This window comes from Oryzias latipes, chromosome 8 (assembly GCF_002234675.1).
Source record: "Oryzias latipes chromosome 8, ASM223467v1".
Lineage (NCBI taxonomy): Eukaryota > Metazoa > Chordata > Actinopteri > Beloniformes > Adrianichthyidae > Oryzias > Oryzias latipes.
Genome location: NC_019866.2, coordinates 21,897,892 through 22,038,775, shown reverse-complemented (window position 1 = coordinate 22,038,775; position 140,884 = coordinate 21,897,892). Strand labels below are relative to the sequence as shown.

The 140,884-nt window shown below is 42.7% G+C and overlaps 7 protein-coding genes and 1 long non-coding RNA gene across 13 annotated transcripts in view; 5 read left to right on the top strand and 3 right to left on the bottom strand.

The window, feature by feature from the left end:
* pglyrp2 (peptidoglycan recognition protein 2) overlaps positions 1 to 3,449 on the bottom strand; it is a 4,005-nt gene extending 556 nt beyond the window's left edge. Inside the window, exons 1-4 of the mRNA XM_004071841.3 lie at positions 3,318 to 3,449; positions 1,754 to 2,581; positions 1,473 to 1,683; positions 1,110 to 1,404 (exon numbers count right to left, since the gene is read on the bottom strand). Of these exons, the coding sequence (XP_004071889.1) occupies positions 1,110 to 1,404; positions 1,473 to 1,683; positions 1,754 to 2,581; positions 3,318 to 3,384 (1,401 nt within the window). The 5' untranslated portion in view covers positions 3,385 to 3,449. The remainder of the gene's footprint in view (positions 1 to 1,109; positions 1,405 to 1,472; positions 1,684 to 1,753; positions 2,582 to 3,317) is intronic.
* A 917-nt stretch (positions 3,450 to 4,366) lies between these two features.
* Positions 4,367 to 6,331, top strand: trappc5 (trafficking protein particle complex 5). Its single transcript, XM_004071840.3, has 3 exons — positions 4,367 to 4,472; positions 5,185 to 5,457; positions 5,524 to 6,331. Exons 2-3 carry the CDS (start codon positions 5,188 to 5,190, stop codon positions 5,818 to 5,820), a joined length of 567 nt encoding a protein of 188 aa, XP_004071888.1. The 5' UTR covers positions 4,367 to 4,472; positions 5,185 to 5,187; the 3' UTR covers positions 5,821 to 6,331.
* Positions 6,332 to 9,595: 3,264 nt separating this feature from the next.
* Positions 9,596 to 19,623, top strand: LOC101160414 (mucolipin-1). The gene is made up of 13 exons (XM_004071978.4): positions 9,596 to 9,831; positions 11,501 to 11,745; positions 11,839 to 12,000; positions 12,077 to 12,233; positions 13,051 to 13,132; positions 13,214 to 13,310; positions 14,835 to 14,934; positions 15,010 to 15,116; positions 15,201 to 15,350; positions 15,458 to 15,559; positions 15,636 to 15,758; positions 17,804 to 18,010; positions 18,101 to 19,623. The coding sequence occupies exons 1-13, from the start codon at positions 9,768 to 9,770 to the stop codon at positions 18,230 to 18,232; spliced, it is 1,728 nt and encodes a 575-aa protein (XP_004072026.2). The 5' UTR covers positions 9,596 to 9,767; the 3' UTR covers positions 18,233 to 19,623.
* A 4,611-nt stretch (positions 19,624 to 24,234) lies between these two features.
* On the top strand, positions 24,235 to 56,942 carry LOC101160168 (mucin-5AC). 2 transcript variants are annotated; one of them, XM_011478592.3, is made up of 5 exons: positions 24,235 to 24,516; positions 39,842 to 40,573; positions 40,822 to 40,903; positions 51,389 to 51,600; positions 52,187 to 56,942. In XM_011478592.3, the coding sequence occupies exons 2-5, from the start codon at positions 39,949 to 39,951 to the stop codon at positions 55,744 to 55,746; spliced, it is 4,479 nt and encodes a 1,492-aa protein (XP_011476894.1). In that variant the 5' UTR covers positions 24,235 to 24,516; positions 39,842 to 39,948; the 3' UTR covers positions 55,747 to 56,942. The 2 variants fall into 2 exon arrangements, with proteins under 2 accessions (XP_011476894.1, XP_004072025.2); XM_004071977.4 differs by having other exon boundaries at positions 40,819 to 40,903.
* On the bottom strand, positions 50,634 to 51,478 carry LOC110015522. The gene is made up of 3 exons (XR_002290740.1): positions 51,367 to 51,478; positions 51,230 to 51,295; positions 50,634 to 51,028 (listed from the first exon to the last, which is right to left on the bottom strand). It is a non-coding gene; the product is annotated as an uncharacterized LOC110015522 (long non-coding RNA).
* Positions 56,943 to 63,962: 7,020 nt separating the features above from the next.
* LOC101159676 (serine/threonine-protein kinase N1) lies at positions 63,963 to 107,524 on the top strand. 3 transcript variants are annotated; one of them, XM_023957994.1, is made up of 22 exons: positions 63,963 to 64,410; positions 86,108 to 86,405; positions 89,738 to 89,883; positions 89,972 to 90,092; positions 92,254 to 92,399; positions 95,990 to 96,203; positions 96,290 to 96,484; positions 96,557 to 96,666; positions 97,875 to 98,018; positions 98,235 to 98,310; positions 99,288 to 99,420; positions 100,644 to 100,737; positions 102,050 to 102,141; positions 102,381 to 102,453; positions 104,243 to 104,334; positions 104,413 to 104,589; positions 104,677 to 104,739; positions 104,807 to 104,883; positions 104,957 to 105,099; positions 106,388 to 106,495; positions 106,579 to 106,659; positions 106,731 to 107,524. In XM_023957994.1, exons 1-22 carry the CDS (start codon positions 64,387 to 64,389, stop codon positions 106,932 to 106,934), a joined length of 2,811 nt encoding a protein of 936 aa, XP_023813762.1. In that variant the 5' UTR covers positions 63,963 to 64,386; the 3' UTR covers positions 106,935 to 107,524. The 3 variants fall into 3 exon arrangements, with proteins under 3 accessions (XP_023813762.1, XP_023813760.1, XP_023813761.1); XM_023957992.1 differs by lacking the exon at positions 63,963 to 64,410 and adding an exon at positions 78,730 to 78,945; XM_023957993.1 differs by lacking the exon at positions 63,963 to 64,410 and adding an exon at positions 79,635 to 79,984.
* Positions 107,525 to 118,724: 11,200 nt separating this feature from the next.
* Positions 118,725 to 133,023, top strand: LOC105354644 (transforming growth factor beta receptor type 3). 2 transcript variants are annotated; one of them, XM_011478590.3, is made up of 17 exons: positions 118,725 to 118,856; positions 119,269 to 119,343; positions 119,562 to 119,722; positions 121,673 to 121,810; positions 121,887 to 122,061; positions 123,221 to 123,392; positions 123,462 to 123,606; positions 123,684 to 123,876; positions 124,011 to 124,180; positions 124,794 to 124,943; positions 126,702 to 126,782; positions 126,868 to 127,098; positions 127,196 to 127,615; positions 127,701 to 127,842; positions 128,337 to 128,438; positions 129,379 to 129,490; positions 132,558 to 133,023. In XM_011478590.3, exons 2-16 carry the CDS (start codon positions 119,277 to 119,279, stop codon positions 129,486 to 129,488), a joined length of 2,457 nt encoding a protein of 818 aa, XP_011476892.1. In that variant the 5' UTR covers positions 118,725 to 118,856; positions 119,269 to 119,276; the 3' UTR covers positions 129,489 to 129,490; positions 132,558 to 133,023. The 2 variants fall into 2 exon arrangements, with proteins under 2 accessions (XP_011476892.1, XP_011476890.1); XM_011478588.3 differs by having other exon boundaries at positions 128,337 to 128,447.
* Positions 133,024 to 133,734: 711 nt separating this feature from the next.
* LOC101159442 (zinc finger protein Gfi-1-like) lies at positions 133,735 to 138,611 on the bottom strand. 2 transcript variants are annotated; one of them, XM_011478587.3, is made up of 7 exons: positions 138,067 to 138,611; positions 137,672 to 137,796; positions 137,306 to 137,562; positions 137,087 to 137,238; positions 135,621 to 135,755; positions 135,378 to 135,543; positions 133,735 to 135,308 (listed from the first exon to the last, which is right to left on the bottom strand). In XM_011478587.3, exons 3-7 carry the CDS (start codon positions 137,538 to 137,540, stop codon positions 135,109 to 135,111), a joined length of 888 nt encoding a protein of 295 aa, XP_011476889.1. In that variant the 5' UTR covers positions 137,541 to 137,562; positions 137,672 to 137,796; positions 138,067 to 138,611; the 3' UTR covers positions 133,735 to 135,108. The 2 variants fall into 2 exon arrangements, with proteins under 2 accessions (XP_011476889.1, XP_023813809.1); XM_023958041.1 differs by lacking the exons at positions 137,672 to 137,796; positions 138,067 to 138,611 and having other exon boundaries at positions 137,306 to 137,651.
* Between the last annotated feature and the right edge of the window lie 2,273 nt (positions 138,612 to 140,884).

Genomic DNA, 140,884 nt, shown 5'->3' with positions numbered 1-140,884 from the left:
TTTCTATGTATTGGTTTTTGCTTTCCATCTTGTTTCTGTCATGGTTGAGTTCTGTTTCCTGTTTTATTTTGAAAGGTTTACTGTTTTGTCATGGTTTTGAGTTTACTTCCTTTGTACCAATCTCTCCTCATCGTTGTCACCTGTGTACTGTCCCCCCTACCTGACTAAAAAAACCTCAATACTGGATCTAGATAAAATTTATTAGGGCAAAGGAGATGCATAGAACAATAACAGGATAGATATATATGGATAAAAACAGCCACTATTTGTTCTTCCTATAGACAAAGTTAAGATGATTAAATTGTTTTTTGTGTGTTTGTTTAAAATGCTCTTGTAGCATTTTTCTGATGATTGGGGACATTTCTAAACAAGATTAAGCTTAAAATTGCATTTCTGAGTATTTTTTATTCAGTTCCTTGTGAATCAGAAGTGGTTAAAAAGGTGGCGTTTGGAGAAGCTTGTAGGTTTGATGTAGAAACTGCAGGAACCCACAAGCTCCCTGTCTTGATATATTCTAGTGCTCCCGCTTGCAGACACATCGATTCACGTCCATCACACCACTGGTGTCAGGTTGGGGTCGTGAGAGGCTGTAAGCCAGCAGGAGAGAATGTCAACAAATGGATGATGGGAAGCATCAATGGTCCCGCCCACAACTCAGAGGTGAACTTCTACTGAACTCCTGCCGCTCTGCAGAGACTATGTCCCAGAAAGTGACACAGGTTTTTGGATTTTGGCTAAAAACGGCATAATCATAATTGACCCTTGTGCTATCCAAGGCACTTTAACATTGGGAGTGGGGTCATCTAGACCCACTAGACAGTGCGCTGAACCTTTTTCTTCAATCATTTGTGATCTTCACTGGTGTCCATGAATTACATGAAATCCTCTCCACCTTTATCCACCTTTGTCATGGTAGGAATAACACGTCAATGGTCATCTTGACCCCATTGGATAGCACAAGGGTTATAACATCACCAGTGACTCTTTGAAAAGTGATCAAAACATGATTGGAGTGGGACTTTATAGTTATCTGAAATTTCATTTTAGATTGTAGTTTGAAACCTATGAAGAGTTCAGAGGAGGTCCTGCTTGTGGTTCACCGTCCTTACCTGATAGTGTTCCCATGTCGTGATCTCCTTGTAGAAGATGTTCCCGGGGCATTCTGTGCTCACCATCTGTCTGTGCCCCTTCAGGATGTAGGAGGACACAAGTTGCCCACCTGCCACGGCACAGGACGCCAGCTGATCCCTCACCAGTGCCATGGCGTGCTGGCTGGGCAGGGTGGAGGTGTAGTCTCCGATGAAGGAGACGCCGTAGCCCTTGGAGTTGTAGCCCCCGGTGTGGGCCCCCTGCCACTTCCACCCACGGCCCTCGTAGATGTTTCCATCCGAGCCGGCCACGAAGCTTCAGGAACACAGCAGGTGTGTGAGACAGCTGTGGATGAGCTGGTCGTCCTCTCCTGCGCCGCTTACCTGTATCCGATGTCATCCCAGCCGTTGGTTTGCTGGTGGAAGCGCTGCATGGAGCGCATGTCCGCTGAGCACTGCTCAAAGGTCAGGCAGGGTTGGCTCGGGCTGGCGGTGTGGTGGATGAACAGGTAGGTCAGTGGCAGAGACAGCATGGTGGGGGTTCCTATGTAGGGAGCCGCCCCCCACGTACAGCGAGCAATGATGGGGGGGCACTCTGGAGCGCATGGAGAACATCGGTTAGTTTGTTGCAGATTGCCCACATTCCCCCTCCTCTGTTTTCTCACCCATGAAGACGTGGACAAACTCCTTCATGGTCTCCTTCACCGCAGCCATCAGCCGCCTCTTCTGCCGGACCTCCATCTTCACGCGGCCCTCCAGTTTCTCCCGCAGCTCCATGGATTTTGCAACCTGCCGGATCAGCACTGGAGGAGCCACCAGGATTTTGAAGAGCTCCCTGCGGCGACGGCTGATGAGGCGAGGTGCGCCGTCCATTCCTTTGGCGTCCAGCTGGTGGAGGTAGTAGTCTGTGAGGAGGCTGCTGAGCTTCACAGACTCTCCTGCTTTGGCAGAAACTTCTTTTCCCAGAATCACCCCATCCATGCCCCCGTGGACCTGAGCTGCAGTGAGTGTGGATGCTGTGTCCGAGAGCGTGAAAACCTGAGGCGCGGTCAGGTTGTCCCAGCAGCCATCTATTCCAAGAGGCTCGCCGTTCTCAGAACGCCGTCTAATAGAAACGCCAAGATCTCCAGCCAGAGTGAGCTGGTAGAGTCCCGGAACGCGGCCGGGAATCGTGGACAGGAAACCAGCCTCGATGCCCAGGAGTAGCGGACCCACGGCCACCGTCATCCCATCGGGAGCCAGAACCACGCCCTCTTCCCTGGCTCCCTCCAGCACTCGGTGCTGCACAGCCCTCTGAAGGTAACCAGAGAGGTCGGCGTCCAGCTCAGGACCGCTGGAGCCAGCGTCTGGAAGAAAGTGCTGAACGAAGGCGTCATTGAGGTGGGCGGTCCGGCGCAGCATCCTCAGCACCTCCACCGCCTCCAGCTCAGGGTTCTCATCCTCCACCTGCTGCACCGCCTTAATGAAGTCTTTCATGTGGCACGAAAACAAGGCTGGAGACCAAAAAAAATTAAAAACATACAGTAGGAGCATGTTACATGAATCTCTGTTTCCCAGAAACCCTTTCAGCTCAGTTTCAGCATCTCTTGGTAGTAAAGAGCTAGTAAGGGGTGTGGTATCCCTAGGATGCAGAAAACTCAGACAAAGGACAACACATCTGCTTTTTCCATGCTTTTATTTTCTATTAATATATAAAGACTGAGTTCAGTTTACCTGTAAACTTTTAATTTGACAGTTTTCAACTATTTTTAGTTATTCATCATTGTTTTTTTCAATACTGATCACTAAGATTTTTCTATTTGTTCATTTCTGTTCAAATATTTTCATCATCTCTTGAATTTCTGTCAGTGACTAAAAGGTTTTGTAGGATCAGTAATTAGAAATTCTAAAAGTATTTTTATTTCAATAACAAAAAAATAACAGACCAAACCAAAGGAAACATTTACCTTGTTGATTAGTTATTGGTTGCAACTTTAACTCTCCTTCAAAACAAACCTTGAATTATTGGAAAACCTTTTTATTTCCCTTTTAAAACCTGTAATATATACATTTTTAAAAAGGAAAATATCTGCTTTAAGCAATAAAAGTATTAAAAGTCCATTGCATAAACAAAAAATATTTAGAAATGTCTATAATAATCTTTGTCTATACTTTTTATAGGCTGCTTGGTTAATAATTCCACAGAAATGCAATTTACACATTTATGTTGCAACATAAATTTTGGATTACCGTCTGCGTGTGTGCTGACCAACAGCACCAGAACAGCCAGGGTCAGTTTCCAGCCGCCTTCCTTCATCCTGATCCGTGGAGAAACTCTGCTTCAAGCGTGAGGTCCGGTCTTTATCCGCTCATTTATGGGCGTTTATGTGGTTATGTAAAGGCCGCACACGGCCACGCCTGCTGTTCATCCGTGTGCGCCCGCCTGAGCCATGTGGGAAGCCGGCACCTGCAGTATGAGAAGTCAAGGTCCTCCTCTGTGACGGACATTTTCAAAAAATTCCAGACTTCTGTAAACATCCAGACATGCTTGTGTCAGCAATAATCAAATTTGATACCCTGGGAGAAAAGTGGCATCCTCTGTGCAACCTGAGGACACTCTTCTGAAAAGCAAGTCTGCACAATAATCAGAAAATCATCAGACAGGCTGCAAAAATGAGGAAATCCCAAAACTATATGAATTATGCAAACTGAAGATTTCCACACGTCCAGGTACAGTTTGCAACTCTGCACATTTATGCAGATGCTGTTGTTGTGTGCAAAGACTAGATGTTCTACAAAAGCATGTTGCAGTCGGTACCCCTGAGGATATACTCTATATGTGATACGGAAAATCCACTGCAGAAGGTAAAGCATGCAAAAAGGAAAGGCTGTAATATTTCACAACAGGAAGTTCATATGGGGAAGAAAACTAAAAAAAAATATGTTTAGGAGATTGAAAATATTAGCTTAAAGTACAGTATAAAAAACAAGCTGGAAGAGTGCTGGAGTAACAAAACAAATCATTCATTTGTGCTTTTTCCATGTCCAGTTTTTACAGCAGACATTCTAAAAAAAAAAACACTGATTAATGGTTAAATGTGCACTTGCAGCTTCCTTTTACAAAGTTCAATTTTCCTTCTGCAAACATTTTGGTTTTCTTTATAAGGAAATAAGGCATTTTATATTAACATACATTAAAAATAATAATTTGATAACAAATAAAAAAACTACCAAATAAGCACTTAATAACTGCAACTATTGCAATTAAAGAATAGAAAGGGGAAATCAACACAAGCACTGGGGCCTCCGCTCCGCTAGGGGGCGATATCATAATTTACAAATATTAACATCCGTCAGGACACAATTGAAAAAGCCGACGACAAGCTACACTGAAGCCTTAACAAGGTGTGTTTTTTGAAAGTTATTGTATAAAAATATAGTATTATTTATCTTTTGCTGTGAATAGCGCGCGTCTTTGCTTTGCCTTTAGCCTTTTGGCCGATCGAACTTGAGGAACCGGGCTAAGATTTGTTGCTACTTGGCTAGCTTACCGAGACTGTCGCCTACGATCATTTAATTGTTTTGATATGGAAAACTGGTAGAATTTACTATTTTTCAAAGTTAAAACGTTTCAGAGAAGTTTAACACGTCTTGACGGGGCCGAAAGTTGCTGCTAAATCTGGCGGATTGTGATATTTTTCGTGCCAAGCTTGAACAGAACAGACACATAGCAGCCTTTAGTTCATTCATCCTAGTGAACTGAGACCCCGACAGCCCACCTGGACGATTTAAAGCTTGTCCTCGCTTTATTTTGAAACATTTAAGTGACTCACTAACTAACACACGCAATCCAAATTGTATTTGTGTGTTAGTCAGCTCCGACAATCATCAGCTGTTCCTAGTATATCTCTTCCTGTTTTTAACAACGTTGCTGAGGCTCTTTTAATTAATATTTGCTTTTAAGTATCACATTTTACAAAAGTTGCGAGATTTTTCTAAGCAAAATGAGCATTTATGTTGCATCTTTAACTTTAAAGGAATCAATTGAAATGTAATCACTATTATTCCTAGTCTTCTACTTAATAGAGACGATAACCTCACGTAAACTGATTTACAGAAAATGGACACGCGGTTTACTCGAGGGAAATCCACCATCCTGGAGCGAGCCCTGACCCGACCCAAGACGGAGGTGAGCCTGAGCACCTTCGCCCTGCTCTTCTCAGAGATGGTCCAGTACTGTCAGAGCCGGGTGTACTCGGTGTCCGAGCTGCAGACCCGGCTCTCTGAGATGGGTCAGAGCGTTGGAGCCAGCATGCTGGACGTCCTGGTGCTGAGAGAGAAGAACGGGAAGAGGGAGACCAAAGTCCTCAACATGCTGCTCTTCATTAAGGTGAGCAGAACTCAAGCGCTGGCTCGATTTGAGTCGATCTGCGAGCTGAACGTCTTTTTGCCTCAGGTGAACGTCTGGAGGTCCCTGTTCGGTAAGGAGGCAGATAAGCTGGAGCAAGCCAACGACGATGACAAGACCTACTACATTATTGAGAAAGATCCGCTCATCAACACGTACATCTCGGTTCCCAAGGAGAACAGCAGCTTGAACTGTGCTGCCTTCACAGCGGGCATCGTGGAGGCCATCCTCACACACAGCGGCTTCCCCGCTAAAGTCACTGCTCACTGGCACAAAGGCACCACCCTGATGATCAAGTTCAACGAGGCTGTAATAGTCAGGGACAAGGCTTTGGATGGCAGATAAGAGCGACTGTGTGTGTGTGATGAGCTGATGTGGGATGAAGAGGAACCTAGATTATTTATGGTGTGTGACTCTGCGAATGAATGAATGGATGTCGATGTTTCACTGAAACTCATGTAGAACAAACAAAAAAAGCACTCGTGGGTCATGTCTAGCCTGATATCTTCCGTGATGGCATGAACCCTTTTTGACTCACCCATGTTCCATAAAATATAAATATTAAATAAATAAAAATTCATTTCTAAGATTCTGAACATTCAAGATTTAAACTTGACAATCTATTTGGCTAAAAATGAGAGCCAAGGGGGGAAAAACCCTTCTTGACAAAGTAAAGAGCTAAAGTTGAACAGAAAATGTCATTTATTTCATTTCAGTCAAATGTTTTTTGGACATCCAGAGTTTTTATTTTTTGTTTTCATTCCATTTTTTTTTGTTATAAATGTGAAGCATGTCTTATTGGGTTTGAGTTTAAATTCCTGGAATAAAACACTTTTACTAGTTGTCATTGTCAAAAGTTTCCACATTTTCTCACTGACAGGCACAGCAGTGGAGAAGTCAAGGGCCCAGGATGCTTTTCTGTATATTAGAAATGCAGACGTCTGACAGATACGATTGAGTCGTAAAACAGAGTATAGAAAATTTAAAAAAAAATATTAAAGTGGTGCAAACTTCTATCTGCATCTTAAAAAAAGATTCAGTTGATTCAATTCAGCTCCTTTTTAATTTGACAAAGTTTGTAAAATGCTGGAGAACAGGTCAACCATCACAAACAGGAAATAGTAGAACATTGTTATAATGAAAGAATGTGCAAAAATTCATACAGTTTTCTTTTTTAATTAAATGCTCAAACCAATTCATGTAAAAAAATAAATACACCTTTAATAACTCTGGCCAAGTGATAACCGTTTTGTCTTTAGGGGTTTATTTCTTACTGAGCATCTGCACCAAAGCAAATGATTAAAAAGTTTTATTAAGTGAAACGGCCAGTGAGGCGACTCAGGAATGGCCTGAATAATGTCTGGGTTATCAACATCTATGCCCTGCTGCTCATTAGAAACTGTCCAGAAGAGATGAAAAAGAAAACCTGCAAACTCCACACAGAAAGGTCCCACATTGATGTTCTGCTTCAGGTTCCCCAGCCAGGAGATCCTGAACCAGGGACCTTCTTGCTGTGAGGCAAGAGTGCTAACCACTGCACCACCGTGCAGCCCACAAATGTGATTATCTAAGAAAAGAAAAAACAACAACAAAGATCCAGGAAAATCAGCAAGATGGCTCCAAGTGATGGCGTGCTCATGAAAAACCTCAAGCAGCAGAAACCTGAAGGGGGGGGGGGGGGGGGGGGGGGGGGGGGGGGGGGTATGTCCCACAGCTGATCCCAACTGCAGCTGATCAAAGAAAGACGCCACAGCGATACAAATCACGGCAGCACAGGATCAGTAGAGATCAGAATCCACCTCACCGGGCAGGACTCCAGCTGCAGGCTGTGCAAACACGCTCCTGGGACAATTCCAGCACGATGCAGGCTGAGCGTACACGGAACGCCACAACCAAATGGACGAAAAAGTGTACAGAAACATCTGTGTCGAGTGTGGAATGGAGAAGTCCAGATGGAAAACACCACAGAAAGAAGCTGGGATGTTGAACCATCTGGATGAATAAAAATGTGGAATTTTATTTACCCAATAGAGCCAAATGAGTAATACATTTGCTGATTGGGCCATTGATGGGTCAACTAAACAAAATAGACAATACTTAACATCAAACATTACACAAAAAATACTATAAGCTGACTTAAATAACACAAAACAATCAAATTAAAGTGACCGGATCAAACTATTGACATTTGATTTGATTTGAAATGGTTTATTTCAAGCAATTAAGTAGAAATAATACACCAAAGCAATATAATCATCAGTTGTACATTCATAAAGTAACTAATCAAATGTATGATAATTAGACATATTAATAAATATTGCTTGAAAGGGAGTGGAAGGAAGCAAATTTATATACCGTATTTTCCGGACTATAAGTCGCCCTTTTTTCATAGTTTGGCAAGGGGTGCGACTTATACTCCGCAGCGACTTATTAGAAATAAATTGAAATAAATACATTGTTAACCCTCCTGTTATGTTCATTTGTGAGGAACAGAGATGATGTTCCTGGGTCAATTTGATGTATGAGGTATGTTAAGTGTTAAGAGTATGTTAAGTGACTCAGAGAATCAGCAAACTTTTTTTTACAGTAAGATTTTGAAGGCTAACAACAAAATATTCTATTTTCCAATGATTTCATAGATTCAGAAATGCAATAAAAATGACAACTGTTTCTACAAATACAGGATGAAAACAGAGTATTAGTTGGCCAATGATGCTTCATGAAAAGAATAAATAAATAAGTTTGAGAAAAGATTACTGTGAAATTATTAGATAAACAGTCTGCTATGATTGTGTCATTTAAGGTTGTGAAAGTTAAAATGCGACTTATAGTCCAGTGCGACTTATATGTGTTTTTTTCTACTTTATAATGCATTTTTGGGCTGGTGCGACTTATACTCCGGTGCGACTTATAGTCCGGAAAATCCCACCCCGTTATACTATAACCATTTTATTACATGATTTATCAATATCCGGTTCCCAGTTTTTATCAGACAGAATTAAAAATCAGAAGGTATCGATAAAGCACATGACAAAGATGAATTACTTAATTATTATGTAAATAATAACTATTTTAGAAATCAACATGGCAAATGCAGATCAGTCATCTAAAATATATGCAGATTAAGTTACTTATAAAAGTCATTCATATGAATAAAACATAATACTATATCTGTAAAATAGACACAACACTGTTTCAGGAATTTTCATAACAAAATTTCATCAAGCATCAAAAGTTAAAAACGTGCAAAATTATGCTACATTAGGAAAGATTTTTGAATCAATTTATAAATTTTTGGAGCAAGTGAAGTACTATCATTAAACATTGATCAATTTAACCATTTTCAATAAGTGATTAATCATTTATTTTACTTTTTTATATACATTTTTTTCTTTTTTTATATATATTAAAGTAATGCTGTAAGGGAAAAAATAAAAGGGTCCATTATCTGTCGATTGTCCAATAACTGGAGTTAACTACACAATACAACAAAATGTTGTCTCAAACAAATATACACATAAATCGTTAATTTAACTAACTGTCCCCTTCGTCACTCCTTTTATCCTTCTGAAAGCTCCCATACCGCCTTAAAAGTCTGGGACACAGGCTCCCCAAACAGAGATATTATGGCCTTTATGACATTTTTGTTCATTTTCCTGGCACAAGTGAAAATTTATCCATTGCACATAGTGGGTAGCCAATGTTTGATATTCTGTATGTGCAATATTTGTTCATAAAGTTTATTTTTTAAAAGAAAAAGAAAAGAACAGGCATCACAGAAACATGGATGGGGCCCACAAACAGAAGCAGCAACATCCTTGATGCAGACAGCTGCACTGGGGACTCAATTGAGCACTTAAAAAATAGGTTAGTAAATATATGGATTAAAAATTGAGGTAAAATAAGCTAGATTTAATGCAAAAACAAACATAAATAAATAAATGCCAAACATCTGTAATATTTTAAGGTGGAGGAATTATTGTGAAGATTATGTGAACACTGTGCCAGCAACATAAAAAGATTTAAAACAAAGTTTAATGAGTTTTTGTTGTGTTTTATTACCCATTACTAGCAGGGTGAATCTTCCGCAGCGTGTCAGGATCAGTGCGGTCACGTGACTCACGTGTCACGTGGCTTTAAGGAAGTGGCTGTGTTTACCTCCAACCTGCAGTATCGTCGTCTCCACTGCGACACCTAGACCGCAGCTTTTTTACATTTGATCTCGATTAATTTTATTCCACCGAGGGCGTTTGGAAGATGAAGTCGTCTTTTTCGCCGTTTTGGTCCCGGTAATGGCCCCGTTCAGTCCCGCTATGGCGTCTTCGAGCTACACCTGCGGCCAGGACGAAGCCTCAGGTCAGTGAAGGCAGCAGCAGACAGCGTCATTGTGTCATCCTGGTTCTTCAAGCAAAAACATTTAATTCTAATCAAAAAGAGAGAAAGAGAATACTCGAGTGACAACGGGGCTCCTAATTACTCAAGTAAAAAAAGTAACGAGTGTAATGATTACTCAAATGAGGCGCTATTTCTTTATAATACAATAAGATCAACCTAAATAAAAATATAAATCTCCTCATTGGCATCTCTAAGGATGTAAGTGATGCCTGATAGACAATAGTAAAAAACAAAAAAATGAGACATTAATTCAGGTTAAAGTAATCATTAAATGAGCCTCAGGATTACAGTCTTTTAAATTTTACTGTAATAAATTTAGATTTGGTTTATTTTAAGCAATCTAAACCAAATATGAAACAATTGTACGGTGGCCCTGAATTACCAATTACAATTGAAGAGGCGAAACAAAAAAATGGAAAACATCAGAAATCAAAACAAAAACCCAGAAAAACCACAACACGATTGCTAAAACATGAAATGAAATAAAAATTTGGGAAACAGAAGTAATTTCCAGAAATCAAAATGAAACCGAGGCGGAGCTAATATTGGCCCCTCTTCCCCTAATTCTTAAGTCAATATTAGTATATTTTTTTTCTTTTTCTGGAAGCTACTTCCAGCAATTTTCTGTTTTCTGTTTCATTTTTATTTTCTTTCTATCATGTTTTGGTTTCTGGAATTTTCTTTGCTCATTTCTAAAATGTTAATGAATCAAAACATTGTATTTTTTAATTGATTTGCTTTTTAATTATCGTGATCTTTAAAATGTTTTTGCATTGAGTGATTTGTTGGTGGGATTTGAACTTCAGGGCCACCATACAAACAAGAGCAATGCACATCTGTACATAGACATATAAAATTAAGATGATTCGTCATTTGATGGGGGAGAAACATTGAAGTTAAAGAGATTTTATTTTATTTTTTACAAACATTTCATATTCTGGTTAATAACTTCAAATTAATAACATCACATTGTTCCAGAAATCCGTATTCATTAGAAAACGCAGTGCTTTGTAATTGTTATTAGAAAAGATTATTACAATATTTCTGAAATTTAGGTCAGTAACCCAAATCATTTTTTATCATTCACCTCAAGGAAAAAAAGACATTTTTAAATAATTGAACGATTTGCTCTTCCTCTAAAGAAATTTTATTTTTATATATATATATATATTTTGGAGGTGATTGCCAATATGTATAAATGTACAGTTCTTTATATATTTGTTTGAAGCAAATTATTTATGAGACAGAGACTGAAATCTGCCTGTAAAGTTCAAACTGGTCAATATCCATGAGCAAAGTAAGTAAGTATAGTAAATTAAATATTATTTCCTTTTTCCTACCTTTGTTATTGTTCTATAAATACTTTAGTACTATATATTTTCATTCTAAACAACAAACAGAACAAGGACAGGGAAAACACAGGCATCCATTTCCATGGTGACTGCCACATTTCACTTTTTTATTCCGTTGCCATGGTAACGGACCGGTATAGATGCTGATCTAGCCTCTCAACTAATCGATGCTTTTACTTTGAAAAATAAGTGATTGGCATTTTAATGAATTATTTCTCCCCCACTCTTTATATTCGCTGATCCCAAAGTGATTTAAATCTTTTTGGGGTTTTGTTTAGAGAAAGATCGACTCCTCTCCTCTCCAACCACCTATGGGTCCCGGGATCCGTCTAAAAGGGGGAGCCTGCGTCCCAGCAGCCTCCACCAGCAGCAGCGACAAGACGAGGGAGAGGAAGAGGAGGAAGCCCTGAGGAGGAAACTGAAGTACTTCTTCATGAGCCCGTGTGACAAGTATCACGCTAAGGGCCGCAAGCCGTTCAAGCTGGGCCTGCAGCTGCTGAAAATCCTCATTGTGACTGTACAGGTGGGCGGAGCTCCGTCATATATCCACTCATAGGGGGGTGTTCCTGCATGCTGCAGTATGTGGTTCCTGCTTTTTTCCTGCTTTGGTTCCCAGTTGGTGATGTTTGGCCTGAGCAACCAGATGGTCGTGACCTTCAAAGAGGAAAACACGGCAACCTTTAAGCACCTTTTCCTGAAGGACTACCAGGACAACGTCCCACAGGCTGTCCACACGCAGGCCGAGCTCCACGACCACATCAACTACACCTTAGAGCGGGTACGCCTGCGTGTCATCTGCCATAGAAACATTCTCTTTGCTTCAGTTGATCTCTTTATTTGGTTTGTTTCCTCAGTACTTGGCTCTGCCGGAGATCGCTCTGGGTCGTTACGCTTATGTGACGGGGGTCGGCGTCAGAGGCAGCGCCCTCTCCCTCTGCCAGCGGTACTTCAGGAGAGGCAGCATCGAGCCGGTCAACGACACCTTTGACATCGACCCACATGTTCTCACAGGTCGGAGCATTTCTTTTATCCATTGTCAGTGTGCATTTTGGACGCTAAAGCTTAGAGCTTTCCCACTGGTCCAGGTCAAAAAGAAGTTTCTGCTGTTAATTAGAAACTTTAGAGAGTAACCTCGCCCCCACTTCCCATCATCATTTCCCACACTGACAATAAAGTCGACCCTCACACCCCCAACCTCACATTAGCGGGGCAACAAACACGGCGAGCAGTATTAGAGCTATCCAGCCGTACGGTTTAGATCCAGGTTCCAGCTCAGACGAGGAAAACAAAGACGATCATGGATCTATTTGTCTGCAAGTGGATGCATCAGAGTGGAGCAGGGACCTTGTTGCTTGCCGTAGTAGTTTCTCCACCAGAACTACAAGCCTTTTCTAGGAGGCAATTTTGTTTCGTCTGCTCCTGATTCACAATGATTTAAATAAAGACAAACTCAGAAATACAATTTTAAACTTAATTTTCTTAGTATTTGTCCCCCATCATAAGAAAAATGCCACAAGAACACGTTAAAAACACCATTTTCCTTGTCTTTAAGGACCTAACATTCATCTCTGATTGAGCTGGAAACATTTAAGCCCTCATGTTTATTTTTAGCTTCTTTTTTTTTAGCAGCAGCGTGTCATTTTGGGAAAGGAAATATTTGCGTGCACCTGCTGGTTTGGCGGAGATGCTCTGCTCCAAAACAGAGTTTTGCAGATGTTTCCAAGAAGGTGATTCTGCAGTGGGACGTGATCAAGGACAAGCAGGAATAACGTGAAAAAGTCTTCGGAGTCTTACTTCCTCACATATTTTCTGTTTTTTTGTTCCCCAGATTGCCTTGGAGTGAATCCGACCACAGAAGATTCCACTCCGGAAAACGGTGACCTTCATAACTTCACCCTTCATTTTTCCAAGTTAGATTTCCTTTGAATTCCAAGATTCTTCTGAGATTCCTCTGTGAATCTCCGCTGATCTGTTGTTGATGTTTCCTCCAGGTTGATCAACGTGACCATGGACTTCCAGCTGAAGGCCATCAACGTTCAGACCATCCTGAACAATGAAATCCCAGACTGCTACACCTTCGCCATCACTGTGAGCTGCTTTTCCCTCTTATTTAAAGCCTTTTCTGCTACAAAAAATGTTACAGAAACAGATCATCAAAGGAAATCTGTCAAACATCCATCCATCCATCCAGCCATCCTTCTATCCATCCATCCATCCATCCATCCATCCGTCCAGCCGTCATTCTGTCCGTCCTTCTGTCCGTCCATCCATCCATCCATCCATCCATCTATCCATCCATCTTCTACTCATCCAGGACTGGGTGTCAGGTTCAGTAGTCTAAGCAAAGATGCCCAGACTTCCCTCTCCCAGCCACTTTCTCCAGCTCTTCTCGGAGGTTCTTCCCATGCAAGGCCATAGTCGTAGTCTCTCCAGCGTGTCCTGGCTCTTCCCCGGGGCCTCCGCCCAATGGGACATGCCCGAAACACCTCCCCAAGGAGGCGTCCAGGTGACCCAGCCACCCTACGGAGGACGCTCAGTTCAGCCTCTTGTATTCAGGACCTTGTTCTTTCGGCCATGAAAGAAATGTTCTGACGGCATTGTGTCAGGCCTGGGTTTTTCAGGCAGAGTTGGGTCTTTTTCTAGTCCTCGCTCCGTTTCTGAGACGTCTGTGGTGAGGATGCAGGTGAAAAGAGATGGCGCTTCCAAGGAGACCATTTATTACATCTTGGCGCGTTGCATTGTGCTGATAAAGTTTTCTGTGTTGTTGGTCCAGTTTCTTTCTTACCAACAAGGTAGATGTTTGGTTAAATTAGAAGCCATACTGAATACTGTTATTTTTTTTTAATTTATAGTAGGCCTGCACAATATACCGCAAATTTATCGTTATCGCAATATCCAGCTCTGCAATATGCATATCGCAAAAGACGGCGAATATCGCAATAAATCGCAAACCCAAAATGTGTTAAAACAATCTTCTAGCAGCTTGAAGCATTTAACGAATCAAATAAATCCCTTTATGCTTTGACCAATCAGATGGACGCCTTCCCATTGTTGACCAATCAGATGGAGGCCTATTATGTTAACCCTGGTCCTGAAGAGCCTCAACCCTGCCCGTTTTCCAGCTCTCCTTAACCAGCTTGCTGTTGATTGGCTGACTCAAGTGATTTCACATCCTGATTGACTGAACACACCTGATTTTGGTTATCATTATCGAGCAGTCTAGGGAGAATTGGAAAACAGACAGGGTTGAGGCTCTTGAGGACCAGGGTTAGCCACCCTGACGTTTGTCCCCCATGTCGATGAGGGTCATTTGGAGTATAATTTTTAAACTGTTGCAATGAAATGGGAATGATGTTTTTGTTTATTTTTCTATTTGTTTATTTACCGCAAATTTATCGTTATCGCAATATTGATCACTAATATCGCATATCGCAAGTTTTCCTCATATCGTGCAGCCCTAATTTATAGAGTTTCTAATGCACATTTTATATTTAAGGAAAAAGTATTTTCGAGCAAAACTCTTACTTTGAAAACTCAAGTCTAACTTTTTTGGATTTGTGACAGATGTATAGCACTAATCATGCATTTTTTGTCGTTGGTTTTTTTGGTCAGATTCTCATGGACAACAAAGCACACAGCGGGAGAGTTGGGATCTCTCTCCACAACCGGGCGACCATCCAGGAGTGTAAGGACCCCAACGTGTCCGGACACGGTGAGTCCTGCGGGAACCGGTTGGGCCCAAATTCCGTCACGTGACGTCATTCCTCGTCTTTTCTCCTCCCGTCAGCGGAAAGCTACGCGCGGGAGTTATTTGACTGCCTGGTGGTGGTCGTGTGCGTGTTGTCGCTGCTGCTGTGCGGCCGCTCCGTCCTCAGAGGAATCCTCCTTCAACACGTGAGCGAAGCGGGCCGAGCTCTCCTCCGTTTGCTCCGCCGCGCCTGTCAGGCACCTGAACATCCGCTTCCTCTTCCTGTCCAGGAGTATGTGCAGTTTTTCAAGCACAAACTTGCTCGGGGAGTGAGCTGGGGAGACAGGATGGAGTTCATCAACGGCTGGTACATCCTGCTGATCATCAGCGACATGTTCACCATCATCGGGAGCTTCATCAAGATTGGAATAGAGTCTAAGGTAACAATCTCTGCCAGTAGGAGAGGTTGTTGGTTCCTAGAGATACACAAAAATAGCATCTGTTCTTCTAGAAAATGGAAATAACAAGTCTCATATTTGAATTTCAGACTCTGTCCTCCTATGATGTGTGTGGGATTCTGTTGGGAACCTCCACCCTCCTGGTGTGGGTGGGAGTCATCCGCTACCTCAGCTTCTTTCAGAAGTACAACGTATGTGGAACCCTCATTGTGTTCTGTGGTAGAGAGAGCCCCTCATCCCAGCCCATGTCTCTGCGTTTCATCTCAGATCTTGATTGTGACTCTGCGGGCTGCGTTCCCCAACGTCATCCGCTTCTGCTGCTGCGTGGCTGCCATTTATTTAGGATACTGCTTCTGTGGGTGGATTGTGCTCGGCCCGTATCACACAAAGGTACCACTGGCATCACTAAAGACCAACTCCAATGAAAACTGTGTTTTGGGTGTTTTTAACATGTTCTTGTGGCATATTTGGAGAACAATTAAGCTTAAAATGTTACATTTTTAGTATTTTTTTTAATTCAAATTGTTGTGCATCAGGAGCAGACAAATGTTTGATAAAGATCATATTTGTGACGAAGGACATACACTGAAACGGCCACAAGCTGATCCACTCCATTCCGATTAGAGGTGTAATGATTCGTTTTAACATGGATTCGTAGTCTGTGGTTGCTGATCGGATTAGTCAATATTGGTTCATTTTGAACAATTCGATTCGCTGACTTAAAATGGATCCAGGACATCTTCAGGCAAAACTTCAACCAGTGGGACTCAGAGAGAAACACCTGGATACTGAACAGGTAAAGTCTTCCAGAGTCCTTGTGTTTCTTGCAAGATAATCAGGTGTAAATTAAATATACAAACAAGTAAACAAGAATGAATGTCAAATCCATTCACATTTTAGATTCCTAAAGTTCAGCCCACTGTTATTTTTCCACATAAACTGAAGATTATTAGAACCTTCTAGCACACTGTATGGTCACATGTCTGCAAAATTCAAAGTGTGTCCACACATTAAAGAGTAGCTGCGTCTCCATTGACAATGAAATTCCGCAAATTGGATTTGTGATAATAAATTCGACTAATGGAAACCTAAAAATTTCGGGGGGAAAACTCGCATTTATCGGAAAAAAATTGCTTGGGCTTGGAGGATTTGGTTTTTGAAGAAATTGACACATTTCGCAAAACTGCAATGGAAACACTTTTTTCAAATTAAATGAGTGACGTGACCAACAACTGGATGGCGATGCGCCTCTTGGTAGGAACTGGCGGCCTTGGGCGCTGCACAGCGGGCGCCACCAGAAGATCCCACAGCGTCACACAGCTCATCAAAAGCTGAGCGTGTCATGTGGAAGTGTTGAATCCACAGCTCCTCTGGAAAATCAGCAACCACCATTTTCCAAAATGGCTTCATCCGTAGCCCCTCCTACTTGTAAGGAGCTCGCCGCTCCATGGCCGAAAAAAGACGCAGACGTCTCCTGTGAAAGATGATGGTGATGATGAGCGCTAGGGCCGTGGCAGACATTTGAATGTAACGGCTGTCAATCAAAGTTTTGTTCACATCCGCCACCATGTTTTTTAAAAGACTTATTGCGTGAGTTGGTTTGTGTTTATTTGCGTCAATATGGGGGCGGCCGTGGTGCAGCGGTAGGGCGGCCCACCCATGATCGTAAGATTGCAGGTTCAATTCCCACCCATGCGTCAAAGTGTCCATGGGCAAGACACCGAACCCCACCCTGCCTCTGGTGGAATGTTGGCACCAGTGTGTGAATGTGTGTGTAGAAAAGCATTATATTAGTATATACCATTTACCATTATTAGGATTAACTACAAAATTGTGTTTTTTCAACATTTCTAGAATTTTTAAAAAAGTTTTGCACATATGTGTGATGGAAATGCTGCTTCTAATGAAGACTTGATCATTTTTTGCTGCCATGACGTGTGTGTTGTCCAATAGTATCGATTCATTTTATTTTGAAACGATTTTATTATGGAATTCGATTAACAATTTGCCTCAGACATCGATCATACATCCTTATTTTTTTTCCTCTGCTGTTTTTTTTTTAGCCTTTTGCAAACCAGCTGTTCACTTTATATACACATGATTCATTTTGTGCACTTGAAATAAATAATTTGGACTTTTAAGGTTCAGAAATAATTCATATATATAATGATTCTATTGAAATCACTTCCCTGGAGATGCGCTAATTTTGCTTCCCAGAAGAACTTTTTTCACTACTCAATTATAAACGATCAGAATTATATATTTTTGTGGCTGTTTTAGCAAATGCAACAGTTTAAGGATGGATTCAGAGGTATTTTCTTTCATTTTCTTATTTTTATAGTAATGCTTTGTCATGTAATGCTATTGAGACTTTCTGTTAGCGTATGAAACAGCGTAGCTCCATCACGATGAGTGAGGGGATTTTCTGCCCACAGTTCCGCTCCCTGTCCACGGTGTCAGAGTGCCTGTTCTCGCTCATCAACGGGGATGACATGTTTGTGACGTTCGCCGAGATGGAGCAAAGCAGCTCGCTGGTGTGGGTCTTCAGCCAGCTCTACCTTTACACCTTCATCTCCCTCTTCATCTACATGGTGCTATCGCTCTTCATCGCGCTCATCACCGGCGCGTACGACACCATCATGGTACGTCCTTTGGTTCCAAGTGGTCGTGATTGTTGAGCCTCCTGGGCAGCTCGACAGAGAAGGCTCTGACCTTTGTCACCTTTGTCACAGGCTCAATCCCAGGAGCAGGTTCGCATCACCGATCTGCACGCATTCATCGCACAATGCACAGACACACCCTGTTCTGGCAAATTCCGGGGGCCTGAGGAGCCGTCTTGCTCCTTCCTCTGCTGCTGTGAGTGAGGATTAGGAGGAGGAGGAGGAGGAGGTTGAAGCAGCGTTTTCCAGACACTGAGCAGGGACCGTAAGGAGCGCCTGAAGAGGGGACTGACCTTGGACCACCATGTCCTCTGGTCTGTGAATTTTGTCTTTACATTTGTGCTGGGAGGGCGGAGTCAAAGGCCCAATTACCTGCCTCAGCTTTTGTACTGTATGAATAATTCATGTGGTGTCTCTTCACTGTTAGACGGTTGGAGCAGGGATGACCAGTAAGCAGACACTCCACTGAGACTCCGGGTCTCTACACTTTAGTTTTACTCATTTGTGCAGCTTTTCATGTGTGCCTGTCAGTGATGTAAATAATGCAGAGAACCCTGATCTAACAGCAGTCTTCAGAGTCAGGCAGGCAGGAAAGAAGAGAGCGATATCTGGAGCTCTGGAGTGCATTCGCTCGAGCAGCCTTTCCATTCAAGGCCGCTCCTCCTCTTGTGTTCAGTTTGCCGGCTCTTCATCCTCTTTGTTCCCTTCATCCCGCGGCTGGAAGGAGACGACGGCTGCACACGGAAGGACGAGTCCCGGAGCCAACTGTTCATTTGGTCATGAATATTTATGGTGGAGAGGATTCTAACCGACACCCATGAGGAGTATAGTTGTACTGGAAGGCAAACTTATGTGTTTGTGAGTCACACAATATTCTGGAGTGTAATCACACAGAAAACGGCCTGTTTCTGCAGAAAAAACATTCTGAAAATCAACCTGAAAGGCTGAAAATCATTTTAGATTCATTTTTATGAGAAATACAAATATTGCATGTTTTCAGATGATCTCATGATGTTAGGATTTAACTTACTGTATGTCCTGAATTATTATGCTGAAAATATTGTCCAGTATTTGCATTTTGGCTGTGCTTTGTATTTATAGTTCAGTGCACTGACATTTAGGAGGAATTACAAAGGGTAATTTATTTATTTTAGCTGACAAATGTAGGATTTTGTCTGATGTTGTTCCAGTTGTCTTTAAAATAGGATTTTAATTTTCTTTTATGCTAAAAGACTTTGTGTTCTTTAAGGCCGTCTGTGTTTACATTGTATAAAAGGAGACACGTTCTTTTTATTTATAACCACTTATTTATTTTTCTTTCATGTAAAAGTCTTGTGCAGATTCCTTTGCATTTGATTTTCGAAATCTTACATATAGGGACGCAATAAAAATGTTGGAAAGAACCACCTCTTTGGTTGCTAATATTAAAGTTTTTTTCACTTGAATATTATCTTTTTTTTTGCACTTCCTTGTTTTTCTCTGTCATTTTGAAAATCAACCTAAAAGGGAAGTAAGTGGGGAGTTTTTACAGCTCTGTATGCTATTTTCTGGTCTAAAGAATGCACCTAAATAAACTTTTAAAGCACTAAAAGTGATAATGTTGCTCTGCTTGTGTTTGATAACATTTTAGTTCAACTTTGGTATATTATGAATATTTTCTGCTTTCGTTTTCTGCTTTCTTGGCAAAAATTTCAATCAAAATAGAGAAAATTTAAAACAAAAATATTTGCCATTTTTATCATTTAGTATAAACTAAATTCAAAAAGCAGATCTGTGGTTAGAAAAGTTCCCCAAATTTAGGAAATGTATGAAAAGATGTGCAAATTAAAGTGAATACCTCTGAAGTTCTGCTAACTTTTCTTTAAAATGTGTAAAAACCTATCTACCCTGCAGAGGTTGTTTGTAAAAATGTTTGTTTTACAACATTGACTGTATGTGAGGACTGGACTAAGTGACTCCCCGCCCCCTGGCGTTCCAAACAGGAAGTACCTGCTGGTTCCAAAAAGCCAAAATCCCATAGACTTCTGTAGAGAAATAAACAGCTGTTACTCAGTCATTCTATTTCTCAAAATTGCAATTCTTACTGATACATTTTCTTTTAACTTCATAATCCTAATATTTTTCATGCTACTTTTCCGTATTTCGTATTGTTAACCAACCATTCGGATGTCTCAATAAAAGCAGGGGGTCTTGCATTGATAGGTCACAACGTTTGACAGATTATCCAGAGCCCGCTTAGAAATGGTTGGGGTGTGAACTTCTAAAAAGCTCGCTCCTGACTGGAGAGAGTGGTTGTCATAGAAACGTACAGACTCTGACCTATTCGGACCAATCGCTGCTAACTGACGTCCTCTGGCTCCACCATGGCGGCATTGGTGTTGCAAAACAAAATGGCGACTGAAATGACTTCATTTCATTGGCACCGGAAGTAAACCATTTTCTATGGGTGAGGTCACTCACTCAGTCCAGGTCTTGTATACAGTCAATGAGGTGCAATATGACCATCATTAGAAGTTAAGGATGTTTGTTTTAGAAGATTTTTGAAAAGATATAGAACTGTTACTTCAGCTGTTTTGATGAGAATATCTTTTTGGTTGAACTGTGCTTTGGTTAGAGTAAAGTCATGCTTTAAATTTCTATTTTCCCTTTCTTTAATCATGAAGGTTAGACTTCCAGGCCCCAACCATTGAAGTCCCACTCCGATAATCTTTTGCTCCATTGTAAAATTTAAAAACCTGTGGGGTTTTATAGGACATAGTTTCTGCAGAGCGGCAGTAGTTCTTTAGAAACTTGCCTCTGTGTTCTGGGTGGGACAGTTAGTGCGGAGTAAGCCTGCCCTGATGTCGCATCATCCTTTTGTTTTCACTCTCTTTCCCTAGCTCACCGGTGCAACGAAAAGGCTGAGCAATGTTGGAGCTATTCAGCCGTACAGTTTAGATCCAGATTCCAGCTCAGACAAGGAAAGCTGAGACGATGTTGATGCATCAGAATGGAGCAGAGCAGGGAGCTTGCAACCTGCCGACTGTTTCCTCTGCTCCTGACTCCACGATTAGAATAAAGAAATACTCAGAAGTGCAACTTAACTTGTGTTTTTTATGTCCTCCATTGTGAGAAAAAAAAGTCTCCATGAACATTTTAAAAACATAATGTTCATAGAAAGGGGTCTTCAAAAAATTTCCCGGACACATCTTGATCACAAATCTTATCCTGGTTTCACCATCAGTCACCACTAGAGGGAGTAGCTTGTTCCTTTTTTTTCTGCCCCCAGCCCACCAATCACAGGGGATCAATACAATGAAAAGCAGTGCAAAATGGACAGGAAGGAGAAGACACGTGCACTTTGAGGGAGGCAGCCTAAAACATTAACCACATTAAAGTTTAACTATGCTGAGCCAAGCACTTGACCTTGAAGTCCCCCATTATCGAAGACATCTAAACAGGCTAAATGGAGGAGGAAATGGAAAAGACAGAATACTGATTATGCAAATAAGAGCACACAAAGGGAGGTGCACGCTCACTCACAGGCATGTAGGAGTGGTGTCAGTGTTTGATATGACAAGCTCCTGCATGCATTATCCTGCAGGGAGCTTATAAGCAGCTGGTCAGTTTGCTGCAGACAGCATCTTTGGGGTCAAAGACTCATTATGTTTGACCTTATTAACAAATCCTTTTTTTTTTAACCTTAAAAACATATTTGACCCACATGCTCTAAAAGAGTGTGCGTCTTTGTGTGATGATGATCCAATAATGAGGTTCTCCCTGCTTTTCTTGTGAGCAGTTTGCGTGTCGGTGAATGTGGAGGCATCCTGCATGCTAATGACATGCAGCGCTGGGGCCTGATGATCTTCAGGGAGCCTGTTGTGTGCACGGCAGCTGCATGTGTTCACCTGAATAGACAGCTCCCACCCTTGTGTGAAGTGATGATGTTTTTTAAGGAAGCCACTTGTGATGATACGAGGAGATGGGTGTGCCTCAGATATTCAAACCTGAGTGCAATCCGACTCCTCACAGCAGAATAAATGAAACCCAAGGAGGAGTGAGCGCATTTCTGGTTAACTGACCCATGTGTTGTGTAAGAGTTTGTGAAAGGTAGCCGACTCTTGACCGGAGGCCAGCTTGTTTTTGTGGGGGGGTGACTGAGTGCCAGTCCCTTTCGTGCTGTGACCGCCCCAGCTGGAAAGCGAGTTGTGTGGAAAAAAACACAATGAGATAAACAACAGGGGAACTGCGCGCCGGGGTACACAGCCCAGCCTCTTCCTGCCTCCGCTCCGGCTCGCCGTCACTGGTGTGAAAAAACACCTTCCTTTCTTTGTTGCTCCCCGCTGACCTTGCCAATACGTCCATCGGCTTCCAGTTGGCAGGCACTGAACGCCCCTGTGCACAGCTTTCCCCTTCTCCTCCTGAATATGGTTGCAGTCAAACCTGCAGGCCGTGCACATTTTGGCCCCGATGGCCAGCTCTTCGAAACACCAGATTGAATCTCTTATGTCCCTGTGGGATTTTACGAGATGTGGTAGCACCTAACTGCCAGAAGCTGATCATTTTTCTGAGCTGTAAGGCTGTATGCAATCCCAGAGTGCCATGAGGTCACTCCCAGCAAACAAAGCTTCCTGTGGAAATCTGACAAAAGAGATAAAAAGACACCAGGAGATAAGGGTTGTTTTCCCACAAATGCCCTCATGCAAATCAAGTTTGGTGGATGTATTTTTGGGATGAAGAAAGAAAATCCCACCACAGCGAAGCAGCACACAAAAGGGACTGGCTCATCCAGACAGGCGCAGAGGGCTGCTGGGAGCTGAGCATGCAGCGCCGGAGACAGCCAGACAGATGAAGAGGCAGACGGCGTGCCCACCCAGACGGTCTCTGGTGGAGAGCTGTGCTCTGGAGAGGAGCGCAGAAACCTCCAAAAATAAGCTCCTTCGCCGTCCAATCACGGCCCACCAAGAGTCTTGGTTTAAATCTTTTTTCCTCTCAACCTCCATGTCTTTCAGTTTCAGATATGTTTCTTGGGGGAGAATCTGCAACACCAAACGAATCATCTTATAACCGACAGGTTTAAAGAGCATGGAGGGATTCTGCAGCCCTGATGCAACAGTAGCATGAAGGCAGACAATGCAGGCAACTTGTGGCATGCGGTGTCACACGGGTGCACAAGTGTGTGCAAAGAGTGCGCGTGAATGTGTGTGTGTAGATGTGTGCAGTCAGGCATGGAGAATGAAAGAAAAGGGTTTGAACGGTGAAGAAAAAGGGCTCCAGGGGCCCAGGGGGGAGGGCAACAGACAAACTGGGAGAAACTCGGACAAGAGAGTAGGGTGACTTGCAAGAGGTGACATCATCCTTGATTTGAATAATCCCCAAAGCCTGAGAGGTGATTGGCTGTTCCTGAAAAAAGAGAAGAGTTCCTCTGCTATTCGCTATTCAGCCCTTTCAATTCAGGCATGGCGCGCTGTCTGGTGAATGCGCCATTCAGGGAATCACAGGAAAACTCTGATTTTTGGAGAAAATAAAAAGATCTTTGATTTGCATTTGAGGCAACGTTTTCCCACTTGACACATTTATCCTGTTAAAACCTTATACCCCCCAAATTATAAAGTGGGGATGTGTTGAACATCCACGCTGTAACCACATGGTGAGACGTAGATGGAGAGGAGGTCATGACCTTCATTGCCCTCATGCAAATGAAAGCCCCGCTTGTCCATTGCACTGAACATGTTTGTCTTCATCGTTTCGGTGTTCCTCTACTTTACATTCTCTGGCCTTTCTTAAATGGTAAACGAACACTGTTATTTCATCATTTTCAAGTGAAAAGCAGTTAATAGGTGATAATTTAAATGCTTACACATCGAGTCCAGGGATTTGTGTTCAAAAGCAGAAAGCTGGTTCATAAATTCCATATTCAAAAACCCATTTTAAATAGTTTATGAGGTGAATAAATGATCCAAATGATTTGTTTGTTTTTGAAACAACACAAAATTACGTCTTTGGGTTCCGCGGGTTGTTTGAAATTTTAACATCCCTTTCCAAAAAAAAAGTCACTTCGGGGCAAACAAACTACATTGTGCTTGTTATATTTTATTTTGAAACATATTAAACATTTGAATTTGCTTTATTTATGTCAAAGTGTGAACGGATTTTGTCGTGAGTGCTTCAAATTCCGACGTTTCTCCAGGTACTTGAAGGCAGCGCTCTCCTCCTGTCCATCCATCCGCTCACCGGCTTACTATCGAGTGTAGTGAAGGGAAGCGTCACTCTCCTCCTTTCTTCCCGTTCGTGTGCGCGCATCTCTCGTGAACGCCAGAGAAAACCGGCATCGGTTTTTTCTGTCTCGTTCGTGCTCGAATCCGTCCGCCGCGCTTTCGGTCCAGGTTGTGTCCAGACCCAATTATCTGCGTGTTCCGGCTCCGAGATCCCGCCACGGCGGACCGGCTAACGTTGGGCGTAGCTGGGGAGGCTTTTCCCCGTGTGCCGCTGCACTGACTGACTGACTGGTAAGGTCCAAATCTTGTTTTAAGCTAATATAGCATGCTAACATATAGGAGTTTCCCGCTAATTCGTTTGCTAATATGTCGATTAAAAAACAAAGAAACAAAAACAAACAGACTTTTTATGTGTTATGGCGACTGTGACAAACTGCTCTGGGTTTTTTTTTTTTTTTTTTTAGATAGCAGGAGCTTTTAAAAAAAAGCTGCCGTCGTTTTTCTGTGCAGGAGAATTTCCAGACGGTGCGTCAGTGCGGTTTCTTTTTTATGTCAATTTATCTTTTGGTCGCGCGGCTCCGTTCCATCATGAGTGGATGCCCCCCGCCCGCCCGCCCGCCCCGGTGAAAAACGGCTGAAGGGGCGGCGGCGGCGGCGGACAGCATGGTCGCGCAACAGACCAGGGAGAACTGGGCTGCTTTTTTTATATATATAAATGACGGGGGGGGGGGGGGGGGGTGTGAATGTCGGGAATCGCGCCTCTTTGTGACATTGTGCCTGATGCATGGACGCGATTTTTCACCCGGAACTTTCTCCTCTTTTTTGCCTCCCCTCCTCCATCCGCCCTTCCCATTGTTCTGTGATGGGCAAAGTGGAGCCGAGAAATGTCTCAGCCGCCCGGGGGAGGCACAACATCAACCTTCTATTGAATTCAGCAGCATTTCCTCACATGCTGAAGTAAATCTGCCATTTCATTTAAATAATCTGTAAAAGTGATCAGACATCATTTCCAGGCTGGAGGGGCTCTTGACTCTCGTCCATTTAGTGGTCCCCAAAGTCTGACCCAAAACGTGCAATAAAAGTCTTTATCCTTGGCCCAAAACTTAATTCTGCTCCCCCGAGGTGGTGCAGACAGCCTCATAAATTGTCTAAAGCTTAGCAGCCCCCAGTGGGGGACTGGGTCAGCCAATGGTCCAGCTAGATGCTGATGTCATCCCGAGCACATGGCATCCCGGGGCAACTAATGTGTGCACTTTGAAAGCCGCCTGGGCCACGCTGGGGGCTCTGAGACTCTCCGGCTCTCCTTTAGTCAGATGTGGGCTTAGCCATCAGCAGGTTGCCCCCCGCCCACCCCTCCCCTCTGGCGGCTGGATGGATGAGCGAATGGCTGACTCACAGACTTGGTGGAGGAGGTGGGGGGAAATGACAGCCAGGCGTCCTAATGCAATCATGTCAAAATTAAATTTAGCGGCCATTAAAAAGCACACCCTCTTTTAATGAAGTTATTTAGCTGGACTTTGAAGGATTATGAGTTGGAGGATGTGGATTATGACCAGCGGCGTTCTCTGAGGGGAGGGGGGGATTTGTCACTAACTCAACCTGGATAAATCTCCTCAGAGGAAAGCTTTGTCTGTGGTTGCAGTCTCTCTACATCTGTGGATGAATTGTATGCAGATTTGAATCAAAAGTTTCCCTTAGGTTCAGTCATGTAGAGCTATTGACTGTAAATGAGAACTGGACTGAGTGACCCCTCCCCCCTGGCGTTCCAAACAGGAAGTACTCACTGGCTCCAAGAAGGTTCTATTGAGAAACAAACGGCTGTTACTACGTCATTATATTTGTCAGTATATCCATTGTTTGATACCTTTTGTAAAATGTTCTTGTAAATATTATTTTTTTTAATTGTATTTTTTTATTTATTGGAAGATATTGAAGTTATAAATTGACCAATCAGATGCCTCAATAAAATGATGTGATGCCCACTGGCCCCTACTTTGAACATTTGAAATGTTTGAGTGACAGATTTTTCTGAGCCCGCTTTCCAGTGTTAGGCGTGTGGACTTCCAATAAGCTCACTCCTGATTAGTGAGAGTGGTTGCCATAGAAACGTCGCAGACCGAGTCAGACTAACTCGGACCAATCACTACTTACTCAGGTCGTCTGGCTCCAACATGGCGGCGTGAAAAAAATGGCAACTGAATTGACTTCATTTCATTGGAGCCAGAAGTTAGTCGCACTTACTCGGTCCAGTTTTATATACAGTCTATGCTTGGAACAGACCTATTTGCCTATTTGGTTACATTTCTATGAGTCAGTCTAGTTTGTCCAGTGGAATAATTCATCCACAGATTTATGAATCGTCATGTAGGCCCGCCCCGCCCAATAAATAAAAAACTATCATTATTCCGAAATCATCCTGTGCCGCAAAAGACGGCATAAGCGGCAATAAAGGGCTACCTTAAAAGTTTACACACATCCTAAAAAATGGCAGCTTGATGTATTTAATGAATCAAATAAATACCTTTACGCATTTTTGACCTATTAGATTGGCCCCCAACGTCATTGACCAGATTGAATGGAGTCTCTTTATGTTGGATGCCCGCCTCCTGTGTAGACATTTGGAGGACAATTTAAGTTATGTTGACTTTTATTCAAATACAAATGGGTTGCAGTGAAATGGAAATAATGAATTAGTTGTTTTTTATTTTCCTTTTTTGCTCCTGTGCTGTCATATCGCAATATTGATCACTAATATTGTACATTGCAAGTTTTCCTCATATTGTGCTGCTCTATTGTCACCATTTGCTTATACTAGACTGTTTTTTTTCTCCAATAAAAACAACATAATTAATAGAATTGTGAAAATAATTCTATTTCTTCTAATCCACTGAGTGGCTTTTGGTCTTTCTGTTGGGATTCTGTGTTTATTGAATGTTTTTTTGTAGGTTGTGAATCTTAATGACCCATGTTGCCCTGTGCTGGCCTCTTGACCCTGAGGGGGGTGATGATTTCTCCACTGATAGACCTGTGTGTCAGCTTGCTGTTTGCCTGAGGCCTGGTATTAGTCGGCGTGTGACTCAGGACCCCCCCAGCTCTGATCTACTCCAGGCCTCTGACCATCAAGCTTTTTCCAGCTTGGACCCGTGGCTCTTACGTTCATTGGCGTCATTATAAAATTGCCACCGTTCTTTGTCCCTCTTTAATCTGGGAGAACACGCGCACAATAGTTTGTTGTTTAGAGATTACCACAACACAAACACAAACAGAAAGGCTGACTGTATTTCCTGCTGTTTGCTGGTTGATTGGGGCTTAAGGAAACTGCCACGGGCGCCACAGCGAATTTGCACAGCGAAGATAAAACAGAGACAAACCCTGCTGTTGTTGTCTCTGCTCCTAGCCTTGATGGCAGCCACGCTCTGGGGTATCGCAGTTGTCGAGATGTGCTTTTGGCAGCTGGTGGCGCAGTTTGGGGGCTGCATTTGCCAGCAGCTGCAGTAATTTGCCGTGTTTGGACGCTGAATTCCTCTGGTGGGAGGATGGATCATAGATGTGGCCTGTTGCTAGGCTTCCAAAGTCTCTTTTAATGGTGTATATTGTTCCCGTGGAGAGTGGTAATAGTTGTAATTGGGTATCAAGACAATTGGGTCATTTCTGGATCACAGATTGCCTTTGTCTAAAGGGAGGTTCTGTGTTAATTTAGAGGAAATGGGATTTAAAAAAAAAATATATATTTCTTAGAAAGCTGTTTTTCCTCTGATCCGGTCAAGCACCTAACCTGCCTGCCATCCTGCAAGGGTTCAGATCCCATCTGGGTTCCACTTCAAACAAGAGCTAATCCTCTTATGAACTCAGCTGTTCCACTTTTGTGTGTTGCTTGTTGGTGCTGGGGGGCACAGACACCCGCAAACGGTTTTGAAAGAATGCTGGAGCCAACCGAGGGTGTCTCTGCTTATCTGTCCAGATGCTTCGGTGCTCCGCCCTCCCCATCTCCGCTCTATCTGGCGTTATTGATCCAAGCTACCAGCTGGTCTAGGGCCGGTCTGATCTTATTTACCCCCAGAGAGGCGCTTGTTTGCGGGCAGACAGCCGGTATGGACATGATCCAGCAGCATGTTCAAGTTACAAATTAGCCTTCTTGACAGAGACCTCTTCTTTTTTTCCCTCTTTGCCTCCCTTTTACCCACATCTTCTTCTTAAACGTCATCACCGCTGTCCTCTGTATCACCCAGGGGACATCTAAGACCATTACAGGAGCCTGTCCCACTAATGCACTTCCCTGTCTGTGTCCTCCAGTCATCTGGTCATCTCTGGAGCTGGCTCCCCACTCCCCCCAGAGTGATCAGAATCCACAGAGTTGGTGTCCTATTGGTGATGGAGCGTTGCCAGGTTACAGTAGAGTTCATGTGCTTGGGTTAGGATTTGGTTGTAGTTGCTTTTTGGCTCTTTCTATTGTTTCAAGACCCAGTAGACCCTCCACCCTGCCTCCCCACAGTATTGTGTAGTACCTGGGACACACTGAGGTCTCTGTCAACGCCACCTCCCTTGTTTGTATTTGTTTCCTGTCACTCTCTCTGTCTGAACTGGTTGAGGACGGATGAGGTAGACTGTACAAGATAAGCGTCTTTCTTTGTCCAGGGTTAACAAGCTCTGTCATGTGTTAATCTGCGTGCCCCCCATGGGGCCGAGTTTCACTTGGCCTGAAAGAGGCGGACAGGGCAGCAGTGTTTGTGTGCATCAAATCTGATGTTTGACACGGCAAAAGAGAGCGAATGACACGAAGGATCTACCTACAAGAAAAACAAGCAGTTTAAGGTTAAAGTAGCTCATTTGATGTCTTTTTTGCATTTTAGTCAAATTCAAGCTTGTATTGTGTTGTGGTGTAGTTTGTTTGTCTGTAACATCTTAAGGTAAAGCTCCAGAGAGTTTGAAGGATTAGTCCTTTAGATCACATGTTTTGGTGATCCAGGTGACCGTCACTCAATCTGCTGTTGTCCGTCCGTCTCACGTGCCGGCATCTAAAGAGAAGAAGACAAATGAGGCTTTGCTCCTTTTTCTCAGCAGGGTCTTTGTTTTGCTTTTCTTTGTGTCGCCGAGCGCCTGCAGCCCACTGAACCGCTAGAAACCACTTGATAAGAACCACTGTGCATTAGTTAGGCAGCAGTGGAGCCCGGTTCCCTCCACTTTTTATGAGAGGTACGTCGGTATCACCAGTTTTAAAGTTTGATCTATTACAAGTTATGATTGAAAGCTGGAACTTTGTGGGTTTGATGCTTAAAACCAAAGCTGAGCTTGTTGCAGTTCAGTCTGGATGAGCTTGGCTGTTTCTGTGTGGTTTTTTGGTAACATGCTGTGGCGGCAGTAGCGGCCTGAGGGCTGAATGGTGATATTGACACCATCATGCAGCCAGAGTTTGATGCTGGAGACATCACGCCCGGTCTGTTGCACATAGTAGTCGTTAATTCACTTCTCAGGTTGATTTTAGCATATGGTCAAAGAATTAAAGCAATGCCATTTAGCCTGATAGTAATTAAAAAGTTACAATAATAAATGTGACAATTTATTCAAAAAAAACCCAAATGGTTATAACCCTTTTAAAATTGAAACAAAAATGCGGTAAACAACCTTGCTCTGATTGACAGATGACTGTTGAATCCCCACCTTTAGAGTTTCTGGGGGGATTTCTGAGGATTGCTGCTTCTGTTGTCTAGCTTTGTTCGGTCTAAGTCAGTGATCTGCAACCTTTGATGCTAAAAGAGCCATTTGGGTCAAATTCTTCCTCGCCAAAACCCAACGAGAGCCGCAAAGTCAACTTTTTATTTTTGTGGCCATTAGGTAATTTCTTTAATTTAAAATGTACCTTTTTAATATTAACTTTTAATGAATTATGCAGAATTATATTTTTCGATATGTATTACAACTTTAATTTATTTTACCGGTACTTTAGACAGAAGCACATACAAGTTTATTTCAAAATAAAAATGCTTCCCGTGTCAATTAACTTACTAACATATCATTTTTTTAAAAAGCATGTAAAGCATTTGCATTTTTTTGCAGCCACAATGATGGGATGAAAGAGCCACACGTGGCTGCGGCGCCTCAGGTTGCAGACCCCTGGTCTAAGTGTTTTAGTCATGTTTTGTGTTTGAGTTAGGTGCTGTTAGGTTTTGTTTTCACAGTCTCACCAGATGCCATCTGATGGTCACCCACTGCTGTTTTCCTGTTGGTCAATTAAATCTTAAGATATTAACATTCAGGTCATCCATTACATCACCTTTTTGTCGTCTCATATTTCAGGATTTTTATTTTATTTTTTTGTATGTTAAAGTTTTCATCCTAACAAGTCACATCTCCTGCATTTGTGTTCTCTAATCCTGAAATACTTTTGAATTTCTTTGTCCATCTGGTTGTTTAATTGTCCTGTTTTGGGAACGGCCTTGTTTGATGATGTCATAAGAATGTGACCACAGAGCTAAAAAAAAAAAAGAGGTGGTTTTGAATGGGTTCAACACAAACCAGTGGATGGATGGCATCACATCCCGCTCCACCCATCTGACTGAATCACATCTCATATACTTCCAAGTGTTTTTGCTCCTCGTTTGCTCAGCAATCCCATGATGCCATGGGAATGCCCCAAAGAGCAGCTGTTTGTTTTCAGGCTTGAACCATTTTCCTCAGCTCAGGGGTGTTTGTGAGGTGATTAGCATTAAGCGGATGGAGACGGACGGCGCTTGTTGTAAAGTTTCTTCCTGAATCCTTCGCCGCATCATTCGTCTGTTTTGACGGGTCAGCAGCATTTGGATGCATCCAAGCTGAGGTTTGTTGTGGTCCAGAGATGTTAATGACTCTTCTCTCTGACAGATTCTTGAAGGCAGAGCTCACGTTACAAATGGAATTGTTTATTTTACAGTGTAAACAGTTGTTGTGCACATGTCTCGTCTATAAACAGTTGTGTTTTTTTCTGGTCAGGCCAATAGGCTTGAAGTAAATGGGAAAAAAATGCTTCATACTTGTGAACAGAAATGTGAATAACAGCATCCATCTACTGTTGGCCTGATTTAGATCCTTTTCAGAATAAAAGCGTATTTAAAATCTTCTTAAAATATTCAAAAGAAGCGTATTTTGCATCAGACCTTTGAGAAAATTGATTTCACAGTTATTATTATTTATTTTTAATATCTCATACTTAAGATCGAGAGACATGTGATCACATAGATATCCATTTCAGAGACTCCTTTAACAGTCCATGCATGAAGTGGAGAAGTCACTGAAACAACTGTTGTATTACCGAGTGGGCTGAATGAACAATCTATGGCCCTGTGCCAGCAAGTGGCATCTCCAATGGGACTTTGTCTGCAGAAAAGAGGAGCCATGGATGGACCCATTGTGCCGTGTTTTAATAAAGCAAACGGCCACAATTAGAGGGGGAAAAAATAAAAAGCTGCATCTCATGTGGTTTAATCTGCTGATGCTAGGTGATGCTGCAGGAAACGCGGCCGTAAATTATTGAAGCCGCTCTGCAGCCTCAGGTTTCTTGAAGGTGTCACTTTGAGAAACACAACACGCTGTGCGGTTTGTTGTGCACTAAAATCTTGTTTTTGAAACCCAATAATGCATGACATGACTTTTAATGCGTATGTAGTTTTTCTCCAAAACAATTGGTGAAAAAATTGGTCTCAGTTGTCAGCAGCAGTAAGGAGTAGTTCACTAGTGCTAGTTAACAGTAAGCAGCATTGCTCCTTGTAAAGATAAGAAGCATGAACGCTCCAGGTCAGAGGTCTGCTTTGAACACAGCTGACCCAGTACGGTCCGGTCTGGTCCGGTCCGCTCAAACCAGGAGTAACGGTGGAGTCTGGTCTGCGGTTCTTCATAAATGGGTGGTTGCATCCTCCACACAGACTCACTTTCTTTAGTCTATACATCTCTTTCTGGTGTCTCCACCCCCCACCTCCATCAGCACCGCTTCCTCTACCCACAATCCCTCCCTTATTTAGAGCAGGCCCCGGGGATGGAAGGAGGCTCGCAGAAAGCATGTGCACTTGTCTGTGTGCACACAGTTGTGTATTGTCGTCATTTTGTGCGTTCTGCTGCACTGTGGACCATCTAATGATGAGAATGAAGACGGAAGAAGCTTCTATTTACGTTTTGTAGTTGTATTTTTTTACATTTGTTTGGTGAAGTTTTAAAAATTAGATTAGTTTAATTAAGATTGTAACGAGAACCAAAAAATATGAAGATTCTTAAAAATGAAAGCACACCGACAGCTTCTGAAGTACTTTACTTGTTTGTGGCTCAACATTTGTGGTCCAAAAAAAATAGAAATGAGTGGAACAAAATATCTGTGTTCAAATGGATTTAATGTCCTGACAAACATGTGTGAATGTCTGATGAACATTAAATCAATATATTTACAGAACTCACTCACGTGGTCTTCATGATGGGTCCCCACATCAGGTGCTGCTAAAGGAAAACTGGACTTTGGTGCGTCTGTTCTCTAAGAGCGGCTCTATAAAGGAAAGCCAGTCTCTACACGACCCCCCCTCCACACACACACACACACCCCCAGCACATATAATGGTAGATTGTTCTCCGAACAGAAATGAGGTCAGAGTGTTGGATTGTTGTTTAAATATGTTGATGAGCTGATTATTCAGGAGCTCCGACACCGAGTAGAGCTCATATCCAACACAAGAACTGTGGCGGCTTAAACGCTGCGGCGGCGGCCGCTCCTTCCCATAAACAGGCTGTGTTTACGTCCTCATGTGGGTATTAGGTCAGGGTGACTCCTTTAAGGTTGATCCACCTGCAGTGCTCCACATACTGAACACGAGAAACAAAGCAGCCTGGAAAGGACAGGTTAACATGTATTTCTCAGTTGTTTCATGTCAGGCTGTTGTGTGTACAGTATCTCATCTTCGTGTTTCCGGATGATATTTTTGATGTTTGTGTGGGTGTCCTCGACTCTCTGGCACTGATTAGATCATCATTGGGGCTTTCAGAGAATTTGGAGTGGGAAGCCGATAGTGCATGACTGGGACACATTGTTAACACCACTAGTCCAATATTTGACGTAGATCTTTGTATCCCCTCCTGCTTTTTTTGTGGTGAAGAGTTTTGCTTCAACATCATCTGAAAGATCCAACAGGGTCATCTGTCTGAAATCAGGTGGTGATGTTGGGTCGATCAGTCCCCTTTCTTCTCCTCTGGGTCACCTGTGCACCACCTTCGAGGATCTCCCAAACCAGCGATGGGATCATCTCTGTACTTTCAGAATGTTCTACCACAACACTTTCATATAATGTGGGTTTCCTAACGAATATCTAGTTAATTCATATTAAATCGATAGATTAGGGGCTAAAGTCAACACAAAAGTATTATGTAATGGAACAAAGTAATCTTATCCTATTACAGGCCTCTTATTGTAAACCACCTTCGGCAGCTATAGTTAAAGTGCCAGTGAACCAGAACACATTTAATCCCAGTTGATTCAGTCAAGCTGCTTAGAAACGACAAGGGTTGTGCCTCATAGCTCAACTTTCAGACTTGTGTCACCATATGGATGTGAGACCCCCCCCCCCCCCCCATGTAAACTCATCAACACGTCAAGAGGAAATGAGGTGGAATCCATTAACGGTTCTAACTGCTTTTATTATGAAGGGTTTAGTTCTGACGAGTGTAATAGTGATTAGACTTGAGGTTTGTCATTTATTTTATCAGCATCTTTGTTTAACTTTATTTGTTGCTCTAAAAGAGGCTTTTAATTTTCTCCAAAAAATACCAGTCTTATAGTAAGAGTGAAATAGTAAAGTTTGAATGAACTTCCTGTAGGCTTTGTTTGTCGTCATCAATGACTCTTTGATTAAACCATTGACTGTAGCCGAAAACTGGACCGAGTGAGTGTGATGTCGTATGTAGAAACTTTGTTGCTTCTGGCTCAGGTCAGATGAAGTCGATTCAGTCGCCATTTTTTTGCAATGCGGACGTCGCCATGTTGGATGCAGAAATCATCAGTAAACAGGGATTGGTCCAAGTTGGGTTAAGCCATCGTTTCCATGGCAACCACTCTCGTCAATCAGGAGGGAGCTTGTTGGAAGTCTACACCCCTCCTGCTAGAAAGCAGGGCTTCCAATTAAACGTTTCTAACGTTCAACGCAACACCATGCACTTTTAGGGATCTGATTGTTCAGTTTATAACTTCAATAACTCGGACAACAGAAAAAAAAGTATTAAAAATAGTATTATCAATAAGATAAAGGAAAAAAAGGTAGGGAAGCAAGAATGACTAACAGCTGCTTTTTCTCTATAGAATTTAATGGGATTTTCTTTTTCAATTCTTTGGCTTCCTTGGAGCCACCAGGTACTTCCTGTTTGGAATGCCAGGGGGGGAGGGGTCACTGTAAATGGTTCAAATTCTGAAAATATTTTGTTGTCCTTTTCATCAGAGTTTACAATTAAGTGTGTTAAATCGCTGTGTTTACATTTGATGCAACAATTTATTGGTATAAATTGTTTTAGCTTCTGAGTGGTTGGTTTTACTTTGGTTGGGCCTCCAGGTGTCCAGCAAACGAAACATTAGGTTCTTAATGGACTTCCCATAAACACTTTTAACTGTTGACAAATGTTTTTATTCTTTGGAGGTGGCTGGTCTTACTTATGTCATCCTTAGAATTAGAAGTATTGCTTCTTCTTCTTCTGTTTTCTTGTCTTTGCTGCAGAGTTGGGAAAAGTGACCCTTGATAAATAATACCTAATAAATAATGTACTAATAGGATTTGTTCCAAAAATAATCCAATGTCTTCAAACTGAAATAAATAAAACAAAAAACAAACTGTCAACTCTACACCACAACACAACGGCACTACTTTACCTTAAAATAAAAAGCTAATGTTCAAGAATAAATTTTCATTTTATTCTGAAAATCACAACATGTAAATGTCTGTTTAAAGTTAAATATGTTTAGTGTTGTTTCTATTGTAATGTGTCTATTTGAGGATGTCTGATTCCCAAAGTTCAAACTCAGGTTTACCAGTTGAACATGAAACTTTGCATGACTTCTGTTCAGATTAGAGTTAAAAAACAGAAAAATTTCGTTTTGCAGTGAGAAATTTATGTTTTCACTTATAGAACTTGAACTTTCATAGTCAGCATCTGCCTTTGGCCTTTTTGAGTGACCTCAGTGTAATTTCAGTGCAAGATTTATGTCTGTGTTTCACAAAGAACAAACAAAGAAAACCAGACTGCTCTTGGCCCGGTTTGCTGCTAGTTCCTGCTTTCCACAGTCTGATTATCCTGATGACACTCGGGAGAGACGTGCAATCTCACAGCTGTCTGAAGAAATAAAAGAGCTCCTCTGGCTGTGGATTTATGACTCCCTGTAAGACATCGGCAGCACCGGTTTCCATGGAAAGGAGCTGAGAAACGAGTATTCAGTTTGCTGTGGAAGGATCCAAAACCAAACAGTCTTTAAAGAGGCGGGAGTTGTGCGCAGAAGCACTTTTGTGGTTAAATTAGGTCACAGTGTTGTGAGCTATAATACTCCTGAATCAAACACTTTAATGGAAGATTATAGGAGGTAAGAAAAAGGTGGAGCTTTGTTTAGAACCACTGAGGAGAGCCTTTGCAAAAATGGAGAAGCCTGTGGTTTTATTTTGTAGTTTATTTTGTAGTATTTTGTAGCCTGTGGTTTTATTTTGTAGTCCCTTTTCATTTATCACTTCCACAAACTACGTAACTCCTCGGCTAAAATCAAATGTTTAGACAACTTTTTCAGCTTCACCTTTTAAGCTCCTTGTCATTCCTTAATTCTTTCATCTGTCTACTCTGGTTTTATTGGTTCTGACTGCAGTGATCACGTCAGCCTCTGCTCCCCTTTCATCACCGACCCTGCCCCTCTCATTAGAGCAGCCATCGCTCAAAATGATCTAGAGATAAGTCCGTGTTTTGCGGCTTCTTTTAAACCTCGCTGTGACCAACGGGTCAGGGGTTTGGGGAATCCGCCTGTTGCTGGGGCTGCTTGTGTCTGATCTGTGCTGTTAGAGATCCACGGATCCTTCTTTTGGGTTTGGTCCTTTCCCCCCTCTGGCCCTGCTCAGCTGCTCCAGCCATCTGTGGCAATGGCAAACAGAGAACAGAGGGATGGAAGGAGAGCGGGAGGAAGGAAATCGAGGAGGGGGGAGAAAAGACAAATCAGCTGAGAATGAAAGAGGGCTTTTGGGGACATGTAGCGTTGAAGATGAGTAGAAGGGGGGGACAAAAAGAGCCAGAAATATCAGGAGTTGTTTCCGAGAAGAGCGCAAAATAAAGATGACGGACTTCTCCAAATAGAGAGTGACTGTGTGCGTAAGTTTGGTTCCGTGGAAACAGGGATGACTGGTGATGTCTGGATTTGAAAGCCGGACCAGTGAGCAGCAGCCAACAGTGAGCTCATTTTTTTTTGTTTTTCTCCTCTGTGCTCGCTCCCATTCCCTGCTAACTTTCTGTTCCCATGCTCCACAGGCCAAGCGTCTTCCTTTGGGCTGGCCTCCGCGTTGCCTGATTGTTTGTCCCACCATTTAACCTCTTGCACTGCCGCCTCCCCTCTCTGTTTGTAAACTTTCACGGGCCAGTTTCCTGTGTACCCCCACCTCCCTGAAAATGCTCATATTCAAGTGGTTAGGAAGGAAAAAAACATTGGAGGAAGATTTCTCGCAGTATTTGCTCAGCTTCATCCCATCTGTGGTACTCAGATTGCCTCCCACAATGCTGTGACGGTCTTACTGTGGGTCTGGATGACAAACACTGTGGTCCAGTTGATAATTGTCGGCTTCATAACCCATTTAACTTAGCAGTTGGAGGTACGCTTTGTTCATTTGTGCATGTTCAAATACTTTAGCTCTCCGCTGGATGCTCGTTTTCCACACTAATGCCTCCGATCGTGCAGTGTCTCAGGAAAAACACACTGTGGCCAAGTGTGTCACTGAGCTTTTCAGTGTCACACAAAGGCCTCATTTGCAGCAGTGGTCTTGTTGACACTGAAATTAGAGTAGGATCTGTTGTTTTTTCCCGTCTGTAGTCTGTGACACGTCCGAGCAGCTGAATGTGAATTTATTGAATCAGATGATCCTCAGATTTACCTCTCCTCATGGAGCTGTGAACGGTCTTCTCAGCTGCATCACAGCTGCTGATTCACAAAGACTCTCATTTTTAAGATTTGTCCCAATTCCCTCACTCCTCACTACTTGGTGTACTTTATAGGGCATCCGCCAACTTTTTTGGGGTGTCTAAATCCATAATTCCAACATCCAGTGTCCTGGAATTTCCTTAAAAGTCTCTGCAAAAATCAGTGTGCATCAATTCTCATTATTTTTCATTCATTCATTCATTCATTCATTCATTTTCTTAACCGTTTTTCCCTTTCGGGGTCACGGGGATGCCGTAGCCTATCCCGGCCACTTGTGTCTCATTATTTTTTTATTTTTAATTTTAAAAAATTGTATGTAAATGTATTTTTTATAAACCATCCAAGTTTTCATCATCAGAACACAGGGGATTCATAAATAGACATTGTAAAATGTTCATATTTATTAGATTTTTACTTCTACAAATGGGATACGCCATATTTGCCTCTGCAAAATAAATAAAGTATGAAGTTATGCGGTCGATGTACCTGTCCTTTATGGTGAAGAGAGAGCTGAGCCAAAAAGCAAACCTCTCAATTTACCGGTCGATCTTCGTTCCAATACTCACCTGTGATCATGAGCTCTGGGTCATGACCGAAAGAACGAGGTCCTGGATACAAGCGGCTGAAATGAGCTTCCTCTGTAGGGGGGCTGGGCGCTCCCTTAGAGATAGGGTGAGAAGCTCGGTCACCCACAGAGTAGAACCACTTCTCCTCCACATCGAAAGGAGCCAGTTGAGGTTGCTCGGGCATCTAGTCCGGATGCCTCCCTGGAGAGGTTTTCTGGGTATGTCCCACTGGGCGGAGGCCCCGAGGAAGACCCAGGACATGCTGGAGAAACTACGTCTCTCGGCTGGCCTGGGAACGCCTTGGGGTCCCCCCAGAGGAGCTGGAGAAAGTGGCCGGGGCGAGGGAAGGCTGGCCATCTCTGCTCAGTCTGCTGCCCCCGCGACTCGGTCCCGGATAAGCGGAGGAAGATGGATGGATGGATGGAATAAGCATGGTGTCCAAATTGCATTAAGATCCAGGGCACTCTATAGTCTTTTCAATGTTGGGGAGTCATGAAGGAATTTGGACGGAGCTTTAGACTGAACAGCTATATTTCCAAAGGAGGTTTGGAACCTACAGAAAATCAATTCTGTAGGTTCCAAATTATTTTAGAATAGAGGCCCAAATTAGAATTCTAAAGAAAATTATGTTTTTGACAATTTTAAAATGTTTTTGTGGCATATTTCTGAGGATGGAGGATCTATTTAAGGCAAATGAAGCTCAAAATTGCCTTTTGTTCCTTTCTTGTGAATCTGTGTGAATGAGGAGCAAACAAAAAAAAAATGCTGTTTGGGAAAAAAGCGTATTTGTGTTGTAGAAAATACACTGGGGGGGGCACGAGCTTCCTGCACCGCTCCATTCGGATCCACCTGCAGAACAATAGATCCACGAACGTCTTTGCTCGTCTTACCTGGAATCTGGATCAAAACTGTACGCCTGGATAGCTACGATATTGCTCGCCATTTTTGTTGTACCGCTAATGTTAAGTTAAGGGTGTGAGGCGCTGTAAGCTAGCAGAAAAAGCATGTAAACGGTGAGCTCTCAGCAACGGGGAGGGGCAGAAGGATGGGGTTGCTCCGCGTCCATTGTCTGTCCCACAATTCAGAGGTGAATTTCTGATGGACTGCTCTGTGGAAACTGTCCTAAAAAAAACAACAGATTTTTTTTTGTGCTTTTGACTAAAAACAGCATAATCAGTTAAAAGAACACTGGGAACGCTTTGAAAATAGATAAATGGTAAATGGCATATACTTAAATAGCGCTTTTCTACCTACAAGGTCCAAAGCGCTTTACAGTCACAGTCCCAATCACCCAGTCACACACACATTCACACACTGGTGGCTCGCTGCTGAACACTGGCGTCAAAGTCCCACCAGAGGCAAGGTTGTGTTCAGTGTCTTACCCAAGGACACTTCGACTCATGGGCATGCAAGGCGGGAATTGAACCTGCAATATTAGGATCATGGGTCGACCGCCCTACCGCTGCACCACGGCTGCCCCACAAAATAGATGAAAAGAAGATCGGAGTGGGACTTAAACGTTTAAGACTTCATCATTTTTACTTTGACCAGAGCACATTGAGACATTGGTTATTTTTTTCTTTGAATAAATAAATACTTTTTGTTTTTGTCCATCTGACTAAACAAAGCTCAGAAAAGCAACTGGATTTGCATTTTTAGACATTTTAAAACCATCCAACACTGATAACACTATACCTAGTATACGAATTATCTGCTTTTTCTTGGCATTTACCCGTTTACCCCGATTATGACATATCTCTTTGAATTAGATGGTGAAGCTACATGAAGAAGGACATTCTATGCTATTCTGATTCCTTAGGCCAACATTCCTCAGCTTTGCATGTCTGATCCTGCTGTTGACTTACCCATATCCATATATTCTCTTTCTCACCAGAGTAATCCTCACTGTCTCCAAAGAGCCTGTAGTGCTGTGGCCATCCTCAAAGGCCGTAGTCGACCAGCCGTGTCCTGCAGAGACGGACCTCCACTATTCGCAGGGAGATGAAGCCGGATGGAGTTGCCACGGCAGCACTGGAGCCAATAGAAACGTTGGAATCCAACACTGCAAATGAAGAGGCGCCACCAACGGAGCAGGAACCCAACCAGGCAACAGCTCCAGCGGTGCAGGAGATGCTCCAACAGCCTGCAGCACAGACAAAGGGTCATGTGGACCCGCAACCAAACCAGGCCAAGGAGGGTTCTGCTGCTAAGACCAACAGCAAGAACTCCGCAGAGCCCAAGGCTACCAACAAGGGTACAGCCAAGACAAAACCCGGGAGCACGAGCTCACCCAAGCCCATATCAGGCCCACGGACAAGCACGCCCCAGAACCGCATTGCAAATGGCGTGACTAAGCCTCAGATGAATGGCGCCGCTAAGAAGACTGCACCTGCTGTGGAGAAAAAGAGCACCCCGACCCCAGCTTCCTCCAAAAAACCAGCTGGAGCGGGCGCCACCGTCCCAAAAACACCTGCTAAAGTCGGGGAGAAGAAAGCTGTGGGATTGTCCGTTTCCAGCAACAGTTCAAAGGCTGCAGGCGGAGCAGCAGCGGTGAAAAAGCCACCGTCCACAACTGCTAATGGAGTCAAATCTAACACTGCTGCAGCTGCTGCTAAAAAGCCCCCAGGTGAGCCATCCCTCCACGCTGTCTATTAGCTTGTCCAAGGCAGAATGGATAATCCAGACTGTCTGTCTGTCAGAGAAATCTGTCTTTATGTTCTTTTAACTTAAATTGCTGTAATGGAAAACCAGGCAGACCCTCACATTTCATAAACTCTCATATTTGAAACTCTACAAATGCATCATACTTACTGACATCTGTGAAATGCTCATTTCTGTGGCGTTTTATTTCATTTTTGCTCTTTTCTTCAGCAGCGAAGCCTGCTAATTCCACTCCCAAGCCGAGCGCCGTGGCTTCAACCAAACCTGATAAACCCCCCGTTTCCAAGACAACCAGGTATGTGGTGACATTTTAAGTTTGCTGAAGCTTCACCCATTTGAGCAAGCACAGACCAGAGCCTTCTGCCGGCTTGGAGATAACACAGACAGCTGTCTGTTCTTGGATTTTTCTGTTAAAAAAAAAACATTTCAAAAGCATACTTTGGTTCTGTAAAAAAAAACGCCTTTTCTACGGTCAAAGGAAAATGTTCCGACCTGCTCAAAAACTTGGGTAAGGAGAAGGTGGTGATAGGATGCTGGATGGCTGAATGAACCTCAGTGTCCGCTGAAAAAGGCTTTGCTCGGGTTCAAAGTGGTTCAAGATGGAACCCCCTAGAAGGACGATGGACAATGATTCCCCTCATCGAGGCTGGAAGAAGGAAGCCAGGCATAAGTAGGCCAGAAAGCAGCCAACATTGGAACAAGCCTTAGAGGAATGCCTGGCAGAGTTTCATCAGAGCTCGCAAGCAGCCTTATTAATAAAACAAGTTTGAGCTTTGGAGAAGGATGGTTATGCGGAACAAGCAGATGCTGTAAGTGGTTTTGTTGTTTTTTTGAGCCGCGGCATGTTTGTGTGTGGGCGTGGCATCAGATAGACATCATGCAGTGTTCCTCACCTGGGTCACACTGTCTGCATGATGTTTGATCCTGAGGTGGCTTGGCATCAGACCAGGAGGCTCGGCTGAAGGAGGTCTTTGTGTGGGACGGTGTTGATTGGGATCAGTCTGCCTTTAGGCGGCTTCCGGTTGGGAGCAATGCTGCCTTTCTTGCTGGGGGTGAACTTACACAGTCGGCATGTCTTTGTGAAGACATATGAGGTAAAAACATTGAATCATTGGGATGAATCATTTACTCGACAAAGAGCAACTCAGACAATCCAACGCAAGAACTCAGTCTATACGAAGTTGATTTATTTGAATAGTTTTGGGAAAAGTTTAGGCTAGATAATAACTAGGCCCTTTTAATAAGTTCATATACTTTAAAGACTCAATCTGATGAAAATGCTGTTTTTAACATGCTCTTGTGGCATTTTTCTAATGATGGAGGGCTTAAGTAAAGAAAATTTGTAAAGTATTTCTTTATGCAAATTGTTGTGAATCAGACAAAAAGATACTGAAAATAGCTGGCCTCTGGCTCAAACCTGTACGGCTGGATAGCTCCAATTTTGTTGCACCACTAGTGTTAGGTTTGGGGTGCGAGGGGCTGTAAGCTAACGGGACAGCGCCTAAAAATAGAGCTCTCACCAATAGGGAGGGGGGCGGTTGCTCGGCACCAGATGTCCCGGCCACAACTCTGAAGTGAATTTCTAATGAACTCTTGCTGCTCTGCAGAAACTATGTCCTACAAAGCAATACAGGTTTTTTGATTTTCACTAAAAATGTCATAATCGTAATTAAAAGAACACTGGGAATGCTTTTACAATAGAGCTAAATATGACTGGAGTCGGTCTTTAAAGGATTCTGTTGATTTTTCAAATCCAAGTCCTCTGCAGCAAAACAAAGTCGTTTTAATGTTTTCATATAATATAAATAGAACAATGACTCCAGAGCTCTGGAGGTTTTGCTGTAGACATAAAGGAGATATCAGTTTCTATTATCTTCTACTGTAAGGGTGACGCAAGATGGTACAACCTGTAATCATTGGATGTAAACATCGGAGCATGGACGCTTGGAACGCAAACATCTCAGTCTTTCAGTGCATCAGACTACAGAACAAAAGAACTGACTGGAAATCAGCTTTGAAATGTTTTCTTTTCAGCACTGACCGAAGGAAAAGCTGTCCCTCCTTCTCAGTGTGTGAACGCCCGCTCAGGTGTTTCCATTCCCTCCCCCCTCCACTCTCAGAGCAGCTGGATGATGGGGATTACGCTCAGATTACAGCCTCATGAAATGGGTGATGTGCAAACATCTCATTAAAAAGAATTACACAAGGTCATGCTGGTAATGAAGTGTGGCAGGCGCTCTGAACGGCCATCGTCCAGCTGATTCCAAGTGGCTGACAATGTTCACCCAACGAGGACCTGGACCTAAAGGGGTTTTGGTCATTTAAAAACCTCACAGAAGAATTCTCTATTTTGACCAAAGCTGCTTCACACGAACTCAAATGCTTCAGTAAATGTTCTGAGAACTTGTGTTGTTGTCAGCCTGATGCTCCATGTTGTTTATGTTTTTGTGAGGAAAGCAGCAATTTACAGTTTTAGAGGTAACCAGATGAAGTTGGATCCTAATGAGCCAACTTTTTTTTAGAAGAGGAGTAAACAAAATTCAATCCCATAAAGAGGAAGATTCCCTCCTTATTCCTGAAATTGAAAGGCTGGCATCTGACTGACCTTTTGTCCCCGACGCCGTTGTTGCCCTCGCCACACGTGAAGCTTGCCCTCAGCTCGACGCTTTTTTAATGGATGCTGTGTTGTAGCAGAGCTCTCACAGAACACCAATGCAACCACTGCACTGCTGGCTTTGACTGTATGGAAACCATACGTCTTACAATATTTCATGTTTTTACTGCATCAGTTCCTAAAGAGCCACTACCAGACTGATGAAATGTCAGCGGTTGAATCTCTTCATCAATCCAGTAGTTATAGAAAGACACAGGGATGCAACGAAAAAACCTGAAAAACCTTTTTGGGTCATGGTTTTGTTTTCTATTGATACATGATTTGTATGATACCAAAGACCAACAAAAACTTAGTCAGAAATGTATATATTTTTTTTGTTACTACAGTAAACAATTAACTATGAAGAAAACCCTTTCAGTTGGCTTATTCTAAGCCTGATATAATAAAACAATATTAAAGATATAAAGTTTTGTATGCTGTAAAGATCCAACCATTCAGTTTCTCCGCGGTTCGGTTATTGGTGTAACATTTGGTTTGGTAACATTTGCTCCATCTCTAATAACACAGAAACTAACTCCTAAATACACAGATAATTATGTATTTGATTTAAAACAAGACCAGACCTATTTCTGTGTTTTGACTTGTTTTTCTTTTTTACACGTGTTCTCTGCACAAATGGCTGCTAAGCTACTAAATAAACAACAAAGGAAGGTATTTCCCACCATCAGATGACGGAATATGACTGAAAGACTCACCACATTATCCACTTTGTGCTAAACTGAGAGTATGTGTGATGCAACAAAAGGATTCTCCAAAGCAGTTCCTCGTGAAAGATGATCACCTCCTCTGACAGCACTATATACATTCAAGGCACACCATGTGTGGTGTGAATGCACTCGTTGTTGTTTCTACGGAGGACTTTGACTTCTGCTTCAATTAGACTTGGCCCCCTTTCTCCTACCCGGCCGTTCATGTCCATCGGTTATCAGCCAGCTGTCTGTTTACTCAGCTGTCCTCTGAAGGCTCTTTTAATTCCATTCTGTTCAGAGATGGTTCCAGCTCCCAAGCAAATAAAAGCGCAGAGTAAATGCAGATGCACTGAACTGCATCGATTTGATTTAAAGTGACGAATGGTTCTTCTGGTTAGCCAGAGGTTCATACCAAACCAGATTATAAGCCTCAGAGTTGCTGCTCTGCTAAAACATTAAACACAGCTAGTGGATTTGCAATCTGGACCTTCACTTAAGAACACCTTAAAAAGATTTTTAAAAATAGAATCCGTTTTATTTCGACATTGAGATGAAGCAAACGTAAATTACATGGAATTACAGATCGTCCGCACCACAAACTAGATATCTGCTAAACCTCGAAATTTTCCATCTCAGGTAGATGTTGTATTTCGAACCATTATGCTGAGAAAATGCTGGAAAAAAATACAGTGTAAATCAATACCTTAACAACGTTTCCAGGTGGCTTTTTCTTTAATATATAGATGTGTATGTACCATTGACTGTAAATAAGAACTGGACTGAGTTACCCCTCCCCCCTCACGTTTCAAATAGGAAGTACCTGCTGGCTTCCTAGAAGCCAAAATCCCATAGACTTCTTTTGAGAAATAAACAGCTTCACTCAATCATTCGGTTTTTCACATTGATCGATTGACAGACTCTCTTGAGCCCACTTTCAAGTGGTAGGGGTGTGGCCCTCCCACATGCTCACTCGTGATTAGTGAGTGTGGTTGACTCAGACTGACTCAGACTGACTCGGACCAATCACTGCTTACTGACATTGTCTGGCTCCATCATCAACACAATGAGCCCTTTTTTTCCTGTCAGACTATATTGGTTATGGATGTGGTGCACAAATTCTTTGTCTTACTTGCTCACATCATTTGAGCCTTTATGTAAACAGATCTTCAAGGCGTCTGTCTGACAACACAATATTAGGTGTGTGTGGATTGAGATTATGCAGGGGAGCTTTTTAGATTACTCCTCTTCCAGCAGTAGGAATTGCTCGACAACTGTTCTAAAAACAAACATGACGTTTTTTAATCTTCTTCCCCTCGCTATCTTGAAATGTTATCCAGAATTTTAAAGATTATTTGAGTTTTCTCTTATTTCCAAGTAACGTGCAGTGACGGGTTTGAGCTACAGAAATGACAGCAAAACCCACTTAAATCAATGTGGTACAAACAGCAAGTCAATAAATTCCTTCAAAGTCAGACTGTTTCTGCTCTTAAGTATTATGGGATATCTAAAACCCTGTAAAGTTATAGTTGGCCGTTTCGTATGTCATTCACTTGTCCACTAGGCTGGGTGTAGGACTGACGCATGGAAAACCAGGGTTCATTTCCCTGAGGGTGGGATGAACTTGGTGCTTCTGCCTAGCTATGTTAGCCCAAAGGGGGCCAAGTCTTGGTCCCCCTGTGCCGGTTCCCAGCCCGGATAAACACAGGGTTGTGTCAGGAAGGGCATCCGGCGTAAAAGTCTCTGCCAAACCAGCTGTGTGAATTAGTGAAAGCTGAGTCGCTGTGGTGACCCCTAAAGGGGTATGCTGGAAGGTGAACAACAACATTCGGTTGTCCACTAGTTTTTAGTCGGCACAACTTAACCTTCTTTTGCTTTTTCAGCAGGGACAATATCAGTTTATTTTATGGTACCTGCTCAGGAGAGGCTCTAACCAGGTCAAGCTTGTTGTTGTGCTTGTTGTGCCATCACCAGTATGACTGGACACTGGTTGTACCACCATGAAAATGTGTATTTTGTTTTTGGCTTCTTGACAAATCAGTTGGCGGAAAGCCGTTCACAGCCATCTAACACAAGAACTCACTCCCGCAGTTTGCTAAAAATCATAAAACCCACCTCTTCAGACAAGCATACCCACCCTAATTAATTTTATGATTCCAGTGTCTTGTTTGTTTTTAACTAATGTGTCTTTCTTTAACTGTATTTTATTGTTTTCTATCTGTAAGGCGACCTTGGGTGTCTAGAAAGGCGCCATATAAATAAAATATATTATTATTATTATTTTTAAGAGCAAAAACGACATTTCAATAAGTAAAACTGTTTATTTGCACCGGTTTTTGAATTTTCAATTGGAATGATTGAGAATCGCCTTTGGTAACTTGACTAGATCACGTCCATAGGAGCTTGTATTTTTTTCTGTGTAGCCTTCCAAACTCTACTGCTATGTTGTAGAGGAGTGTTGCACCTCACACGCCCAGCCTTCAGTGGTTCTCTTGACCTTTAAAGATGGCCTTAGAGCCAGCAGCAGGGATGCAGGCACCGTCCTGTTTGCTGCTGCTGTAGAACATGAGGCAGTTTCACACCATCACTACACGATGACCTCTAACTGTAAGAGAAGGGCACCTCTGGTTGTGTTTGGATTATGGACAGAAACTCTTGAGTCAGATGAGGGCCACATAGTCAGGGTTATTTATGCTCTATTCTGATTGTGTCTGTTAAGCAGAGAACTGTTGTAGAGTTAGGATTTGAAAATCTTTACTTAGAAAATCAATTTTGATTCATCAAATCCTTGAATCAGTTTCCTTTTAGGGTAATTTATTGTATATTTTAAAGGCAAAAAAACTTCTTTTAGAGTTGCATGGTGGTGGAGTGGTTGACGCTCTCATCTTACCAAGAAAGGGCTCTGGTTCATATCCCAGCTGGGACCTTTCTGTGTGGAGTTTGCAGGTTTTCCTCGCACATGTGGGGGTTTTATCCAGGAACTCCGGTTTCCTCCAACAGCCCAAAAACATGCTTCATAGGTTCATTTAACACTAAATGGTTTCTAGGTGTGTGAGTGTGTGGCCCTGCAACAGACTGCTGACCTGTTCAGAGTATATCCCGGCTTCACCCAACAGTAGCTGGGATAGGCTCCAGCAACCCCATGACCGAAAAAGGGATAAGGGGTTTTGGAAAATGTATAGATGGAAATGCTGCCAGTTAATTTATCATCTTCTCATTTTATTTATGAAAGTTACAAGCTTTAAGTTAATGTTACTATTTAAACATTTTGTATAAACAAAATGGTTTAGAATGGAAATATAAAAAAAAAAAACACTTTTACTGAATTTAAAACATGAATCCAAGTCAAATCAATATAGTCTTTTACACAGCTTAATGTATTAGCTGTAGTTATATCCATACCATTTGCAATGCTGCAGATACATGTGTGGTCATTGGAATCAGAAAATCCAGATGGTCCAACAGGATGCTGCAGACCTGCAGGGGGAGGCAGAGACAGACTCGGGTGAGGCGGGAACGTGAGGACGTCTGCATGATGCAGAAGCTGTTTTTTCTCATAAATCAAATGACAGGCTGAGGTTTTTTGGTCCTTAATGTGGTTCCTCAGCCGCCCATGTTCCCACATTAGTCACGCTCTTTAACTTAACGATGGTCCCTTAGGGGGCGGTGCTTTTTTATTGGAGTGGATTGAATGCGGCACTCATGGTATATTAGGGTTGATGTAATGGCCCAACGCCGGTGAGGTCGTCCACAGCTCAGAGTGAGGGTGACGGGTGGTGCGGTGGTAAATCTTCTGCTTGGCTCTGGGCATGCTCAGTGACGGGACGCTGGCTTGACGGCACCAGGCTGCAGGGCAGAGCAATTCACCAAATGGATTCGGTAATGAGCCAAGGAATGCAATATTTGGAGGCGTTTCAACGCTCACTGCAGACTCCTGACCACAGAAAGCTGCAACATAAGCATGACCAAACAAATAAAGGTCTTTATGAAGATAATAAGATAAACAAGTCGAGAATGGAGGCCTCTGTCACAGTTGAGGCTTCCTCCACTCCCCCGTGTGACGCAGAACCCTGTTCAGAAGCTTAGACTTTCAGGGTGTATTTTAAGATTCTTTCAATGGTTTATAAATGTTTTAATGGTCTTTGGCCTTCTTACCTATGTGACTTGCTTTTAAAATACGAACCGTCGTGGACCCTGAGGTGCTCTGGCGCTTGTCCCTAAGGTGAAGACCAAAACCTAGGGGGGTGGGGGGGCTTGGTTCTCCCACTTGGTTGTGCCAGGTTTAAGAAAAAAAAAAAGTTCAAGACCCACCTTTTTAACATGGCTCTTAAATTATGTTGTGCATTTTTTGTTATTTTTCATTTATGTTTCTACATACATACTTCGTATTCAATTTATGTCCCAGTGTTTCCCTTTGGGGGTCCTTTGTGCCAGGGGTTGCCGGTTCTGTCTGGGGTCGTTGCTGCGGTTGTCGCCCTTTGTGGGGCCGGTTGGGGTCCGACTTTGCAGCCTCACGGCTGTGGAGTGGACCCCACTGCTGTCCCGGTCTGGGTGGGCACTGTGGCGATGTTCCTGTGGCCAAGCTGGCTCCTGGTATGAAGAGATTCCCAAAATACTGTTTCCTCACAGCAGAACCAAGCCTTACATTTCCAGAATTGACTTTTATAAGTATGAGCTGTTTGTGCCATCATTGTTTTGTGTGAGGGAGGGGCGTGGGTAAAGGGTGTGCAGGGTTTCTCTCTTTTCGTTGATTTATTTATTTTCTGTCTGATTCCATCTTTAATTGTCTAGCATGAGAAGCGTTTTAGTGAGAGAAGCTGTGATGAGGCTCGTTCATCTGAATAATGGGCCAGCCTCCACTCCTGTGCTAATGAATGAAAACAGCCTCATTGTTCATATTCTGCTCCTTTTTTTTTCCTCCTTTGCCATAATTGGCTGCTGCTGCAGGGAAGATGTCTGCCGTCTTGCCTGCCTTTCCCTTACTTACTCATTTGGCCCTTTTCACTGGTCTCATTATGTAAACGACTCCCTCGTCTTGTCGCGTTGGGGAACCAGCAGGCAGCCGTGTACAATCGAGTGATTGACGACGGGCTTTTGGGCGATTAAAATGGATCTGTTGTCAGGGATGCTGGAGAGATTAACGGCGGCGTTCTGCCTCGTGCGCCTGTGGCAACTTCATGTCCAAGTCATCTGATGTTTCTGCTCCAGCGCTTTTCTGGGCGTTGGGTTTAAAATTAACTTCAACCCCAATTTATAATCTTTATCTGAGCCTGTGGAGAAAAATACATCATGAATACGGCTTTTCTTTTCAAACAGTCAATTCTTTGAGGTTAATCTGACCCCGTGAATCACGTCAGACACAGACGCAGGATGAAGAAGACTCATTTGAAGGTATTTCTTTTTAGCCATTTGATCCCTGAGACGAGATGGGGGTGCCATTTATCACCGAACTCTTGAACTTATACAATATTTATCTGTATTACACACATTTCTTTTGTAGGTCAATCTTTGGCCACATGTTCAGTAAAAGTGAGAAATAATTAGTGAAATAATTAGGTGAAATCCACTCTGCTTCATCTTCAGCATGCCGTTCTTAGTCAGTGACCTGGTTCATTCTCAGCTCCCTCAAACTCCTGCCTCCTTGGATTATCCTCGTTTCTCTCATGAGGCCGATTATTATGAATGCTTTTCTCTTTCGATATCCCATCACCCCTCTCCATCTCGGTCTTTTTCCCGTTTCTCCTCTTCTCTCCTGGCCTTTACAGTCTAAAACTGACCAGGATCCGTGTCTACACGGCTGCTGGAGTTGTGGTTTCACACTCGGGTGTGTTCCTAAACCCGTGCTGACGTTGTTGAGTAGTTTCAATTTCCGTTTTGCAACCAAAGCCGATTCAGACGGATTTGGATCAATGGGGAAACCTCAGCTGTGGCTCTGAATGGACCCACCTCCACTGCAGACACGATGAAGCCCTGCTTCCTCTACCTCTGACATCCCACGTGTTCCAGCTGGGGGTTATTTCTGTTCTCCTCTGATATTAAAAATTGAAGTTGTTCCAGGCGTTTTCACCCCCTCCCCCTACCTTTGTGGGCTGTTCTCTTTCTGCCAGGACTGACTCAGGTCTTTATTTAGAAACAGGCAGTGAGTGCAGCATGGACCCGGGAGACGGCTCACCACAGACTTGTCAGAACCACTAGATGTAGGTGACTTTGCTCAGATGTGACATGCTTTGCAGCTTCTAGGCCAGAACCTCTGCAGGGGCTGGCTGATGCATGATGCCCCGAGTGTTGGTCCCCCGTGTGGATGTAGTTGGGGAACGGGGGGCTGTTTGTGTTAGAATGACTCTGGAGTCTGTCGTGACTCATCTTCTGTACGGCCCTGCTTCATCCCTCACATGTTTCATGGGGTCGGCTGGGCCTTGGTTGGCTGCTTTTCTCCATTTCATGCATTTTAACTATTGACTGTATATGAGAACTGTCTCCACCCCCCTTTCGTTTCAAACAGGAAGTACTTGCTGGCTCCAAGAAGCCGAAAATCCCATAGATATCTTTTGAGAAATAAACAGACCCACTCAGTCTATTGGTCAGAATAACCATGTTCTTGATAATCCTCATTTATTTTTCATATATTTCTGTAGTTCAAGTGATAAACTGGCCAATCAGATGCCTCCACAAAAGTATGTGGTCTCACATTGAACAATCAACACGTTTGATTGACAGATTCTCCCAAGCGTGCTTTAAAATCGTAGGGGTGTGGTCTAACAACAAGCTCACTCCTGATTGGCCAGAAAGGTTGTCACAGAAACTATGACTCAGACCGACTCCACCCAATCATTGCTTACTGATGATTTCTGATACCAACATGGCGTCCATACCGTGAAAAAATGGCGACCGGCTGACTTCATTGGGTTGTATTCTGGGATGTTCTGCGGGTGACGTCACACGCACTCGGTCCAGTTCTCATATACAGTCAGTGGTTTGGACAGTAATGCTGATTGAGGGGTTTTAATTGAAGATCAGACTGTGGGTTTGGATTTGAAGCTGAAAGTTTCTGATGATGTTTCTGTAAGAAAAAAAAATAAAAAATAACGTGACCTTCGGTTTCAGAGAAAACAGTAGAAATTTTGGGTAGTTTCTACTTTAGACTCTTTGTTTTACGCAGTAATTGCGGGTCTGCCTATTGTTTACTGCGTGTGATCACATGACAACACAACCGCCAACATGGTGGGGTATGATCAGTGCAGTTGGTGAATTAAAAACTTACCAATCTCCTCCAGAAAGGCTTATTAGAGGATCTGTAATGAGTGGTTGCCTCCATCTCCTCGAAGAACTATAACAAAGAGATTCAATGTGATTAGAATGCATGTCTCACAGATGTGCGATGTGGCGTCACCGTCTTACCCTTTTCTTTTTTGTTTGTAAGGGCCACCACCAGTACACCGACCCGGCCCACCACCGGCTCATCTCAGTCGGCCACCACGCCCAAGAGCCCCATGGTTTCATCAAAGCCCGCCACCCCTAAAACTCCTAGCAACGCCGGCAAGCCTGCGACTTCCAAATCAGCGTCCAGCACTCCCTCTGGTGGCAAACCTCCGGTATCACAAGCATCCAGAAACACAACACCTGCGAAGAAAGGTATGGGGGGAAATAAACCCTTGATTTTGTGAAGGAGATCCTTTTGAGTGGATTTAATGAAAGGCGGAGCTGAATTCAAATGAGAGAGCAGTACGTCGACCTGATAACGGCAGCATTTCAGCAGCAGGGGCCTTTATGACAGGAAGAAGTTTAAACCACTGAGAAGTATTTGGCCCCAAAACCTAAACTAAAGAATCCCTGCTGGGGCTTTCAGAGAAGATCCTTTCTGATGACTCCAGTTCCATATCTGCCTTTTGTGTCTCTGTCATCTAAGATGTTTTATCAGTAAACATTGTTAAAATCTGTTGTTAGAGTTGCCCCACAGGAGCAATTGTTGCTATTTATAAGTGACGTACTTAATCCCTCTTAATTTGTCTAATCCACTCAATCGCCTGAACCCACACTTTAATCAGGCCTGGAGTAATTAATGAGACCTTAAAAAAAAGGTTGCTGGGTCATTTTAGTTGTGCTTCTGAGGATGCAAATGGACCCAAAATATTTGTTGTTTACAACTATTTTTTAGTCATCCTGTCACACATTTTTGGTTTTTCAGCATGTAACCAGTCCTTGTGCTGTTTTTTTCTAGACGTTACCAAACCGTCCACTCCAGCAGCCAGAAAACCTGCGGATTCGCCCCTGACTCGCCCTTCCTCCTCAACAAAGTCCTCAAAGCCCGAAACCCCCAAGTCATCCTCAAAATCAGACGCCACGGCCAAAAAGTCCAACCCAAATAAGATTTCAGAATCAAAGACGCCCAATCGCACCAAAACACAGGAGGGCAGGGCCACACCCTCCAAGAACAGCGGCACCAAACCAGCAGCAGCCAAGACCACCAGCCCCAAGAAGACTGTGGGGAGCAGCACCCCGACCCCTGTCAAACGGGCCCCCAAACCCGCGGCAGCTGATGGACCTGGAAAAGAAGTGGCAGCAGCCATAGCTGCTGCTGCAGCCATCGCCACGGCAACAGCTGTCGCTGCAGAACCAGAAGGGCTGCAGCCTCAGGCAGAGGCTCATGTGGAGGTACCAGCTGCAGCTCGGGAGGAAACACCTGAGGCCGCTCTGGAACCGGTCCCAGAATCACAGTCAGCGTGTGAAGCCAAGTCAAAGCTCCTACAGGAACCAGCTGCAGAACCCATGCAGGAGCCTAGACCACAACCTGTCAGGGTACCAACTCCAGAACCTGTGAGGGTACCAACTCCAGAACCCGTGAGGGAACCAACTCCAGAACCTGTGAGGGAACCAACTCCAGAACCTGTGAGGGTACCAACTCCAGAACCCGTGAGGGTACCAACTCCAGAACCTTTAAGAGTTCCAACCCCTGAACCGATGAGGGTTCCAACTCCAGAACCGATGAAGATACCAACTCCAGAACCGATGAGGATACCAACTCCAGAACCAATTAGGGATCCAACTCCAGCACCAGCGAGGGAACCAGCGAGGGAACCAACTCCAGAACCGAAGAGGATACCAACTCCAGAACCGATGAGGATACCAACTCCAGAACCGATGAGGATACCAACTCCAGAACCGATGAGGATACCAACTCCAGAACCAATTAGGGATCCAACTCCAGCACCAGCGAGGGAACCAACTCCAGAACCGAAGAGGATACCAACTCCAGAACCAATTAGGGTTCCAACTCCAGAACCTGTGAAGGAACCAACTCCAGAACCGATGAGGATACCAACTCCAGAACCAGTTAGGGTTCCAACTCCAGAACCAGCAAGGGAATCAACCCCAAATTATTTACAAGAATCAACTTCAGAAGTGGTGCAGAAACCGACTTTAGAATACCTACGAGAACCGACTCCAGAACCTACCCAGGAAGAAACTGAGCATGAATCAGGTCCACACCAAATTCTAGAACCTTCTTCAGAAATTCTAGTAGGACCGCCTCAGCCATCAGCAGCTGCTGAACTGGGCTCCAGCGCCGCTCAGATGGACCATTTCCAGTTCCAAGAGACCACCAACAACTCGTTCCCTTCCTTAGGAACAACAGTCATGTCTCCGCCCTGTTCTCCGCCAGGCCCCGCCTCTCCTGTCAGACAACCACAGAGTGCCTCCCCTCTGCTGCGCGTGGATGTCCACTCTGACTCTTGGGCTCAGAGCCAAGAAGAGGATGAAGAGCAGGAAGGACAGGAGATGAAGGGTAAGGAAGAGGATGAGGAGCGTGAGAAAGAAAACCTCTTCCTCCCTCCCCTCTCGGCTCCGGGGGCTTTTGATGCTGCTGCACAACTACATTTCCTGGGTGCCTCTCCTCCAGGGGTTTTCATTCCTGGGGACCTGACCTCCCCCGGTGAAAAGGAGGAGGCAGTGGAAAAGGCTGATGAGGAGATCAACGAGGATGATGAGGATGAGGATGATGAGGAGGAGGATGAACAGAGGAGACTGGGACACCAGCTTTCGTCTATGATCACCGATATGAGCTCATCTCAGCCCTCTGATGAGTTCCAGGTCCGCTCCTCTGTGTTTGGCGGCTCCGCCGGTTGGCATGGAGACGACTTGCTGTCTGGGATGGACTCTGAGGATGTGAGCAGCTGCACGAGCAGTCGACAGCCGGGCGTGTCCGACCTCAGCAGCACCCTGCACACCGCCATACTGGAGGGCACCCAGAGCTCAGACGCCTTAGTGGACTCCAGCCTCAGAGGGTCAGAGGGAGACGGCAACCTCATGGGCTCTCCCAACGTGGAAACCTTAGCAAACGAGGAAGAAGAGGACGAGGATGAAGAGGATGAACGGGTGGACGACATGGACATGAGCTCAGAGCAGGTAGAGGAGCAACACGGCCTGTTCAAGGAGCGGGACCAGAATGAGGAGGAGGAGGATGAAGATGTGGAGATGCACAGTGAAGGGCTGGTGGAGAGCGGCGGGAACATGGATGAAGACGGCTTCAATGAGGAGGAGCGTTCAGACAACATCAACCTCGCTGGTCTCCCGCCCTGTGCCCCCCCGATCTCTAGTTGGAGTCAGACCAACCCTTTCTCCGACACGTGGAGCCAGCCTGCCTCGCTGCTCTCCGTCTCCTCCCCCAGCCCCATGTCAGACCATGGTGCCGCTGAGTCCGAGACCCCCACCCAGTCTCCCGCCCAGGCCTGCTTAGACAGCGGCGCCCCGTCTTTTGCTCCTCAGACAGAGCATCAACCTGGGAGCCAACCCCCCGAATACAGCCTGCTGATGGGCGTGGCTCCAGAAGAGGCCCCTGACCTCCTGGTTGCTCCGGCTGTGGGCGTGTCCCAGTCCAGCACCCTGAGTGGGGGCGCTCTGGCGGCCCACAGCAGCAGTGAGACCAGCACTCCGGAGGAGCTCCAGGACTACGACAGCAGCTCCGGGGTGGAGTCGCGCTCTGACAAACAGCAGACCCCCGTTCCTGCTTCGCTCCAGCCGGACGTGGATCAGGACCTGGGCATTCACATGGAGAAGGGGGACGGAGAGGAAGAGGAGGCCGAGACGCTCCCTGCCGACGAAGTCCCGGGAACGGGACCCCCCACTGCTCCAGCATCCGACCCATCTTCTCCCTCCACCTCAGGCGACGAGGCCAGCGACACAGAGGGGGAGATCCAGATCAACGACCCAGAGACCCCCATTAAGATGGATGCCGGGGTTGAGTTCGAAAGCCCCAGCCCCACCTGCGGCCTGCCAGCGCTGGAGGAGGAGGCCGGAAACACGGCAGCCGGAGAGGGGGAGGAGGACGGCGGCGGGACCACGCCTCAGTCTGCCAACTCTGTGGCGTCTTACGGCTTCGACTGCACCACATCCAATTCCAACGCCCACTCCATGGCCGAGAGCTGCGGGAAGAGCCCCGGCATCTTCTCCCTGGAGAACGAGGAGCAGCTTCCAGAGGAGGCCAAAGACCCCTCCCTCATCAAAGAGCTCACACTGCCATCCGCCGCCGCCGCCCGCCCCGAGGACCTGCTGGGCGGCGCCGTGGACCTGATGCCTCTGAGCCACACAGAAGATCCCTACCCCAGTCTGGATGAGCGTCACTATTTGCTCGGCGGGAAGCTTGTAGCAGAACACGTGGAAGGTCCACAGGAGCCCGGTCAGCACACACGGAACCAGGAGGCGGAGGACCCCGGCGACTTCCAGCCTCCGTACTTCTCCACCGTTTGCGATAAGACTGATAGTTTCCTGGAAGGTAACGTATAAGTCCTTCCCGTTCTCCCTGGAATGCACCTTTTCCCTGCAACCCTCCCCCCGCCCCCGTTTGTTTCCTCTCCACTTGGGTTAGACGTCTTAGCAGACAAAGAGGACAGCAACAGAGTAGAGGAGCAGATAAAAATAAAAAAAATGAAGGAGAAGGAGGAAAAAAAATGACAGTAGCGGTTTTTCAATGAAGCCTCTGTCTTTCTTACTGTTCCAGTCATGGTTATGAGTTGAGTGTATTGCTAAAACCGTAACGGACTATAGATACTACCGTTTTTCCACCAAGTAACACTGCAAACCCCCAGGCCCCGCCCCCTTCCCAGCGGGGTACTGACTGATTGGTCCACGGCGACCGAGCCTTTAAACTGAAAGGAAAACTCTGACGGAAGGAAATGGACTCATTTGTGTATTTATCCCACTGTTTTTACCAAACACATGTCCTTTTCTTTTTATATTTGCTTTGTTGTTTTGGTTTGTTTTCTGGTCCTTCCTCTCTGCACATGAGGCATTCTTCTCAGAAAGTTTCAAAATAAAGCCTCGTCAGAAACACAGCTACAGCTTTACTAAGGTTCAGGGCTGACCCTCCTGCTATAAAAGCATCATTACTGTCAAACACTGGTTTTAGATTTTGGTAAATTTGACCAAATTACTGGAGACTTTCATCTAAGTGTGACTAGTGTTTTGATCATGGACATGAGGCCTTTTTTTTATTCTTTGTTTTTATTTTGATTGGGAGCAAATGAAGCTCACTGGTTTTATCTGAACCCCATCTGAGTCCTCAAACTTTCTGGATACATTTTTCCAGCCCCACAGTCTCGTGTGGGACAGCCCTAACTAGCTAGCACTTGGTGACGTTTTGTTTTCTCGTGTGCTTCAGCAGGTTCAGCGCTCTTGCCGTAGGTTGGTCAAAGTCACAGCGTTTGTGTGACGTGGCTCCGTTAGCTTGACCGTTTGTGCTCCGGTGAACCACAAAGCTTTTATTTTGTAAGATCCTGCTAAGCCTATACGGTTGTGACAGCTGAGCTTTCCAGTTTGAAAGCCTCCATAGCAGGCTTTTTGTTTCTGTTCAACAGTATATTGCATGTTTAACTAACAAAACCAGTTTGTACTACCTGACGTTTGAGACAGTTCTGCAGTAGAAATGAATGGTTCACTCTAGGATATCTTTCAAAGTTCCATTAAAGCATCATTGCAAGGCATTTCGTTCCTGTTTCTTCCTTTCCCAGTGGATCCAGCATGCCTCAGCTGTTTGTGGATTTATGTTTCCCTCAGTGTCTCCTCTTCCTCAGCTGAAAAAACAAAACAACAACATCTGAGCTCTATAAACCAGCAAAGCTGTGACATTTAGGAAAAACTGCTCAGTAGCTCAATATAGATGCTGCTCAAGTCCACAAAACCAACATCACCTCTAGACAAGAAAAAGCTTCAATAGCATAAAAAAACATACACACTCCTGAAATGTCTTTAATGTTTTTACATGCATGAAGGAAAAATATGACAAGCATGTGGTTGACAACTGTGATGTTATACAGTTAGAGATGGAGAAATCAAGAAATCGACTTTAAGTCATTTAAATACATTTATTTGTCTTTCATGGAGGTAAATACATATTTGATCCCCCTAGTAAACATCAAGAGTTCTGGTTCACACAGACCCTTTAGACTCTCTTAATCAACCTGTCACCTGAATGGAAGACACCTGTTTGAACTGATCACCTGTAGAAAAGACACCTGTCCACACAATCAGTCCATCAGTCAGACTCCAAACTCTCCAACAGGGAAGGACTGAAGAGCTTTCAGTGGATTCAAGGGAGAAGATTGTAGACCTGCACAAGACTGGACTGGACTACAAAACCATCAGCAAGAAGCTGGGGGTTACCATGACAACTGTTGGTGCAACGTGACCATCAGTCCACCTAAAGGTCAGGGACTCCAAACCAGATGTCAGATGCCTGGTGGGGTTTCCATTATCATGAGATCAGAGAGAAACCGGCCTGAAACAACAGCAGCTGAGCCACAGTCACCAAGGCAACCATTGTTAATACTTTACACCACAGTGGTTTAACATGTTGCAGAGCTTACAAAGACGGCACATGTGCAGGCCAGACTGAGGTTTACCATTGAACACCTTCATGATTTAGAGAGAGATTGGGAGAAGGTGCTGTGGTCAGATGAGACCAACATGGAGCTCTTTGGCATCAACTCAACCCGTCATATTTGGAAGAAGAAAAATGCTGCAGATGATAAAAACACCATCCCAACCGTCAAGCATGGAGGTGGGAGCATCATGCTTTAGGGGAGGGGGAGGGATCTGCACAGGGCTACTTCACCGTGTGGACGGAAGGATGGGCGGAGCCATGTACCATCAAATCCTTGCCTCCATCTAGAGGCTTAAAATGGGTGGTGGATGAGTCTTCCAACAAGATAATGACCCCCAAAACATACAGCCAAGACAACCAGGGAACGGCTGAAGAAGAAGCATATCAAGGTCATGGAGCGGTCCAGCCAGTCAATCCTATGGAAAACCTATGGAGAGAGCGGATGTTGCTAAGCAACAGCCACCAAATCTGAGTGATATAGAAGTAGTTTTTAAAGAAGAATGGACCCAAATACTTCCTGATATGTGCAGAAACCTGCTCATCAACAAGAAGAAACATCTGACCTCTGTGTTGCCAATGGGGGGGGTGGGGGGGGGTAAATAACTTCAATTAAATGCAAATAATTTCTTGATTGTCTGTGTGATTTTCTATCGCTCACTGCTCCAATGAACCCACCATCTTTTTAGGTCAAAGTCAGTAAGGGGTCAAATACCTATTTCCTCCACTCCAGAAAGAAAAACAAATCTTTGGTTAAAAACACATTTAAAAAGTTGACAAAAAAGAAGCTGATTGGTTAAACAACTCCTGTCTAATATTTAGATGGGTTCAAATTTTGTTGGATTTTATTTTTTCCGAAAATGATCTAAATGTAGTTAGAACATGAGAGAAAAACATTTTTATTTGAACAAAAAAGTACGGATAAAATACATATTCAGACAAAAAATGTCCCAGAAATCGAAGCTTAAACTAGCAAACATAGCTGTCAATTATTTGACTGACATTAAACAATATCATTGGATCATCTATTCATCCGTGTGAGACGGGCAGCTCCATGAAAGAGTCCAGCTTTAGCCTTAGCCGTGTGTTTGCCCCCCCCTCCAGCACCCCGTCACCCGTTCGTTTCCTCCCGGTCGCCGTGAGGCCGCCGTCTTGCATGATGAACAAAGTGCAATGGTGAGGAGAGAGCGGACGTCACACCAAAGAACCGGTTCTGTTTTGTGCTGCACCCCGGTTGTCACGTGTTTTTTTTTTTTTTTTTGAGAGAGCCCTGTTTTCCGTGTCACCCCCCCACCCCCCCTTCTTCTTGTTGAAAATGCTCCTCCTTGGCCCCCGTTCAGTTTTATGCATGCATCTTTATCGGATGCTCCAAGTGATCTCCACTGTCTCACAGGAGACGAGAAGAGCACTGATGAGGAAGAGGAGCACACGTGGCAAAGTGACTCGCAGGAAGACAACTGGAACCAGAACCCCGTAGCGAACTGCCACTACCTAGCGTTGGTGCCTGGCAACAGGAGACCCATTGACCCCGCACTGGCTGAACATTTTGCAGAGATTGCACCTCCCCCACCTTTGAAGGGCAACTCCGGGGAGCAACTGAGGAGGATGGAGCAGACTCAGGAACAAGTGAAGGAGATGCAGGAGACGCAGAAGAGGGAGTGGCTGGAGGAGGAGCAGCTCAGGCTGGAGCAGCAGAGGCTCCTGGAGAGGCAGCGCAGGGAGCTCCTCCAGCTGCAGCTGCAGCAGCAGCAGCACGAGCACCGCCACCGCAGGCAGCTCCTGCAGTGGCAGCTGGAGTTGGAGCATCAGTACCGCATGCAGCAGAAACAGATCCAGCAGCAGCAGCAGCAGCTGAGGAGGAGCCCCACCGGGGTGATGCTCTCCCCTTCCTCGGGGCTCTGCACCATCTACGAATCCATGGAAACCAGCGATGAAGAAGATGAAGCGGGACAGGAGCCGAACAAGAACCTGTGGCTGCCCGGAACGAGGGTTCCCTCCCCCCAGAACGTCCAGAAGCAGCCTCGTCCCGTGCCTCCACAGGACCTGGAGTGGAACCAGAAGGTGGACATGGTCCAGCAGCTCATCAATCAGACCCTGTTACTGTCCGGAGACGGAGGCTGTCCTCCTCTGCTTCTCCTTCCGGTGGGGACAGGGGGCATACTTAGTCCCCTGGAAAGCAACATGTGGCCCAGCCTGCCTCCCCAATTCAGCCCCCCAGCCGCCACGGTGACCTCCGTCAGCAGTTACTCTCCAGACAGCCGGAGCAGCTCTCCGTCTGGAGACTGGACCGTGGTGGAGCTGGAGACCCAGCACTGAAGTCCACTCATCTTTCTTTTCTATTCAGTTCTGCAAAGGAGAGGCTTTAAAGTCCCACTCCAATCATCTTTTGATCTATTTTAAAGCGTTCCCACTGCTCTTTTACTTAGAATTATGCCGTTTGTTGCCAAATCGAAAGCCTGCATTGTTTTCCAGCTAACGTTAGCGGTGCAACAAAAATGGCGAGCAGTCTCGTAGCTATCCAGCCGCACAGTTTAGATCCAGATTCCAGCTCAGACGAGGAAAAGAAAGACGATCATCGATCTATTTGTCTGCAGCTGCATCAGAATGGAGCGGAGCAGGGAGCTTGTGATTCTACGACACAAATACGATCTTTTTCAAACGGCATTTTTTTCATCCACTCCTGAGTAACAATACTTTGAATAAAGAAATACTTAAATTGGCCCTTTATCATCAGAAAAATGCCCTAAAAATATGTTAAAAACTCCATTTTCATCGGAGTGGGTCTTTAAAGTTGTTTACATACTTCTCTATCACGCTGGTGAGACTGCAGATGTTTGAATCAAACAGATCTTCCGGCTTATCCTATTAGCTTTCCTGAAAACGACCCCCCCTGTCACATTTATCAAGGTCTCTGTCCTTCTGAAACCCCCTTATCCCATTAGAGTATGTTTCCCCGTATAGATTTCCAATATGGTGACTGCTGTAGACGTTGTGCTGCGAGGGGGACGTTTGTTTATCCCTTGTGCTATCTTGTGGGGTCCAGATGACCCCCACTCCCAACGTTAACGTGCCTTGGCACGTTAACGTTGGGAGTGGGGGTCATCTGGACCCCACAAGATAGCACAAGGGTTAGTGAAATCCCTCCAAGAGAGCGGACACTGGTCGTCTTTGCAGGACTTCGCTATGACAAAATTGCCCTTATTTGTCCTAAATGAATCTTGTCCTAAAAAAAATCTTAACCTCTGGGGTGTCACTGTAAGCCCACCGGACAGCAGAGAGGAGATCTTAAGCTCATTTGGAGGCTAGAATAAGAGGGGCCCTCTGTCACATTCCAGGATGGTCGCATCACTTCCTGGGTGGCTGCATTCTCAGCCTCTGAGCTCGTAGGAAGATGTCAAGATGTAGAGACGCAGGCCTAAAACATCCCCATCTTCTGTCGTCTGTCCTGTCATTTATGAAGCTTGTCACAAACACGTTCAGTTCCTGGTAGAAACATTTCTGCCATGAAATAACAAAACCTCTTTCTTTTTTTTCTGTCAGTGACTATAGCCAGAAACCATAAAAGTAGCGCAACACTGCCCCCTAGTGGCAGCAGAGACCACAACCCTGTGACGACAATCTTAGTCAAATAACTTTATCACCTCAAAGAGATGCTGTCTTTTTGAATTAAATCAATATATAGCAGAGAACATAGTTTATCATAGTATTAAAGATGCATGACTTTTGCTTGATTATGTTTGTGTTAAAAATATTTCTTGCTGTTATATTTGATATGAAGTTTTAATCCTGAGCTCCGGACTGCATGCAAATATGAGAATCTATTTATGTACACCTGTTGGTTTGATACACTCCACAGTGCCTCGATCTCCTTTAGTCACATATCGTGTGCACCTCAGCTATCAAAACCAGTACGTAGTGAGATGAAACGATAATGTTTACATTTTTTTTTCTAGTTTAAGGCTTGAGAGTGGTTGTTTCTCGTCTTCCAGAAGGTGTCCTCCATGCTAGTGCTTGGTATGTTCAGAGTATGGAACTTGAAAAGAATATATTACAATCTAATATATAATAAATTCGAATATTTCAAAATATACTTCTGTTTTTGAGTGTTCTTTTATTTATTTTTTGAACTAAAGGTGGAGACGTAAAAAATCGACTTTTATAAAACCCCTTAGGCAGAAGAAGTCAGAAAATAAATATTAACTTTCATTTTTAATTGCCAATATGCTTGGATTTGACTGTTTCCCTCAGTACTATGTATATAAATTAAGGCTTTATTATTGCCTCCCTCTGAGATTACAGTTGAGGATGCTGCAGTCCCTGCTCCTCTGAGGTCAGTGCATTTTTATTCACTCATTAATGCATCAGCGTTGCTGTGCAGCACAGAGCGGTTGAGTCTGCACATTGAAAAAATTACATGACCTCATCATAAAAGGATGACATTGGGACTTGAGACAACTGGTTACAAATTTAAGCAGAGTTCTGCATGTGAGCCTTGAAAATGTAAGAGTTTAGTAGAATCTATGAATATATGCAGCACATATGACTTCCTGTCAGGTTTTTATTGATAAACAGTAAACAGTGTGTCCTTATAAAGCGCTTGTCTACCTTGATTAGTGCTTTACAGTCCTATAACTTATAACCACCAGGAGCATGGGGGTTAACAAACAAAAGTAATCCTGGACTTCAGGAAGGGCAAAGCAGATACGCCCCCCCCCCCCCCCACACACACACACACACACTGTACATAAATGAGGACGGTGTGGAAAGGGTCCATTCTATTTGCATCCTGGGCATGCAGATCACTGAAGACCTCTCCTGGACTATAACCCTGGTGGCAGTAAGAAAGGCCTAGCAGCCATCCTGAGCGTAATCCGGAGGGGGAACCTGGAGAAGAAGTTGCTGGTGACCTTCTGCAGACAGAAAAGTGCTGCAGAAGGCAATAAACACAGAAAATCACCGGCTCCCCCTTGTCCAGCCTAAAGGACTCTTGCTACCAAACTAGAACCTAAGACATCATCCAGGTCTCCCTCCATCCCAGAAACCACCAGTTCCAGCTGCTCCTGCAGGATGGCGCTGCAGGTCTCACAAGGCAAACGGACTGAAAGACTTTTTTGTCTTCCCAGAGCTGTCAACCCACTGAACAAAAAATAAGAGCTCTAAGAAAACCACTGGGTCTCCTTATCAACATGTGCAATGTTTGGTTCAGAAATGAAGTTCACAATTCAACTATTTTATATTTTTATATTTTACATTTTATATTTAAAATGCCTTTTTATTTCCAACCCTGACTTTTTTATATATTCTTTTTAAACAACATCCTAATTGTCGATACAATGGCAAAAAAGGAAATTCTGATTATGGAGCAGGTATTGCACTTTTTTTTTTAAGGAAATATGTTTCCTTGTAAACTTCTAAATTAGACGCTTAAAACCATTTATTAAATAAACCTCAATGAAAGAAAACAACAGATTATTGACTTTATTTGTCCAAAGTCGTGAAAATGTCTTTTAAAATTGATTTTCAAATTAAAAATGTGAAAAGCAAAAAAATATAATGAAATAAAAAGAATTACAACGAATTAATCTTTACAAGTAATTAGTATCAGGAGTAATAATTAGTTGTTTGTCATTTCTGCTCCAGAGTTCCTATTGGCTCATCTGAAGACGTCACGGCACTTACCTTTCTAACATCTTAGGAGCCGCTCGCTATAATGTAATTGTATCCTGTAAAAAAACGTTTCACTTTGGAAAAGCAGGCTGCTGCTGACGTCTTAACCACATGGCAGGATGACTTTGAAATGCAATCAACAGGTTGCGGCAGGAGGGCGCTACACTGCTGCGGTTCAGTTTGCGGCTCCATCAAGTTACAGGAAGTTAGCTACGGCTGCAGAGCAGCCTCGCGAGGGTGTTTTCAAGATAAAAGCACTGCCTCCTCAAAAGTAACAATTTTAACCACAGTTGGAGAATACGAGCAATTTATTTTTCTGATTTAAATATCTGAGAAGCAAAAATTAATGTAAAATGAAGAACGTAGAAAGATTGTGGGCAGCTAGAGTAAATCGAACGTTTATTTTGAAAGTGCCAGACGGAAGTGGTAGGAACATCCTCTCTCTTCGCATCTCTCACCGGTTCTCTCAGCCCACCACCAGAGAGGAGCGCCGGGGAGGACGACCCGGCTGTTGAGCGGAGCTGTGGTGGTTCCGGGCGGGCTTTGGTTCTCCTGACCATGAAACGGAAGCCCAGCGGCGGCGCCCGTCCTCCCGCCTCCGGACACCCCCTTCCGCGCTGATGCGGACCACCGTCCGAGAGTTGACATCCTGCCGCCGGGAGGTGATGGAGTCCTCTCCCCTCTGCGCCTCATGAATTAATGACTCGACTCTGTCTGTGCCCTAAACCCTGGCACGACCGAATGTATTATTTTGAAAATTAAAGATTCATTAATGTGAAGGACTATTGACTCACCGGCGGACTTAACCCAGCATTTCTGCGATGATTTGAGGCTATAACCTGCGATAATAAACATCAGCTGAAGCCGTCTAATAACTGGGGATGGCCAACAACAACGAGCTGCAGGTGAGTTTCCCCAACTTTTGAGCCAAACCTGAGGGATTTAACCACCTTTTCTCCATGTTTAATGGGCCATACATTAACAAATAAACTCACTTCTGCATTCTGAAGGTTAACCTTTCATTGCTCAGCATAGTTTTCTGCTGTGCTCAACACATGGAAACCACACAGACACTGACTGCCTCAGCCTGGCACTGACTATCTGGTGAGAAGTAACCCCCAATCCCTCAGTTTAGGCTCCAACCTCCTCCTGTGATGTGCCATGAAAGCGGTTGTGGGGTCAGGGGGTCGGCTGTTGGTTACACCGGTGTCAGATCCACTCACAACAGGAGGGACTTGTCAAAAATGGACAAAGCTTTTGTGCTTACAGTTATGACTACATGCAAGCTTTGTTTTATGAATGTGTTGCTTTGGACCAAAGCTATGAAGATGTTGGTGGAAACGCTTGATTGACGTGTGATGTTCAGTAATTATTAGGGATGTGTAAACGATTCGCTTTCCCTGTATGATTTGGGTCAAACCGTAATTTTGGGGTCAGGCTTTTATTTGAGTTTAATTTTACAAGACAACGCCAAAAACGTAAAATAAAACACTCTTTGAAATGTACTAATAAGTCATGTAGAAAAACTTTTATTTGGTTTATGCTAAGCTTGATGTGATGTAATAAAAGCAATCAATGATCAATCCACCTTACACACGTGTGTGACACTTTTAACATAGACGTGCTGGTATGCAGTAGGATGCAACGATTCACTTTCCCCATAATTTGGTTCAGTAGTGGTTTGGTTTATCCCTGTGTCTTGCTGAATCCAGCTTTTAGTCGTACAGTGCTGCTCTGGCAGTTGTTGTGACAACTCGGTTCTGCGTTACGGGGAACGAGGAAAGCCCCTCCTGTTTTTCGTGGAAAGTCTGATGTGGGCTGACAAGAAGTGCTCAGACTTTCAGAAACGCAGAGGAACTTTTAACCCAATTTACAATCAGTTGATTGGCTGTTCAGCCCCTTTTTAAGGGTCACGGGGTTGCTGGAGCCTATCCAATTGGGCGATAGGATAGGATAGTTCTCCTGTCTATTACAGGGCTCTTCAGATCTGCATAAAAGTGATTTAAGCAGACTTAAAATGCTCACTGAGGGCTGTAGAATCTGAGATGAGATTCTCTAATCATTTGTTCTATTAGGTGAGTTAAAAGCTTGTTTCTGGAAGAACGGAAGACCAACTTCAAATCTTTGAATCGTAACAGACTGAGACCCGAGTCTCAGCCTCACACTGATAAATCCGATTTTTACCATCTCAAGTCACTGATTGAATATTTATGATGGTTTAGAGAAGCTGATTCATGCCTCCGTCTCCTGTCTGCTCTTCAGCAAACTGCAGCTCATTTACAGCACTGCTGCCAGAGTTTGGACCAGAACCAGAACCGATCACATCCCTCCTGCTCTCAAATCCTCACACTTGAAGTCCAGTTTTTGGAGGTGCTACTACGACTAGTGTTTAATCATTGAATGGCGTAGAACCTAAAGCACTTAACGGATGTGCTTGTGGCACCAAAATCCTGGAAACAGTTAGTTAGTAGAACCTAAAGTCAGAACCAGAACCAGGCAGGATGGAGCGGCTCTCAGCTGCTATGAAGGAGCTGAAACCATCAACCAGAGCATTTGTTTATTTCTGGTTACGTCCAAACATTTTGCAAAGAGGGCCAGATTTGGATTATTTAATGAAAATGTTATTGCAATTGAATACTTTTCTTTTTTTTCCCACAAAAACAGGTAGATGTCTAAACACATTATTACCCGAGTTACTGTGAATTTTATATTTGAAGATCAGAAATACTTCACATTGAGTTTTATGACAGGAGCCTGCGGGCCGCTGGAAATTTGAATGCAGTCTTTGCAGACTTTGGACATCCTCTAAAGGTATCTAAAGGTATCATGCGTATTTCCTAATATGGTAGAAAGAATAACTTCCTAAAATCTAGACCTTTGCCTATTCTTTTTTTAGTCTAGAGTTTATGTTTCTGTTGAAAACTGTTTCGGACAAGGACCGCTGTAACAGTTGGGTGATTTCCGAGCTGCAGTGAATGCATCAGACGTGTCGCTCAACACTACCGGCCTCCTTCTATTCTAGATTTCCGTTTTGTTACTTGGACCGGGTGTGTGGCGTCCATCAGCTGAAGGGGGAACAGCTATCGCTGGAGAATGAGCAAATCAGGAGAATCCCGGTTTAGAGATTCTCGGCTGGGTTTCATTTCTTTGCACATGCGTCACTGCAGCACCTTGAACAGCTGTCTGGCTGAATCTGCCCCTGAACTCTTTTCTACTGCAACAGCCTCATCCTCAGTGGGTCAAAAGTGGGTTGGGGTTATTGAGATCACTGGGCCACCCTGGTAATGACCACAGGTTCAACCGGCATGTGACGATGTCCCTCACCTGATTACTGTGTCCTCCATCAATCAGCAGGCGGGAACCAATCCCCAGTCTCCTCTTGCTGGATCCATCAAGAAGCATTACAGAAACGACCCAATTCTCACTCCTCCCCCCATCTGTCAAAAAGCCATTATCCCTTCACGGCCAGAAAGAGACTATTAGTGTAAAACGTAGATAAACTAGCCGGACTTCCCCTCTTCTTCTGAGCGCTCTCATTGATCCGCAGCCTGTTTATGTGTTGGCCAACCTCTCCTTCAGATGGCTTTAAAGAATGTAAATGAGGCCTGAAGCGCTGATTCAATAACACACACTTTGAGGACGGCGTGCTCTCTACCGCCGCCCTCTCATGAATTCTTTATTTCACCCGGTTTCCTGTGGTTATTCTGCTTAAGAGGCTCATCTGAAAAGTAGCTGCTACTCTAAGAGAGGAGGAGGAGGAGGAGGAGGAGGAAGAGGAAGAGGAGGAGGAAGCCACATTAGTTGTTGGTTTTATGTACTCACTGGTGTCATGCATAGTCTCTAGCTGCCATGGAGAGTAGGTTTAGGGGGCCGTGGACCTCATTCATCCTGGATAATTTTGTGTGTCCCAGGAAGCAAACTGTGTTTCCAGTTTGCTGGAAAGCAATTTTTTAATGAACTCCTGCCGCTCTGCAGGAACTATGTCCTAGAAAATTACTCAGATTGTTTCGATTTTGGCTAAAAACTGCACAATTAAAATACCACTGGGAACACAAAAGGTGATTGGAGTGGGACTTTAATGTTTTAACAGCCGTAACGAGGAGCAATGATCATGGAGGAAACCGGTGGCCCTCAGGATCCACGAGCTGCTGGTCCGTTAGATCGCTTTCTGTCCTAAAACGTCATCTCCAGCTGATAAAGCCGATTGAATGATTGCAAATCTTTGGCTGGTTGCTAAAGGGTTTGGTCATGTCGGCGTGCTTTACAGCTCAAACAATGGCGAAACAGCTGACTAGTTTCTGTCCGTGTGCCGGCGGAGGAAAAAAGAGGAAGATGAAAATGAGGATGTGCACTGATTCAAACACAGCTTTGAAAAAAGATTACATTCAAATAAAAAACAGGCTATTCTTTATTGAAAATCAGTGTTTATAAACACATTGTTGTTGATGTGAATTATATTGAAATATATTTATAGATATATAATGTCTGGGTTTTGGATCTCAGTAATATTCACTTTAGAAAATTGGTAGAAGGACACGAAAAAGCGCTTTACAATTAAAACAAAAAAAACACAATATATTTAAATAAAAGCCCAACCCACCATTCAGGCTTCCCACTCCCCTCCGTTAACCCATATGACCCATGACCCCACACTCAATGAATACTAATATAAGTAACTTCTACAAGAAATGTAAGGCTTGGTTCTGCTGTGAGGTAACAGTATTTGGGAATCTCTTCATACCAGGAGCCAGCTTGGCCGTAGGAACATCGCCACAGTGCCCACCCAGACCGGGACAGCAGTGGGGTCCACTCCACAGCCGTGAGGCTGCAAAGTGAAACTCCCGCTGCCCCAGCAGGGCGACAACCGCCGACCAAGCAGGAAAGCGCAGGGAGAAAAGATCCCCACTGGGGCTAAAATCATAGTACGGTGCTAGAATTAAATACTTTACATAAGATGTATGTAAAAACATAAAATTGAGAACAAGATTAAATGCATACAGCATAATTAAATAGATAGAATAATAAGTATTAAAACTAATAGAATAAATATGCAGATTCGATCAACTAAAAGCATAATTAAAAAGTTAGGTCTTGAGCCTTTTCTTAAAAACTTCTACAGTCTCTGCAGGCCTCTGATCATATTTTGAGGACTTACTATTCTATTTTCAAAGTCTTTGCACGGCGTTCCTTTCTCTGCTTTCTTTCTCATAACGCTAACGCTGCCCCACCTGACTCCTTATGATCCAACGCATGAACAGAGTCAATTTTTCAGTTCAACACATGAGGTGAACAAAATGCACAAAAATTAAATGTAGACACTTACAAAATGGAAATATTTTGTGACAGCTACAGGTGATGCACCAAAAATGCTTTTTTTGTCTCTTAAAACATGGCAGTCAGTGTAAAGTTACTTCTGACACCAACCCCCAGTGGTGGTTTAAGGAACTCCCACATTTGGCACTTCCTTGTTTGGATCAAATTTGGAAGGTGGGGGGTTTCTACCAAACATTTTGGGGATTTTGCACAAAATCTGATAAACCAACAATCCTCAATGAAATCCAACATTTTACAGCCAACATGAACCCTATCTGACCTCCCACTCTGGCTGGAGGACTCATGTTAAGGGGGCGTCTAAGGTTGAAAATAATTTAGACGTTTCTGTAATCACATTTATTCACAAAACCTAAAAACCACAAGGGCATTTTATAAGGACACAACGAGAATATTTAAAATTCAGTGAACCTTGAACATTTTTGGGAATGCTTGGGCTACACTCTGGTTATGGGCACCTCCCAGGTTTTAACTGCTTCTTGCTGTTTGATCTAAGGCTACGTTCACACTGCAGGCTGAAACGACCCAATTCCGATATTTTTGCTCCTATGCGACCTGTATCTGATCTTTTCACGATAGTCTGGACAACACAGATTTGATCTTTTCAAATGCGACCCAGGCCACTTGGGTATTTGGTCCTGAATCCGATACGTATCCGATCTTTTGAAATGGGACCTCCGTCTGAACGGCCAGGCCACATGATTCCGAACCGTACGTCATCGATACGCTACAAACTTCATAATTCTGCGTTGAAGTAGGCGGGAACGAGAACATAAACATAAGCATTGGACGATGCTGCTCAGACCAGTCAGTGGAAAGCAAGCCAGGTCACCGATTTGATTGATATTTGGGGTGACACCTCTATTCAGGCCAAACTCGAGGGCTCTCATTGCAACCGGGCGGTTTTTGAAAATGTTTCCAGCGAAATGGCCGAGCGACTTTTTTTCCTTTCCGACCGTGGTCAGAAGCGCGGGGGAGATCTTTTCCAGGGCCAAAGGCAGATCCTCCTCCGGGGTTCACTTCCCCCTTTGGACCCTCAGATTCTCCAGAGCGGGTTAATAAAGAGTCAATAGCATTTATTTTGGGGGAAGCCTTCTTTTATTACCGTTCTCCTTCCTTCGTAACACACAACACCAATGCGCGCACCCGACACACTTCTGCCCCCCCCCCCACACACACACACACACACTCCCTCCGGCGCTCTACGCGCTCTCTCCTCTCTCTTATTACACACACAGTGGGTACAGATGATCCTGGCTCCATTGCCTTCTTGAAATGAGAAGATTGTAATTGTGCTGGCTCCTTTGTGAAAACAAATGTAATAATGCAAAAAGAGCTCCGCTGTTGACAACACTGTTGTTTACATCCATTGTTAACGTTAGCTTCTTCCGCAAACAACGAGTGACGTCGTTCACCGTTGAGTTCTCTTCTGCGCATGTGGGTCACTTCTGGGTCATTTCATGGTCACACAGGAGATCACAAAAATTTGCATTTAACAGAAATGTGAACGGCCTTGCAAAAAAATCAGATTTTTTTCAAAAAATCGCAATTGTGCATTAAGCCCTGCGGTGTGAACGTAGCCTAAGAAGCCCAGTTTTCCAAATCAACTCTTGGTTTTAAAGGTATTGATCTAATATAATTTATAAGTCGTATGCTGTTCACAATAAAGGAGCTTATAGAATCAGAATTCAACAGCCCATTGAGACGACTATTGTTATAAAATTGGGCTATATAAATAAAATGGATTTGAATTGAATTGAACAGAACCATCGTTGTTATGCAGGTGGAGTCCGATCGGAAACTGAAGTAGAGAGGAGGGGGTTGTCTGTGTGACCCAGTTGTGGTTACTTGATGCACTGAGGTGTGCTGTAGCCACGCAGGAGTCATGTGATATCCCGTTGAAGCGGTGTTGGTCGGAGGCTTCATGGGAGCAGCCAGTGTCGGTTCTGTCAGTCCACAAGCTGTGGAAGTGAGAAGAAAAACAGTCATTGTAACCCGTGGAGACACTTGCAGGGTGGCCTGAACTCTGAGCTTTGAACTGTAACCCTAACTGCTGCTTTTGTTGTACTTTAAATCCATTTCTGGGCTGCTGGAACAGGGTTAGCATGAGCAGCCAGATGCCATTGTTCGCACAGAGTTTTTTTTACCCGCTATTAACAATACTCAGGATATAAAGAAAGTCATAGCTGGGGGAGTATAAATATCTCATAAATTTCTCAGTCTACGTAGAAAAATGTTTGAAGAAAAAGGGAGAATTGTATGGGGATTGGAAGTTTTGTCCTTGAAGAAGTCACTTTCAGCTGCTTTTATGGGATAAGTTACAAAAAATCCTTTGTGATTTGCTTGACCTTTTTCTTGGCTTAATTAAGTAAATTGCAACTTGTTACATCACTCAAACTTCTCCAAAAAACGGTCACGATAGTTTCAATCAATTTCTAGCTGCAGAAAATTCTAATTCTGTTCCTTTTTTGACCTTTTATATCCATTTTGTGTAAAATCCTGCTGTTTCTTCATTATGGCTAATTTAAGACGCTTTGGGAGCTAAATTGCTTTCGCTCTAATGTTCTACTGTGAGTCTGCAAAAGAAAGAAGGAATTATATTGTGGTCATAAGACTTCAGTTTAGTTATAAAGCGCCCATTTACAGTCATGGCTGTTTCAAGATACTACACAAAAGCAAAAATATCCAACTTAGATAATCTTTTTATGGTTGTTATAGTTTATTTCGGTCCAGATCTTTCTTAAGAGACTTTATTGTTTGAGTGTTGTTTTATTCCCAGACATAAAAATAAGATACAAGCACTAATGTCTTTAAACTATGCCTTAAGTCTTGTAAATTGGGTTACATCTACAATTTAATAGATAAGTGCAGCTGAGTTTTGTCATCTAGACTTTTCTCTGGAATTTGTGCAGTTTTTACCTTCAACACATGAAGGAAAAGGCTTTTTGGCTTTGTGGCACAGAACTCTGGTCTGCTGAAACATGTTAGAAAGTAAAATGAATGACTCCGCCCATTAAATGACATCACTGCATCAAAGACACCAAACTTGACACAGTAGAGCTGTCAGACTCAAAAATATTCATAGAAACTCAAACCATAAGGAGGTTTACAATACTGAGACGTAAAAAAAGTTTGTAGTTTAAATGATGACAATTTTCCAAACTCCTATTTTACCTTCAGTCTGTCTGCAGGTGAAAAATAAGCAAACAAAATATCAAGGCTGTAAATCCCTCAGTGAACCCATAGAGTGAAAATTTTAATGCTATGGGCATGCAGTAAGCGACAGGTCATAACAAACACTTATGCAGAACGCAAGGGTGAAGTAAGGGTGACATAGGTGAGACGCAGGCGTGTGGTATGAATTCTTTTTTTTTTAGACCCCCCCCTTCACTGTGAAAGGGGCCCACAAGTGCCGGGGACCTAGGTGGGAACTCATTGTGTGACTTTAGGAAAAAATTAGGAAATAAGATGATCAGAATGTAGTTTGTGTGGACATCCTCCTGGCCTCCTTTGGGTACCTACATTTGTTCCCATGATCGTAAAAATTGCAGGTTCGATTCTCGCCTTGCACGCCCATGAGTCGATGCGTCCTTGGGCAAGACACTGAACCCCACCATGCCTCTGGTGGTAAGCGGGCGCCTGTGTTCGGCAGCCGCCACCAGTGTGTGAATGTGTGTGTGACTGGGTGAATTGGACTGTGACTGTAAAACGCTTTGGGCCTTGTAGGTAGAAGAGCGCTATATAAGAATAGACCTTTAACGCCATAGATTTGTACACATGCAAATTTGTACACATTTGTACACATTTGTTCATATGCACACCTAGGTCATTAGTCAATAAAGAGGCAGTACTTGCACCTTACTAAAAGCAGGGATGTCCAACTCCAGGCGTCGAGGAATGGACTCCTGCTGGTTTTCCAGAAATCCTGCCTTCTACTAAAAACTTCCATCAGGCGTGTTTAGCCAGTAAAGCACTTCAATGGCAGGTTGGTTGGATAATATGTTGGCCCCTCGAGGCCTGGATTTTGACACCTCTGGAACAGAGTGTGACATACGGATATGTCATGAATGAGTACAACTTACATGAGTAATTGTGTGATACACTTACCACATGCACAAAAAACCGTATGTTCCATTTTGATGACGTCCCTTAAGGTGGACGAAGGAGCTTCAAGGGAACTGCAAGACACACCTGTGCTCCCCTTAAAATGCTGCCGCTCCTCTTGACAGCCCTCCATGGGCAGGGACAACCCAAAAACCTGTACGAGTGCATGTGACTAAGGATCTAGATGGATCCACGAGAAATGTATAGAACGTTTCAAGATGATTCCAGAAACCAAGGTTTGTCTTTTCAGACAATCACCAGAATGAAGGTCTGATGGTAAAAAAAAAGGCATATAACTTAAACACGTTCACTGCGGAGGTTTAACGCTTGTCTGGGGCAGAACACAGGCTTATGTCATTAAAACATATAATCTGTTAGCGAGGGTGACGGATATAAAAGAAAATAACTTTATAAATACAATTATTTTACAGAGATTACAAAAAATGTGTGGGGGAAAAAGTATATTTGAGTAACTTCAGAGGGGTTGAATTTTATTTTGTTTCACAGAGACATTGTGAAGAATTTTGGGAGATTCTGTTGGTTTTTTTCTCCCTATGGACGGCATCCCTAGGGAAGAGGGATAATCATGTGCTTCATAGAGTGGACCTCTTACCCCCCCCCACCCACCCTGTCATAATCATTATTAATCTTCCCTGCCCATTACCATCAGGCCTGCACAACCGTTCCATTACACCGTGGTGCTCTTTCCACTCGCCGTGTCCAGCACCAGCCGCTGTTTCGGACTCGCTTGAATATTTCATTAGTGTAAAGCGTCTGCGTCAAAGTAGGTCATTGAGTCATTAGAGTGAGCAGTAAGACACAGATCAACACAGCAGGACATCTTCATAACTGCAGATTTAAGCACATGTTTGATTTTGCTGGTGAAATCTCCGGTGAACATCGACGCCTGAATTGGACAACATCAGAGCTTGGATTGGTCCCAGGAAGTGGGGGGTGTGGTAATGGTTCCAACCCTGTAGTGGATGCAGCTCATTCATTTTTAAGGCTGCCTTTTTCTGGAGAGGATTCAGAGCTTGTGGACAATTGGGGTTTTGTTGAACCACATGGGTTGGTTACTTACTGCGAACTGAACAAAAAGAAGTAAGAAAGTTCCAAAGCCGACTAAGAATTGGTTGAGAGTTGGGGGACAGTCATAAAAGAGAGGGGACACAGTTGCTAAGGAGGCGAACTCTTGAACAAATAAATATCCAAACTGCTTTTAGGTTTAAGGTCCACACCTAAAAGCAGGCTTCCACGTCCATCCATCCTTCTGTTAGTCTGTCCATGTGTTCATTTCCAAACCTACTTCCCTGTTTGGTGTCACGGTGATGCCCGAGCCTACCTAGCCACTGAAGGGAAAAGGTGAGGTATGCCCTGGACAGTTCAACAGTTCTCCCTGTTCCTCTGGTGTGAATGTAGGATTATCCTGATGATAAAGGAGTAAAGACGAACCTAATTAGGTGAAATTTACAGTAAAAAAGAAAAACCCCACAACAGGAATCCACAAACCTCTAAGTTCGTTCCACTTCAGTTTTCTCTCCACTCTCAACAGTGCAGTGTGAAAGCAGTGTTCCCAGTTTGCTGGACTATGCCAATGTGAAAGGTCTCCTAAAGTTGGATCACAGTACTTTGACGCCTGGATGTGGACTTATTTAACGCAACATCTTGCTTATGTAGTTTTCTAGCTGTTATTTGCACATTTACTGTTGTATTTCTAGGAAGCGTCTGTTCATTCTTCGTATTTTGCTCCAATTTATGCCAGAATTGAGCTGACTCATGTGTCTGAAAAAAACACAAATATGTTGATTATCGTTGAGGTTGATGATTAAGATAGTGGTGATTCAGATGACTAATGACTGTTTTGATGATGGTAGTGGTTAGCATGCTCACCTCACAGGGCGAAGGTTCTGGTTCAAATCCCAGCTGGGTCCTTTCTGTGAGGTGTTTGCATGTTCTCCTCATGCATGTGTGGGTTCTGTCCCAGAAGTCAAAACACACGTCTCATAGGTGTGTTGGTGACTCTAAGTTGCCCCTTAAGTGTGCATGTGAAAGTGTGTGATTGTGTGGCCCAGTAGTGGATTGGCAATCATCCACCTTCACTTAACAGGGCCTGGGATAGGCTCCAGCAACCCCATGACCCCGAAAGAGAGGAGGCAGATTTGGAAGAAGGATGGATGACTGCTTCATGTGGTTTTGTTTTGGCTCTCAAACCCTGTCACTGAGCTTTAAGGAAGTCTGTTCTGTCTTCCAAACCATGAAGGGCCTCATTAGTTTTTGTCTGCACAACACAGTCATCCACCTTGCTGCCATGCAGGTGGTGCTCACTGAAGCCTTCAGAAAACAGCAGGTTATGTCTGCAGGAGTCTCGTCTCATAGTTTTGATAAACTCAGTTCTTTTTTTTAATTATTATTGACTGATTTTGTTTTACCCTGAAGAGCAACTACCTCTAGACTTTATGGACTACCGTCCTGCTGAAGAAGTCCTTCAGCGTCTCTTTTTTTCCTTTTGATCTCAGCCCGTTTTATGCACAGCAGAGGAGAATTCTGCTCTGTTTTATCCCTCAGACTCCAAACAGAGCACCTGCTTGTTGCTGCCGCACACACAATGGACAATGCCGGGTACACAAACACATTTACTGAGGTCTCTTGATGGTATAGACTATCTCACAAAGACACCATTCATGCCGACGCGCCGCAGCACACAGATGTGCACACCAGCGCTCACAAGACCCTCTTCTTCTCGGGGTTCCTCCGCCTCGTCCACATGATGCCTCCCATCAAAGCAGCACATGTTAAGCAACACTGCACTTTTCACAGCGGCAAAAGGAGATTTGCCATCAGAATTTCTCAGAATATGAGGGATTTTCAGGGATTATCAGGCAGTTGACACACAGTCCAAGGTACACTGCTTAAACTGTTAACGCATTCACGTAAAGGCAGGAAAAAGGATTCAATAGTCACATGTTTTAGTGTAAATCTTTTTATTTTAGCTATAAATTGAATTCGTAATCCAGAGTTAATTTTAAAACATGTGAGGTGGGATATTCCGATGAAGAGATTTTTTTCAAGTCACACTCAGATGAGACGATTTCTCCGTCTTCTGCTGGGATTACGGTACTTCAGAGTTGCTGCGAAATAAATAAATCAATAAAAAAACTAGTGGTAGATTAATCACATCCCATCGACGAAGTGGACATCCAGCTGCTGAGATTCAATCACATGCTATGTGTTCATGGATCACCAGTTGTATCCTCATCGCAATATTGATCACTAACATGGCAAGTTTTCCTCATATCGTGCAGCCCTACTTTAGATCCATTATAATTGTCATCATTTTATTTTCTCTTTGAGATTGGAAAAGGTGTTCCTCAGCTCCACAACAGCTGTACTTTAACCTCTGTTGGGTGTTTGTAGAAGCTGAGCTTTTTGGAGAATCCGACTTCAAATGGTCCTGTTGGTTCCAAAACCACAAGCTTCTGTCCTTTCTCGAACACAGTTATTGTTTAAGAAAAGCCGGCATTCTGTGACATCACATCCTGCCAAGATAGCTATGACCAAACCGCTAAAAAAAATGGGTTTAACTTTAGAAATATATAGAAATATATATATATAGAAATATAGAATTCTTGGAGTTATAGCTCTGATCTTAAATCCTTCGGCTGGAACACCAGTGAATGTGTCCTCTTTTTTTTCAGTTTTAGTCTCAGATTATGCTGCCCACACTCCCCCATAGGGAGAGGTCTGTCCCTGATGTGTTTATGCTGCCTGATCAGACCAGCAGACCACCCTGAAGCTCATTAGAGCAATCAGATTGAAAGTCTGCCCTCATCTCCCGCTATCACCTATCACTACGCTATTACTGGTAGAGTGGTAATCTCCGTTTTTATCTGCAGATGGGATAATCTGGCAGATTATTAAAGACAATCACAGGGGGAAATGTTTTTTTAAATTTTTTTATGCATTGATATCAAAACTTGAACAACATTACATAAAATCATGAATGTTAGTAAATGCTTTAATCGGACTGATAAGCGTGGAGTCATTTGGAAATGCAGCTCCTCCATGTTTTATTTGGAATAATTAGAGCTGGATGTAAAACAATGTCTTTGAATCGATGCAAATTGATGCAGAAAACTTGTTTTTCTGTTACTTTTAAAAATAGACTTCCTCATTTTAAGTTCTGCCATTATTTTGTCTGTACTACAATAACTTAAAGCAAAATTTGTTTGCAAGCAAAACAGTTAAAAAGTTATCAAACATTAAATGAAGGAGAATCAGATCATAAGTAATTTTAACCATATATGTGCCTATTTATGAATAGTAGCAATTCTAAATTCTTTATTTTTTAAGTGATTCATATCTTGAAAAGATCTGATTTTTCTACGTATTTTTATTTTATTTTATTGTCTTTTCCTTTGTTTTGTTGCTGGAATTGCTTGAAATAAATCGAATCAATCAATTTACCAAAAAACGTCATGTTAAATGAAAAGTCCTAATAAGTCAAACTCTGTCAGGATGACACGACAGCTGATTTTAAACGCCCTCCATGTGAATCATAAAGATGAACTACACTTTTGCATCTGTTTTTGTACATTTACCGGCAATTCAGTTGTTTTATTCTTTTGCATGCCTGAACAGCAGATTGATAGACTTTTCGTTTTTGTATCATAGCTTTTTATGACTTAGAGTTTTCTTTACATCTAAATGATTACAGTGCAAATGTCCCTTTAGAACCTATCGTTTGGCTTACATTTCACCAAAACACTTCTGACCTCTCAGACTTGTTCTATCACTTTACAGCAGCCAGAATAAAAGCCCTTCTCACTAAGAAGTCTATAAAAACCAAAATCCATGAATTCTTTGTGCTGGGTTAAAGGTCATCATCCAGTTTAAAAAATGTTTAATGAATTTAGTAGTTCTTGACGTTAAAAGTCTAATTTTGATTAGAAATGATTGGATTTTATTCATCCTAATTAACCTTAGACTGGTTTGATGATTCATGGAATAAAATGTCCAAGTGGTACAAATCTGGCGAATCTTGCTCCAGTTTTCTTTCACAGTCCTGTTCCTATAAACGAGAGACTTTGGGGTCGTATATTTCTGGTCGGGCACAAACCGCATTCATTCACGTCGCCTCCATGATCGCTTTTGAACTGGTTGGCCCTTCCGTTCTCTTTAAAAGGACGCCATCCACATGTCACTACCAAATCGGAGTCCCTGATTGGTCAAAGTTCAATGGGTTTAACTTTCAGCGTGTGTTCAGCTGCCGCACGTTTTGTAAGCAGAGCCTGAAAACTCACGTAAAAACGGGAAGCCTGAAACCCAAATTCCCAGCCCGGTGGGAATGATTTAGGATAAAGCCAAAAACCATCAGAGGAATTTTTGAAAACCAATACTGTATACGTAGATGACTTTCTGTCACGTCAGCAACTTTCAGTTCTGCTGGAATTGAAACATTTTTGTTTTTTGTTCGATCATCTGAGGTTTAACGTTTGGCGTAGTAAATCAAAATGCTGGAAATTTATTTAGATACATTTGAAGAAAGTTGGGTTGTTTGCTTAAAGCACGATGCAGAGAACATTCAGAAAACCACGGCGCCACCGCCACTTTGAACATTTCCTTCAGCGTGACCATCACTGAAGTCTGAATGTTGATGACCATGAGCAGAGCTGTTTCTATATTTGTTCCGTCTGATGGGGGTTAAGAGTCAAACTGTAACTTTAAGAGCAGTGATCGTAGTTCCTGGTAGTGTGGTCAGGACGCTTTTAGCTGCAGCTTCAACTCTGCAGGTACACAGGCTGGCAGGGTTCGGGGCTTCGGGCACAACTGCAGTCTCAGGAGCCTTTCGGAGCTTTCGGCGGGGTTGTGAGCTTTGTGGAGGACAGCTGATCCGTTTCCGTGGAGGTCACGGCCAGTATGGGTTCATGGGGGCTGCTACCTCAGCAGCCACCAGTCCTCCTCCCACGACCACCAGTACCACCAGTAACAGGAGACACAGCAGCTCGGTAAGAAACGATTTGAATACCTTCCTACAAATTCACAGCAGAGGATATGTGAGTGTAACATTATACTTTGTGAGATGGCTCAACTTCATGGTATTTCACTTCCTATTCCCCCTCAAAGAAGAAGTCGGTCGTATTGTGTGGACTTCTCTGTCCACTCTGCCAGTGTGTGTTGTTTGCGATAAAGCATTCGAACCACTGAGAGATTTATTCACATGCAGGTTTGACCTGCTTGGCTCTGTGTGGCAGAAGAGGACAAAGTCAGGAGGGAGCGTTTCCTTCTTCGGACGCCAGAAACCGCTGCAGGGTCTCAGTCCAGCCTGCTTTTAGAGCGTGTGTTTTCAGGATTACTACGCTTTTTCTCACCTCCATGGTTATCTTTACCTTCAGACTTTTCTTCCATCCCCTAAGGTTGGAGCGTCTGTCTCATTCCTTATGTTTCATTGATATGTTGTCACTTGGTGCTGTGGTTTTCCCTTTGACCCCCGCATTGGGAACCGTCGACCCCCCCTGCGTTCAGCCTTCACTGCAGTCCCCCCACATGCACAGAAACCTGCGAGGCGGACGGCCGCCTCAGTGCGGCCTTCTCTGTCACACCGCCTGTCTGTCAGCTGTAGAGAGGCAGGAAGCTCATCGACTGTGAACTCTCAGTTACAAAACCAACCAAATGTGAGTGAGTGCGCGCACAGAGTGCATGACGCCTCGACTATCAGGCGGAGAGCAGAACAGGAAGCAGCGAGGTGGAGCGCGGTCTCCCCTGCTCTTTCTTCCTCTCGTCCGCTTCGTTCACTTGCTCCAGATTTAGACTGGCCCCCGATTCCTGGCGTGAAGGACATCCTGGATTTCGAAGCGGCGCGGATAGTCCTTTGTGTTGGCTGATTGGTGCTGCCATCTGCGCTGATTTTGTGTGGCGGGCTGTGCGGGGCGGGGTGAGGCCTGCACAAGGCCAACGATGGCCGGCGAGGACAGACTGGAGTACCTGCCAGGGGGTCAGACTTTTGACCTTCTGGCTCCTGCCGAGCAGAGTGACTCAGACGCTCCGGTAGGCCACCACGGGCAGAACGGGCCTGAACGCGTCTTTTATGCTTTCTTTCCATCCAAACCATGGCCATCTTTGCTTTCAGCTTCCTCATTCACTTCCTGTGCGAGCCTCTGTTCTCTGCCACAAAAACCTGAGTTTTCACTCCTGTTTGCTCTCGTGCCTTCACCCTGCAGCGGGAGCCGTCTCGCACCTCTGTCCAGAAGTTCTTTGTGGTGAAACGCCGGGGGATTGAGTGGCATTGTGTCGAACAGCAGTGCGTCAGAGAACAAACTCTCCCTTCCTGTTGCTCGTGGAGGAGTCACAGCTCTGTTTTTGCTTCTGCCATCGATGCCACGCTCACTGAGACCTCTGCGTCCATCGTTAGCGCCAGTTTTCTACGGCAAAATCCGCCTGCAGTTTCCCTCCTGCAGAGCTGTTCTGTGACATAACATTGCATTAGGGCAGCAGCCAAAGTCCTGCCGGCACTTAGCCTCAAGCTGTGGGCTTTGACTGGCAGCTCAGCCCTCGCCTGACTGTTGTAGTGCATTGTGTTTGCAAATGGATTATGGTTTTATGAGTATGGCAACCCCCCCACCCCCGTGCGTATAGCTGGATGGACACAGAGACCCGAGAAGTTGTAATCAGAGCTGCTGAGCCGCATGGCTGCTGCAGTGAAAGGCCTGAGCCGCCTGTCTCGATATCAGAGTGGTGGAGGAGGTTTGAGTCTGAATGTCTCAAACCTGAACGACTGAACGTCCTCCTGCGGGAAGCAACAATACGCTCCATGTTTGATGGTAGTCGGTGTTTGGAAAGTCTGTTGCCTTTTATAGCTGCGTCACCTCTGACCTTTGTGCTACTGAGCCACAAAAATGTCGAAATATCTGTGAAATGCTGCAAGAATTTATGTGCAGCTGACCCACTCAGAGGAAAATCATGTTTTTAACATGTTCTTAAGCCGTTTTTCTTATGATGGAGAATATATTTAAAGAAAATTTAGCTTAAAATTGCACTTTTTTTCATCCAATAATTGTAAATCAGGGGCAGACAGAAAATGCAGATTGAAAAACATCATATTTGTGATGTAGAGAATACGCTGGGCAGGCCATAAGCTCCTAGCTCTCAATTATGGGTGACGGGAAAGGGGGAGGGGTTGCTCCCATTGAGTTTATATGAAGACGTCATCCATAGAAATTGCCTTACTTCTGGCTCCAACCTATTGAAGTCAATTCATTCGGCCTTTTTCTCGCGGTACGGACGTCACCACGTTGGAACCAGAAATCATCAGTAACGTGATTGGTCCAAGTTGGTCAACATTTCTATGGCAACCACTCTGGCTAAACGGGAGTGAGCTTATTAGAAGGCCACACCCCTACTATTTAAAACCGGACTTAGGAGAATCTGTCAATCTAACATTCTTAAACGTTCAACGTGAGACCATGTTGAGGCATCTGATTGGACAGTCGAGACCATGTTTAAAAGAAGTATCAGAGAAAGAACGACCAATAGAATGACTTACAGCTGTTTATTTCTCTATTGAAGTCGATGGGATTTGGGCCTCCAGGAGCCGATAGGGACTTTATATTTGGTTTGTGGTGGAGGAGGGGGTCACTTAGTCCAGTTCTTATATACAGTCAGCAGTCCCGCCCACAACTCAGAGGTGAATTTCTAATCAACTCCTGCTGCTCTGCAGAAACTATGTCCTAGAAAACCACACAGTTTTTTGGCCGAAAATAACACAATCACACCTAAAAGACCAATGGGAACACGTTTACAGTAGAATATCAGAGTGTGTCTTTAAAGTGGAGTTTAACATTATGAGAACTGGGGGAACTAATGACGGTAAAGCTGGAGCCTAAATGAGTTTTTTTTGGTAACAAGTGGCAGCAAAATTTCTTTGAATGTGAAAACTTTAGCTGAAAGCATGAAAGCACTGACTGAACGGTCACCACACAGAGAGTCTTGAACCAAAGCGAATGCCCATCCGTGTTTCCAGGAAAGAAAACTCTTCTCTTTCCTGGAAACAACAACCACTTTAAACCATTTTTTCACAGAAAGTTCACACATTGTTTCTCCCCTGCAAACTTCACGTTATTACTTTAGAGGCTTCGGGAAGAAAGAAACAAGATGCAGTGAAAGACAAGTGATTATTGTGGAGCTGGGAAGGCAATTCTCCAAATATGGTTTTCTAGATGTTAACACACGTCTGCTGATATTTAGATTTTGCTGAAAATTCTGCACAGCATCAGGGACTAACTGGCCTTTTGAGAGCTGGAACAGCTCTGGAACTGTGTATTTGAAGAAGAAACTTTTGTCACTTTGGACAGAAAATGGGGGGGGGGTCATACGATTGGTGGAGCCTACCCCCCAGCTATTGTGGGATGAAGTTGGGAGTACACCCTGGATGGGTCACCAATCCTCTTTTTTTTATTTCAGATGAAAACTTGTCCCAATTTCTTAACTTGACATAACAAAAAAATCACCTAGAAATCAAGTTAGGACATTGATCCATGAGCTGTTTAATCAGTTAAAAATGTGGCGGCCCATCTGTGGTCAAATCTGACATAAACTTGACTTCAAACATCTCAGATTTCTTATTTTACTCTAAATGGATTACTTACCAGGTCTTTTTACACAAACCGAAAGATAATAAGTCCAGAATTCAATTTTTTTTTCTTTTGTTAAATCAAATATCAATGGACTTTATTGGATAATTTCTACATTTGATGTCATTCCTTTTGTCTCCATTTGTACAGATTCATAAACACGTGTGTTGATATTTGCACAATTGCTTCCTTAAACAACAGCATATGAAAGTATTTTTGTCTTTCTTTTTGGAAATTGGTGTGGAAATAATTCCATATCCCTTATGGCTTCATAGTTTCATTATTTACATTACTGGGGAAAACATAACATGTAGAATCAGCTGGATCTCAGTGTTACAGGGTAGATGAAATGCTCTTCGTCTTTGATTGTCTGGTGACGATGAATCTGATTATATCACGCCTTTGCTGGTTTAAAGGTGTAGAAACATTGTTTTGGTCTCTTCTTTTCACAGTGCTTTAAAACTGATTTACAGTCATGTTTTTTTTTTTACACATGGTCTTTCCACCTAATATGAATTGATGGAGGTTCTGTGCTTAGATGGTTCCATTCCAAAGAAGCGGTTTGTTTTCCACAGAGGTGGAGTTAAGTCAGTCTTTGTCGTCTACCATGACTTTACACCTGTGTGTAGAGCTTCATAAAGAGAGGAGGAGATTGGAAAGAAAGACTTGATTGAGCTTTAACAAGTGCTGTTCCTGTCCTTTCAGACTTGTTTTGGCATCAACAGATGGACACGTTTTCTGTTTACGGACATTCAGAGGACGTCTGCTTTGTCCAACCAACGTCCTTCAGTTTATTTTTAGTCTTTAGAAAACCACAGTAACATGAAACTCCGGGTCTCTTCTCTTCAGACCAACTTGTGTGACGTTTCCATCACGTTGGCGGTTTGAAGGTTACAGTTTTGAGGTTAATTTCTCTTCTTGTTTTAATAAGCTAATCATGATTTTGACTACATGAAGGGGTTCTTTGGCCTGTGGAGACCTGGTGTGTTCGTCATCATTTATAATGACCAAGAACCAAAAGAGTATTGACACTTTATGAAGTGAAGCAGCTGTACTGTTAGCCCCCTGCTGGTAACATATCTAAGCTTAGGCCAGCAGTGGTTTAATAAAGTTTTCACATTTCTGCAAGTGTAAGAGAATATGTAGTGACGTGTTCATGGATATCAATGGAGGAAAGCATACAAAGATGATACCATCTACTTTTGAGTCGAATATTCTCCTTTTCCCTTTAGAAAAAAAATTATAATTAATATGCTGATACACAAATACACATTTGTATTTCTTTTTACTGGCTAAACTCCTGTAAGACTGTTGTTTGGCTGTAGAGGAGCAAAATTATTTTTTGAAAAAGGCAAGAACATTCCTTAAACAATAAAATGCAGACACACTGACCCTCATTTAATGAACCAAGGTAATAAATAAATCCTAATCCCAGAATGTGAAGTACAAACTATTGTATGTGCTTCTATTGAAAAACGAAACTTAAATCTTAAACTGAAGATCCTACTGATGCTCTCAAAAAATAACCAGTAATCTACTCACTGAAAAGAGAATGAATAGATCAATCAAAACTCTCATATTCATCAGTCAAAGTTTAAAAGCAGATTTGAGCAGTTTAAAAGTGAACCCCCCCCAAAAAAGTCATATTCAGACTATGAAGCTGACCTGGTAAAAAAAGGGGGGGGTACTTGTTAGTGTGATCCCCTGATGGAGCTGTGAGTGACGATCACAGCCACAGTTAGAAACATTGTTAGGGTTAAACTCCTGCCTATCCTACCTCTGAATTTAGTGCTGTTCAGGTCCCATTATAAAGGTTTTTGCTGAGAGCTCATGGTTGAATTAACTTCCCAATCACCCTTTTTTAGTCTTTGGGGACACATTCTTCACTGAGCAGCTGGTAAAAACAAAACAAAAAAACAAAAATAATAAAGTTTATAAATTTGATTTTTTTTTAACCCCCCCAGACCTGTCCACTCATTAAGTAAACAAAGGGATGTGATCATCGAGTCTCTTCTGAGAGACAACAGTCTGTTGTAGCTCAGACTCTGACTTATGTGGCATCTAAACTCAACATTTAGCGGCTGGGTAGCTCGGTTGGTAAGGTGAAGAGCTGCCACGCAGGAATCCAGACCCTTAATGCTACTACTCCTGAGCACGGTTCAGCTGCAGCTCACCGCTCCCCCAGGGGATGGAGAAGAATTTCCCATTGTGGGATAAATATAGTATAATAAAATAAGAAGATAAAAATAAAATCATCAATGCAGACACCGTGGCCTTTATTGTTTAAATTTACCCTTGATTCTCGTTCACGTTTTAAACATGAAAGTTTAACAAGAAAGAGTTTCAGATGTTAAAAAGAAATCCAAATATGATTTTGAACTCATTTCTGTGATATAACATCACATTGAATCAGTACTACAGGGTTCCATTAGCAAATATGTAAAGTAGTAACACTCCTAACATTCTAATAAGTTTAGAAAAACTTATATTAACCTATTTTTTGAAATAAAATGGATTCTGATATTGCAAAACACTGGGAAGATAATGTCGAATGCTTAGTCAACGCTTCTACTTTACTTGAAGGCCCAAAGTGCTTTACAGTCAAGTACACACACATTTACACACTAATGGTGCCAACCTACAACGACCAGGAGCAATATGGGGTTCAGTGTCTTGCCCAAAGCCACTTCAACACATGGGGGGGCATAGTGGGAACCAAACCTGCGTAATTCAAATCAGAGGTCGACCGCTCTGCCTCTGCACCGCCTCTGCACAACTCCTTGGAATCAAGTGTTTAAATGCAAAGTCCCTTGAATTTCTGAGCTGTATAGTGGAATGATGTTCTTACTCTGGGTTGGTGAAAGCGGCAGAAAAATCTCACTGTGGAGGAGTGATAGTGGTATGGGCTGTTTTGTGAGTTGAGTTCTGAATGAAGGAAATGCCCTTTTTCCATGTTACTGAGGATATACAGGTTATCTGAAGACTTTGATGTGGAGGATTTTTGTTCTCTGTCAAAGTTTTCAACCTTCATCCCGATCTTTTGGTTTTTTAAATCATCGCCTCAATTATTGTTGTTGTCTGTTTTCATAATGTACCTAACACGAATCATGACATTTTGTACCCTTGCACATGTGTTTACTTATTTGTGACCCTTCCTGAAGCAGATGAGACCCAGATTGATTTTGGTGAGGATTAATGCTGCTGTAATCTGCTGTAATCTGGTTAGTGTTGATCGTCAGGGGAGCTGAGGCGAGCACTTAAGTGCTGCCTCTGCTTTGTTGCTGCCTCGCCGTCTCCGCTCAGAGCGCGGTCACATGATGGCACACTTCCTGGTTTCCCCTCCTCCAGTGGTCTATGTTCCTAGTTGTGTTTGACGGAACCTCAGCCCCCCTCCCAGTGGAGGAGACTACCTTTCAAATGACTTCTGCTTTAGATCTTATATTCTCTTTAGCTTTCCCTTTTGCTCACATAACTGCATAGCTGGTCTGCTTAGACCTTTCTCCATGCTCTCCACCATCTAATTTCTCTCTCCCCCCTTCAGACTGATCCCAATGGGCTGTCGGTACTCCAGCAGCTCGGCCTGGACCAGAACTCCGACTTCTCTGACTGCAGCGTGCAGCAGCGCCTGGATGAACACCGCGAGCGGATCCGCAGGGAGATCCGAAAGGAGCTGAAGATCAAGGAGGGCGCCGAGAATCTGCGCAGGGCCACGGACAAGAGGAATGTCCAGCAGGTGGACTCGCAGCTCCGCAGCTCCAAGCGCAAGCTGGAGTCCCTCCACGCCCAGCTGCAGGAGCTGGATGCTCACATTGTTGTCAAAGGCCAGGAGGAGAACAAAGGTATCTAAACCACAGAGGAACACACACATAGTGAAGTAAGAGAAGCATTAGAGCCAATAATAAAAAAGACCCCAAAATACTGTATATTTTATTGGATTGGGGTTTTTGAACATTTATCATAGTTTTGATAACACAAACCTACATAAAATAAGATGCACTCAATTGCTGCTAAAGTAGATCCATGAAGTTCTGCTGTGGGATCTGAGCCTCCAGCTTTATTCTATCAGATAATCCCACTGGTGCTGAAACCATTGGAAAGCTGGAGTTATGGAGGGCAGGTGAGCACATGAACTTAAACTAGTTCTGGTTCATAACTGGAGGAATGTTCCTGCTGACGGAGGACGTGAGTTATGTCTGCATCAGGGGTGAACAGGACAATCCTTAGATAGCAGAACGAGTTAAGGTTTCTCCGCAGAAAGTAACACAAAATGTCAGGTTACACACACTGTCCACTTCATTTGGTCCACCTTGCTAGTACGGATTGGACCCCCTTTTGCCTTCAGAACCGCCTGAATCCTTGGTAGCATAGATTAATCAAGGTTCTGGAAACTTTCCTCAGAGAGTTTGGTCCATACTGACATCTCGCAGTTGCTGCAGACCTATCGGCTGCACATCCATGATGCCAATCTCCCGTTCCACCACATCCCAAAGGTTCTCTAGTGGGTTGAGATCTGGTGACAGTGGAGACTGTTTGAGTCCAGAGAAGTCATTGTTATGTTCAAGAAACCAGTCTGAGATGATTCCAGCTTTAAGACATGGCGCCTTATCCTGCTGGACGTATCCATCAGAAGATGTTACACTGTGTTTAGAACGGGATGGACACGGTCAGTAACAACACTCAGGTAGGCTGTGGTGTTGGAACCATGCTCATTCGGTACTAAGGGGCCCAAAGTGTGTCAAGAAAATATCCTCCACACCATTATACCACCACCACCAGCCTGAACTGTTAATACAAGGTAGGATGGATCCATGCTTTCATGTTGTTGACGCCAAATCCTGACTCTACCATCTGAATGTAGCAGCAGCAATGGAGACTCATCAGACCAGACAATGTTTTTCCAATCTTCTATTGTCCATCTATTTTACTGAACATCCTCTGACCTCTGGCATCAACAAGGCATTTCCAACCACAGAACTGCCGCTCACTGGACATTTGCTATTTTTCAGACCATTCTCTGCAGACCCTACAGATGGTTGTGGGTGAAAATCCTAATAGATCAGCATTTTCTGAAATCCTCAGACCAGCCCGTCAGGCACCAACAACCATGACACATTCAAAGTAACTTTAACCCCCTTTCTTCCCCATTCTGATGCTCGGTTTGAACTGCAGCAGATCGTCTTGAACATGTCTGCATTGTGAACCTTGGTTTGGTGTTTGGTCGAGCTCCGTTTTGACTTGTCCCTTTGTCAGTCACACCAGTTTCAGGTTTGTCATGATTCACAGTGGCCTTCGATTCATTTAATTAGCCTCAGTGTATTTGTTTTGGTTTTCACGTCTTTCTTTTCAGGTCATCTGTTCTGCTTTGTCATTCTTACGTTGCTCCCTGAGTTTGGTCATGTTTAGGTTTGCTTATTAAATGTTTCATTGTCTGCCACCAAACCCGGTCTCCTGCATGTGGGGTCCTACATCACCAGCTCCCGACACTCTATGACTAAATGCATTGAGGCGCTCATGCGTCATGTGATTTGCTGATTAGACATTTAGGTGAACGAGCAGTAGGACTTATGAACTTGAACTTTCTTAGTTGAATTTCTGACCTGTCTTCCCACATGTTACTGTCTTCTAATGCTTCTATATGGTTTTAAACGATAACGTGATCTACTGGATCCGGCCACCCTCTTCTTGTTTTGTGATCCCGTTGGGTTCTGTCATTTATGCTCTGCTAGGGCAGCCGAGGTCAGCGTGAACCCCATAAAACATGGCGCCTAAAAAAAACCACAATCCACTGAATAGTTTGACACATTTTTGATTGGTTGGTTGATTAATTTGATTGATTTCTTTTTCTTTCCAAACACAAAATACATGATAAGAAAAAAATCGTATTATTTCCAATCTTACTATATTTTAAGCATACCGGTACATTTTTACACACTAAACATATAATTATTCACTTGAAAACAGAAGACTTTAAGAAAAAAAAAAAGAGCAAACAGCTTCAAGGTACCAAAGCAACGTCACAAAGTCATGATTGTCTGTACATAGTCCAATTAGCCTTCTCATTTTCTATTTGTTTCCAAAATTTTCAATCTATATTTTTTGATACTTTCATCCATGTTATTCCACAACCTCACCCCACAGACAGAAAGGCACAAACGTCTTGTGCTGTCCTTACAAAAAGATTTTTCTTTCTTGGTAAATGTTCTCCTACTCTTTTCTTATCAGTCACCAGTTAATATCTGGATTTATATCTAACTCCATCAAACCCTCATGTTTTTCCATTTTTCTGCTTTCAACCCATCAAGTTTGTGGGAAGAAAGTTCTTGTCCTGTTACTCCCAATTCCATTCAATCCCTCTTTTTTTTAGAAAGCACCAAATCACTATCAAGGTTGTCTTGCTGTATTGCACAAGTCTATAGCGGCATAACTTGAGGCGTGGCTCAGGGTCATCAATGCCAACTGAAGCTGAAATGAAGAGTTTTTTTTGATAAATACCATTCTATTTCTGAAAACTCTAGAAGACAACAAAGCAAACCCCCTGATTGTTCCTGTTTTTACAAATACTGTGCAGATGAATAAAGGACATTCTAGGAACTTGATTTAGATGAGAAATAAAAGAGTCCACGTAAAGGAGATGATGAGAAGTAATAAGGTTCCTCAATAATGTGAAAACACAACAAACACCACAAAGATGAATAAATGAGATTTTATCTTAAACTAAGAAGTGGTTCATGTCTGTTCAACAACTAGCTTGTTTCTGACTATAAATGAATATCTTTTAGCTACTGTAAGCAGTAAATAAACTTTTTTTTACGTGTATTTTGTGGCCTTTTTTGATTTTAAGTGGACTTCTTGGACGTTTGCTTTACACAGATTGATCTAAAATCGATGAAGCTGAAGTCATAGATGTTTTATTCTCTGACTTTTACAGTTATTTATTATTAACGTCCCTCTTATTGATCGTTTGTGGCTTCCTCCCTTAGACAAGCCTTTAAGAAAGCTGCCTTTTAAATGCATAAATATTTGCTGTGATGGATGCTTCATCGTGTTAACTCAGGAAAGCAGTTGAGTTGAGGTGAACTCATCTTCTGGGTTCCGAAGTGGCACTTTTTAGCCTGTAGGTCAGGGATCCTCTGATGAGATACTACCTCCTGCTCTTTGTTGTTCTTGGCAGATGACTCCAAGTCTCCGGGTTCGGTCAACCGGACGTCGGCCAATCAGCACCGCATCGCCGCTTTGGAGCGGCAGCTAAACATCGAGCTGAAGGTCAAGCAGGGAGCAGAGAACATGATTCCGATATACGCCAGCGGTGGAACCAAGGTGCATGTCTGACTGCCTCCATCTGCCACACTCAGAGGCTTAAGCGTAGACTAAACAAATCTTGTGTCTCTTTTGTGATCTTTACCAGGACAAGAAGCTTCTCCAGACCGCTCAGCAGATGCTGCAGGACAGCAAGACCAAGATTGACATTATCCGGATGCAGATCCGAAAGGCCATGCAGGCCACAGAGCAGTCCGAGGACAACCAAAGTACCTGCCGTGCTTTTGTGTTCTTCTTTCATCCCACCTGTCCCCTTTTTGGCCCAGCACCACTGCATTTTTTATGACACGAGGCATAATCGATCGGTTCTTGGCTCAGAGCTTTACAGCGTCCTGGCTTCCAGTCAAACACTCACACATTATAGCCCCCTCACTCCCCCAGGTTAGAGCCTTATTGATGTTCCTACATCTCTGATGTTGCCCAACAACTAAAAGCCGAGGCTCATTTAGCAGGGCTTTGAACGGAGGCGGGACCAATGGGGAGGATGGGGGCAGGGAGGGCGGATGACATGAAAGGGAAAATGACCAGGACACAACAGAGGGAACAACATGACTGAAACCAGCAGAACCACGTTGGATTATTATTCTCGTTCTGCTTTTCTTCCCGTTCTTAGAAATGAACTAAGCTCAGATCCAGCGATCGCCTCTGAAAGAAAAACAAAACAAAACTGCAGACCTTAAGCTCCTGGAAGTGTATTTTTATTCACGAGTCAACTTTTTCATTTTTTGGAAAACCTTTAGAATAATTAGAAATCCGGTGAGTTTAAAGAATTCTGATAGAAATGCTGAACAAGCCGGCACTCCTCCAAACAACACAAAAGAAGTGTTAGGCTGTGTCAGAATTCCCACCCTAATTATTAAAATACTTCATGGTGTGGAACTATCTAGTGCTCTGGATTTTAAAAGCAATTGGGACACCGTGCTCACCACCTTTTTTATTTTTTAATGGCTGATATGATGTCACCGATTTCACGGAGTTAAAATCTAATTGACATGGTTGTTTTGCGACGATTATTTATGAATCTACTGTGTTCTGAAGATAAAAACATTGATAGTTTATTTTAAAAAATACATTTATATACATTTTTTTGGCAAAAATTGTTCAGACGCAATGCATTGTGGTCTATATTCGCCAATCCGGTGAACATCGATACACACTGGTTTTTCACAGAGACTTCTGAGAAATTTCTGAGGGAACTCGATTTTGGAGTTGTAGATTCGGACAGCACTAGAAAATGACTAACGCACTATATAGTGAGTAGGGAAGGAATTAAGACATAACTTTTGAAGCATAAAGAAACTAAATACTTTATGTTAGGGCTCCTTTAATTCACGGAAACCCCGGCTGTATCTGTTTTCCTGTTCTTAATCTCTAAACTTTGTCTTCAAGTCCCAGTGCAATCACATTTGGATCTTTTTTCGAAGCGTTCCCAGTGGTTTTTGAATTATTATTACACTGTTTTTAGCCCAAATAAAAAAGAAAACAGTTTCTGCATAGCAGCAGAAGTGAAGCGATCAGCTATTCATTTTAGTGTCCATTACGTTTTTAAGGGTACCTGGATTATTTAAATTGATATATTTACACCAATTTAATTCAATTGTATTTATATAGCCCAATATTTACTACAATAGTCATCTCAATGGGCTTCAAAGCGATAGTTGTGTAATAAACATGAATCATAAAGAACATAAAGTTTTGACTCTTTGTTATTCTGTTTATTTTATGTAACAAAAAAACAACAACTCAAAAATACAAAAAGTACAGAAAATTTTCAGTCATTTTAGTCAAATTAGTTTTCTTTCAAGTTTCAAGTTTCTGCGCTCCCAGTCTTCCTTTCAGAGTACATGATAGCCCCCGAATGCTTCTGCGAATCAAATGCATCTTCTGAGGAAATATTGCTTTGCACGGAATTCATGAGAATGTCAACTTTTTGATGAAATACTTTTGTGGTTACAGGAGTTCAATGGAAATTCACCTTTGAGTTGTGTTGCCACGGAGCAACCCTGCCCTCTCTTCCCCTCCCCATTGCTGAGAGCTCTCTGTTTACATGCTCTCCCACAAGCTTACAGCTCCTCACACCCCCTACCTCCTATTGGAGCTATCCAGCCACACAGTTTTGATCCAGATTCCAGCTCAGACGAGGAAAACGATGAGGAACTGGATCAATTTGTCTGCAAGTGAATGCATCAGAGGGGAGCGGAGCAGGAAGCTTGCAGCCCCCCCAGTGTTTTTTCTACGTGACAAATACGATGGTTTCTATTGTTTACCTGCAGTAGCACACTATGCTGCGTGTTGTTGGGCCAAATCATGTCTCGGCAAGTTGTTGTTTGGTCCTATGGTGTTAATTAAAGCTGACGCCTTTTGTCCCAGGCAAGCCGGACCTGTGTGGGGTGGAGCTTCGTGTGGAGGAGCTCTGGCATCACTATCGGGTGGAGCACGCCATGGCTGAGGGCGCCAAGAACATGCTGCGGCTGCTGGGCGCCGGGAAGGTCCAGGACAAGAAGGCTATCAATGAGGTGAGGAAGCAGACAGAGAAGGCGTTGGCTTCAAGACGGATTCAGTTTCCACAATTTTTATAAATTCTTTTTGCTCCATTAGCGCTTTAATATCAATAATAATACCAGTTTTATTTGTTTTGAGCCTTTCTAAAGGTCGCCGTACAAAAAATAGGAACAGAATTAAAAAACACAGCAGCAGTAAAAGAAGTCTATTTCTGTAAACTTTTTAGATTTACTGACTTTTGACACAATTCACTAAAGGAGGAAATCCCTCCCCCACCCCAGGACCTGCTGATGATTGGAGGGTATTTTTAAAAGTACTTTTGAGACCGTCTGCAAAGCGACAAAGGAAACAAGTCTGTTCAGATTAAACCCGCCTCTCTAATGAGCCTCACAGTCACAGCAGGCAGCAAAGAAAATAAAAAAAAACTGTTGCTAAAAAGGACTTTGCTGGTTGTCACTTAGTTAAAGTGGATCAAGAGTCAGAAAGATTTCAGATGGAAGAGGCTACAGTAGGTTATGGTTAGAGCCTCATCGCTTGTCCGATACAGTATTATGGTTGCATCATGGTCGGGGTCAACTTTTTTGTCACTGAAACGGGCCACTTTATCATTTTTAAGGAGGATTTTTGGGGGAGAAGGAAACCATGAGCTGATACCAGGGCATCTAAAAGCTAATACTTTGATTATTGACTTTCATGCATTCATTAACAGCGAATTATCCAGAAAAGGAAAAGTGTGATGTCTTTGATGCCTGCATCTGTGTAAATTTCCACAACTACGAATTCCAACTACCGGTAGTCAGGGTCATAACATCACCCAAAGACGGGGAAGGAGCTGGAATGCTGCAAGTCAGGAAAAATAAACTAAACCCTAAAAATAAACAGAAAACTGCACTTTTTATCATATTGAGCGTCCAATCCAGATATGAAGGGCATGACACTCTGATGGTCATTTTGCAAAAAGTATAAAGTCTAAGCACAAAAATTGAGTGGCTGATGCCTAAGATTAGCTGTACAGGACAGAAAATGTTGTTTTTAAATCCTGCAATCATTCACTTATTTTATATCACCTGTTAAGGCTTTTTAAATATGGTTTAAATTAAAGTATGTTAACGAAAACAGAGTTTACCAGAAAAAAAAAAAAAACCTTGCGTTTGTTTACATATGAAAGATGTAAACAATTCCATTTTGAATTTTATGTTCATGTTGAAGCCTTTTCTGCAATAGTTCTGCACATGCCAGAATGCAGAATGCAGAAAAGTCCTGATTGTAACTTCTGCGACGCTCGCTCCGTCAGCTGACGAAGGTTACTCATCTCAGAAATGTTCTCTTGGTTCTGCAGTTCCAGGTCGTTACGGCCGATCTGGACACAAAAATCACACCTACAAGCTTCATGGTCAGATTTGTAACGCAGATAAAAATGTGTTCTTTTGCAATAAGGCAGGGGTCGGCAACCCAAAATGTTGAAAGAGCCATTTTGGACAAAAAAACAAAAAGCAAACATGTCTGGAGCCGCAAAATATTAAAAGCCCTATTTAAACCTTATAATGAAGGCAACACATGCAATATGTATCTATATTAGCTATATTAGCCTACTATCAAAATGACTAAGTTGTTACAAATACATAATGAGCATTATTAACGATTTAATGTTTATTTGCCTTGCAGTGCATTCTTCGGAGAACGACGCGTCACGTGACTGCTCTGTTGTGCAAGTTTAATTCATTATAATATCAATGAATTATGTTTCATTGCTTTGATAAAATTAAAGAAATGTAATAAACAAATCCGATTTTTGATGTCATTTTTATTTTGAGGATTCGAACACAAAACAATAAAATGGAACGTGCATGACGACGGCCCCCATGACAGTCAGCTTGCGCTCAAATGACAGAACAGCTTCAAGCATTTGCGGCGCCTGGAGACTTTCATTCAGCTCTTTTAGGTGGCTTGTCACAGTCATATCCACCAAAAAGTGCAGCTTTTCGAGCCACAGTATCTTCTAGTTGCGGGTAGTTCAGGTCTTTGCTTTTCAGGAATGCTTTCACGTGTTCTAAACAGACAAAGTGACGCAAAACGTCACCCCTGGACAGCAAACGGACTGTGTTGTGTAGCAGGAGATCAGAATATTCGCTTTCAACTTCATCAAGCAATACACGGAACTGACGGTGGTTCGATTTACATCAGCCACCTGCCTAGCGGTCCGCTAAAAGTAAAAAATAAAATAAAATAAAAAAAGCCCTGCTGGTAGAAACGTGTGTCGCAGGCTATGACGCAAATTTTCGTTGACAGAAATGTTGAAATTGTAGTGGCGGTCATGTGCATTTTAGGTCTGTTAGCAGCAGGGGATTGTGGGATTGTGGGATGATGATCTTATTAAGGCTCAGCATGAGCGTTTCTGTTTGCCCACGTTTCTTTTCATATGGCAGTTTTGTTGTTCCACCTTAGTTTATTCTTCCTGTTATGTTGTTTCTTTATGTTGCACCATGAGTGTGGAAGGGAGAGAGGTTGATCACTCCTGTCCAATGTTCAGTGTGGTGTGTTTTCAAAATAATTGGGCTTGATAAGCCGGAAAGAGGCTGCGCTCGCTGCTGCTCTTATCGCGTCTTCCTCTCTGAGGCTGTTCGGTGTCGTGCGGTGTTTGGGACACGGACAGTTCTCCAGCGCGGCTAGTTGATTGACAGCTCAACATTTTTGACAGATTGGCTCCCGTATCGTCCGCTGCAAGTGACGTACTTGCCAGGCGTTACAATATATTTTCTACACATTCTTACAACATTGGCAAACGTTATCACTGTTTGTGTTTTGTTTTTTCTCCTACAGAAACCATATTAAAACAAAAACTATATTTCTGTCCCCCATCTTTTTACATTTTCAAACATTTTGGAAAATGCTCCAGGGAGCCACTAGGGCAGCACTAAAGAGCCGCATGCGGCTCCCGAGCCGCGGGTTGCCGACCCCTGCAATAAGGTGTAAAACTATTGAACATCATGCATGAACAAGGCGCGGCGGGCAGGTTAGATAAATGCTGCTGATGAGCAAGGCAGCTTCTGATGTCATGGATGATAGAATAAACCTCAGGATCTTATCCAGACTTAGAATGGACTCGCATATGACTGAAGGGTTTTCAAGTCAAGTTAGTGTTAAAGCCGAGGTTCAAGCCAGAAAACCTTTAACACAATTTGCTTCAGGAACTAAAATTATTCATATATAAACCATTTTCCACATAAATAGACATTACAGTCCTTTTTTCTTTACAAATTACTTCTTCATGCCATTATTCACTTTTTATTTCAAGACTATTTTCCTAATAGATTAATATTATAACTTTTAAAATGTCATCAAAATGCCCTTAAAATATGACGTTGTTGATGTTTCTTATCTAACAAGCTTCACGTTTGCACAGCGACCTGAAAGTGCAGCAAACTGAACCGCCTATAATCTGTTTTTATTGAGACGCTGAATGTAAAGCTTCAAACTCTGTTTTGTTTTCTACGGCAGATTTGTTGTTTTGACTCAGACAATCCTAAAGGTTAAACCTGACTTCCAGCCTTCATCACAGTCTTTGGCGTTTCCTCTCTCCGTGACCTCTGACCCTCTCCCGCAGGCTCAGTGTGGTCTGAGCGGCTCCTCCCAGCGTCTGGACCTGCTCAGGTGTGCTCTGGAGCAGAGGCTGCAGGAGCTGCCGGAGGACCATCCCAAAGTCTGCCTCATCAAGGAGGAGCTGGTGCTCGCCTCCTCCTCTGCGTTCAGCTCCAGCCACAGCACGCCGTACGTCCACAACCAGTACAGCACGCTGAGCAAACCCTCGCCTCTTACAGGTAGAAGCTGCTGAAGGACGTCCGCTTGCACGGCGAGTCACGAAAGCAGTGAGGTTTTCGTGATTTTTGTTTGTTTTTTCATCCAGGTACTCTTCAGGTTCGTCTTCTGGGCTGTGTCGGACTGCTGGAGGTGGTTCCAGGGCGCAGCAAAGGAGCCCCTGTGGTTCTCCCCTCCTACTCGACATCGGATGGACGTCCCTCGTTCAAACTGAGCGGCCTCTACAGCCGCAGCACCAGCAGCATGAGCCTCAAGATCCCCAGCAAGAACGAAGAGCTCTCCTGTAGGTCGTCGTCAAAAGCTCTTTCTGTGAAAGGAGGCTGCAGACTAGTCCTGATTGGTGGCTGTTTTTCAGCGGAGGTGAGCGCTGTGCTGAAGCTGGAGAACACGGTGGTGGGACAGACGGCCTGGAGGACAGTGGGAGAGCAGGCCTGGGACCAGAGCTTCACTCTGGAGCTGGAGAGAGTGAGGAGCAGTCACAGTTCTCTAGCCTCTCTGAAGGACAGCAGCAGCTTTGCTACTTCATTTCAACCCCATTTTCTCATTTTAATCTCATACTAAAAATAACACTTTATTTAATTAAGTTTCCAAAACTATGACCTCAAAATTAGCATCTACATCTGACAATCTCAGGTTCAAATGCTTCTTTTAAAAGAATCTCTTCATCAAAATGTCCAGAATTTATTCTCTTTAAAGTTAAACGAAGTTGATTGTACCGCAAAATATAATTTATTTAACAACTAATAAGGTGTTTATTGAAATTGTGTTGGTGTTTAGCATCAACTTTTTAATAATTAATTTTTAATTCTTTCACCTTTCTTGCATATTTGTGCATTTTCACCAATATTTATTAGAAAATCCAGTAATAATTAGCACTGTTATCTCCCAAAAGTGAGTCCTACAGACCCTACAAAGTGTGGATTAGAAAAAAGTTGAGAGATTTTTAAAACTTTTCTATATTTAGTTCCTTAAATGTGGTTTTTATCAACTACCGAAAGTCACATGAAACCAGAGCTGAGATCGGAAAAGTGAAGCATCTCTTCTGGCTGATTAAAAATGAGATTCTGCAGGCGATCGAGTCAAAAGATGACGAACGTTGGAAGCTTTTAGAAGTTATTACATCTTCTCTTCTAGGAGAACTCTTTGGAATATCAGGAGAAATGTTAGGAGTTGCTTTAACTGCACACAAACTGCGGTCAGCCTGGCTTTTCATGTGTAAATCAACACAAAGTCAGCTCCAAACAAAGCATGGGATCGTCTCAGACTGCGCAGACGTCAAACCCTGTAGCAGACCAGCGCCGTTTCTGTCGGCGAGGAACAGGAAATGCAGCTGCTGCCTGTTCTGATGAGTCAGAGCAAAACTTTTCTGCAACAATAAAGTCTGAATGTAGTCCAAACACCACAAAAAAGCTCTCATCTGTGCCGCGTTCGAGGTTTTTCATCGTCTGAATGTTCGGCTTGAACCGTTCAGCTGTTTCTGGACATGTTATGGTAAAGAAATGCACCAAACTTTAAACGTAAATGCTAAATCAAACAAAACTTCCTGCCCTCACAGTGATCGTCATAAATACAGTTTTTATCAGCTCCAAAATGTTTTTCTTTCACATTTTATGTATTTCTTTTGGAGGGAAAAAAAAAAAAAAGTCTTCTTGACCTTTTGTTGTTTTCTTCAGTCGAGGGAGATGGAGATAGCCGTGTACTGGCGAGATTACCGCTCGCTGTGCGCGCTCAAGTACCTGAAGCTGGAGGACTTCCTGGACAACCAAAGGCATCAAGTGCAGCTGGAGCTGGAGCCCCAGGGCCTGCTGGTGGCTGAGGTACGACACAAACCCACAACAAACGCAGACTCCAGACGCACAATTCAACAAGTGCCGCTCCACGGGTGTGAATGCATATGAATGTCCCAGTGATGGTCAGAGGTGTGTAGTATTAGTATTATTAATATTATCTATCTGCCCGACATGTTTGCAGACTACAGAACATTCACAGGAAAACTGTTTGGTGCATGAGAAAAATAACAGTTTGCTTGTTAGGTGACTTTCTTCAACCCGGTTATAGAACGGGGTCGGCGACTCCAGAGGCAGAAGAAGGTCTTCTCCAAGCAGCACGGTGGGTCCCGACGCAAACACAAGCAGTTCAACGGACAGTTCAACAACGTTGTGTGTCTTTTAGGCAGAAAAAGGCAGCAAACTTTTTTTTCTCTTTGATCTCAACACAAAGCCGTGACGCCAGTTTGAGCCCAGAGTCAGAGGACAGGCTCCGCCCATCTCCTGAAGCCGCTCACTGGCTCCACACATAGGAAGTTAGGGCTAACAATGTTTTAGAACACATTGCAATTTAAAGTGGTTGTTTAAATGTTAAGGTCTTAGAGTGTGGGGCTGAGGGAATACCGGTACTCAAACCTCTAACAGTTAAAGACCCACTCCGGTCATCTTTGGATCTATTTTCAAAGCCTTCCTAGTGGTCTTTTCATTATCATTAAGCTATTTTTAGCCTAAATCAAAACACTTGTGTCATTTTCTAGGACATAGTTTCTGCAGAGCTCATTAGAAGCTCTTCTTCAGGTTGTGGGCAATACGGTTGGTGCAGAGCAACCCCGCCACCCCTCCCTGTCACCCATAACGAAGTGCTTAAATGTTGTGACCCGCCCAGCGTATTTTCTATGTCACAAATACACTTTTGCTCCCAATTCACAATCATTTGCTCATAGAAATACTTAGAAATGCAATTTTAAGCTTACTTTTCCTAATAAATGTCCTCCATTATCTTCAGAAAAATGCTTCAAGAACACGTTAACACAATTTTCCTCTGAGTGGTTCTTTTTGAAAATCTATTTTCATGTCAGACACGGAGGACTTTTCCTCCGCTCTGAAGTGCTTGTGGACAGCGGTTTTGCTTGATGCCTTCTCCATGAAGCTGTTTCATGACCCTGAAGGTTGAGAGGCAGAGGGAAGCCGCTCCACATCAACTGTTGATGACGTCTGCTGCTTCTTGGACAGACGGCTATAAACATTTAAGGAAATGCACGAGCCGCTCTGGATCTGCAGCACACTGCAACGCCCGCTGATGTCTGCCATGCATTCCAGGTAAAGCTTTCCTGCGGGCCCGTCAGATGAACGTGGACATCGCCACCTGGGTGCGGCTGCTGAGGAACGCCATCCCCAGTGGAAGCAACCCCCCCTCTCTTTTCACAAGCAACACGCTGTCGCAGGCCCCGGGGTACGTGAGGGAATCTAATGACCACACAGGTTCAAGGTTAAGGATACTTTTATGCTGTTTCGTTAGTATTAAGTTTAAGATCAAGGTTTGGATCTTTGACTGGATCACTTCCAAGGCCAGAACTCTGACGTGGATCCTTCGTTGTTTGGATTCTCCTTTTTTTTTTTTTTTTTAACCCTGTCCAGCAGCTAAGAAAACAGATGAGAGCTGAAGGCCTCGTGTGTCGGACAGATGTGACTGTTCTGAAACACGAGGTGTAGATTTGTAGTAATTTAGGTTAAATGGACTGAAAAGAAAAAGAGGGAAGAAGAGAGTGGGGTTAGAAATGGGGAGGGGGGGTTGAGTTCACAAATTGAAGGAGGAAAAGGGGGGGTTAAGGAAGTTGGAGGATGATTGCTCAAGTGGGGAGGGGGTAGAATCATAAAGCATCAACTTTGGATTAAAATTCTGTTGCAAACTATGGAGCACAAGGTCATAGAATAGAAAAACATAGAATTGCATATCAAAGAATAGCAAGTAATAAAATAGGGTAGCATAAAATACAACAGAAGAGCATAGAAAACAATAGAATAGCATAGCATAGAACAGTATAAAACAGCAAAGAATAGAATTGCATACAATACAATAGAGTAGAATAGCATAGAATAGAAGAGCATGGAATACAACAGAATAGAAAAACATGGCATAGAATGGAATTGCAAACAATACAATAGAATAGCATTGAAAAGCATAGCATAGCATAAAATAGAAAAGCATAGGTTAGAATAGACTACAATAGTATAGAATAGAATAGCAAGGCATAGAACAGCATAGAATACATTAGAATAAAATTGCATAGCATAGAATAGCATAAAATAGAAGAGCATAGAATAAAATAGCAAAGCAAAGCATAGAATAAAATATGATAGTATAGAATAGAAAGCACAGTATAGAATAGCATAGCATAGAATAGAACAGCAAAGCATAGAATGGCATATAATACACTAGAATAACATAGTATATAATAGAATAGCATAGCATAAAATAGAAGAGCATAGAATAAAATAGAATAGCCTTGCATATATTAGAATAGCATAGCATAGGATAGAAGGGTCATAGAGTCCTGTTAAATTATTAAAAAGGGAAAAGATAAACTTGCTCATTTTCCAACTGAATGAAATGTTTTTCTTGTGGGACGTTTCATTTCGGGGTGGTTTGTCTTCCTGTTTTCTGTCCGTCTGCAGAGAAATCTCGGTGGAGAAGCTGAATCTTGACAGCGACTCTCCGTCCAGAGCAGAAGTCAGGAGAGAGTGGAGCACGGAGGATGTCGCCCCGCTGGTGGGTCCCGGGGACACGGGGTGTGTGGGGGGGTGTGGCGGGGCAGGGGGGGGTGGGGGGTCTCGTGTTGCAGCTCAGACACAGGCCTCTTGTTGTGCTGCAGGGAAACCCAAACCTGCAGAGACACAAAGGCCCGCATCAATAACCTCTGGGAGAATTAAGGAAGGGGGGGGTTAATTAGATCAAGATTAGATCAGTCCTGGTGCTTTCCCAGCATGAGGATGACTATCTACCGATGTGTGAAGACTCTGGTACGTCTGAGGGTTGAGCCAAACCTAAAACTCACATTTATCTGCTAACATTTATGTTTAAGAGCTGATCTTTATTACATGGTCTTATTTTGCTATCAATCTAGCTCTTCTTCCAGTCCTAGGTTAAGATTTTAGCAGAAAACCTCGGTAGATTACGTTTAAGGCTGAGCATCAAACAAAGAATCTAATGAAGCCTAACGTTACCAACCATGAAGCCCAAATAAAACGTACATTTCTCCCGAACTTCTGTTGTGAAACGAGCGGAAAATTGTCAGAAATGAAAAGCTTCTGCTTTAATGGCCTTTGACAACATTAGCAGTAATCTGATTTGCATGTTCATTGCTTCTTTTAGGGACAATGAAATGTTCAAATCTTTTCTTTATGTCATGTAGTTTAAGTTATAAACCGACCAATCGGACGCCTCAGTCAAAGCATGTGGTCTGACGGGAAGGGGTGTGGCTTCTGGTTAGCAAGAGCGGTTGCCATAGAAATGTCGACCAATCACTGCTTGCTGACAACCTGTGGCTCCAACATGGAGGCTGAATTGACTTCATTCGGTTGAAAATCCTTTTCTATGGGGGGTGTCACAGTCCCTCCGTCCAGTCATCGTATACAGACAATTATTTACATCCAACCTGATGATTGATCGTATTACTTCCTGTTTTGTATTATTTGATATTTTACTGCATTCAAATGAAAAAGCTCATTTATGTTTGGGTTTTTTATAAGCACAGTTTTGAAAATCAGATTTTTTTGGAGTAATCTGTAACCTGTAACTTGTAACTGTGAGTTGAATTTGGGATTTCTTGGTTGTGTTTGCTGCTTCAGGGACTCAGACAGTGGGGGGGGGGGGGGGGGGGGGGGGCTGTGGCAGATGGTGCTCAGTGGGTTTCAAGTATTAATTATGCTGCAGTTCCTTTATTAAACTTCTAATTAACACCGTGGGGGGGGGGATTAGGTCAGGCGTGATGAATGACTCCTGTCTGCTTTTACAGATGTTAGTTGCCCGCTTACCCCCATTTTCATCTCTCTTTCTGCTCCTCCCATGTTCGTCTCAACAGGATCAGACGCCGGTCATCGAGGCCCCGCCCACCGCTGAGGTCCCAGCCCACAAGCAGCCCGCCAGATCTCCGTCCCAGAACTCTTTACGCAGGTACGGCAGCTTCGCGCCTCCTCCCTAGCAGCCTCCGTTGATGCAATATGGCCCTCCCAGCATGCCAGCCGGCGCGCCCTCCCCCTCACAATATGGACCCGCGCCGCCACCTTTACTTTAGCAGCTGCCGCTAGAGCCGCGCTCCACAGAAATAGTGCGGGATGATGAGAATGAGTAACGTCTATTTGACATGTTTTACTGTCTTCAACCCACTTTCACCCCCCCTACCCCCCCACCAGAGCCAGCAGAGGACCGGTTTCTCTGCAGGACTTCAAGCTGCTCGCTGTTCTCGGCAGAGGACACTTTGGAAAGGTACTAAAAAAAATGGAGGACACACACTACTCACAATAAGCCAGGGATGCTGTGAAAAACTGACTGGATTACAGTGTTTGTTTCACCCCCCCTGATTTTCAGGGTAGGGGGGTAATCGTGTTGTGGTGAATGTTTTCCACATCCTGGTCTCACATTTCAGTGTGTCTGACTTATAGGTGCTTAAACCAAAAGATTCTTAAAGAAAAACCTTCTCAGTGTTGCATCAGTTTCAACAACCTGAGGGGATAAAAAGCGGACTTCCAAGTTCATCGTTCAAACATGAACACACAACGCCGCTTCATGAAGAAGCGGCGCCGCCTGGTCGTGGCGCGCCTTCAGGTCGGTAGAACAGATGTTGAGTTTCAGAGGTTGTATCCCAATTCCCGCCCTAACCCCATAACTACTAAAAACTATAGTGCAGCACGATGTAGTGCCCTGAATTTTAAAAGCAATTTGGACACCACGCTCACTACTCACTCACTAAAATATTAACGGCAGGTTTGACGTCATCGATTTCACGAAGTTAAGATCTAATTAATATGAGCGTTTTGCGACAATTATTTATGAGCCCACTGTCTTCTGAAGATAAAAACGTTGATGATTTATTAAAAGAATACATTTTTTTGGCAAAAATTGCTGCGACGCAATGCATTGTGGTCTACATTCGCCGATCTAGTGAGCATCGATGCACACTGGTTTTTGGCAGAGACATCTGGGAAATTTTTAGGGTTCTGGATTTTGGAATTGTAGATTCAGGCAACACTACAAAACGGCAAACGCACTACAGTGTAGATAGTGCACTATGTAGGGGTTATGGTGGGAATTCAGACACGACCATAGTGTCATCAGCAGACTTGCATTAAGAGTTTGTGACGGACCCATGAGTGGACCCCCAGTGATAAACTGTAACCATGACCAGAACCTAAGGACCTCTGACCTCAGACATGGTTTAGCAAACGCCACGCAGCTGCAGGCCCGTTTACCAGATGTGAGGGTTACTGGGGTTTCCAGACGAACCACTCATGACCGCTTTTGAATGCCAGGCGACCGTTGGAATTGACTCCACTGACACCACGGCACCGCCCTGAACGTTATAAATATAAAAATGTTTTTTTGCAATCAAATGTAAAACTATTGAACGTCATGCGCGAACCAGGCGGCGGTCTCAATTCATTAATCCTCTTCACCCCTGTCGGGGCATAGGGGGTCTACTAGGTCTCTCCAGCCTCTCCTGTCCTGGGCTGTGGTTTCTATCTGGCCCCATGATAATCCAAGAGATTTGGCTTCCGCCGGTCTCAATTACGCATAATTATTTATGTATCTATTCACTTGTTTGTTCGTTTGCTCCGATATCTAGTGGGCTGTAACTATACAGTCCCAATGCTTCCCTGTGAGATAAATAAAGTTGAATTCAATTCAGTTCGACCCCTGACCTGAACCCTATAGAGCACGTGTGGGACCAGAGACTTGATGATGGTACCCCACCCCCAAGTGACCTGTGGAAGCGTGAAACGCCCTCAGAACGACCCCATGAGGCCAGTGAGGAGCTGGAGATGTCGCTGTCATTGCAGCACATGGTGGAAATAACCGCCATTGACATGGTCAATGTTTGTTCTCTGTGTTTTTTACAATATCCATAACTTATTGTGAGTAGTGCGTTTTTCCAATCAACACTGAGTTATTCGGTTACAAATGTTTGATTACAAGACAACCTGTTCAGAAAAGTGACTTCCTGTCAACGAAATCTGAATTCTGGATTGAAAGCGATTTCGTTCTCCAAACTCCTCAGGTGTTGCTGTCCGAGTACAAAAAGACTGGCGGCCTGTTCGCCATCAAAGCTCTGAAGAAGGGGGACATCGTCGCTCGGGACGAGGTAGAAAGGTAACTGGGCCGGTCCGCGACAGTCCCGCCGCTCGCTCCGTCCCCCCGTGACTGAACCCCGCCCCCTGCTGTCTGCAGCCTGATGTGTGAGAAGCGCATCTTTGAGACCGTCAACGGCTCCCACCACCCCTTCCTGGTCAACCTGTTCGCGTGCTTCCAGACGCCAGAGCACGTGTGTTTCGTCATGGAGTACACGGCAGGCGGAGACCTCATGATGCACATTCACGCTGACGTCTTCGCCGAGCCGCGAGCTGTGTGAGTTCTGCGTGACGCCCTCAATCTTCTTTAATTTAGTTGTTTTCAAGCTTCTGTTTTGGTCTAACTTCTCCCTGATCTGGACAGCTTCTACTCCGCCTGTGTGGTTCTGGGTCTCCAGTTCCTTCATGACCATAAGATCGTCTACAGGTGGGCCCTTTTCCAGCACGTTCCTCTCCTTCCTCCTTCCTGCACTCACCTTCCCGCTCTGTTTCAGGGATTTGAAGCTGGACAACCTGCTCCTGGACACGGAAGGTTTTGTGAAGATTGCGGACTTTGGTCTCTGTAAAGAAGGTTTGTTCTCAGAACCGTTTTTTTTATCGGGTTCGCGTGTTTTCAGCCTGATTGGTTTTTATTTTCCGCTCAGGGATGGGTTTTGGCGACAGAACCAGCACTTTCTGTGGCACTCCCGAGTTTTTGGCCCCGGAGGTGCTGACAGACACGTCATACACCAGAGCTGTGGACTGGTGGGGGCTCGGGGTGCTCATCTATGAGATGCTGGTGGGAGAGGTGAGCTCCAGGAAAGCAGACTCCTCTCTAGCAGCTGATCCAAAATACATAGAGTGGAATAAATCCATGGCACACATCACTTTCTGGTTTATGTGCTGCACGTTGAGGCCTGAGCTCCTGTTTAGCATGAACATCAGGCACCGATGCGTGGTTTTATGTCAGAGGGACACAAACGAATGAAAGTCACAGAAAAAGAGAAGCTGTTGAAGATCAGAACCATGAAGAAAAAGGGAAGTCTGATTAGTTTCCTCTTTGTTTAAAATTCCAGAACAAAAAGTGCAGAAGACAAAAAAGAAGAAAAACAATCAGTCCTAATGCGATTTTTATGTTTAGATTTTGTTTTCAGTTTAACAAGAAAAAGCATGCATCAACAAATAAAAGGCAAAAAGTATGAATTTAAAAAAACTCTTTGAATGAGAAGGTATGTCCAAACGTTTGGTCTCTACTGTATATATGTCCTCCATCGTGAGATGGAAATGCCACAAGAACATATTAAAAAACACTATTTTCATCAGAGTGGATCTTTATTAAATATTGTAGCAATATACTGTATTTACATCACAGAAGAATCCACAGAAACACAAAAGAATGACAACATTTCACACACAAAAAACCTAACAGAAAAGGCCATGAGTTCACTTTTCCTGTTGCCCATTTGTGCACATCTTTTTGCAGATGTGTTGGACATGAGGACACATGTTGCCATAAACTAAGTATAAAAACGTTCCAGCTCGAAGTTCCAACTGTAAAAAAGAAATTTAATGCGACAGCACTCATGTTTTATCAGGCAAAACCTTTTTAGGTTTGATTAAACAAACCATGACGGAAGCAAGAACAGTGACATCTGGTGGCCAACAGACGTCATAGCAGGGGATCTCTGAATTTAGACTTTTTTTAAATAAGCTGGTTTTATTCATGCAATTGAAGAATTTAGGTTTTTATATTTGGAATGTGAGCTATAGAATCTTCCAAAATGATTTTGATTAAAAATTTTTTGATTTTTATTTATTTTAGGAGGAGGAAGTGATTCAGAGTTGTGCACTTCAAAAACAGGCCCCCTAAAAATAAGTCAAAAGCTCTTAAAAATGTGAAAGCCTTTTCATTCCTTTTTTTTAAGTCTGCAGATGGGGTAACAAAGATTATTTCGCTATTTCAAAACATTATCAATCAGATTAATTAGTAAATAAGCAAAACGAAATAAGTATTTTTACTTTCTGAAGATTTAGTTTTATCTTCCAAAGACTTCCTGAAGGTTGTTGCAGCCTTTTGACATGCTCTTCTGCTGCAGTCTCCGTTCCCAGGTGACGATGAGGAGGAGGTTTTTGACAGCATCGTGAACGACGAGGTTCGATACCCGCGGTTCCTCTCCACCGAGGCCATCGGCATCATGCGGCGGGTCAGATATCCCTCCCCGCTCCTGTTTGCGCATTTGTTCCTGAAATATGTGATTCTTGACGCGGTCTTGTTCCTGCTGTGCAGTTGTTGAGGAGGAACCCCGAGAGGCGTTTGGGCTCTGGGGAAAAGGATGCAGAAGATGTGAAAAAGCAGCCGTTTTTCCGGGTGAGAGCTCTGAAGCTAACAAAAAAAAAGGGGGCGTTGGCTCCAAACTAATGCCGAGGTGTGTTTTCCAGAACACGGACTGGGAAGGACTTCTCCACAGGAAAGTCTCGCCGCCCTTCGTCCCGACCATTGTGGGAAAAGAAGACGTCAGCAACTTCGACGCGGAGTTCACCGCCGAGCCGGCCGCCCTCACTCCTCCCCGAGAGCGCCGCACGCTCTCCCAAAAGGAGCAGGACTTCTTCAAAGATTTCGACTACGTGTCCGACCTCTGCTAAGGTCTGGAGAGCCGAGGTGGCTCCTCCCACGGGCTACAGACTCTGAGAGGAGGCCGAAACGCTCAGGGCTGTGCAAGCGGGACAGAAGATGAAGATGAGGATCATCCTGCTGAGGATGAAGCACCCAAACGTGGACTCAGCGCCACATATAAAGACTGCTGTGGTTTTTAGAGGAAGATAATGTAAAAACGTGGAAAAACCCTCACATGGAAAGAGGGATCCTGACAGGAGGCTGCGTCCGTCCGTCCGTCCCCTCAGTTCCATCCCTGCTGTGTTTTGCTGCTGACTGTGTGTTTAGCCGTGAACCGTCTCCCTGCTTCAGTCATGAATCTACACAACTGTGCTGCAATGTCTGCGGCCACTAGGGGTCGCCAGAGGAAACAAACTCCTCTGGAAAACAGGCTGGTTGGCCGCTGTGAAGGAGTTTCTGTTTTTCTTTCTGCTCGGTACAGATTTTCAACCACGATCACTTTTCAGAGAGAAAAAAAGCTTTTATTGGTTTTGTGATCTTATTGTTTTCCCCTCTGTGTTTGTTTGTTTGTTCCTGCTGATGTTTGTGACTCAGTAAAGATCTCAAACCAACACAGAAGCAAAGAGTTTTCCCTGATTGATTTCTTTCTTACGTATAAACACATTTAGAATAGCTTCAACCCGGCCGTCTCATGCCACCAGTAAGGGATTTTATGACTTTTTTTAAAGGTTTGGCAGTCCTGGTCGACAAAGATCAGATTGTTTTGTCTATTATTATTCTTTCTAGTGGCACCTTAGAATGAACATTTTTGCTCCAACACAAACTCAAAAACTCACCAAATTCAGTTTGAAGAAGAGTTTTTGATGACAAAGCTGTCCAAAAATAGCCAAATCTCTTATGGGGCTCCAAAAATATTTCCAAATCCACTAACGAAACCGAAACACGCATGTTGGGACATCCAAAGGAAGCTTTAGAATGAACCTGTGATGGCTGCAGGACTGACGGCTTGGCAGCCATTTGGTAGCAGCCCGTGAAACTTCACATTTTCCCCAAAACTTCTGTTTGAGCGATCTTCACAAAATTTCACACACAGGTTAGGTCTACACTACTGAAGTTTTGTCGACCTTTGACCTCGGAAAGAGCATCTTGAATTTTCAAGAACAAACCCTGCAAATCTAACCTCCTCCTTGGGATTTCGATCGGTCGCCTTTTAACCGCTTCAGTGTCGTTGGGAAACTACTTGGAAAAAAAGTGTTGGCTTTAAAGTTTGTAGATTTTTAATTTCGTTTGTGTGACGAGCTCACAAAGTGGCGTCCCCCCCGTTGTTCTGACATTTTTTAACAAAATTTATTACACGAATCCTTGGCTCAAGTCCATGAAACATTTTAGGGATGTGCTTGACAAAAAACCTCAGCTGCCAAGGAAATTCAAATGTTTTCTAATGTTTGTGTTTGTCACATGCAGATCTGACGAGGGCGACAGGGGCAGAAGTGGTAGCAATGGAGGAGCAGCTACATCTTTTTTATTTGCATTTAACTTTTTTGTTTGTTTTTTTAGAAAAACAATCATTTATTTTTATTGCTGAATTTAAAGAAAATGGAACAAAAATATTTTACCTAAAGACCTTTTTTCTAAACAAAAGATTTACCACAAAACACAAATAGCAAAATGACTCAAAAACTCCAGAATATTTGAATAAAAGTATATGGATGAATAAATTTACAAAAATGGGAACCTGAAACGTTCCTTCAGTTCTGCTAAACTTGATTTTAAATTAATTAATCTTTTTGACAAATTTTAGTTTACATAAAACAATCTCACCGGTTTTGTTGACGAGATCAAACTGGTTTTAAGTGAAAGACCAGGAAAAGGTGGCAGAAACCCAAGAACTCCAGGTTGTGCTCACAGATTGGGGTCACTGAGGCCCAAAGGACCTCAGATGGAGAAACATGAAGCGCCTCCTCTCTGATGGGGAGAGAGGCTCAGTTTGTGCACATGCTTGAAAGATGAGCTCTCAGTAAAGCGAGAGAAGGTGGTTTGGACACCAGCTCAGGAAGGCATTAAGCTCAACCACGACCCACTGTCAGAAAAAGTTGGTTGAGGAAAGGGATGCTTGAGCATTTTGCCGACACGGATGTCTATGTTTGAAATCTGAAAGTCAACATATCATATGTTCCTTGTTGTAGGCGTTGTCTTGAAGTGGAGACAAAGCAACTGGACTTAAAATACGTCTTCATGTAAAAGCTTAGGAGCTCATCCAAGAGGAAAAACCTTTCAAGGAAGACGTTTGGGATTCTTCAAATCATGTATGTGTAAAGGCAATTTTTCATTCAAGCGTATGATTTTATTTGTGTTAAGATGTGACTTTTTTTTGCCAGCAGGGGGCAGCAAAGTTTCCTTCTTTCCACGCACAGAGCCTGCAAATCAGAAACATAAATTGAATAAAAAGCTAAGTGTTTGTTTCTCTCTCTCTGCTTCTTAGACTCTATTTCTTTCTTTTGTAACGGTTAGGGTGACATTTTGTTTGTGGGATCAAAAGCTATCTAAAGCTACGTTCACACTACCCTCGGCAATGTGCGTTCAAGCGGCCACTTCTCATGAAAAGTCTACGTAAACACATAAATGCATGCAGTTCAAGCTTCCACATCCAAAACTCACGCGTAGCTACAGCAAGTTTGAATGGGGCTTTACGTACAAAACACACAGCCGTTGAACGTTTTACCAGGTCAAACCAATCAGGGACTCGGATTTAGTATGGATGCCGTCCCTTTATACACACGCAAGTGCCAATCGTTTAAAAATAGATGACAGAGGAGAAATGAATAATTACTGTTTGTGTCCGGTTGGAATTCTATGACCCCAAGTCTTTTAATAAACAGTATTAAAATAGAGCTGTGAAACAAAAAGCCCGGAGCCAGATTGGCGACACTTGCACCCCTTTCGCTTCAAGCCTCTTCCAACTGTAGATGTGGTACATGCTCTAGTAAACAAAAAGAAGAAGAAGCCCCCCCTGCTTGTGCATTGTGAACAGCATAGGTTAAACCTGCCTTCAAGAAAATGCTTTTGCTGTGACCGTAGCTTCACGTCTTGGACTTTGGTTCAGATTTTATAAAAACCCGTCAGCGACGGTCTGAACGTATCTCCAGGCGCACAATGCCTCACCTTTCTCCAGACGACAAACTTCCTCAGAAGATCCTCATTGCTGGAACCAAAAGTTCTCACCTAGAGGAAAATAACACCACCCTGCCCTGCAACCCACATGAGGACACAAACTCCACTAAAACTCCCTAGAGAGGCTTCCAGGAGGAGACAGCTCCTGCTCCACCACAAAGAGGGAGTTCACTGCAGGCCTGTCTTAGTGCAAAGACAGAGAATAGAGCAAATCCCTGGGAAATAGAAGGTGACCGGAACTGCTCAGCTTTATCATCTCAGATACCTTCAAACCTGAAACCTTCGCCCCCACTGGGCACAAGTATTGAGCATTGAGTATTGAGTATCAGCAGACGTGAATATTTGGAGGAAACCTGGATTTTTCTGTGAATGACCTTAATAAAGCAGGGTAAGAAGTGAGAGTGAAGGAGAGCCGTGGACGTCGCAGGGAACCCCAACATCACGGCATGACACTTTTCCAATTAAAATGGGAATTTGAACATCCACTGACTGTTTTGGCGTGGACACATTCACTGAGAGGAGCAACTCCAGACATCCTGTTGGAACTAGCAGCTGTCAAAACCACCTCGGAACCAAAGACATCTCAAAAGCGGCAGTCCGAGGTTCTGAAGAAAACAGTCTTCTGAAGAAACTCTTCCCAGAACACAAAGATGTTCATGGCTAATCAGTAGGAAGAGGAAATGAGGGGTTCAGCAGGTTATGGGTTCAGAACAGATCCGGTCAGAGATGTGGTTCTGACTGTTTTCTTATCATGATGTTCAAAACACACAGGTGTCTGTTAGAAAGAGGGATCTGAATGAAAGCAGCCGCTCGGTTTTTATCCAGGCTGTGGATTTGAGTCCAAGTTTAGCATCAGACGATGTTTATGTGTTTTTGGATAAGCTTCAATGCAGAATTTGACACATTATTGATGTTCTCAAAAGGTTTAATTCATTTCTGGGAGGAGAAAAGCTCAGTGGTTGTCCAAAATGCAAAATAGTGACAGAAGAAAACTGGAGCGAAAATACAATTTTGCCTATTTAAGCAAAGTTTTTTGTTAGCCACATTTTTCCCTGAAGAAAAATAAAACTTGGCAAGCCATATGTTTGCAGCAAAAGAGCAGCAACATCGAAAACAACCATTTTCTCCTGATCTCTTCCTTTAATAGCAAGTTTACATTCTTGTTTTTACCAGAAAAATACAAATCAATCTGAGCATCATTTGTCACCATGGTAACAAAAGCTCAGTTGCAGCCTGGAGACTTTGACTGAAATCAGCGCTGAAACATTTTAGGACCTCGTTTTTGAATAAAACTCATAAACTTATAAAATAAATAAAAATGGACAAATGCAGATGGCCCACAAGGATTTTTAAAATCATAGACTATTCAGTGCATGTTCATGTTCATCCACAAAATGTGCATGAACATTTTTACCCCACTGAATGAAAGAAGTGTGACATTTCTTTCTACAGGCATGCTGTGGGCGAAGGGTCAGAGCGAACACGTATACAACCCGCAAGAGTAAGAACTCACTAGGTATAGGATGTCTATTAGACATACATCTACTGTAGATACAGGACATCGCTACAACTCTATTTGTTACTCTATTAGATGTCCACCAATAGCGTCCTGACTGATGTCTTCATATAGAGATCTACTCAGAGAAATGAAACATTAGATTTAAATAAAAAAGTATCTTCAACAAGTCCCACAAAACTATGTTGCTTAATTTGAGAAAGACTGGATGACTAAAATTCAACAGAATATCTTGAATAAGTGCTTCATTACACAGTTATGGTAGGTTTACAAATGTAATCAACATTTTTGCATTGAATTGATTAATTATGTTATTAACTTAACATTATTGCATTAAATTTATTTATCTTTATTTTGAATTTACTTAACATTATTACCTACAATTTACTATATTTATGTTGAATCAATTTAACATTACGTCGAATTTATTAAATGTTGTGTTGAATTTCCTCAATATTGTGTTAAATTGTTATTGATTATGTTGAATTTAAAAACAATATTGTGTTGATTTTTTTAGTTATGTTGAACATCATCACATTGATGTCATGGCCTTTGATCAACAGATTATTCTAATAAAAAAGATAACATTTTAATAAAAATAAAGTACTTTGTTGCCTTTTACAATGATGTCATCTATTGATCAAAAGCCATGGCATCAGTGTGATGTCATAACATCATCACATGATCTGATGTCATGGCCATCACATGATCTGATATCATGGCCATCACATGATGTTATTTGATAGCCATGACATTGATGACATCACAATGATGTCATAGCCATCACAGTGATGTCATAGCCATGACATCAATGACATCAGTTTTATTGCCTGCAGAGCCTGCATATACCCTCACTGAACATCCAAAATCCATTTTTCAGTGACTTCAAGCTACGTCTAGCAAAGTACTGAAACGCTCGTTCCCAACGTTAAAGCCTTTTTTCAAGATCAAACCTGCAAATATTTACGATCTTTCTCAAAGAACACTGAATATTTCGCACATCTCTGATAAAATGGCTTATAACAACAGAAACAAAAAGAACTTTCATGGCCAGAAGCCTAGGAAGAACCACCATGGTGTTGGACATCCCCCTCATTACGATCACGGATATGACAATCCCTATCCAGTCGGGTTTAATCCCCATGTAAAGCAGAATTTCTCTGATCCGGACTCCCTCATCTCTGAGCTCAGAAAACAGATCAGACTGGAAGAGGAAGAGAAACATCGGCAGATCCAACAGAAAGCATTGGAAGCTGAAACAATGCAGAAGAAAAATGAAGCCTGCAGATTAGAAAACCAGCTGCTGCAGGAAAAGAACAACAACCTGCAGAAACAGAACCAAGAACTTCGTAGTCAAAACGAAGATTTAAACCAAAAACGCACAGCTTTTTCTTGCAACGAGACATCTTTCAACGCACTGAAAGAAAAACTGCAAAAGATGCGAGAGCAAGTTCAGATTCTCCGAGACGAGAACCAAAATGTGGATTTGGAAGAGATGCAGAAAGTGGTGACTGAAAGCCATGGAGTGACAGAAATGGTTAGAGATGAGAACTCTACGCTGGTTCTGAAAGTGGGAAACCTCCAAAAGGAAAACAATCAGCTGAAAACACAACTGCAAGCAGCTCCCCAGCATGAGGTGGCTCCTTTAACCAACACGCTGCCTGCAGAGGTGGAGGAGCTCAGAAAAACTCTTGAAGCTTCTCAGTTTGTGACGCAAAGCTTTAGAGAGGGGAACATTAAGATGATTCTGGAAGTCCAGGAGCTTAGAAAAGCAAAGGAGCAGCTGAAGGAGAATCTCCAGAAAGCTTCACTACAACAAAATGACTTTCCTGAAATGATCCATCAGATCAATCAGACTGATAAAGAGAGGATAGAATTAAGAGACCAGCTGTTTGAAGAAATTAAAACCACAGAGCTGCTCAAAGAAAGCCTCTTTTACCTGGAGGATCACGTGGATGAACTGAAGGACAAAGTCAAAAGTTTAGAAGGAAACACCACAGAGAGAAACCAATGTTTGAACCTGGAGGACTATGATGTGATAATAGAAGAGGAATGGATAGAGGAAGATGAAGAGATGGAGGAAAATAAAGAGATTGAGGAAAATAAAGCGATGATGGAAAATGATAGGGTGGAGGTAAATGAACAAAAAGAAGAAAATGTAGAAAAAAATGAGCTGGTTTTAGAAAAAACTGAGGAAATGTTGGATGAAAGAGAAGCTCAATTCATGACCAAAATGAAAGAATTGGAAAATTGTCTGCAAACACTCCAGCAAGATGTTCCAAAGAAACCTAAGAAAGGGAAAAATCAGGAAAAGAGAAAGAAAAAGGGAAAGAAAAACAAAGAAAGAAATGAACGGGTGATTGAAGAAACGGAGGAAACAATGAAGGACACAGAAGCTCAAATTGTGACAAAGATTGAAGAATTGGACAAAGATCTGCAAAACGTACAGCAGAAAAATACCAAGAAGATGAAGAAAAAAGAGAAAAATAAGAAAAAAGCAGAAAAAGACAAAGAGCAGAATGAAAAACATGTGAAGAGGTCCTCCTTCTTAATGTTTTTCCGTAGACTGTTTGGCTTGAAGACTTAAACCAGACCACTGCCCTGTTTTGGTCTTTTCTTCGTGTTCTAATGTAATATAATGTAATCTAATGTAACGGGTTAGGGTGACTCACTCCACTTAGTCGAGTGTTTTAAACTCAACTTAAGATGTTTTTATTTACAAGACCTTTTAGCTGACTTTTTTAGTTTTATTTTATTTGTTTCATTTATTTGTTTAATTTTTTATTTAATTTTTTTAATTAATTGGGTTTTAGTTGCTTTAAGCAGCTTGAATTAACTGCCTCCACCTAAAGCAGTCCTCACCTCCAAGCTATCAGTTCTAAAAGTAAAGCTGCAGACAAGATGGCGTCCAAACGTCATTAGCCTCAAGTGGAAATTCACCAGATTGTCAGAGTAGTAGCGCTTTTTTAAAAACGTTTGAACAAACAAAGGTGCTACGATTTCTGCTTCAGTGATGTCTGGTTAGAAGTAAAAATGGCGCCATCTTGTCTGCAGCCAGGTCCCCCTTATTAATGTAAGCCCCCGATCCCCCCCCAAATGAAGAGCAGACTTTCTGAGTCTAAAATCCTCTGAAGCTCTTCTACCAATTCGGCCGTCCACTGCCAGGTCTGTACCTCCAAACCCAAAAATTCATCAGTGGTCTCCAGCTCTGTTCCCCGTGAGCTGCTGCCCTGCTTGTTTTGTAGCTAACCCTGCTTCAGTGATTACTGGTCACCTGGATCAGGTGTGTTCAGTCCATCAAAAACTGGGCTCACTCGATCCAGCTAAGCAGGTTAGCTGCATAACAAGCAGGGCAGCAGCTCACGAGGAACAGGGTTGCAGACGCCTGATCTACACTCTGGGTGGAAATCTGTCACCAACATTGGCTTGAAAAAACAGGGGCAGCACGTTGGTCTGTTGGTAACATGGTTCGCTGACGGATCCGTGTCTGCGTGGGTTTTCTCCGAGTGCTTCGGTTCCCCCCCACTTATCCAAATTTATTATTGATCGATTGGTGACCTTCAAACAAGTGTAGACCAAAACATCCCCATTGAACTTCCAGCTTTTTAATGTTGCTGTGAAGGTTCACTAATCAAAGAGGTACAGCTCAAATTTTCCACATCCAACCCCCCCCCCCCTTACTAAAAAAATGAAATACTAAGAATTTTTATAATTATCTTAATTGAAAAAAACATCAGTCACCAAAATTAATAGATTACCAAATGAAAGCCTGGCAGTCTTGTGGGTTTCCTCCGAGTTCTTCGGTTTCCCCACAGTAATTGTTAGTGATTGGCTAGTGACTGATAACCCCCTCCCTGAATCGCCACCTTATCGTGGTGGAGGGGTTTGCGTGCCCGAATGATCCCAGGAGCTGTTAGCCGGGTGGTGTTCCACGTCAAACAGTTCATGGGAGACGGGCCAGACTAAGGGCGATTCAAGCAAAAACCTTTTTAATCTACCCCCCAACAAAGCTTTGTTGGCCCCCACCCTGGAGCCAGATGAGTTATTTCTGTCCTGAAGGCCCCCCACTCAGGATCCCAGCTCCACAACTACAAGGGAAATTGTCCTGAAGGTGTTCTTGTGGTTGTGATGCTGGAGCAGGACGAGTGACGGTGGGACCGTGGCCAACTTTGGTCAGGTGCTCCACAGTGGATCACTCAATCATTTATTTCCAATGAGTCTCCAATCTCCGGTGAATTCCACGGAGGACGCCTTCCCCGTTACTTTGCGGTAGGGGATGATCTGATGCAATCATTAGGCATCTTTAACTACGACCTCTCCCCAACCCAGCTGGTTGTGAAGAATGCCTTCTGGATATTCTCTGCACAGTGGCGTCACTATCAACGCCTGATTGAAGTCCACAAAGTTGCAGAGCGGACTGTGAAGGTAAAGCAGCTTCATCAGGCCCTCAGCACCACAGGAACCTGCAGTGACCGAGGCTGTGTTAACTAAAGAAGAGCTGCTGCACGGCCTGAAACAGTTTGCTGCCAACATCTCTTCCAGAGAGGCTCCTCAGCTGAGAGACTCCGTCATGATCCACTTTCCTGCAGAGGAAGCAGATTCATAGCAGCTTCAGAATGATGTATTCTGTCTTCCAAAGACCCACAAAGGCTCTTTTAGGAGCCATCCACAAAACCTTCAGGAGCATGAATTTCTCTTTTTCTCTGTTTATAGTTTATATTTATAGTCCTAACTTTGAAGGTATTGCATTGGTGTAGGAGTTCACCATGTTACTAAAGCATAACGCCTCTGATTGCTCACAGTTGGAGTTCAGTTCCTTTCCTGTATGTGGTATCAAATTTGTTATAAATAAAAAATATTGTGATTGTCAAATGACTATAAAGTTGTGTTTATTGAAGTCCTAAACCATGGTTACAATTACATTATTTATTATTGTTAAATGAAGGGATTTAAGTAAATGGAACAGGAAACTATTTCAAAAATTCACCATCATTGATAAATTCAACATAACTCAGAAATCAACGTAACATTGTTTTATCTTGTTTTATATTATATATTCGACATAATCAACAACAATTTAATGTAATGAGTAAATTCAACAGAGCGGTTAATAAAATCTACGTACTGTTAAATTAATTAAAAAAAAAAAATGAATTGTATGTAATAACGTTCAGTTTATTCAACATAATGATTACTAAATTCAATGCAAAAATGTTGAGTACATTTAACATAATAGCACTATGTAAACCTACCATAACTGTGTAATGAAGTACTTATTCAAGATAGTATGTTGAATTTTAGTAATCCAGTCTTTCTCAAATTTAAACAAAATAGTTTTGTGGGACCTGTTGACGATACTTTTTTATTTAAATCTAATGTTTCAGTTTTCTTCAAACTCTTGAGTTTTTACAGATTATTCAAATTTTCTGATTTTACTGATCATATGAGCCAGAATATATAAGTAAATGGGTTCCAGCTTCTGCCATTAACCATGTGCTTCAATGGAGATGATGAAGAGCATCCACAGAAATATTAAACCTAAAGGAGCAAATGTACAAGTCCAGGGAGCAATTAAGGTTTTATTTTTCTGTTCCAACTGTGGTAAAAGCGTGTGACGGCAGAGGCGATCTGTGTTTTCCTAAGTGATCTGTGGAGAACTAGAAAAAGGACACAAAGGCTCATCAGCGGAGGCAGGAATCCTCATCTCCAAAAGGAATTTCAATTGAAGTTTCTCTCTGCTGCTGAGGTTTTACCACAGCTGCAACATGCTGTGATTTAATCTCTAAACATTGTACATTATAATAAAATAGGTTTTTACTAAACTCTTTTAGGGTCTTTTATACCCTTCAGGTTGTCATTTGAAAGAAGAGTAAATTGTACAGATTTAATCCAAGTACAGGAATAAAAGTTTGGTAATTAGATGGGGGTTATGCATTAAAACCTTTATCGGTTCCATCTGCCAATTTCTCACAGCAACACTTGAAGACAGAGCACAACACTAAATAAAACATATTTACAAAAAGTGAACATTAAATGTGTGGAGTTTTCTTCTAAAAACAGCCTTCATATGTGAACTGCTGTGCTCATGAGTGTGTGACCTTGTGATCGACTAACAACCTGTGATGCATGTGCCCCGCCTTTCCCCAACACTATCTGGGATAGGCTCCAGCAACCCCATGATCCCTAAAAGGATTAAACAGTTTTAAAAGATGGATAATGATTTTTCTCTCAAAAAGACTTTATTTGGAAAAACTTCCAAACCTTTTTTTGGTCATAAAAACACAATTATTGACACTTTCATGGGATTTTCTTTAAATATTAATGCCTGTCCAAATCATACCAGACGTTAAATTTGATAAGAATCTTTTTATATCTTTGACCGAGCGTATATTTTTTATCAAACTGATTATTAAGATGCTGCAGCTCAGTAAGATTCTAATAGGAAGGGTGTCACATTTCTTAGACTTTTGACTCACAAAAATGAAAATTTGGTCAAGCATGTATGTATAGAAGTGATTGATGTACATGAATATATGCAGTCACTGGCCCCTTCATTGGGTCCACCTTGTTTGACCCCCCCTTCGCCTTCAGAACTGCATCAGTGTCATCGATTCAACAAGGAAACATTCCTCAGTGAGTTTGGTCCGTATTAACATGAAGGCATTACACAGTTTTAATAACAACAGATTGGATTTCTCTGCACTTTTCCAGACGCTCAAAGCACTTACAATATCTATCCATTATTCATTCACTCCTCATTCATACTTGGTGATGGGAAGCTACTGATGTGGCCCCAGCTGCCCCCTGGGCAGACTGACAGTTGCTGCAGATTTTTCATTCTATGTTCCAATAATCTGAAAATGGTTAACTTTCTGTTCTCTAAAAGTATGTTTTAGTGCTTTCGCTTTTCATCAATTTGAAATATAGTTTTCTTAAATATTTATTTATCCCTCCTGTCGCTCTCCAATGTAAGGTTCATCCTCCTTTCCTCCTCCCTCGTTCTGGCATAGGTCAGTTTTTCCTCCCTTCTGAATCCTCCTCTCTCTGCTGTTTTTCCCCACCCTTCAGCCCCTCCCACTCTGTCCCTTTAAGCCCCATCTTTCAGCCTCCCTTCTCTAGAAATCCGGTCTCTCATGATCAGCTTGCTGCAGTTCAGATTATAGTTTACATTATTACTGTTTTTTTTTTGCATTTGGAAAAAGAGTGGAAGTGCTGGGCTGCATGTTTGTGGACTGAAGTGGGTGTGAACGAGTTGCAGCAGCAGGTGAGTCTTTTTTCAACCACTTTCTGTCCCATAAATGTGCTTTCATCACTTTAAAAACACATTTTTACAAAATTTAACAACCACCACAGAGAGAAATTAAAATAATTATAAAACCATTATCTACTTTACAGCTTAATACAAACAATTGTGAGCTGCGTTTGGACTCCACTTTCATTATGAGTTTGAATATTTTCTGAGTTTTGTTTAAAAACTCAAACTATACACACGCGTATGGTTACATTTGCCTTTAAAGAGGGAAAACAAAACATTCCTAAGAAAAAAGCCTGGTAGAATATCAATGTAAAAAAATCCACTTCCTTATCAGATGCTTTTGTACATTTACTCACATTGTGGGGTCAAATGTGAGGTCAACGCTGGTCCAACTAAAGCTAACTGTGATTCGACCTTTCAGGTGTCACGATGCGTTCACTGTCAGAATTTGGATGGACTTTTTTCCACCTCCTTCTGCTCCTGAAGATCCTTGCAGGTAGAGACGCTGATGTTTCTCTGTGAACAAATGAATCTGAAGTGATTTTAGTGTTGTAGTTTGTGAAAAAGTCAGTAATGAGGCTGCAGGATCAGTCTTTCCCTTTTGATTTAGGAGTTTACAAAACAGAATAACTGACGAAACTATTCTTTATACACACATCACTTTGTGGTGTTATCCCTGGACAAATGCTTTATTCATCTGCTTCTTCTCCTCAGCTCGGGGTACAGAGGTGACCTGTCGGCCTGCTGGTCCGGCTGGGGAGCAGCATCCTGTTCAGGCTCTTCTGGAGAAATTTGAGGCAGGTCCAGGCTGTGCTGCAAGAGAACACGGCAACAAGGAAACACATGTTGTGGCTACAACAAACCCTCAGGATAAGGTACTGGAAAGTTCTTTAAGAAGAATTGTTCATGTTATCATTATTTTATGGTTTTAGTATCCAAACATGTATATATTTGCTACCTGGTGTAAACTTTCTTATAGTTTCTTGTTTAAAGAGAAGGAAAAATATTTTATAATTAAGTAGAAGGTGCAGAAACAGATGTTTGCTTTTTTTCTGTTCTCCTTTCAGTGTCGCAAAAATAAGTTTGCATGTTTTATTGTTTAGTATTTTTTTGCCATTCTTTTATTGGAATGAAATTAACTAAATAAATCAATGAATAAATCAAATAAATTCCCTTTTTACTATCATTAGTGACCTTAAAATACATGATGTCCTTAAAGACCCACTCTGATGAAAATTGTGTTCCAAATTTTAACATGTTCTTGTGGCATTTTCTGATGATGGAGGACAGATAAAAAGAAAATGAAGATTAAAATGGCATTTCTGAGTGTTTCTATATTCAAATCATTGTAAAATAGGAACATTCAAAAAAAGCTGTTCAGATTCTATTTGTGACGTAGAAAAATGCTGGGCGGGCCACAAGCTCCCCACTCAGCTCCATTCTGATGCATCCACTTGCAGACAAATAGATCCATGTTTGTCTTTGTTTTCCTCATCGGAGCTGGAATCTGGATCTAAACTGAACTAAACTGGAACTGAATTCTGCTCACCATTTTTGGGTTACGTTGTGGGTGAGAGGGTCTGTGAACTAGTGGGAGAGAGTGTAAATAGATGGATGACGGGAAGTAAAGGCAGGCTTACCACAGGCCAACAGTCCCACCCACAACTCAGAGGTGAATTTCGGATAACCTACTGTCACTCTGCAGAAACTATGTCCCAGAAATCTTTTTTTTATTGCATAATCATAAAAACACTGGGAAGACTTTGAAAATAGATTACAATATGATTGGAGTGGGAATTTGATTCATATTATCAAATCTGGAACCAAACTACGGTGGCCCTGAAGTGCAAATCCTTCAACAGATCACTCGCTACAAAAACATATTTAAGATCACAATAACAACAATTTTTTAAAAAAATGTTCAAAAGCAGAATTACATTTTAGAAAACAAAACAAAATTTCAGAAAACTTAATTTAAAAAAAAAACAAAAATGAAAAAAACATTTCAGAACACTAAATTAATTTCCAGAAAAAAAATTTAATGTTCAAAAATGAAAAACATTTCCGAAACAGGAAGAGGTAGGTACTCTGGGACAACGCTGATTGGATGTTGTCGTTTGTTCATCGTTTGAACTAAAGGTTATTTACATAAAGCGACGCTGGATTATGTCATAATATAGACGTATTAAATCAAGAATGGAGCAAACAAACAATGAAGGATAAAAATTCTTTTTTTTAATTTCATCTGAAGCGGAAGGGTCACCCGGAAGTTGTTTTAATATGTAAATAGGAAATACGTAGATTATTATGGGACATTGTTGTCTGGACGATAAAATCCAACATGGCTTCATGTAAATAACTTTCAGTTCCTACATCCTACATATTCTGGTTTCTGAAATGTTTTCATTTTTTAATATGTTTCTGGAAATGAATTTTGTTTTTTCTGAAATGTTTTTGTAATTTTTGTTTTTTAAGTTTTGATTTCTGACATTTTCTTTAGTTTTCTAAAATTTAATACTGTTTTTTTTTAAACATTTGTTTGTTTGTTTTAATTATCATGATCTTAAAAATGTTTTTGTATCGAGTGATTTGTTGAATGATTTGCAGAGTTTTAAGTAAGCTAAGTCCTTTTTGATTTTCAATTTTAAGGTCAATCTAAAGTAACTAGATCTGGTAATCATAAAAATATATATATAATTTTGTTCCCTATAATGGGAAAATCACAAAGCTGTGAAGGAATGCAGAAATAAAAATGAAATTAGGAGGTTTTTTTGTTAACGAGAAAAGACAAACAGTTCATCCCTTTGTTCCTCTATTCTCCATAGATGGCTGTGATGCTGCAGCCTCTGTCTCCATCCCCACATTTTCTCAGGTCCATCCACCTGGTGCTGAGCTCCAAGTTCCCCATCACCTGGTTTCTGCAGAATGAGGGGTGTCCCCCAAACCTCTCAGTGTGGGTGCAGGTCAGAGTGTGCAGAGAAGATCGTGGTCCAAATTGAAAGCCTTTATATTTAAGTAAAGGTTTCTGTCGTCCACCAGGTGTCTGCCAACTCCACCGTACAGTCGCACAACCTGAACGCCCGCGTCCAAACGCTTGCCTCGTTACCTTTCCGTCCTTTTTCTCTGCACCTTTGGGCTTTGAAGTACCATGGCAGCCTGTCCTCTCTGATTCACACAGTGGATGGGAATCGAGCCTACATCCGGCTAGGAGAAGGTAAACCGCTCCAGGTTACAGCGGTCAAAGAAGTTCCTTTTAAAGCTGTTGTCTTTTTTTTTATCTAAAAGTGACAGGAAAACAAAGAAAAATTTTTACAGAATAGCTCCTTCAGTTTTCTTGGATGATGGCGCGGTGGTTAGCGCTCTTGCCTCACAGCAAGAAGGCCACTGGTTCAAGTCCCAGCTGGGGTACAGCAGAACACCAATGCGGGACCGTTCTGGATAGAGTTTGCATGTTCTCCCAGTGCATGCAAGGATTTTCTCCGGGGACTCCGGCTTTCTCCCACCATCGAAACTCATGATTCAAATGTGGTCACTCTAAATTGTCCCTGTCCATTATGTCTCCTGCCTTTGCCCGTATGTGGCTGGGATAGGCTCCAGCAGCCCAGTGACCCCGAAAGGGACAAAACAGATTAGAAAATGAATTAATGCATAGTTTTCTTGGTGGTAGGAGTCTGAATAATTATCTCAACAATAATATATTCAATGAACTGATACAAAAGGCGGGTAAAGACTGACAGTCCTGTAAGACTGGAATTATTCGTACAGACATGATCTCAGTTGAAAGGCAATTGTTCTAGCGGCACATTTCTGCAACTGCAACAAAAACTACATCTAGTTATGAAGGATTCAAATAAAGAAAATTCTTTGAAGAAAACTTGTGATTTGTATGTTTTTTAGGAGGAACATTTTATGAGGATGCAATTTTATAATAACGTGATTTTAGCTGTAAAAGATAAGAAAGTCATTTTTAATCACAAATGAGATTGACACCTGGATGATACGGAATGCAGTTTACTTTTGGAATTGTTTTTGTTTTGTTTTGGTGACTTTTAAAGTGATGAAAAGTCAGTTTATGGCTGATTTACCATAAAGCTGCCTCCACTTATGTTTCCATATCATCTTAATTAAACATAAATTTGTTAAACAAACTGCCTTCTGTTGAAATTTAGTTTAAATCGTCTAAACCGTCAAAGGACAAATTTATTTTTTACAAGAATAACAGTGAAAGATTGGAAAATGTGGTCTTGATGAGTAGATTTTGTGCACGACTTTGTCATGTGATGATATTTCTGTTCCTCACTGTTAGAAACTTTAGAGGAAATGTAAGGAAAGATCAAGAACATTTTTCAAACATTTCCAGTTCTTCTTTGCAGATCCATCCCTTCCCGCTGTCTGCCGCCTGCAGTCCACGTTCCTCTCTCGGAACTACATGGCCTCTGACCTGCAACCACAGGAAGTGCACGGCTGTGCCTTCGCCAGAGTGGGCGGAGACAGTCCAGAGGTCCACGTCATCAAGCTTCATGCTGCAGGCTCTGGCCTCCGCGGGTGAAAAGTGGCAGCTTCTCAGTCCTGAATCGGACATCCATGATCTTGAACATTTTCTATCTCCTCCAGCTCTCTGCAGGTGGAGGTGACTGTCTCACTTTTGCCCGCGGTGGCTGCTTCAAAGGCAGCAAAGGTGGTGTTGATTCTCAGCAGCCTGGTGCCTGTCACTTGGGTCGTTGTTGCTCGTGGTGTGCAGGGTCACGTCACCGTTCACGTACGAGCACCACTGTGTCACTGAGTTATTGACGCGTCCAGACCCTATTAGACATCTCTTGTTTTTATGTGGCGCAGTCTTCCAGCAATGTTACACCACCCTACCCACCTGAGCCTGGCCTAACCCTGTCCAGCACGCTCCACTCTGACCTTCCTGCCACACCTGATCTCATCACCTGGGCCAATGAGAGCGGCTACTCGAAGGTGACGTCATGCACCGAAGCCGACCTGGCCAACCGCTTTGTGATCCAGCTGACTGAGGAGGGGGCAGGTCAGGCCACTTCTGTGTGTCAAAGCAATTGTGCATATTATTTACCAAATGTTTAACATATTTTGGTCCTGCAAACAGATAATCAGCTGGATTGCGTCCTCTGGTGTGTTGACCTCAGTCTGTTTGTACCACAGATGGGGCTGCAGGAGTGAAGTCTTTCCCAGACAGGCCACCCTGGGCTGAGGAGCGCCGGCTGAGGCAGTGGTTAAACACCGCAGATGGAGCTGCAGGAGGCCGAGAAAGCTTCACCGTGACCTGTGAGGCTGGCCGTCTCAGTGTGACGCTGGACAAGAACATCCTGCAGGTCTGGGTCACCTATTACACCATAAAAACATGTAGCTTTTTATCTATGCAGAAAAATAACTAATTCCTAGAAAAACCTTTCTTTATTCAGCTTTGCAAAGATTATGGTAGATGTATAAGAAAATAAGAAAATACTGTAATTCCAAAACCGCATTAATTTGTGTATTAATGCTCAAAAAAATAATTCATTAATACATCATCCACTGTTACAAAAGTTGTTTTTCTATAAATAATAAAAAAGTTCTAGTTTTGAAACAATTACATACAGACTTTTTAGTGTCAGTGTTTGCAGAATACGTCTTCTTGAACTTGGTTTTCACAAAAATAATTAATTCCATTTCCACAAGCTGCCAGAAACATCCATATTTTATGAGGATCAATGAGAAACGTACAGTTTGACAGCTGTAGCCTAATGAGCTTTCAATTAATCGATCAATATTATAAACATATTTACAAACACAAACCAACTATTTTTAAATTAGCCTTGAACGCTATTTCTGCTTTAGTTTGCTAAATGGATTGAAAAAAATAATTTCTGCTCCTACACAATAATAAAGGATTAACTTTATTGTTTTCAAGACTTGCCCTGGTTTGACTCGACGTCTCTCTTTCAGGGTTTGTCTGTCCCTGTTGCTGCAGTGACTCTGCAGAACACGACCTGCCAGGCTGAGCCCAACGTCACCCACTTCCTGTTAGACTTCCCTGTTATTTCCTGCGGGACCACGGCTCTGAAGGAGCCCAGAGGGGTACGGTACACAAATATGGTGAGAAACGAACAGCAATACGTGGAAGACCTTAGTTATTTTTAACTATTTTATTTGAGACCTTTACATGTGTGCAATTATTGTATTTATTTTTCTTTTTTTTAATCTCAAAACAGTTTTTTTTAAACAACTTAAAAAAATGTTTCTCTAATTCTCAATAAATGAATAATTCCGATTAGGTATTGGTGCCAAAAAACAATTAAAAAATATATAAATTATTGTAAAAATAAGCCACATTTTTAAATTAAAAAGAAATTACACAAAAATGACTACACCACAATCACGATCACTAAAAAACGTTTATTTTTTTACTTGATTTTTTTTTTTTATTATTTAAGTCCCTGGGGAATCAAAAAAGCCAGCCTTCCAAAATCTACATATAAAACATATATGTTAATATTTTTTATGGGACGGTTTTAGAGTAATTTTCTGCTCGTAATTTGTCGGCTAGAAAATGTACAGCTTGAATAAACAACTTTAAATGTAAACAGTCTTTGTTTAGGGTCATTTTGAAACTTAATGCTGGCTAAAATTAATGAATAAATTGGAAAATTAGTCAATAGAGTTGTTTTTTCACAATTCTATTTATTTTTACAAAAATATAAGAGTGAAAGAGATAAAATGAGATGATAAATATTAATTGGCAATAAAGGGAAACTTCTTTCAACCTGACAGCAGGGCAAAATCACAAATTACTCAGAAAACAGAGAAAAAATGAAATTAATATCAAATAAATTTAACTTTTCATATTTTAAGTTGTTTAAAGCAACAAAAGCCATCAACAGTCATCAGTGAGGATTTATTTTTACAGAAATTCTTCATTCAAGTCATTGTGAAAAAGAGCTGAGTTGTGATGTAGAGAACATGCCGGGTGAGCCACAAGCTCCCTGCTCCACCTATCACAGGGAGAGGAAGGGGGGCGGGGTTGCTCTACACCAACAGTCCCATACATCAGCAGTGGTTTCGAACTCCTGCCGCTCTGCAGAAAGTATGTCCTAGATAACAACACAGGTTTGTGGATTTTGGCTAAAAATGGCACAAATGTAATTAAAAGACCACTGGAAACACTGATCGGAGTGGGACTTTAGGGCCTTATAGATAATTTTCATTTGTGATCAATTCAATTTTTTATTTCTTTTTGTTTTGAAAATGAAGTCCATTTCTTTTCACTAAAACACTCCCTGATACAAAGTGCTTCCAGTATTTTTTTAAAGCTAAGTTGAAGGACATTTTTTACCATTTTGCATAAAATAAGTGTTCGATTGATACAATTTTAAAGTTGCTAATGCTGAAATTATTCAGTTGTGTGTTGGAAATAAATTATTGTTATTAATTTTTACATTTGCATCTGATGTTACCTTTTTCATAAGAAATATTTACCTGCTTCCTCCGCTTGTGGTGATTGCCTTTGTGTTTTCTTTCTTGTGTGCCTCGAATGTTTGTGTGTACATGTGTGTGTGTGTGTGCATGTGTGTGTAGGTGTGTTTGATCCTGACTTACCTCGTTGTTTTTCAGCAAATCATGACTGGGTCGTGATGACCAGAACAAGGTCGATTTAAAGCCAGAAAATTGCTTTCTGCACAGACTGAAATCAGATAATTGAACATCTCCATTTAGAGGACATGAAAGTGGAAACCAAATATGATGAAAATAACTTTGGCCTGACAGTAACGATCTGAACAACCCAGTTAATGATCTCCTGAGGAGAAAACAGATGGTGCAGTGATATCCGCCTGTTAAGCGTGTTTCCTTCTGCAGGTGTTACTATGGAGAGACAGGCCTCAGACCAACATGACCTTCAAAGACATGGAGAAGTCTAAACGTCCTCTCAGCATCCAGGTGGCATGTTTTTTATTAAAGCTTGAATTGATTCTTTTCTTTGATCCGTTTTTTTATTCTTCTCTTGCTTTTTCCTGCTTTTCAGTTCAGCTGCTTGAGTTTGAACTCCAGCTCCCGTCCTGCAGCTGCTGCAGATGGAGACCGTCTTCCAGCAGAGCTGATCCCATGGGAGTCTGATCCCGGAATAACAGGCTTCCCGGCTCCTAGGTTGGGATCTGGACCTGCTCTCCTTTTGAAGCTCTTTGTGTCTCAGAACTATGAGCAGACATGGATCGGTCCCTGTGTCGTCACCGCTGACCAGCGTGTCTACATCGAGGTTTGTGATCTCAAGCTCTCTGTTAACTGACTTGACTTGAACATTCAAATGAAAACGTATTCATGCATTTTTTCTCTCTCTCTCTATTCTGGTGCAGATTTCAGCTAAAATTTCTCGTGCAGACGTCCTCCAAGTGAAGTCTTGTTTTGTGTCTCCTCTGTCCGACCCTCAAAAATCTCCTTTCTGGATTATGATAAAAGATGGATGTTCCTCAGATCCTTCTCTGACTCTCAATGTGAAGGCAAATGATGAAGAAGAGGAGGAAGAAGGACTTGAGGACGAAACAAGCGGTGTAAAGATAAGCAGGACAGTCCCCCAGGATGAAACACAGTCTTTAAGGTTTAGTTTCTTACTGCGGCCAATTTTTAATAACTCAGTTCAGTTCCTCCACTGCAGCCTCCGCCTGTGTCTCCCTGATCTGACAAAGGAGGAGGCCAAGAACGAAGCAGAAAACAGCAGCAGCTGTCACGGTGGGATGCGCATTCCCCCCCTTACACCTGGATTGCAGAGACATGAGGTAAAGCTGGGTGGAGTGACGGAAGCCAAAGGCTGTCACTGCACTCGCTGGTGTCAGCAGTGTTACTGATGTCTTCCTATGTCAGTGTCAGATCAGAAACCTCTCCAGACCCATGGTGGTCACCCACCCGATCAGCTCACTGCTCCCCCGGATGCAGGCCCACACCGGCCAAAGAGCCGTGAGACCCAGAGCCCCTCCGGAGGTCCGGCCAGACCCAGAACTCAACGGTGAGTATTATCTCTGACGTCGTTCTGCTCCCTTCTCGCAGGCTGGAGGTCCAAATGGTGCTTTTAATCCTTGTGCTATCTTAGATGACCCCACCCTTCCATTGACGTGTTCTCCCTACCATGACAAAGGTGGATAAAGGTGGAAAGATTTCATGTAATCCATGGACACCAGTGAGGTTCACAAGTCATTGAAGAAAAAAAGGTTCAACGCACTGTCTAGTGGGTCTAGATGACCCAACTCCCAATCTTAAAGTGCCTAGGATAAGACAAGGGTTAAAGGCTGCCTCCATCAGCTTGGGTTCTTTTGGAAGTCGCACCCTTTCCAGCACAACACCTGAAAATAATCAGACACAGACACCCACACACACACATACAAAGATCCACAAAAACAATGAAGTCCCACTCTGATGGAAATAAAATACACAAAACAGAATAAACAGAACAAATAAAACCAAATATGGACACAGGCGTAACACCCTCATCTCCATCTCCAGGCTTGGAGCTGCAGACCGGAACGCTGATGGGAATCATCTTTGCAGCTTTTGCAATGGGAACCTGCCTCATGGGGGCGCTGTGGTGCATCTTTGCTCATACAGGTAATTCAGGTAAATCAACATTCACTTTCTGCTAAAAGGAATCAGTGGTTTGGGGTAATCCTTAAACCCTTGAAACCTGAATGTTTTTTAGTAAAAAAATTAAAAAAGCACTAACGTTTTTGCTGTCATCTAGAAGCTAAATCGGGGTAATTATGGTGTAAAAGTGATGCAGATTTGCATCGAAAGGCATCAAGGGGTTAAAAAAAGACAATACTTCTCAGACTAAAATTGGGAGGAACAATTGTAAAGGCAGATCTTCAAAAAACACTTAATTGCTTAACATGTGGCAAAAAAAACTTTTAACATCTTTATCTTTATTGATTACTGATTAATAAATCAATTCAGCTAATATATAAAAGAAATATTTCATACTTTTACAGAAGTCAAATGTTTTTAGTAGGTTTCTATTTTGTCAAAAGAGTTGTTATGATCTTTACTGCGTTTGAGTTATTATGTAAAATGTTCGACATCATTTTTGAATATATTGATTTATTTTAGCTTCAGGTAAATATATATAACCCTTGTGCTATCTTAGATGACCCCCCCCCCCCCCCCCCTTGCATTGACGTGTTATTCCTACCATGACAAAGGTGGATAAAGGTGGAAAGATTTCATGTAATCCATGGACACCAGAAAGGTTCAGCGCACTGTCTAGTGGGTCTACATGACCCAACTCCCAACTTTAGAGTGCCTAGGATAGCACAAGGGTTAACAGGGTGAACAGAGGCTTCTCAACTCATATACTGTATCTAATAATTCCTGAATTAAAAAGCACAGAAGAGACATTAAAAGTGTTAAAAGACAAAAGAAAAGAAGGAATTAAAACAACAGTGGTTGATTGTGGGATTGTGTGAAAATATCCCAGTTGATTTTGACATCAGCAGTAAATGTGTGAAATTTTCTACATATAATTTGTCGTATAATGTGGATTCCTTTGAAGGGGGGCAGGCTGCTTGTTTCCGAGAGGCTCTTTTAACAGAGCAGACTCATGGGGGCGGCGGTATCAGGATCCTGCCTCGTCTGTCTGACCAGAACTCCAGCTCGGTGTAAAGGTAAACGTAGGTCTGTCGTGTCTCCATCTTACAAGTGGGAACACTAGATTACCCCACAAACGTCTTGAATTGCCCAAACAAAAAAGTTTGATCAAGACTCTACCTTCTGTTAAAGTCTCACTCCCATCATCTTTTGATATAGTTTCAGAGGTTTTTTAATTAAGATTATGCCGTTATTAGCCAAAGTTTTAAAAAATCTGTGTCGTTTTCTAGGATATTGTTTCTGCAGAGCAGCAGGAGTTCATTAGAAATCACCTCTGAGGAGTGGGCGGGGCCCGTTGGCGTGGAGCAAACCCGCCGCCACTTCAATGCTGCTGATAGTTCAGAGCACCCGGCGTATTTTCTACAAAACAAATAAGCTCTTTTTCCAATGGAACTTTCTTATCTGCTCCTGGTTCACTATGATTTGAGTAAAGAAAACACTCAGAAATGTACATTTTAATCTTTAATGTCTTTAAATGTCAGAAAAAGGCCACAAAAACACAATCTTCATCAGAGTGGGTGTTTAAGGGCCTATACCATGCTTTTCTTAAGTGTTTTATAGTAAACAATATCCATGTATGTAACACTATATCACCTTGAGCACACAAAATGATTTATTTTTATTACATACATATGCACGGTGGCACAGTGGTTAGCGCTCTTGCCTCACAGCAAGAGGCAAGAAGGCCCCTGGTTCAAGTCCCAGCTGGGGGACCTGGAAGAGAACATCAATGGGGGGGACCTTTCTGTGTGGGTTTTCTCCGGGACCTTCAGCTTCCTCCCACTGTCCAAAAATAGGTTAATTGGTCACTCTAAGTTGTCCATCGATGTGAGTCTGCATGGGTGTGTGATTGTGGCCCTATGACAGACTGGCGACCGGTCCAGGGTGTCCCCTGCCTTCACCCGTAAGTGGCCAGGATAGGCTCCAGCAGCCCTGTGACCCCGAAAGGGATAAAACGGATTAGAAGATGAATGAACATGTGAGTTATTTTCTTACCCCGAAGTAAGACGACTTGATCTCTAAGGCTCCGCCTTTTTCTCGTTGTGGGTGCCGCCCATTTCATGACGTCTACTTAAACCCTTGTGCTACGTTAGATGACCCCACCCGTACATTAACGTGTTATTCCTACCATGACAAAGGTGGATAAAGGTGGAAAGATTTCATGTAATCCATGGACACCAGTGAAGATCACAAATCATTGAAGAAAAAAGGTTCAGAGCACTGTCTAATGCAGTGTTTTTCAACCAGTGTGCCGCGGCATAGTGTGCCGTGGGAAATTGTCCTCATTAACTGATCTAAAAACATTTCCCATCTCCAGGAGTGTTCATCCAAACAGTCATCCAGTGTTCATCCAAACAGGCCCTGATAAAACACTAGTAGTTAGTAGTTAGGAATATAAAAGGAGTAAAATACATTTTCTTTGCGTTTATTTTATTTTATTAAAGACATTTTGATAAGAATGACGGTACAGTACCGCGATTCAGCTGCACCTTCGGCTGTATTTTGGAAAAGTCCCGTCCCTTTAACTGTCTCCACCAATCATTCTTGGGGAGCTTAATCACATGTCATCAGTCTGACCAATCAGAAGTGGTTAAAGTCTTCACTTCCTTGTCCCGATTTAGCTCGTAAAGTCACTCAGTTCTAACAAAAATACCAGCTAAAGCTCGTCTTTAGCGGTGTAGCTTTGCACAGAATCCGGTATCAGACCGTGGAACAAGTGAACAAAACAATGAAGCTCCGAAAACCGATCTCCAGCCGTTTTATGCACTACATCTCCCGTGATGCATTGGGTCATGAGATTGACAGCGCACAAGGAGATCTGTTGTTAAACGTCTTGAAACAACGAACACACATCAATCTGTTTTAAATCTTCTAACTTAACTTTTATTGCATTTTTTAGAAAAGAAACAGCTGCAGTTTCCAGCTATTTCTGACACAATTTTCTCAAAAATGCATGTGAGATTGTGGAGGGACTGTAGATCAATACAGACTATGAGTTTCTCTTTTTTTTTTTTTTGGATGCTGGTGTGCCGCGGGATTTTTTTTTAAGGTTAAAGTGTGCCGTGGCTCAGAAAAGGTTGAAAAACACTGGTCTAATGGGTCTAGATGACCCAACTCCCAATGTCAAAGTGCCTAGGATAGCACAAGGGTTACAGTAGAGGTGGCACTGAGGGCCGCATACCCTGCTCTGGCATGTTCTGATTGCTGGACACACCTGAACCAGGTAATCAGCTATGATTAGGTCAAGACTATCTAGAAATCATGCAGACACACCGGCCCTCGAGGCCTGGAATTGCCCACCCCTGACCTGGAGCGTGTCTGCGATTTGTCAACGAAAACAAACAACATCCTTACTTTTGCAAAGTTGGATGTGCAAATAAAATGCTTGACAATCACTGGTGTGTTAGCCTGGGGTCGGTGCTGGCAGCACAGACTCTTCCTGGAAAAGGCGGTTCTACGTCAGCTCTTCAGAACCCGCTTGTTTTCGTGGCTTGGGGGGTGCTGGACCTCAGAGAGCAGGTTTTTAGAGTAATCGTAAGAAATGCGTGAATGGATCAAAAATACAGCTTTAGGATTGTTTTTTGTGAGGAATGAACATTTAAACACTTAAAAACTCAAAAAGTGGATTTTGCATGGTACAGGCCCTTTACAGAACCAGATTTTTACAGTTCCACCTATGACCACTAAGAGTTGAATTTAAGAGTTGACTCCACTTCAGTAGATTCCCACCCAGCTCCGGGGAACTCTTGTAAAACACTAATTTCTGTTGTTAAAATTCTGTTATTTTCAAGCAAAATTTGGGATTTTGCAGACTAATTATTATAGTTTCTTTCTTTTTTAGCCCAGTGTTAGTGATGTGCTAATAATAGTCTATGAAATCAGTCAGGAGCAGATCTACGCTTTGTTCTAATTAAAGCCCATCTGCAGCAACTGAACTCTCAGCAGCTGGCCTGCACCAAGAGCCAAGAGTTGAAAATAAAGTGGAGCAGCTTCACAAAACCTATCAGTGATACTCCAGCACCTGCAGATTTCAGCTGTGATAGCTCAACAAGACTGAGCAGTTTTATTCTCTTATCTTTGTAGGGTCCCCTCCACCCCTGCAAATCTGAGACCGGAGAAGTGGGACACGGGTTCTCAAAGTGTTTGAGAGATAACACAGCTGCGTGTGTTTGTGTGTGTGTTGGTCTGGTTGTTTGCTGTGCAGCAAAGGTACCAGAGAAAACATGTAATAAACAGTGGAAGTTAGTCATGGCGGCGTCCTTCAAAGCCACGGGCCGCAGCGTTTGATGGTGTGAACCTTTGGTGCCAGGTCATTTCAGAAAATCATCACATGCAGCGCCGCAGCCGCATCCAAGAACATACTTCGAGTGACTCAGACAGAAACTGGTGAACTCTTTTTCCTCTGTGCAGCAAACATGATGTTTTCTTGCTTTTGCATCTGGTGTTACCCAGAAAAACAACGTGTGCAGCACGAGATGCTGATTGCTCTATTGTGTCTTTGTGTGAAGCTGTAATAAATGCCTTCCTGCCCTTTGGAAGCAGCAATGCAGAAAGGAAGGACTTGGTTTTATACATAAAAACATTTCCTGATTTCTACTTTTAAAGGTTTATAAAGCAAAACAAACCAGGGAAGTTGTAAATTTAAAAGGTAAACTGCATCTTGTTCCAAGAAAAAAAAGATTCTTATTAAGAAAGATTTTCAATAGAAAAATTGTCTTAGTTTAAGAAAACATGTTTTAGTGACGAGAAAGGTTTTTCTTATAAGAATTCTTGGTCAGACCTTATTTTTTATCCTATTGGCAGATTTCCATGCCTGTTTAAATCAAATCTGGTATCTGCTAACATTTTCCCAGCAGTTTCAAGCTAGCCTGTCCAATGCATAAATAAATTACATGTCAAAAGTTTGGGTTTCATCTTTAAGTTGGCATCAGTCAAATCTCTTGTGTGAAAGATTCAAAGTATGTCACAGTGTTGGTGTCACCCAGTTTGTGAGTGGATCCCCATCAGAGACAGAAGGAAATAAGCAGCTTCCTAAAGTCAATAATCTCTGAACTGATGTCATTCCTCCAAATCGTATTAAAGCCACTCAATGAACTTTTTAATATAGTATTCAATTATGACATTGATATTAATACATACACTTTAATTATTTTCTTTTTCCAATTTTGGTATCTAATTCACTTTTTTACCTGGAGCTAAAAGCGGTCGGTCTTGTTGTGGTTTAGTGGATTATTTTAACCTGCTTTTATTTTTACCCTTTTTGGTTTTATTTTTGAGCAAACATTTCACCCCCACCACAAACTCAAAAACTCACCAGAATTTACTCACACCTGGTACCCGGAGAAAATGAATTTCTGACATAGTGAACGACCCCCAACAAAGAAAAATGACATCACAGCGGGAGAAAACTGTCAAAAAAATGAGTGGGAAACTAACGAAACCAAAACACACGTGTCTGAGACATTCAAAGGAAAGTTTTTACAATATTATGGGATGTCCACAGGACCTAGAGCTACATGGCCATTTTGTGTGAAATGTGGCAATTTTCACGTTTTACCACAATATGGAATATGAAACTTTTCCTGCTTCTCACTCACGCTACCAAGGCAAGTCTACAACCACAACCGAAGTTCTGTTGACCTCTCACCTTTAGGAAGAGGCTGCCATCTTGAATATAAAGATCCCCTTCAGTACCATCTACAAATTTAAACTTTATAAATGTATCGCCTCCTAACGCCTTGAGCATTGTTGAAAAACTTCTTGGGGGGAAAAAATGTTGGTTTTTAGATTTTAAACGGCGCAAGTGAGTCAAGCTCACTAAAGTGGCAATTCCCTGTTGCTGCTCGCACATTTTTTAACCGGAATATTGCGAAAATTGAACACGTGAATTCCTGCCTTAAGCTGAATGGAATGATATGACATACGATTTGACTATATTAGGAATGAGGAGGTGATTGACAAACAACCTCCGTTGCCAAGGAAATCTGAACGTTTACTTTTGCTATTTCTTAAGAAAAAATGATATAAACCTGTCTGTCACCCCCAGGCAACCAAAACATATAATGGTTACTATGGAGCTCTAACCAACCAGGGGTGGCAGGGGCAGAAGGGGAAAGTGAAGGGTGTGCAGCAGCCGCTCAGCCATTAGGGCAGGTCAAAGAGGGGCAAGTAGCACCTGCAGGCCATACAACGCCGCTCGCGGCCTTAATCCTTTTTTTTTTAATCTATCATAGCCACATAGGTGTCAGGTTGTGTCTCACTCTACCATAAACAAACCTTCCTGTCAGCACTTGTTTTCTCACCACATCATCCCTCATTCAACTGCAACATACTGTTCAGTACACGAGTCACTTAAAACTGCAGTTTTTTTAAAAGAAAAGTTACTCAAAAGCAAGGTAGACGTTGGGACAATAAAAATGGAAGGTAAAGAATAACTTTTTGACAGTAACAGTAACAAAATATTGTTTAAAAGTGTCTTTCATATCCCTGTTGTTGGGCAGATCACAACAGACCAGCTTTATTTTTGTAAATGTGCATTTCTTTCTACATGTATTAAAGCGTATTAGTTTACATTTATGTCTTAGAGTTATGTACAGATGTGGGTTCTTCCTGCTGCACGGAGTCCTCCCTGCACTCATGAACTTTGAGGGTACGCGTCTCCCAAACCGCACTGTGTCTCTTGGTGGCGCTGCAGTTCAATCCTGCGCTGGAAGCTGTGCTGACAGCGGGAGCAGCTGAACGGCCTGTAGCTGCCGTGCTTTCTGCTGTGGGTGATGAGGTTGGAGCTCTGACTGAAGCCTTTGCCGCACACTTTGCACACGTGCGGCTTCTCACCTGAGCAGGAGAGAAGGCGGGTCAGGATTCGGGTTCTCTGCGGATCGTTTTACTGCGGCATCCTCTCACCTGTGTGGATGAAGGTGTGCTTCTTCATGTCTGACTTCTGGTGGAAGCGTTTGCCGCAGTACTGGCAGGGGTAGGGTCTGGTGTCCGAGTGGATGAGGAGGTGGGTGGACAGGGTGGACGAGCGCTTGAACACCTTACCGCACACCTTGCAGCCGAAGCTACGCTCCTGGACATAAACAGAGCTTTATGTGGAGGATGGTTGTTATGGCAACACGGTTCATATGTCACATTTATATCACTCACCTTAGTTTTTCCACAGCTTGTCAGTGCTCCATAGCCAAAAGGCAAACAAGTCACATCTGCAGTGGAAAGAGATCGGGTCAACGGGACAGAGAGCCTGCTGCACAGATCCTCCTGCAGAGCACCTCCTGAAAGAGACTGAGGAAGGAGAGCAGTCATCATGGGTTGCCAATGGCAACCAATCATTAATTTAAATTTTTTGCATTAACATTTAGAAACAATAATAATATGTCATGTAATATATTATTATATATAATGGATTAGTAATGTTCTAAAAATAATAAAATTACATTTACATTAGAAATTATGAAAAAAAATTCTATACAATAAAATGATTTGTTTACAAGATTACAAATACAAAAATGGATTTTAGGAATTTAGATCTATCTTTAAATTAATTGCCACATTGGCATGTTTAAAAAAGGGGCAGCTCTCACTGCACGTTTTTATGTAAATCTGTCAATCATATGTAGAGGTTTGCTCAAAACCCTGTAAATTTAGGAGCTTCTTTTGCTTTCGTGTCACCTCAATTTTTTAAGGTATAAATGTGTAACCATTTCAATTAACTGCATTTTTAAAAATAATAAGAAATAAAATCAAGCAAGAGAGAAAAAACATTTCTAGCTCATTGTTTTAATATGGACAAAGTAAAAATATGAGAACTTGTCAGTCTGAAAATTGCCTTCCATTTACTACTTTTAGCTTGTTATTCGACAGTTTGCATTTTGTTGAGGTTTTAGAGCTAAAATCAACCGACTTAACCCCCTCTACCAGCAGAGTGTCAAAAAAGAACATGTTTTTTTGTGTTTGCTTTTAAAATCTTTAAATTCAGCTGAAGTTCACAGGAACAAAACCTGAGTCGCATTGAAGTCAAACAAATTTTATTCCAACATTTCAGTCAGGCAACTCTTGCAGTAGAAAATGCTTTATTTTCCGGATTTAAGTCTGGCATAAGGCTCCGTTCAGATACAATAAAGCAAGATCTCCATTGAAAACTTTGGGTATAAAACTAACCGAACGGGTTTGCTGCTGCTGGAAGCCAGGGCGACAAACTCAGCGCTCGCGCGAATGGATGACCGATGGCGCAGAGCACACACCTGGTACTTTAAGTAGGTCACGGAACAGGTGAGTTGGTCTGAACAAGTAAACAGGTGTAAACAGGTAAACACACTGCTGAGCTGCCTGCCTGAAATCCTCCCAAGGTCGTTCCTTTAGATCTGTCCTTATAGCATTAAGTTTAACAGGTTTTCTTTATTTTTTTGCTGTAAATTGAATGGAATTAAATAGAAACTGTAGTTAAACTGACAGAGCAGAAGTGGAAATTTTCCAAAGTGGCCCAAAATTTTTCAATGTGGCCCCAAAACAAGAATAAGAAGAGTGAGTGTCCCCTCTGCTCCTGTCCTCATGTCTAAACTCCCGTATGTGTTTTAAATTGTGAGGGTGGATGAAGACTTGAAAGGTCGGCCTACCTTCTCACAGAGTGGACACTCCCTGACGGGGGCCTTCAGGTCAGTGTGGGACGTGTGGTTGAGCAGCATGAAGACCAGCCTCTCCAGTTCCCGTTCTCTGTCAGATCTGTGTCTGTCTGACCTCCACTGTGCATCCAGCGCTTCTCTTTTTTCTTTTTTCAAACAAAAAGACATTCAAAATGCATTTCTATGCACTCTTCTCATCTAGATCTGTCATACCGGGAGATGAAGGTGGATCAGTTGGGGCCCAATACGCCAAGCAAGGTGCAGTCAGAAGCTCCCTGACCCCCCACAACGGGGGTAAAGTCTGTCCAGCCTCTCCGTGATGCCTGCCCTCCTGGCCCATCACATGCTTCCCAGCATCCTTCTCAGATGGGGACTTCTGTTTGAAGCAGGCCTTAGGAAAGCCCTGCAGATGACTCCTTTTGGTCTTGACGAGAAAAGAGCGCGGCATGGCCCAAAGATGTCCGATGAAGCTGCTCAGAGAAGGTGAAGGGGGGGGGATTGGGGAGTAAATGCAGCTCTGTAAATCTGCAGGAACCTTAAAAGTCAGCGCTTTCATGTGACGTTGGGAGCCTCACACACCTGTTGGTGCCTCTTACAGTTAAGATGCCAAACGCTTGAGGTTTCCTTCAGACACAGAGCCTGCCACCTGCACAGGCTTTCTCAGAGGATTACCCTGCTTCCAAACTGCTGCTTTGAATGCTTCACTTGAAACACAAACCGTTGTGTTTGACCAAAAGGTGTTATTTCACATTTAGATGATCAATGTTACCACAATTTTTCATTTTAAAAACATGTAGATTTTTCATTTTATACCAAAAACATTTAAATTCACAAAATTTGGTCGAAAAAATCTCTCAGAAGATTTTAGAAAATCCACATGAAACGGTTGCAAAAATTATACCAAACTTTAAAAAACTTTGAAATACAATTTGATTTTTACTCCAAGCAGCTCTGAGACAGACGGTCGATCTTACCTCTGATCTGGCAGCTGAAAGTCGACTGAGTCCTCATCGGGGGGCAACATTCTCATCTCTCTCTTCCACACCCATAAACGGAGGGCATGATGCAAAGATTTGACTTGATTTTGAAAGGCTGCCGAGCCTTGATTCACTTGAGAACTGTCCAGCACACTCACAGCATCCAAATACAAGAAATGTCCATTTAAAAAAGAGGTTTTGGATCACTTTTACCTCAGTTGATCTATTAATAAAGTTTACAGAAATCTTCCTACCAACTGCTGTTTGACCGATGTTTGTCAAAGCCCAACAGAGGGAGAATTGTCATGACCCGCCACGCAGCGAACACCTCAGTGTGGGTGGCAGCTGAGTTATGATAGGAAACATGATGCTGTCAGTGTTCTCACGAGAACATTAGAACCTTTAATGTTAAGGTGGGATATCTGTGAGTATTATGGGTTGTGGAAATAACCTTCTTTATATTTGAGTATGTTTCAGCCCCCTCGACGTGTGAGTAATTTTCTTGGTTAGGTCTATTCAGCTTCCCCTCCATCACCCAAATGTTCAGCTGATGTGAGCTCACACTGACTTTAAGCATCAGTGTTTTTTTTTTATTTACTTTCATATTGGTCATCGCGAAAACCTCAATGAATAGATTTAAAATTAACAAATGCTGAATAAAACGTGCAAATTTAAAGATTTCTTCTGGTAATTATTACTTTAATTAGCTGTCTGTCTTTTGTTATTACAGTGATTTTCCCTGAAATGTTTTTTGTCCATCCATTTTCACTGTATCCCTTTCGGTTTCCTTGGGGGCCTTTTCCAGCTACTGTTGGGTGAAGGTGGGGTCCACCCCAAGTCTGTTGCAGGGCAGACAAAAACATTTTAAAGTCACCAATTAACTTGTGATGTTTTGGAAATGCCACAGTCCCAACAAGATTTGACCCAGGGCCTTCTTGCTGTGAGGAGAGGGCGCTGACCACAGCACCACTGTGCAGGGGTTAGTGGTTAAATCAATTTTTTAACTATTTTATTGTTATGCCAAACTTTGTTTTGAAATGTATTTTTTCAACGCTTTTTCACTTTTTAAATTCCCACTTTATTTTAATTTGAAATGTCTGTCATTAATATTACAGCTATCGTTTTTCTTTACTTTTATTTAATTTTTTTGTTTATAAAATAAATTCTTAGTGTTTTCTGGGTAATTTTTTTTTTTTTTAGTGGGTTTTTGGGGTTTTGCTTAGAACAAACTCTTCTAGGTGTGTTTACAGCTTGGCTGAATGAAACTAAGGTGATCTATGCAGTGATTTGGAGATTTCTGAGCTGTTGGCCTCAAAGCAAGGACAGAGAAGTGTTTGGATCGGTCTGGCAACTGTCAGTGAGCTTTCGTTTTTGAAACGCCTTCAAGAAAAACATAGATCTTTTTAACTCACACTTTGATGGCAAAGCGGCTACAAAATATGTTCTCTCTGCGCCTCATGAATCAATGAAAGAGAGCTTGACTATTTTTTTCATCAGAAACAAACTGTATTTCTTTTTTTGTAATTTGAATGCATTCTGGGTTTTTGTCAGAGGACATACAATGATTGGAAACACAGATAAGAATCTGTGCAAATCATCACCTTTATGTGCCGCATCAAGGTGATGCAGAAAGCTGCAGCACAAATGATGCTGCAGCTTCTCAATACTTGCTAATTTGCACTTTTCAAAATGCTTGTTTTTTTCCCCTTCTCTGGTGACAGGCGGCAGTTCCTTTTTCTCAACACTGATTTTGTGAAGGGGAGTAATAAACACTGTAAATGTTAAGGATTTTCGACATGAACCGCTGCTGAGCTTGAATTTCAGTGTTAAACTTTTAAACTTGCTGATTACATTTCGGGACTATTTTCTCTATTTGTGGTGTAACCCTTGTGCTAACCTAGGCACTTTAACATTGGGAGTTGGGTCATCTAGACCCACTAGACAGTGCACTGAACGCTCAAGGGTTAAACATTCAATATGGAGTTCCTCCTGTAGTCCGTTTCTCTGCTGCTTTCACCTAAATGCATAAAGTAGAGGTAGTAAAAACACTAAAAGATGAGGTTTAAAGAAATATGTTTGCACTAAGATGCAATGTGGGCAGTTTTTCATATTAACCACTGAGCTTCATGCTTTGTTTATTTTTCATTTTTCTGGATTTCTAATCCCTGAATCTACATTTAGTGGGACTTTCATCCAACAGTCAGTTTTTATGTGATTGGGTACATCTGAGTACTATATGATTGAAAGAGATTGGCTGTTGGATGGATACATCAGACAACAGGTCCCTAAATGTGTTAGTGACAGAGAGGAAAAAATATGTAAACTCAAGGATTTGAGTGGGTTAGATGGAACAATGGGGTCAGATCAAACTAACCATTTTCTAAACCCGCTCAATCTCATTTAGGGTCAGAGGGTTGCTGGAGCCTATCCCAGCCCCTGTTGAGAGAAGGCAGGAAACAACCTGGATGAGTCACCATTCAAATGCACGGCCGCACAACCACACAGACTCATATTTAGACCTACAGGAACAAGATTGAGTGATCAACAATGCATGTCAGTGGACTGTGGAAGAAAGCCTGAGTGCAAACCTACACACACACAGAGAGGACTCCTCAGGAAGGACCCAGCTGAGATTCAAACCAGGGCCTCCTCACTGTGAGATGAGGGTGCTAACCACTCCACCACCGTGTAGCCCAAGGTCAGATGACTGCTGAAGTTGCAAGTCTTATCTGGGAAGACCCACTTGTTGTTTTTAACCAACACGTTCACACCCCTTCTGCGTCACATATTGATGCTTTGCGTGAGCCCAATTTGT

What these genes read in the sequence shown, in the direction of transcription:
- LOC105354644 (XM_011478588.3), top strand. Translation starts at nt 119,277, where the DNA reads ATGCGTTCACTGTCAGAATTTGGATGGACTTTTTTCCACCTCCTTCTG. An exon ending in ACCTCTCAGTGTGGGTGCAG is followed by an intron (nt 121,811 to 121,886) that starts GTCAGAGTGTGC and finishes GTCGTCCACCAG; the next exon opens with GTGTCTGCCAACTCCACCGT. An exon ending in GCTGACTGAGGAGGGGGCAG is followed by an intron (nt 123,877 to 124,010) that starts GTCAGGCCACTT and finishes TTTGTACCACAG; the next exon opens with ATGGGGCTGCAGGAGTGAAG.
- LOC101160414 (XM_004071978.4), top strand. Translation starts at nt 9,768, where the DNA reads ATGGCCCCGTTCAGTCCCGCTATGGCGTCTTCGAGCTACACCTGCGGC. An exon ending in TCCTCATTGTGACTGTACAG is followed by an intron (nt 11,746 to 11,838) that starts GTGGGCGGAGCT and finishes TTTGGTTCCCAG; the next exon opens with TTGGTGATGTTTGGCCTGAG. An exon ending in TCAACTACACCTTAGAGCGG is followed by an intron (nt 12,001 to 12,076) that starts GTACGCCTGCGT and finishes TTGTTTCCTCAG; the next exon opens with TACTTGGCTCTGCCGGAGAT.
- LOC101159676 (XM_023957993.1), top strand. Translation starts at nt 79,895, where the DNA reads ATGGCCGGCGAGGACAGACTGGAGTACCTGCCAGGGGGTCAGACTTTT. An exon ending in ACAAGAAGGCTATCAATGAG is followed by an intron (nt 92,400 to 95,989) that starts GTGAGGAAGCAG and finishes CCTCTCCCGCAG; the next exon opens with GCTCAGTGTGGTCTGAGCGG. An exon ending in TCCCAGAACTCTTTACGCAG is followed by an intron (nt 102,142 to 102,380) that starts GTACGGCAGCTT and finishes CCCCCCCACCAG; the next exon opens with AGCCAGCAGAGGACCGGTTT.
- trappc5 (XM_004071840.3), top strand. Translation starts at nt 5,188, where the DNA reads ATGGACACGCGGTTTACTCGAGGGAAATCCACCATCCTGGAGCGAGCC. An exon ending in ACATGCTGCTCTTCATTAAG is followed by an intron (nt 5,458 to 5,523) that starts GTGAGCAGAACT and finishes TTTTTGCCTCAG; the next exon opens with GTGAACGTCTGGAGGTCCCT.
- LOC101159442 (XM_023958041.1), bottom strand. Translation starts at nt 137,648, where the DNA reads ATGAAAGCGCTGACTTTTAAGGTTCCTGCAGATTTACAGAGCTGCATT. An exon ending in AGTGTCCACTCTGTGAGAAG is followed by an intron (nt 135,756 to 137,086) that starts GTAGGCCGACCT and finishes CTCCTTCCTCAG; the next exon opens with TCTCTTTCAGGAGGTGCTCT. An exon ending in GCACACCTTCATCCACACAG is followed by an intron (nt 135,309 to 135,377) that starts GTGAGAGGATGC and finishes TCTCCTGCTCAG; the next exon opens with GTGAGAAGCCGCACGTGTGC.
- LOC101160168 (XM_004071977.4), top strand. Translation starts at nt 39,949, where the DNA reads ATGAAGCCGGATGGAGTTGCCACGGCAGCACTGGAGCCAATAGAAACG. An exon ending in TGCTGCTAAAAAGCCCCCAG is followed by an intron (nt 40,574 to 40,818) that starts GTGAGCCATCCC and finishes TCTTTTCTTCAG; the next exon opens with CAGCGAAGCCTGCTAATTCC. An exon ending in CACAACACCTGCGAAGAAAG is followed by an intron (nt 51,601 to 52,186) that starts GTATGGGGGGAA and finishes GTTTTTTTCTAG; the next exon opens with ACGTTACCAAACCGTCCACT.